Source organism: Lynx canadensis, chromosome C1, assembly GCF_007474595.2.
Source record: "Lynx canadensis isolate LIC74 chromosome C1, mLynCan4.pri.v2, whole genome shotgun sequence".
NCBI lineage: Eukaryota > Metazoa > Chordata > Mammalia > Carnivora > Felidae > Lynx > Lynx canadensis.
This window is the reverse complement of record NC_044310.1, coordinates 98,752,787-98,896,965: the sequence shown is the minus strand read 5'-3', so window position 1 is coordinate 98,896,965 and position 144,179 is coordinate 98,752,787. Positions and strand designations below refer to the sequence as shown.

General features: G+C 42.2%; 1 protein-coding gene and 1 long non-coding RNA gene across 4 annotated transcripts; both read right to left on the bottom strand.

The window, feature by feature from the left end:
- Window positions 1-50,822: 50,822 nt before the first annotated feature.
- SLC22A15 (solute carrier family 22 member 15) lies at window positions 50,823-132,958 on the bottom strand. 3 transcript variants are annotated; one of them, XM_030323908.1, is made up of 12 exons: window positions 132,872-132,958; window positions 116,959-117,171; window positions 91,094-91,226; window positions 90,271-90,435; window positions 86,744-86,873; window positions 82,199-82,414; window positions 74,905-75,045; window positions 72,732-72,817; window positions 57,392-57,512; window positions 55,383-55,455; window positions 52,223-52,411; window positions 50,823-51,833 (listed from the first exon to the last, which is right to left on the bottom strand). In XM_030323908.1, the coding sequence occupies exons 1-12, from the start codon at window positions 132,956-132,958 to the stop codon at window positions 51,744-51,746; spliced, it is 1,644 nt and encodes a 547-aa protein (XP_030179768.1). In that variant the 3' UTR covers window positions 50,823-51,743. The 3 variants fall into 3 exon arrangements, with proteins under 3 accessions (XP_030179768.1, XP_030179773.1, XP_030179774.1); XM_030323913.1 differs by lacking the exon at window positions 50,823-51,833 and having other exon boundaries at window positions 52,241-52,411; window positions 55,379-55,455; XM_030323914.1 differs by lacking the exons at window positions 50,823-51,833; window positions 55,383-55,455 and having other exon boundaries at window positions 52,280-52,411.
- On the bottom strand, window positions 97,315-104,139 carry LOC115519992. The gene is made up of 2 exons (XR_003970656.2): window positions 102,304-104,139; window positions 97,315-97,774 (listed from the first exon to the last, which is right to left on the bottom strand). It is a non-coding gene; the product is annotated as an uncharacterized LOC115519992 (long non-coding RNA).
- Window positions 132,959-144,179: the final 11,221 nt, after the last annotated feature.

Below are 144,179 nucleotides of genomic sequence, written 5' to 3'. Positions count from 1 at the left end.
AAAGATTAACTCAAAATGGATCATACGTCTAAATGATAAACAAAACAATAAAGGTTTTAGAAGAAACATACGATAAATTCTTGCGACATGGAGTTAGGCAAAGAGATCTTAGAAATGACACCAAATAGATGATCCATAAAAAAAAAAAAAAAGGATAAACTAGACTTCATCAAATTTAAAAACTTTTGTTCTTCCAAAGAGAATGAAGAGACAAGCTGTGGACAAGGAGAATATATCTGAAAACTACCTATCCCACAGTGGACTTACATCCAGAATATACAAAGAGTTCTCAAACTCAACAGTAAAAAAGCAAATAACACAATTAAAAAAATGGGTAAGGGACTAAAAGAGACACTTCACCAAGGAGCATATAAGGATGACAAGTGCATGAAAAGATAGTCGACATGATCAACTATTACAAGCATGCAAATTAAAAATACATAAGATACCATTACTTACATACCTATTTGAATGGCTAAAAAGAATACAATTCCAAGTGCTGACAAGTACACAGGCAACTGCAACACCATACATTTCTGATGGGAATGTGAAATGGCACAGCTACCCTGGAAAATGATCTGGTAATTTCTCACACGGTTAAATATCAATTTCACCCCCAACAATCCCACTGCTAGGTTTATAGCCCAGGGAAATGAAAACTTGGTTTATATAAAAACCTGTACGTGAACATTTACAGCAATTTTATTTGTGATAGTCAAAAGCTGGATACCACCCCAAAGCTCTTCAACAGGTGAATGGCTAAATAAACTATGTGACCTCCACACCATAGACCACTATGCAACAATAAAAAGCAACAAACTACTGATACACATAACACAGATGAATCTTAAAAACACAATGCTGAGTGAGAGAACCCAATACCAACAGGTGACATACCATATGATCCTATTTTTTTGGCATTCTCAAAAATCCTCAAAGAAAGATCAAGCTATAATGGTGGAGAACAGATCAGTGGTTGACAGGGTGTTTGGGGTGAGGCGAGGATGTGACGACAAGCAGACGGCTGAGGGAACTTTTTGGGATGGGGGAACCGTTCTGTATCCCAATGTTGGTGGGGTTTTCATGAATCCATATATGTGTTAAAATTCATAGAAATTTTCACCAAAAAAAGTGTTACCACAGATAATTTTTTAAAAATTTATTTTGAGAGAGAGAGAGAGCACGCTCATGCCAGTGAGCAGGGTAGGGGCAGAGAGAGAGGGAGAGAGAGAATCCCAAGCAGGCTCCACACCATCAGTGCAGAGCTGGATGTGGGGCTCAATCTCACAAACCGTGAGATCATGACCTGAGCCCAAACCAAAAGTCAGACACTCAAGTGACTGAGCCACCCAGGCTCCCCACCATAGATCATTTTAAAATAAAGCAACCCAATGATATTGATTGTAATGAAAATAAAATCAAGTTACCAGATTTCTCAGAATATATTCTGTGTTATTTTATTGAAAAAAATTAAGTATTGTGAAAAGTAACTTAATACTGCCTTTAAAAAAAAAAAGACCTTTTTTTAAAGAGAGTTTTAGGTTCACAGAAAAGTTGAGAGGACGGAACAGAAATTTCCCATGTACCCCATACCTCCCACACATGCACAGCCTCCCCCATTACCAACACCTGCCACCAGATTATTACATTTGTGCAGCTGATGAACCTCATTATCACTCAAAGTTCGTTATCACCCAAAGAGTGCTATCTCTTCAGTGTTGTTGAATTTGATTTTGCTGATTTTTTAATTTTTTAGTTGTTGACCTAGGGTTTTACAACTAATTCAAATCTACTTTCAAATAACACGGTACCACTTAACGGGTGGTCTGAGTACCTTACAATAACGAAAAAATCTTGACTAATTCCTCCCATCCCATCTATCCCTGCTGTCATTGCTATCATTCATTTTACTTGTATACAAGAATACATAAGTAGTAATATACATCCAATACGCATAAGCATACACAATTGAATACACTATTTTTTTGAACAAACCATTTTCTGTTAACTCAATTCATAAGAAAAATAAAAGTTTTAACCAATATTGTTAAAATGTCCATACTACCCAAAGCAATCTACACATTTCATGCAATCCTTATCAAAATACCAACAGCGTTTTTCACAGAACTAGAACAATTTAAAAATTTGTACAGACCCACAAAAGACCCCAAATAGCCACAATAATCTTGAAAAAGAAAAGCAAAGCTGGAGACATCACAATTCCAGACTTAAGTTGTATTACAAAGCTGTAGTCATTAAAAAGTATGGTACTGGCACAAAAACAGATACGTCAATCAGCAGAACAGAAAGAAAAACCCAGAAATGAACCCACAATTATATGGCCAATTAATCTTCCGCAAAGCAGGAAAGAACATCTAATGGGAAAGACTGTCTCTTGAACAAATAGTGTTGGGAAAACTAGACAGCTACGTGCAAAAGAATGAAACAGGACCAATCTCTTTTACCATACATAGAAACAAACTCAAAATGGATTAAAGACCTAATTGTGAGACCTGAAACCATAAAAGCCCTTGAAGAGAGCACAGGCAGTAATTTCTCTGACGCTGGCCATAGCATTGGTCTCCTGAAGCAAGGGAAAGAAAAGTAAAAATAAACTATTGGGGGCACCTGGGTGGCTCGTCAGTTAAGCATCTGATTCTTGATTTTAGCTCAGGTCATGATCTCCCAGGTTTGTGGGCTCTATCTGCACTGATGGCATGGAGCCTGCTTGGAATTCTCTCCCTCTCTCTCTCCCTCTCTCTGCCCCTCCCTTGCTTGTGTGTGCACACATGCTCTCTCTCAAAAAACTTAAAAAAACTAAAAACATAAACTACTGGGACTACATCAAAAAGCTTCTGCACAGCAAAGGAAATAATCAATAAAACTAAAAGGCGACCTATGGAATAGGAGAAGATATTTACAAATGACATATTTGATAAAGGGTTAGTATCGAAAATATAGAAAGAACTTATACAAGTCAACACCCAAAAACAAATAATTCAATTAAAAAATGGGCAGAAGACATAAATAGACATGTCTCCAAAGAAGACATCAGGGAAATACAAATCAAAACTACATGAGATATCACCTCACACCTGTCAGAATGGCTAAAATCAACAACAGAAGAAAAACGGGTGTTGGCGAGGATGTGGAGAAAGGGGAACCCTCTTGCACTCTTGCTAGGAATGCAAACTGGTGTAGCTACCATGGAAAACAGTAGGGAGGATCTTCAAAAATTTTTAAATAGAACCACTTTACGATTCAGCAATCGCACCACTAGGTATTTACCTGAAGAATAGAAAAATACTAATTCAAAGGGATACGTGCACCCCAAAGTTTACAGCAGCATTATTTACAATAGCGAAGACATAGAAGTAGCCCAAGTGTCCATCGATTGATAAATGGATAGAGAAGATATGGTATCATACACAATGGAATATTATTCAACCACAAAAGTGAATGAAATCTTGCAATTTGCAACGATGTGGATGGAGCTAGAGCATTATGCTAAGCAAAATAAGTCAGAGAAAGACAAATAGCATATGATTTCACTCATGTGGAATTTAAGAAACAAAACAAATGATCACAGGGGGAAAAAAGAGACAAACCAAGGAACAGACTAGTAACTATACAGAACAAACTGATGGTTACCAGAGAAGGTGGGAGATGGGTAAAATCGGTGATGGGGATGAAGGAATGCACTTATGGTGATGAACACTGGGTGGTGTATGTAAGTGTTCAATCGCAATACTGTACAGCTGAAATTGATATTACATTGTATGTTACTTAACCGGAATTTAAATAAAAACCTAAAAAAATTAGAAACAAAAAGAAAAGAAAGTGAAAAGTTTTTATTTTACCTTCTTCAATCCTCTTTTTTCTTAATGTAGATCCAAGTCTCTGACCTATATTCTTTTCCTTCTCTAAAGAACCTCTTTTACCATTTCTTGCCAGGCAAGTCTACTTGGCAATGTATCCTCTCAATTTCTGTTGGTCTGAGAATGTGTTTCTTCTTCACTTTTGAAGGATAATTTCATAGGGTACAGAACACTAGGTTGGTGGTTTCTATTCTCCCAATGCTTTTAATACTTCACCCCACCCTTTCTTTGTTTGCATTATTTCTTTTTAAAAAAATTTTTTTAAATGTTCATTTATTTTTGAGAGACAGAGAGAGAGAGACAGAGAGAGAGAGAGAGAGAGAGAGAGAGAGAGAATGATATCAGGGAGGGGCAGAGAGAGAGAGAGGGAGGCACAGAATCCGAAGCAGGCTCCAGGCCCTGAGCTGTCAGCGCAGAGCCTGACACGGGGCTCAAACCCACGAGCTGTGAGATCATGACCTGAGCTGAAGTCGGACACTTAACTGAGTCACCCAGGCACCCCTGTTTGCATCATTTTTGAGAAGTCAGAGATAATTCTTACCTTTGTTCCTCTGTTGATCGGTGTTTTTTTTCCCTTCTTGAAGGATTTTTTTCATTATCTTTGATTTTCCTGTTATTTAAATATGCTATGCCTAGATGCAGTTTTTGATTGGTTTGGTTTGCTTTGGTTGGCATTTGACACTGAACAGACTTGGTGTTCTCTGAGTATCCTGGATCTGTGTTGGGGCCCCTGCCATTTAATTGGGAGGATTCTCAGTATCGTTGTTTCAAATATCTCTTCCGCTTGTTCTCTGTTTCTTCTGGTGCTCTCATTGCATATATGCTTACCTTTTATGGTTGTCCTACGGTCGTTAGGTGTTTTGTTCTGTGTTTTACGATCTTTGTTCTCTTTGCTTTTCAGTTTCGGAGATTTCTGTTGAGATAGCGTGACACTCACAGATTCTCTCCTCGGTGTGTTCAGCCTATCATAAGCACCTCAGAGTTAAGTCTTCATTTCTCTTTATGTGGTTTTTATCTCTGGCATTTCTTTTTGGTTCTTTCTCAGGATTTCCACTTCTACATACATTGCTTATCTGTTCACATATGCTGTCTCCTTTATCCACTAAAGCCCTTTACATATTAACCACAGTTGTTTGTAACTTCCTATCTAACATTTCCAACATCCCTTGTCATGTCTGATGCTAACTGTGATTTTTGTCTTTTCATATGCCTTGTACATTTTCCTTGACAGTTGGACATTCTGGGTAAAAGAAACTGCTGGAAATAGGCCTGAAGTAAGGTGGTGCTGGGACATGGGATGGGAGGGGTGTTAGGGGTGGGAGGGGGATGAGGAGCCTTCCCTAGTCCCATGATTAGGGCTGCAGACTTTTAGTGAGTCTGTGCCCCTGGACTGTGAACTTTTAGTGTTCTTCCATTTTCTCTTCTCTCCTAAAGTGAGATAGGAGTTGGCTATTTTTCCTTCTTCCCTATGGAGGGTTAAAGCTGACTGGGGTTGAGAATTTCCCTTCTCTCAAGTCAGTTTTGGTAAGTCCCCTGCAGCTTTGGCTTTGGTTAACTAGTTTCTGCTAAAGGCGGGCCTTTTCAGAAAGAACAGCTTGCTTGGATATATTTAAAAATGGTTCCTTCTCCCTCCCCCGCAGGAAGTGCCAGGATATTTTTTTCTGGTAATTACTGTGAGGATCTGGTAGAGAGCCGAGAGGTAAATCTCACAAAATTGTGGAGGCCTGTCATGACTGGGCCCCTGGAGTTTTTATCTCAGAATTCTCCGCACTGAACCTCTAGCAATGTGCCCCACCACCCTGCCGCTGATTCCCAGGGGGAATTCTTTCTCTGTGTTTCTGCTCTGCTAAGCACGGGCGCTCTGTATTCACCTCGCTCTTCAATTTGGAGGGCAGTGGTCTGCCTGTGGCATGTGCTCGCTTACGAATCCGAGAAGAGTTGTTGATTTTTCAGTCTGTTCAGCGTTTTACTAGTTAGGATGGCGTGGCGTACTCCCAAGCTCCTTACGTGTGGAATAAGAGACCAGACGTCCAATAGTGTCTGTTTAGAACTCTCATTGTTAGATCTCATATATTAATTATTAAAATGCCAGTAATGGTTTTAAACTTTAAAATCAGACAGCTAACAAGTCAGATTGAAATAATTAAGTCTAATATTATGAGTGAAAGAGGAGGAGGGTCATTCTGGACATGTGTATGTCCTATTACTACCTTGGACAGTGGCGTTTCTGAATAATACATTTTAATAACCAGGTGTACTGGAATTTTTTGAAGAGTGTGTAGGAGGAAGGAGAAGGGGGGAGAAAAATACAAAATGAAGTTGACAGTTGTTATTTTGGGATGGTGGAATAATTATGGGCTTTTTTGGTGTGAACTTGTTTTTATATATTTTCTACAATGAGCATATGTTATTTATAATCAGAAAAAAAGGTGTAAATGCTACAAATGCTACGTAAAATAAAACACTCATTTTTTTAAATTTTATTTTTATTTTAGAGAGAGAGCGAGCAGGGGAGAGTGGCAGAAGGACAGAGAGAGAGAGAGAAAGAAAGAGAATCCCAAGCAGGCTCCACGCTGAGCACAGAGCCTGATGAGGGGCTCAATCTCACAAACCATGGGATCATGACCAGAGCCAAAATCAAAAGTCAGCATCGCAACCTACTGAGCCATCCGGGTGCCCCTAAAACACTCATTTCTTCATACTTTCTTTATATTTGCTTTCTAGTTTTGCCAATATTATTCTGCATAATTAGAGAACAGATTCAGGATACCTGAGTGGCTCAGCCGGTTAAGCATTTGACTTCAGCTCAGGTCATGATCTCATGGTTCATGGGTTCAAGCCCAGTGTTGCGCTCTGTGCTGACAGCTCAGAGCCTGGAGCCTGCTTTGGATTCTGTGTCCCCCTCTCTCTGCCCCTCCCCAGCTCACTCTCTGTTTCTCTCTCAAAAAATAAATTAAAACAAAATTAAAACAAAAAAAATAGATTCAATTTTGTAAAAGTTTTAAAGTAGGGAAATATTGGCACAACTGTAAAGTACATATTTCTGTGCTGATTTTCTTTATTAAGATGTATCATGCTGAGGCAGGAAAGATATTAAAAAAAACGTAAAAATATATGTATGTTGGAGGCTTAAGAGAACATTCGTAAATCATTTTGTAGTACACCTCTATCTTTCAAGGTAGCTATACAATTTCAAGGGCAAGCATCTGACAGAAATAGTTGCAAGTACATTGGAAAATTTTAAAAGGATCTTCAGGGGCGCGTGGGTGGCTCAGTCTGACTTCAGCTCAGGTCATGATCTCATGGTTCGTGGGTTCAAGCCCCACATCAGGCTCTGTGCTGACAGCTCGGAGCCTGGAGCCTGCTTCAGATTCTGTGTCTCCCTCTCTCTCTCTGCCCCTACCCCACTTGCACTCTGCTCTCTCTCTCTCTCTCAAAAATAAATGAACATTAAAAAATTTTTTTAAAGAATCTTCAGACCACACAGTCAAACTGATCGTGCTCTGCTGGGTACCAACAATGCAAAGATCCTACTGATTCCATAGGCTCCTTCCTTAGGTAAAGTTTGAAAGTCAAAGCCAAAGTATAAAGAATGATGTCATCAGCCACGTCCTGATGGGGTATGTCCCAGCTGGCCCAGACAGAAATTGCTGCAGGGAATCATGGAGAGGAAGGCTGAGAGCACACTGAGGAGGTGAGAGCTATGAAAGGAAGGTGGGAGGGACTATCTTAAGCCAGGGATACCATCCCGGCATAGGCATAGAGACATTGTCAGGGACCGTGGTCAGAGAAGTCAATCTGGAGGATGCCTGACTAGTCTGGAGAGATTACATAAGGCACTGAATTCAAAGCTAAGATATTTTTATTTTTCTTTGTAGGCAGTGGAGAGCCTTTGAAGGATTGTGAACAATACATTGATATGATAGAGATTGTTCTTTTGAGGCGTTTGGATGGCTCAGTCGGTTAAGCATCTGACTTCGGCTCAGGTCATGACCTCAAGGTTCATGAGTTCGAGCCCCGCATCAGGCTCTGTGCTGATGGCTTGGAGCCTGGAGTCTGCTTTGGATTGTGTCTCCCTCTCTGTCTGCCTCTCCCCTGCTGGCTCTCTGTCTGTCTCTCTCTCAAAAAATAAATAATAACATTAAAAAGAATTTAAAAAAATTGTTCTTTAAAGTGACATACTTTGCAACTAGTTGTCTGTGGGATTATCCACCTCTACTAGCCAGTTAGCCTTGCAGGCAGAGATTGTGTGTCTGGTTCGCTGTTGTCATGGGACTCAGAACTGATACTAGACACTTCAACACCCTCTGTGCAAATCGGAGAAGGGTGGCCCCTTCCCTGGTCCTGCAAAGCTAATGTATGGTGAGCTGGCCACACCTGCATTAGCAAGATCTTCCAGGCAGAAGCAGTCCACACAAGGCTTCACGGGTTGGTGAGAAGAGCTAGATTTCAGTCCCACTCGCCCCTCCCTCAGGTATCCTTGTGCAGTAGACCACCTAGCATTAGCTGAAGACACTGAGAAGCTACACGCAGGGGACTAGTTCAGAAGTGATCCCACTAGGCAGTGAGCCAGGCTAATGGCAGTGGGGTTAGAAAGAAGAGGAGAGGTCTAAACGGCATGTACACTCTCCAACACTTTGACTGGAAGGCTGCTCTGAGAGATCCTGGGTAGTATGTGTCATAAGCATGGACCTTTCTTAAAAATTTACTCCATTCAGCTCCTCAGTGATGCCTCTACCAGCAAATTCTGTTTTCAAAGTCTTGTGTGAAGGCGAAGGCTTCTCCATAGATTGGCCCTAGTCTCCTCTAGTCTCATTTGGGGGTGTTCAAGCGTGAGAGCTTACTCAGGAAGCTTTGGTTTTTCTTGAGTTAATAGTGCTTACACATACCTGTCCTCCTGCTGTCTTAGAAAGAAGCTGTGAAGAATGTTGAACAACTGGTTGGCAAGAATATTCTGGTGGTGGAAAGGACAGGGTGGGGGTGGGGAGAGAGGTTATTTCTCTTATGAGTTTCTGGTCATGAAGACCACTTCTATCAAAGTGAGGCCCACCCGAACCCCAGACCACTCAAAGTCTACTATCCCAGAATCACTTGTTTGCCTTGTGGCATTTCTGGTGGTTCCATCCTGCTCTCTTTCACTGGTGCTTCCTCTTTCACTGAACATCTCTTTGCCAGAGTTCCTTCTGGCATCATCTTGTGTTTTGTTCTTCACTTACTTTACATGTCCACTCAGCAGTCCTATCCACTCCCATGATGCCCCAAATGTCCCACTGCCGTGACTCCCACTGATGATCTCCAGCTCATGCCTCTCTTCCAAACACCAGACCTTATAGCATCTTGATCATTTGACATTGCCTTCTAGATTTCTTGAAGATTTCTTAAAATCAACATAACCAAAACCAAACTGATTACTTTTCATGTTTCATCATAAAAGTAATATATTCTCATAGTAACAAGTGAGACCATTTGAAATATGAATATAAAAAGGAAAAAGGAATCTTTACATCACTACTACATTTGTACATGCATATCATTTATGTTCGTTTCTGGTGTTTCTTAAAAAAAAAAAAAAAAAAGACTACATACACTCTCTCTGCATCTTGCCCCCTAACAGTGTAGTGTAGAAATTCCCACCCCCTTGCCCTACCACATTTACTAGTATAGACAGGATTCACTCTTTAAATAGCTGTATAGTAGTCCATGGTGTAAGTGTATGAGAGTTTACTCCACTTCTCTCTTTTTTTTAACTTTTTAATGTTTATTTCTTTTTGAGAGAGAGGGAGAGAGACAGAGACAGAATGTGAGTGGGGAGGGACGGAGAGAGAGGGAGACACAGAATCTAAAGCAGGCTCCAAGCTCTGAGCTGTCAGCACAGAGCCCGACGTGGGGCTCGAACCCAGACCGTGAGATCATGAACTGAGCCGAGGTCGGATGCTTAACCAACTGAGCCACCTGGGTGCCTCAGGTTTACTCTATTTCTGATGGGCATTTCCCTTGTTTCGAGGTTTCCCTGAAAACAATTCATCTGCAATTCATCTATATCTTTCAGTAGTCTAGAATGGCTTAAGTAATATAAGAAACATCTTTTCTTCAAAGCTTAGATACAACTCAGCTGCCAAAGCATTCTGGCCTGGTCTGGTCCTTTTAAAAGGGAAAAATCTCCATTTTGAACATCTCCCAAGGCTACTGATATGTTTAATTTTTCTGCCTCTTCTAGGGTCAGTGTTGGCAGTTTACATTTGACTCAAAACGGGAAGGAAAGGAAAAATAAAATAAGATAAAAACAGAGACGGGGGCAAACCATAAGAGACTCTTAAGTAGAACAAACAGGGTTGCTGGAGGGGAGGTGGGGGAGGATGGGCTAAATGGGTGATGGGCACTGAGGAGGGCACTTGTTGGGATGAGCACTGGGTGACATATGTAAGTGATGAATCACTAAATTCTACTCCTGAAACCAATATTACACTATATGTTAACTAACTCGAACCTAAATTTAAAAAAAAATCATCCATTCCATCCATTTTCAAGTTTACTGCCACAGACTTTTATATAATAGTGTTCCTTTATGATCGTTTTCATCTCTTTCATACTAAATTCTTGACATTTCTCTCAAATCTGCTTTTTGTCCAGTTTTATGGAGACCAGGAAGAGGAACCACTACCATCCCCAAATTGAAGTCATCTTTGACTCTTTCCTGTCCTTCACCTTCCACATTTAATCTTCCATTCAGCTCTGCCCACCTCCAAAATAGCTCTTGGGTCCATCAACCCAATCTGGACCACAAGTGCCATTGCTCCTCCGTATCACCATCACATCTTTCCTGGACTATTCCAGTATAAATCATCCCTCCACTTCCTCACTTGTACCTCAGCACCATTTCCACACTGGGGTGAGCAATCTTTCTTTTTTTTCCTTTTTTTTAAGGAGGGGAAAAACCCAATTTTTATTACATGTATAGATATGGGAGCCCCAAAGAGAGGTGAGACTCCTGGGGTGAGCAATCTTAAAATTCCCATTGGATCATATCACTCTTCTGCTGAAACTCTTGCATGAAATTGCCTTTTTTTTTTAGTTTATTTATTTATTTTGAGACAGAGTGCGAGTGGGGGAGAGGCAGAGAGAGAGAGAGAGAGAGAGAGAGAGAGAGAGAGAATCCCAAGCAGTCTCCAGAACCTGACCTAGGTCTTGATCCCACAAACTTTGAGATCATGACCTGAGCCTAAATCAAGAGTCAGATACTTAACCAAGTGAGCCATCCAGGCACCCCTGGAATTACATTTTTAAGGTAAGTTCCAAAGTCCTTTCTTATGCGTAGGATCCTGTGTGACCAGATTCCTGCCTACTTCTCAACTCTCACTTCTCACTATTCTTCTCCCCTATTCCGGTAAAATTTTGGTCCCAAAGACCTTTTCTTATTTCTCTAAAAGCACCAAGCTGAAAAGGATGGCTTATTTAATAAATGCTGGTGTAAAAACTGGCTCTCCATCCTGCAGAAAATAAAGATTTCTTCACCCTACCTCACACCATATTTTTAAGGTAAAATAAATACAAATTTCTTAAATCTTGAACCAAATTTTAAGAGAATATATGTATAACCTACGAATTGGGTTCCAACCAAGAAACCCAGAAGCTATATAAGAAAATACAGATATATTTGATGATACAAACATCAAAACTAATCATGTGAACAAAGGCACCACAAAAAAGCTAACAAGATAAATAATAGTTTGGGATAAAATATTCACAAGGTAAATGGAAAAAATAAAGGTCACACTATATGTGTTAACAAAGAGCTCTTACAAATGATAAGAAAAAGACAAATATTCCAATAGAAAATACAGGCAAAGGAAAATAAAAGGAGAATCTCTCTCTCTTCTTCTCAGTGTTCCCTTCTGAAACATTGTCAGCCTAAGTATGAATCATTACCTTTTTGGAAAATATTCTGACAATATCTATCAAATTTTTTAAAATATACCCCAGAGGGGCATCTGTGGCTCAGTTAGTTGAGCGTCTGACTCTTAATTTTGTCTCAGGTTCTAATCCCAGTTGTGACAGTGAGCCCCGCTTTGGGCTCCGTGCTGAACATGGCGCCTGCTTGGGATTTCTCTCCCTCTCTTCACCCTTCCCCTGCTCATACACACACGTTCACTCTCTCTTTCAAAATAAATGAACATTTAAATATGTAATATATATATATATATATATATATATATATATATATATATATCCCAGAAATCTCACCCTTAAGAATCCAACCCAAAGAAATAATCATAAGAATATCAGATACAAGTAATAATGATGATACCATCAATAATAATAGTTGACATTTATTAAATACATTTCATATGCCAGGTACTGTTGTAACTATTTTACAAATAGTATGCCACTTCATCTATGTGGCAACCCAATGAGGTAAGTGTTATCATTATTTCCCTTTTACAAGTGAACTAGAAAAGGATGTATATAATAGTGTTATTTATAATGGAGACACAGGGATTGCCTATCAATGGTGGAATGGTTGAATAGAATGTGACCATCCAGAGGCACCTGGGTGGCTCAGTTAAGTGTCTGACTTCTGCCCAAGTCATGATCTTATGGTTGGTGAATTCGAGCCCCATATCGGGCTCTGTGCTGACAGCTCAGAGTTTGGAGCCTGCTTCAGATTCTGTGTCTCCCTCTCTCTCTGACCCTCCCCCTCCCCCGCTCATGCTCTGTCTCTCTCTCTAAAAAATAAAAAAACACAGGGGCGCCTGGGTGGGTCAGTTGGTTAGCGTCCGACTTCGGCTCAGGTCATGATCTCATGGTTCTTGAGTTTGAACCCCGCGTCGGGCTCTGTGCTGACAGTCCAAAGCCTGGAGCCTGCTTCGGATTCTGTGTCTCCCTCTCTCTCTGCCCCTCCTCTTCTCATGCTCTGTCTCTCTCTGTCTCTCAAAAAATAAATAAACATTAAAAAAAATTTTTTAAATAAACATAAAAAAACTTTTTTTAAAATGTGACCATCCATATTATATGATAGTGTGAGACTATTTGAAAGAATGATTTGGATTAGTGGTTCTGAATCTTGGCTAAATACAGAATCATTTGGGGAGCATTTGAAAAACACAGATGCGTGGACCCAACTCCAAACCAATAAATCAGCATCTGGGGGCAGTATGTATGTGTGTGTGTGTGTGTGTGTGTGTGTGTGTATATATATATATATATATATGTGTATATATATATATATACATATGTATATATATATATATATATATATATATATCACAAACACAAACGTGGAAAATGTTTGGAAATATACAGGTGTGGTTGTTATTAGTTAAGAAATGGGGTGCAAATGGCCCACGAGTCCAGGACAGAGAGAGAGGAGGCAGAGACAGGATGGGAAGAAAGTAAAAAAGAAAAACAGGCTTTAAACTGAAGTTTACCATACAAAACAGCATATATTCTCGTAATAGTTATCTCAAGGAAGCGAGATTTTAGGTAATTTTTAATACTTTAATGCATAAAATACATATCCTATAAGCATGCATCATTTTTATAATCAGAAAAAGCTTTCACAGCTTATGAAAGAAATTGAAGAAGATACAAAGAAATGGAAAAACATTCTGTGCTCATGGATTGGAAGAATAAATATTGTTAAAATGTCAATACTACCCAAAGCAATCTACACATTCAATGCAATCCCAATCAAAATTGCACCAGCACTCTTCTCAAAGCTAGAACAAGCAATCCTAAAATTTGTATGGAACCACAAAAGACCCCGAATAGCCAAAGTAATTTTGAAGAAGACCAAAGTGGGAGGCATCACAATCCCAGACTTTGGCCTCTACTACAAAGCTGTAATCATCAAGACAGCATGGTATTGGCACAAAAACAGACACATATACCAATGGAATAGAATAGAGACTCCAGAAGTGGACCCACAAATATATGGCCAACTAATCTTTGACAAAGCAGGAAAGAATATTCAATGGAAAAAAGCCTCTTTAACAAACGGTGCTGGGAAAACTGGACAGCAACATGCAGAAGAATCAAACTAGACCTCTTTCTTACACCATTCACAAAAATAAACTCAAAATGGATGAAGGACCTGAATGTGAGACAGGAAACCATCAAAACCCTAGAGGAGAAAGCAGGAAAAAACCTCTCTGACTTCAACCGCAGCAATTTCTTACTCGACACATCTTCAAAGGCAAGGAAATTAAAAGCAAAAATGAACTATTGGGACCTCATCAAGATAAAGAGCTTCTGCACTGCAAAGGAAACAATCAACAAAACTAAAAGGCAACCGATGGAATGGGAAAATATATTTGCAAATGACGTATTGGATAAAGGGCTAGTATCCAAAATCTATAAAGAATTTACCAAACTCCACATCCGAAAAATAATCCAGTGAAGAAATGGGCAGAAGACATGTCTTCTTTTCTAAAGAAGACATCCAGATGGCCAACAGGCACATGAAAAGATGCTCAACATCACTCCTCATCAGGGAAATACAAATCAAAACCACACTCAGATACCACCTCACGCTGGTCAGAGTGGCTAAAATGAACAACTCAGGAGATTATAGATGCTGGCGAGGGTGTGGAGAAACGGGAACCCTCTTACACTGTTGGTAGGAATGCAAATTGGTGCAGCCACTCTGGAAAACAGTGTGGAGGTTCCTCAAAAAATTAAAAATAGATCTACCCTATGACCCAGCAATAGCACTGCTAGGAATTTACCCAAGGGATACAGGAGTGCTGATGGATAGGGGCACTTGTACCCCAACGTTTATAACAGCACTTTCAGCAATAGCCAAATTATGGAAAGAGCCTAAATGTCCACCAGCTGATGAATGGATAAAGATGTGGTTTATATATACAATGGAGTACTACTTGGCAATGAGGAAGAATGAAATCTGGCCATTTGCAGCAATGTGGATGGAACTGGAGGGTATTATGCTAAGTGAAATGAAGTCAGCCAGAGAAGGAGAGATACCATATGTTTTCACTCATATGTGGATCCTGAGAAACTTAACAGAGACCATGGGGGAGGGGAAGGGGGAAAAATGTTACAGAGAGGGAGGGAGGCAAACCATAAGAGATTCTTGAGTACTGAGAACAAACTGAGGGTTGATGGGGGATGGGGGATGGGGGAGAGGGGAAAGTGGGTGATGGGCATTGAGGAGGGCACCTGTTGGGATGACCACTGGGTGTTGTATGGAAACCGATTTGACAATTATATAAAAAGAAAAAGCTTTCACATTATCCTTCCCCCTCCCCCTGCTATGTGTTGCTCTTAGTTCACATAATGGCCTCTGCTGGAACAAGGTTCCTTTGATTATTTGCTGGCTGTTATCCTTGGGCCTGCAGAATTCCTTTGAGATGGATTTGTTCTCTCACACTCAACCCTGTCCCATTGTCCTTTGATTCTAAAGCACTTAACACAGTTTGAAATTATTTGTATGGCTATTAGTCTGTCTCCCCCTCTAGAGTAGAAGCCACAAGAGGTCAGGGGCCAGGTCTGTTTTGCTCTCCATCAATTTCCCAGTGCCATGCCCACTGTTGGGCACATAGGGGGTTTCCAAAAAAAAAATCTTAGTAACCACTTGGATCATTTCTCTGTATTTAATAACTTTCCATACATTCCTTCCTTGTGTTTTAATGAGATTTTGTGGTCTTTGATGTCTGGGACTGTGTCTTACACCTTTTTATTCTCTTGAAATCTCAACAGATCTGTCTGTGGGTGATTTGATATGTTACTAACCCTTGTTTCCCTCCGGAGCATCACCATCTTCCCTTATACCATGCCCACGGCTGCTGTCACTTTCTCCTGCTGCTCTGGGAGAAAGATAAATTGGAATGAATCCCAACCATCCCAGAGGCTTCCGTCCTTTTAAGTACACTTCAGCTCCTTTGATTATACTTTTTTTATTTTTTTATTTTTTTTTATTTTTTTTTTAAACAATTTTTTTTCAACGTTTATTTATTTTTGGGACAGAGAGAGACAGAGCATGAACGGGGGAGGGGCAGAGAGAGAGGGAGACACAGAATCGGAAGCAGGCTCCAGGCTCTGAGCCATCAGCCCAGAGCCCGACGCGGGGCTCGAATTCACGGACCGCGAGATCGTGACCTGGCTGAAGTCGGACGCTTAACCGACTGCGCCACCCAGGTGCCCCCTTTGATTATACTTTGATGGTCATCAGCTGCCAAGTAAGTTACCGTTCCCTTTTTTTGTGAACTTCCCCTTCTCCAGCCCCCAGTGGTAGAGTTTCCGATCCCATCTTGGTATTAGCTGAATGATGTCCCTCGCAAATTCATATGTTGAATTCCTAACCCACAGTACCTCAGAATGTGACTGTATTTGAAGGCAGGACCTTTCAGGTGGTAGGTAATAAAATTAATATGAGACCTTTTGAGTGGGTCCCCAGTCCAATCTGACTGGCGTCCCTATAAGAAAAGGAAGACACAAGGATGCACCTCCACAGAGGAAAGGCCGTGTGAGGATACAGGAGAAGGCAGCCATCTGAAAGGAGTCTCAAAAGAAACCAACCCTACTGGCATCTCGATCTTGATCTTGGTCTTCTGGCCTCCAGAACCGTGAAAAAATTAATTTCATTGTTGAAGCCACCCAGTTGGTGGTATTTTGTTACGGCAGCTCTAGCAGACTAACACACTCACTTGGGTTTCCCACAGCTGGACAGAGACATCTTAGTGGCACCACCCTGTGTTGTCCTACCTCCTATCAGTCAACCAGTTGCCCTAGGAAGGGGGGAACAACCTTTCAGCTGATGTCTTCTGAAGGGTGAGTTTCTTGCTTCTCTGGGGTGGGTTTCTGATACTCTTTCTACCTCTCCCAGAAGTTGGGGACAGTGTTCCTCTTTACACAGGAGTTTCAGTCTTAGGACAGGACAGCTCACTATTACCACTGTCCCAGCTTTATTATTTCTCTTCAGGAGGCCTATCAGGTAGTCTTCAAATGAGTCACCTGATGTTCAGTCTTGGTAACAGAGTTCTTGGTTTAGGCATCCAAATCAGGAATCCACTAAAGTTAAATCTTTCTTCTGAGCTTTCTCTCAGGGCTTTGGGAAACCAAGAAAGCCCACAAAGGCTACATTGGAGAGAACCCTTTCTTTGAGAAAGGAAAAATGTCTCAAAATACATGCTGGATGCATCATCACCAAAAGGAACACTCAGACCCTACTTCTGTTCCACTACTCAGAAACCACAATATTTGTTATTGAAACATGATTAAGGAGACCAAATGCCAAGGAAAACGAGGCTTTTTACCACAGGTTTGTGGCAGTTTATAATCTACAGTCAATGTTGAGAAAATAAAATTTGGCTTTTTGGGTCCCACCAATAAAAATGATCAAGGTTAAACCATCTAGACAAAACAATAACAATAATAAAAATAGAAAAAAAATTAATGAAGTCTGAAATCTAAACATCTATGAGTCTTTATTTTTAAACATTTCATAAAGAAAAAAAACTCTTGGAACAAAGTGTCAAATGACTGGTACCAATCAAAATAAGTCTTACATTTGGCTGTAGTTCCTAAACTTATCATATAAACACTAAAAGTCTTTCATTACCAAGTCTCTGCCTCATATCTAAGCCTCCTTGGGGTCATGGGATAATGGAGTGAAGACAGAGACAGGTCTGATTTGCAGGACATAGTATATTTTTACCGTCTTCATTTCACACTCTAGCATCAGGAAAGGAACACAATATTTCAAACCCTATGCATTGGAAGGCTATGACAAAGTCCTATTAACAAAGGATACGTATGTTAAGTCCCCTTCTTCTGCACTGTAATACCTATCATGGCTACCTGCCAATTCATTCTCTCCCATTACCATGACAACCCCCATCATCATAAGCAGCCAGAACAACCCAGAAGTAAAGACTAAGTCTTTATCCCCAACTCATGTGACTTTATTTCAAATAATAATCTTGTTTTTCTGTAAGCTCTTGCCTTATTATGACATTGAGTAGCCAGTCACTAGCACTGGGGAGATCCAAGGGCTCTTGGGCTCTTGACATCTAGGACTGCTTAGATTCTGGTTTCCTCTTCAATAGCCCATTAAGAGTAAGATTAAATAAATCCTCAGTTTTCCAGCTCAATCAAATTATACCCCCATCATTAAATGAGACTAAAATGATCCAAGATAAAAGGCCACATTAAACGACACTAGGCAACAAATAAACCACACAAAAAAGCCCTATCAGAAAGGAAATGGAAGAAACAGCATACAGGTCAACCCCATCTGTGGGGTTTTGTATCCCAGCTGGAGTGCCTCGAACAATTCACCATAACTTCTTTTGATTAATAATCTCTATAAGCTTCCTAAGCCAAAATGTCTGTTATAAATATTTCAGGTTCATTGAAATGATATAGTTAAAGATATAACAAACCATGGCTATAATTACTGGGGAATTATATTAGAGCTTTTCTCCACAAGCTGAGGACACAGTAATTATTCTTTGTATAGTTTTTAATCCTGAATTGGGTAAAAGCCAACTACTCCTAGAAAGACCGCTACGTAAAATAGAAGAATACATAACTGACAAATCTGTCTGCCATTTGAGGGTCTATCCATAGCTGGGTTTTAGTCTCTTGATAACTGAATTTTACATTTTCTCCCTTAAAGCCTTAAGTAAAGTCTGCAGATTAGTTGTGTGCATTTAAATGAAGCTGAACACTGAGAATGCTTTTCTTTACGTGAAACGTGGCACGACACTGAAAACTTGCAAAATCATGGAAGAGAAATGAAAAGGGCCCATTTTAATAATGGGAGAAATACAGACACTTAATTGTAATGCTGGGTGAGAGTGAGGACAACAGTGATACATACACACAAGACCATGAGTGGTGCCAAAGTAAATAAAAGCAATGTTCCCAGCAGGTTAGGGAAACACTTCACTGAAGAAGGAACATTTAGACTGAGCCTTATAGGTGAAAGGATTTATGAAGCTATTTAGGAAGGTAAGGATGCTTATGACAAGAAAATGGCAGGTTGAAAAGCATGGAAGCAAGTGATGTCAGTGACAATGGCAAAGACCTTCAAAACTTCTCTCCTCCCTAAAAATAATGAGAAAACTGGCAACAGTGGTCAAAATCAACTTTTTCAGAAAGCAGTAAACTAAAGTAAACTTACTTTAAACTTACAGCAATCTGGGCAGGATTTAAAGTAAAGTAAACTTACAGCAATCTGGGCAGGATTTATTCGAGAAAAGCAACTGAGGGGCTCCCAGGTGGCTCAGTCGGCTAAGCATCCAACTCTTGATTTCAACTCAGGTCATGATCTCACAGTCGTGAGATCGAGCCCCACGTAGGGCTCCACACCAAGCACAAAGCCTGCTTTGGATTCTCTCTCTCTTTCTCTCTCTCTGCCCCTCCCCAACCCGTGCTTTCTCTCTCTCTCAAAATAAATAAATAAACATTTTTTAAAAAAGGAAAAGTAGCTGAATCTTGGTGAAAAGAAAGCGTTTTGTGGTGTTTTAACTTTTCCTCTATTTCACTTGCTACTCTATAGTAACCTTGAAAATTAACAGCCCATAATCATGATGAAAACCAGCAGGCTGGCAGCCACCAGAGGAGGAACAGGAATGGAGCTCCCCCACAGCCTCATTCCCAGAGAATTGTCACGATTTCACCTGGCTAGTAATTCCTGTTCTTGCTGTCTATATCTGACCTCACTTGCTGTCTATCATTTGACTTGACTCTGGTTCTTCCGGTACAGACTTGTCCCTAAGCACATTTGTCAAAACAATTACAATCAACAGTTTTACTTCATGGCTGCCCAAAGAGGTGAATTATAGTTGGGGCAAAGAATAGACTAACCAAGAACTTAAAAAGAACTGGAGAATGAGATCTTCACAGAGGCTTTGGAAATCTCGTTGGTATTTCTGGGAATCCAAAAGGCTATGCCTGTACACATGGTTGTGCACATTCCCATGGGATAAAAAATGCTCAGGAAAGAGCTGAAAAAGCCCTATGCTCTCACCTCTGGCTGACTTAAGGCTCCACATCAAGCGAGAAATGAATGCTAAGGCAAAGTTGTAAACGGCCTGGCTGTTTGTTGAAGGCAGGTTCTATAGGAAAGACTAAAAGGTGTCCTTCAAGCTAAAATAAAAGGACACTAGACAGTAGGTTGAATCCATACAAAAAATGAGCATCAGTAAAGGAAGCAATAACTGACAGAATTAAAGAGAGAAAAAGACAATTAAACAATAATAGTTGAAAACTCCAATACCCCACTTTCAATAATGGATAGAAGAACTAGACAGAAGATCAACAAGGAAATAAAAGACTTGAACAACACTATAAAGCAACGAGACCTGATACACATCTATAGAACACTCACCTATTGACAGTAGAATATACTTTCTTCCCAAGTGAACATGGAACATTCTCCAGGAGAGGCCAGATGCATGGCCTTAAAGAAAACATCAATATTTTTTTAAAAGGACAGAAACCACATGAAATATATTCTTCAATCACAAAAGAATTAAATTAGAAATCTATAACAGTAAGAAATTTGGGAAATTCAAAAATAGTAAAAATTAATCCACACACTCCTGAATAACAAACAGGTCAAAAATGAAATCACAAGAGAAATTTTAAAATACTTTGAAATGAAAACATTAAAAACAAAGAAAGATCTCAAATAACTTCAACTTCTACCTAAAGAAACTAAAATAGAAGAGCAAACTAAACTCAAGGAAAACTGAAAATAGTAAGTAATAAAAATGAGAGTGGAAATAAATAAATAAAAGAGAAAATAGAAAAATAATGGAGAAATATCAATGAAACCAAAAGTTGGTTGTTTGAAAAGATCAATGAAGCTGACAAACCTTTAGTTGGAATGACCAAGAAAAAAGGGAGACATCTCAAAATACATCTCAAGAATGAAAAAGGGTACATCACTAGCAATCCTATGGAAGTAAGAAGATAACAATAATAATGGAACACTATGACCACTTGTATGCTAACAAATTAGATAACCTAAATGGACAAATTTTAGTAGCAGACACAAACTATCAAAACTGAGTCCAGAATAAAGAGGACATTTGAATAGACCTAAAACAATTAAAGATTTTTAATTAATAATCAAAAAACTTCCCTGAAAAAAACACCTCAGGACCAGATGGCTTCACAGGTGAATTCTACCAAACAATTAAAAAAGAATTTAAGGGCACCTGGGAGGCTCAGTCGGTTGAGCATCTGACTCGTGGTTTTGGCTCAGGCCATGATCTCATAGCTTGTGAGTTTGAGCTGTGCTTTGGGGTCCATGCTGGCAGTGCAGAGCCTGCTTGGGATTGTCTCACTCCCTCTCTCTCTGTCCTTCCTTGCTCTCACACATTCTCTCAAAATATGTAAATAAACTTAAAAAAGAAAGAAAGAATTTGCACCAATTATTTACAAACTCTTCCAGAAGAAATAAGAGGAAACACTTCTCAACTTATTTTATGAGGTAATACCCAAATCTGACAAAGACATCACAAGCAAAGAAAACTATTGAGCAATATTCTATATGAGTATAGGTTGAAAAATCCTCAAAATACTAGCAAACCAAATCCTGCAACCTATATAAGGACCATACATACAAAATGACCAAATGGGATTTACTGCAGGAACACAAGGTTGTTTTAACATATAAAAATTTAAAAAATGTAACACACCATATGCATAGTATAAAGAACAAAGCTCACATGATAAGCTCAGTAGAGCTGAAAAAGCATTCGACAAAATCCAACACCATTTCATGATAAAAAATGATAAACAACAAGTTATGAAGTTTGTTAGGCCATCTATGTAAATGGCCATCTACTAAAAGCCCACAACTAATATCATACCTAATGGTGAAAGACCTGGTGATCTCATAGTTCATGAGTTTGAGCCCTGCATCAGGCCCTGCACTGACAGTGCTGAGCTTACATCGGATTCTCTCTCTCTCCCTCTCTCTCTGTCCCTCCCTGACCTCTCTCAAAATAAATAAACAAACAAAATAAAATAAAAGAAAGACAAATTAATCATGTGGACAAATTTGAAAAACCTCCGCTAAAATGCAAAGAAAAAAGACAAAAACATTAAAATGATGAGAAGGTGATGTTTATGAAGGAAAGAAAATGGAGACCCAACACAGAAGATCGGTGCACCTTAAGAAGAGATCAGAACAAATAGGATAGAATCAATAATTAAATAAAAAATAGAAGAAAGCCTTCACCAGTGAAAAAAAGACCTGAATCCAGGGAATAAAGGACTCATGCATCCCCTACAACATAAATGAAGAGACAAGATACATTAGACCTGCCCAAGCAAATCTTTGTAATTTAAGTGATAAGCAAAGAATTCTACCAACATCTAGGATGGAAAAAAAACCTAAAAAGGAGCAAAAAATAATGTGGCCTCAGACTTCTCTATAACAGTAAGTGACAGACCACAACAAGTTGACAGTTTTGAAGGAAAATGTTCTTAATCATCATGAAGACAGCAAAAACATTCTCAGATATCTAAGAATTTAGAAAGCATACAACTACATAGCTGTCCTGAAAAACTGACTCAAATTCATGAGGACAGCTGGATTTCCACAGCCAAAAGAATGAAGTTACCTTACAAATACATGAAAGTTAACTCAAAATGGATCAATGACCTAAATGTAAACACTAAAACTGTAACACCCTTAGCAGAAGATATAAGGGAAAAGCTTCGTGACATTGGATTTGGAAGTGATTTCTTGGATATGATACCAAAAGCATAGGTGACAAAAGTAAAAATCGATAAATTCGATTGTATCAAAACTAAAACATCGTGCACCAAAAAGGACATTATCAAGAGATTGAAAAGACAACATACAGAATAGGAGAAAATACTTGCAAATCATATATATTTCTGAAAAGAGATTGATATACAGAATATATAAAGAACTGCTACAGCTCCACAAAGAAGCAACTCAACTTAAAAATGGGCAAAGGACTCAAATAATTTATTTTGCAAAGATCTTCAAGTAGCCGATAAGCACATTAAAAGATGTTCAGCATCACTAATCACTAGGAATGCAAATCAAAACCCGTAATGAGATACCACTGCACATCCATTAGAATGGCTCTAATTCAAGAAATTGAAAAATAACAGAGATGCTGGGGAGGATGTGGAGAAATCAGAACTTTGTGCATTGATGCAGGAAATGTAAAATAGTGCAGCCATTGTGAAAAAATGGTATAGCAATTCCTCAAAAAATTAAACATTTAATTAACATGATATAGCAATTCACTTCTGGGTATATACTGAAGAGAAATCAAAGCAAAAACTCACACTGTTACTGTACACCTATATTCATCATTTTTTCACTTTATTTTATTTTTTTATTCTCAAGTTAGTTAACATATGGTATAGTCTTGGCTTCAGGAGTAGAACCCAGTGATTCGTCTCTTACATATGATACCCTGTGCTTATGCCAAAAAGTGCCATCCTATGGCCCGTCACCCACTTAACCCAACGCCCCCTACCCTACCCCACCAGCCCTAAGTTTGTTCTCTGTATTTAAGAGTCTCTTATTCACTCTGGAAAACAGTATGGAGGTTCCTCAAAAAATTAAAACTAGAACTACCCTACGACCCAGCAATTGCACTACTAGGCATTTATCCACGGGATACAGGTGTGCTGTTTCGAAGGGACACATGCACCCCCATGTCTATAGCAGCACTATCAACAATAGCCAAAGTATGGAAAGAGCCCGAGTGTCCATCGATGGATGAATGGATAAAGAAGATGTGAGATACACACACACACACACACACACACACACACACACACACACACACAACTGAGTATTGCTTGGCAATCAAAAAGAATGAAATCTTGCCATTTGCAACTACGTGGATGGACATAAGGGAAGGGAAGCAAAAATAATATAAAAACAGGGAGGGGGACAAAACAAAAGAGACTCTTAAATATGGAGAACAAACTGAGGGTTCCTGGAGGGGTTGTGGGAGGGGGGATGGGCTAAATGGGTAAGGGGCATTAAGGAATCTACTCCTGAAATCATTGTTGCACTATATGCTAACTAATTTGAATGTAAATTTAAAAAAAAAAATTAAATTAAAAAAATAACAAAAAAATAAAAATGAATAAAACAACACTGTTGAAAATAGAAAAAGAGTCTCTTATTGTACACCTATATTCATGGCAGCATTATTCACAATAGCCAAAAGGTAGAAGCAATCCAAGTGTCTATGAACATATGAATGAATCAGCAAAATGTGGTATACAACATAATGGAATATAATCTTAAATTATATTCAATATAATATTGGAATAAATTATATTCCAATCTTAAAAGGAAGAAAATTCTAACATGGTACGACATGGATGAATCTTGAGGGCATTGTGTTGAGTGAAATAAGCTGGTTACAAAAGCACAAATATTGAATGATTCCACTTACATGAGGTACCTAAAGAAGTCAAATTCATAGAGTCAAAAAAGTAGAACAGTAGTAACCAGAGTCTAGGGGAAGAAAGAATGGGGATTCAGGGTTTAATGAATAGAGTTTCAATCTGGGGAGATAAAAAAGTTCTCGAGATGGGTAGTGGTGATTGCTGTATAATGATGTCAATGTACTTTGTGTCACAGAACTGTGCACCTAAAAATGGTTACAATGGTGGCTTTTATGCCACATATATTTTATCACCTAAAAACACAATCCATATAGAAAAATATAGTGTATGGTGTCTGCTCTTGTTTGGTCTGAGCAGGCTTCGTCACCAGTTTGTCTCACCAAGCATGCCTGTACAACTTCAGTTCTTTATTTTCCATAAAGGAATGTCCCCTATGGATTCAATAAAATTCACTGCAGAATAGAAAAAAAAAAAAGAAAAGAAAAATATTGTATATAATATAGCAAGGAAACACACAAGCCAGAAAAATACGATGACAGAGGCTAAAAATATCAATTATGACAATAAATGCTAGTGGGTTAAACTCCTTTATGGACACAATGATTTCAATTTTCTGCTCTCTTTTTTTTTCTTTTAATGTTTATTTCTTTTTGAGAGAGAGACAGAGACAGAGCACAAGCAGGGGAGGGACAGAGAGGGAGGAAGACACAGAATCTGAAGCAGGCTCCAGGCTCTGAGCTGTTAGCACAGAGCCTGACTCAGGGCTCAAACTCGAGAACCGTGAGATCATGCCTGAGCTGAAGTTGGATGCTTAACTGACTGAGCCACCCAGGTGCCCCTCAACTTTCTGCTCTTTTTAACAGACACTATGAAAACAGAATAGTCAGGCAAGAATACTTATGTGTCATTACTAACATCAAGAATAATCATATAAAGCATATACTACTAAGAAGTACAAAATAAAGCTGGCAGAAACACTATGGCAGTAGAAGTTTTAACATGCCTGTTTCAGTCTTTGGCAGATCAGGAAGGCAAAAAGAAAATAGAAATGTGGGCCATCTTATCAAAAGCTCATAAAAATTGTGTAGGGATGTTTGGCTGGCTAAGTCTGTAGAGCATGCGATTCTGGATCCTGGGGTTGTGAGTTCAAACCCCACAATCCCCAAATATAAGTAAGAGATTATTTAAAAATAAAATCTTTGGGGCACCTGGGTGGCTCAGTCGGTTGAGCGTCCGGCTTCGGCTCAGGTCGTGATCTCGCAGTCTGTGGGTTCGAGCCCTGTTTCGGGCTCTGTGCTGACAGCTCGGAGCCTGCAGCCTGCTTCTTGTTCTGTGTCTCCTGCTCTCTGCCCCTCCCCTGCTCATGCTCTGCCTCTCTCTCTCTCTCTCTCTCTTTCTCTCTCTCTCAAAAATAAATAAACATTAAAAAAAATTTTTTTAATAAAAATAAAATAAAATAATAAAATCTTTAAGGGCACCTGAGTGGCTCAGTCAGTTAAATGTCCAACTTCAGTTCAGGCATGATCTCCTGCTCCATGGGTTCGAGCCCCGTATCAGGCTCTGTGCTGACAGCTCAGAGCCTGGAGTCTGCTTCAGATTCTGTGTCTCCCTCTCTCTCTGCCCCTCCCCTGTTCATGCTCTGTCTTCTCTCCATCTCTCAAAAATGAATAAGCATTTAAATACATACATACATATATACATACATAAAATAAAGTAAAATCTTTAAAAAAATTTTGTAAAATCCATGGCAAAGAGAATCTTAAATATTCTAAAAAGCAATCATACTGGCTACATCTTTTGACCAGTGCAAAACAACAACAAAAATAATGATTATATACAAACCAATTCCAACTACTTAGATTTTTCTTAATAATTAAAAACAACAGAGACACAAGACACTTTAGCTAATCTTATAAAGTAAAAAGAATGTTACAATATACAATACACAAAATAAGAATCAGAAAGATATAGACACAGATATGGAGAGATTACTCTGTTAAACCACATGCTAATCAATTTAAAATCTGAATGAACTAGATGATTAATTAGGAACATTGATTGAAAAGAAGTTAAGAAAAAAAAAGAAAAAAAAAGAAAAAAATTAAAAAAAGAAGTTAAGAACATTTTAAGAGAAACCACTATAGAAGAAATGATAACATTGTTAAGAAAGTGCAGGGCTCAATTTACTAATTCTTTTAAACTTCCAGGGAATATATAGTTCCCACGATTTTTTTTACAGAGCACCAGAAAAACACAGAAAAAACTCCCAGGCCCATACATTCAGACTTTATAAATGAAAATATCTGTCATTTTTGCTGCTCTTTTAAAAAATATATAATTGACAATTGAAATCTCCTTCCTTAATGCCTTTCCCAAGCCCCCATTTCTTTCCACCCACTACCCTTCTTCTGCCTAAACTACCTTGTCTGCACCTGAGCTCTTCCTACTTACATGCTTTGAGATAAAGGTGGGATTTTAATCAGTGAGGACAAGATAAACAACTGAGTAAATGATGGAAAGGAACATACTCACCTCTTTGGAAGAAAATAAAGCCCGGTCCCTATATTCTTCCATATACCAAAATGCATTCCAAGTAAAAGAGTTAAATTTAACACATTTCAGGAGTTAAATATAAACACAAATCGTAAAAGAAATCAGAAGAAAATAGACATGAGCATTTATCTAAGTTTGTGTGTATGAGGAATATATTATATACTGAAGGTACAGAAAAAAAATTTAAAGTTTATTCATTTAGAGAGAGAGAAAGAGAGAGAGAGGGCGGGGGAGGGGGACAGAGAGGGAGACAGAGAATCCCAAGCAGGCTCTGTACTGTCAGCGCTGAGCCTGACGCAGGGCTCGAACCCACAAAACACGAGATCATGACCTAAGCCGAAACCAAGAGTCGGATGCTTAACTGACTGAGCCACCCAGGCACTCCTGAAGGAACAGAAAATTTTAATTAAATATTCAAAACTTCAAAATCAGAAAACATAATTTCACAGTAGAGAATAAGCAGAGAACCTGAATAGGCAATTCACAAAAGAAGAAATACAAATGATTAATAAGCACAAAACTACTACATCTCCAGTTACCAAAAACATGCAAATGACAATCTAACAATGAGATACACTCTTCAGTGCCTTCCTGCCCCCCCCCCACCAATTTGATAATTTGATGAAAATCAGAAAAAGATAATAGTGCTTAGGAGGCTGTGGGGAGTCTGTCCTCATATATTAACATTTGCAGTGTAAATTGATATAAAAAAATCATGGCCACTAACCCAATGAGTCTACATCTTAAAATTTATCTGAAGGATATATGAGAGGTATTTTAAGTCTCTGTATGCCTCATTTATAGTAGGAAAAATGGACATAAACTACATATCTGGTAATTGGACACTGGCTATAAGTCAATGGAAGACTCTGCAACCTTTAAAAATTACATAGTAAAAGAGAGGAGTCTGGGTGGCGCAGTCGGTTAAGCATCCAACTTCAGCTCAGATGATGATCTCACAGTTCGTGGGTTCGAGCCCTGTGTTGGGCTCTGTGCCGACAGCTCAGAGCCTGGAGCCTGCTTCCGATTCTGTGTCTCCCTCTCTCTCTGCCCCTTCCCCACTTGCACTCTCTCTGAAAAAAATTAAATAAACATTAAAAAAAATTTTTAATTACATAGTAAAAGAATATTTAATAACAAAAAAGTGTTACTAATGTATTGACAAATGGGAAAAAAGCTGGTCACAAAACACTACCCATACACGGAGGTTAGGAATCATTTTCTCGAGGCGATGGGATTATATCTAATTTTTATTTTCATGTTAACTTTTTTTCATTGTTGGACTTTCTTTTTACAATTAACATATTGAGATTTTTATAAACAGAAACAAGATGTAATATGCAGATAGTCAAACTCAATATTCAGAGTAGATGATGTTGCGATCGCTCGGAGAGAGTGTATAAAATGGAAAGGGCAAAGGATACCACCCATGGGAACAACTAGATATGAATGAGTCTTATGGTATTTTTTTGTCCTTAAAACAGTGAGACCTGTCCATCAACCTTAAGGGTGGTGCATATAATGTGTAATCGAATTTGCTTTCCTGCTCAATTACCTAAGTCTTCCATGGGTTTTTATGATTTAAATGTAGATAGTACCCAGGGCAGATCACACTCTTCCTGAGCACACCCAAAGAATCTGAAGGATCATTCTCTCTCCCTTGTGACCCAGATCATGGTGCAACCAGGGCTCCCGGCTTCCTCTCCCCAGTTCCCTTATAGAGATCTAGATCACACACACACACACACACACACACACACACACACACACACCCTTCCCAATTAACTCTCCCACACTTACCCCTCCAAGCTGGTTCCAAAAGGGGCAGAGAGAAGATCTTTTGACCTCAGCTAGAGGAGGTGTTTTAAAATCCTTCCACCCCTCCCACTAGGAGGCTATTCCCTCCTCCCAATCCAGGATTCCTCAGAAAAGTGGGGGCGGGGGGGGGCAGCAGTGGGGGGGATGCTCTCCACTGCTCATGGGCAATTCCTCTATAGGAAATGCAGATCTTCAAGTACAATAAAGAAGACGGAAGTAGTTTTACAAAAGTCCTATCTCCTCAATTACGAGATAGTTGGCCAACAAAGTAGATCCGATGAAAATATATTTTCTTGGGGCGCCTGGGTGGCGCAGTCGGTTAAGCGTCCGACTTCAGCCAGGTCACGATCTCGCGGTCCGGGAGTTCGAGCCCTGCATCAGGCTCTGGGCTGATGGCTCAGAGCCTGGAGCCTGTTTCCGATTCTGTGTCTCCCTCTCTCTCTGCCCCTCCCCCGTTCATGCTCTGTCTCTCTCTGTCCCCAAAATAAATAAACGTTGAAAAAAAAAAAATTAAAAAAAAAAAAAGAAAATATGTTTTCTTGAAACATTCTATATCAATTTCATTTTTGAGAAATAATGGCACCATGAGAGTTCACCTTTTTTTCATCACTTTTAAAAATGTGTGGGTTAAATCCTTGTTTGAAAATCTGGGACAGTTCCTAAGTGGTACCATTAATCGAAGCCCTCCTACCTGGCAGTTGGAATGCTACATACATATTGCAGAGTGATCAGCACAATGGAATTATAGTAAAGATATTATTATTGACATTTCATGTTAAAGAAGGAGAAAATGACAACGAGAAGTTTCCCTGATTCTAAAACCATATTCATGTGATACTGTGAATACCATAGAAGGTACTTAAAATCTCTTTTGGGAATATTTTGAACTGCTCTAAAGCTAAAATTTATTAAACATCAAATAAAGATGTTAAATACAAATGTGGGGAAAAAGTGGTGGAGTTGGGGAAGCCTGGTCATTTGCTCTGGGCTTTGAAATGTGGCTAATACTAGAAAATGTTTATGGTTCCCTTTGCTGTTAGCAGCAAGCTTCTTCTCCTAACAGGTTTTAGGCTGTTGATTAATTTTAATTATTGGCATAATTAAAGGCATATGGGGAGGGATAACCTAGAGGCTATATGACTTGGACTTCCCTTGAAATCATGGGTAGAAGCCTTGGCCTGAGATCTTACTTCTTAAGAAATTCTTCCTTGAAAAAGATCCATTGCTGTTACTAACCAGTTTTCTAAACTTGGATCCCAGAAGTTCTAACTCCCGCCCCCCCACCCCCAGGTGCCCCAGGCCTTTTTACCTTTGCTGTATCAACCCCTCCCACATCCCATGTAGGTCAAAGACTCTGGGAAGGCTCACTGCTTGAGCAACCCATCTCACTGTTTTCTGACAATGTCAAGCCTACTACAATGCCTGGCACAGATTAGGCCCCAGTAAATCTTTCTTGAATATACTAGGTGGAATGTTGGGTTAATAGCAGCCCTAGAGTGAATAATGAAAGTAATCCCAAAGGGTCCCCTACACACATGGAAAACTTTTCCATTTCCTCTATGAGCTCATAACTGGATTTGGCCCATTAATGAGAAGTCTGAATTTTGACAAGCTTCTCAATCCATAATATTGACTCATTTAATTCTGGAGAAAAAAAAATCTCAATGGTTCTAAATATAGGGAGAATCTTCCTTAAAATGGTCTGCTGGAGAAGGAGCCCAATCAAAATGTCTGAGACTTGGTCTAAGATCAAGAAGATAAGATACAACAAGTGTTGGCAAGGATGTGGAAAAAAGGGACTCTTCATGCACTGTTGGTGGGAATATAAATCGGTGCAGCCACTGTGGAAAACAATAAGGAGGTTCCTCAAAAAATTAAAAATAGAAATACTGTAGGGGAACCTGGGTGGCTCATTTGAGCGTCCAACTTCGGCTCAGGTCATGATCTCATAGTTCGTGGGTTCGAGCCCTGTGTCGGGCTCTGTGCTGACAGCTCAGAGCCTGGAGCCTGCTTCAGATTCTGTGTCTCCCTCTCGCTCTCTGCCCCTCCCCCACCTGTACTCTGTCTCTGTCTCTCAAAATTAAATAAACATTAAAAAGGTTTTTTTGAAGAAATACTATATGATTCAATAATTTCACTATTGGGTATTTACCCAGAGAAAATGAAAACACTAACTCAAAAAGATATATGCACCACTATGTTCACTGCATTATTTACAATAGCCAAGCAACCTAATGGGTCACAGTCTTGTGGCCCAAGCTCCCATTTACATGGGAGCAACCTAAGGGTCCATCAATAGATGAATTAATAAACAAAATGTGGCATATATACAATGAAATATTACACAGCCATAAAAGATGAGGTCATGCCATTTGAGACAGAATGGACAGACCTGGAGGGTATTATGCTAAGAGAACTAAGTCAGACTAGAAAGACAAATACTATATGATTCACTCATAAATGTGATCTATGCACCAAAAGCCATAAAATACCTAGGAATAAAGCTAACCAAAGAGGTAACAAAATCTACACACTGAAAACTATAGAAAGCTTATGAAAGAAATTGAAGAAGACACAAAAAAATGGAAAAAGATTCCATGCTCCTGGATAGGAAGAACAAATATTGTTAAAATGTAGATACTACCCAAAGCAATCTACATATTCAATGTAATCCCTATCAAAATAACACCAGCATTCTTCACAGAGCTAGAACAAACAATCCTAAAATTTGTATGGAACCAGAAAAGACCCCAAATAGCCAAAGCAATCTTGAAAAAGAAAACTGAAGCTGGAGACATCACAATCCTGGACTTCATGCTGTATTACAAAGCTGTAATCATCAAGATTGTATTGTTCAGGCACAAAAACTGTCACATAGCTCAATAGAACAGAATACAGTACTCAGAAATGGACTCACAAATGTATGGCCAACTAATCTTTGACAAAGCAGGAAAGAATATCCAATGGAATAAAGACAATCTCTTCAGCAAGTGGTGCTGGGAAAACTGGACAGCGACATGCAGAAAAATGAACCTGGACCACTTTCTTACACCATACACAAAAATCAACCCAAAATGGATGAAAGACCTAAACGTAAGACAGGAAGCCATCAAAATCCTCAAGGAGAAAGCAGGCAAAAACCTCTTTGACCTTGGCCGCAACAACTTCTTATTCACCGTGTCTCCGGAGGCAAGAATAACAAAAGCAAAAATGAACTATTGGGACTTCATCAAAATAAAAAGCTTCTGCACAGTGAAGGAAACAATCAGCAAAATTAAAAAGCAACTGATGGAATGGGAGAAGATATTTGCAAATGACATATCAGATAAAGGGTTAGTACACAGAATCTATAAAAAACTTATCAAACTCAACACCCATTTCTTCCAGTGAAGACATGAATAGACGCTTCTCCAAAGAAGACATCCAGATGGCTAACAGACACATGGAAAAATGCTCATCACTCACCATCAGGGAAATACAAATCAAAACCACAATGAGATACCACCTCACACCTGTCAGAATGGCTAACATTAACAACTCAGGCAACAACAGATGTTGGCAAGGATGCGGAGAAAGAGGATCTCTTTTGCACTGCTGGTAGGAATGCAAACCGGTGCAGCCACTCTGGAAAACAATATGGAGGTTCCTCAAAAAATTAAAACTAGAACTACCCTACGACCCAGCAATTGCACTACTAGGTATTTATCCAAGGGATACAGGTGTGCTGTTTTGAAGGAGCACATGCACTCCAAGGTTTATAGCAGCGCTACTGACAATAGCCAAAGTATGGAAAGAGCCCAAATGTCCATCAGAGGATGACTGGATAAAGAGGATGCGGTATATATGTACAATGGAGTATTACTCGGCAATCAAAAAGAATGAAATCTTGCCATTTGCAACTATGTGGATGGAACTGGAGGGTATTATGCTAAGCGAAATTCATCAGTCAGAGAAAGACAAATATCATATGACTTCACTCATATGAAGACTTTAAGATAAAAACAGATGAACATAAGGGAAGGGAAGCAAAAATAATGTAAAAACAGGGAGGGGGACAAAACAGAAGAGACTCTTAAATACGGAGAACAAACAGAGGGTTGCTGGAGGGGTTGTGGGAGGCGGGAGGGACAAAATGGGTAAGGGACATTAAGGGACCTACTCCTGAAATCACGGTTGCACTATATGCTAACTAACTTGGATGCAAATTTAAAAATTAATTAATTAAAAAAATAAATGTGATCTAAAAAAAATAATGAATAAACAGACATAAAGCAGAACCAGAACTATAAATACAGATACAAACTGATGGTTGCCAGATGGTCGCCAAAATCGGTGAAGGAGAGAGGGAGATACAGGCCTCCAGTTATGGAATGAGGAAGTCCTAGGAACAGAAAGCAGAGCATAAAGAATACAGTGATACTGTAATAGCGATGCAATGATGTAACGGGACAGATGGTAGCTATACCTGTGGTGAACACAGCATCATGTATACACTTGGCAAATCACTTGTGTGACACCTGAAACTAATGTAACAATGTGGGTCAACTACACTCACACTCAAAAAAAAAAAAAAAGTTCTGTCTTGGTTTCATAAGGATTCCACCAGTGTCTGTTCTCAACTTACTGTTCCTGCCCTGAACTTGTCCTGAAACACTCTTTGAAAGAGAAGTGTCCCCTTTTCTCTTGAATTAACTCTCTTTCACAGGAGGCAGACCAGAAGGGGTAACTAAGCACATGGACCTTGGCAGAAGACAAAAGGGGATCTAGACCTAGCAGTCACATACAGAGTCTGGAGCCTGCTTCAGATTCTGTGTCTCCCTCTCTCTCTGCCCCTGCCGTGCTTGCACTCTGTGCCTCTCTCTCTGTCTCTCTCTTGAAAATAAACATTAAAAAAAAAGCTATTTAATGAACTCCAAGTTTACTATTTTCATCAACAGAGGAGGGATTATAAACCTACTTAATAGAGTTGTTCTGAGAAGTATGACATAACCATAGAATGTATTTCACATGGTCATATGGAGCATGGCACTCAATGCATGGCAGTTGCCATCCTCACTGCCATTATTGTCATTGAACAGCCCATGGAAACATAAGGGCTGGCTAGAATCAAAACCCCTCAAGAATCGTAGCAGTATACAGCAGAGTGACTTAACAAGTGATCTCTAAAGTCAGAGAATCCAGGCTTTGCCAATTATTAGTTGCATGGCTTGGGAAAGTTACTTAACTAGAGCCTCAGTTTTCTCATCCATAAAATGGAATCAATAGCACGCATTTCAGTTTTCTTCTGAGGATTAGATATGCCAAGGAATGCAAAGTTTTAGGACAATGCTCAACACACGTTACCTCTTTTAACATAGAACCTAGAAGAGAATGCAGCACATAGTAGGTACTCAAAATATTTGATGAATAAATAAATGTGATTCCTCCCCCCCCCCACTCCGAAACTATCTTTGAAATACTAGAAACTAGTTAAGGAAATTTTTTGATACCTTGTGTATGTACATCTTCCTAGGATAAACTTGAAGCTATCTGGGGTGGTTTGAAATGCTTGAAAGGAAACTGAGACACACAAAGCTTCGGTGCCCACTCCGTTTCTCACTGAATGCCATTTTATGACCCCTTTTCGTAAAACCTTTTACCTAGTCCCCTTTCTCTTTACCAGCTGACTCCTTATCAAGCCACATCCCTCTCCGGATGGACTGGATTGGGAAGATTATAAATTCTTTTGCCGTGAGAAAATTGTCTCTTCACAACAAAATGAAGATGTTTTGGTAGCTATTCATAAATTAATGAGTAGCCTCTTCTGGGATGCAGCGGACTGGAGGAATAAAGACAGTTACTTATTGTCTAACTTTCCCCTTAGGCTTTATTGACAGTTGTCTTCATGTATGTATTCATTCTTTTGACAAAGCATTCCTTGGATAAATCAAAGGTAACCTATATATTAGTCAACACGCAAGAGCCAGCTTCTCAGCTACCAAGCAAACAGAAAAATCTAGACACTGATCCAACTCCTAATGACTTTTTTTTTTCTCTGAATGTGCTGCTCCCTCAGATGCCTGGAATGAAACTGATACCATTTCTAAAATGTTTCCTTTAGATGAATTATTTTAGGAGATCTGATGGTTGTACCAAAAATTCCTTAGTTGAGGAATTAAGATAATACATTACCTCTCTATGGAGGCAGGGAAATGTTTCAGTTAAAAAAAAATCACCAAATTCATTTATTCTACAACTCTAGGATGTTGGTACTCTAGGATGAATGGTTATTTTGGTAATAAATCTATAAATACATGGACAAGATTATTATTTTTTTTTTACAATACCATTGACTATATTCTCTATGCAGTACTTTCCATCCCCATGACTTACTCATTCCATAACTGGAAGCCTATACCTCCCACTCTCCTTCCCTCATGTTGCCCCCCCCACCCCCCGCCAACAAACATCAGTTTGTTCTCTATATTTATGGACGTGTTTTTGTTTTTTGTTTTGTCTTTTAGGTTCCACATATAAGTAAAATCATATGGTATTTTTCTCTTATTTCATGTATCATAATACCTCTAGGTCCATTCATGTTGTTGCAAATAGTAAGATCTCATTCTTTCTTATAGCTGAGTAATATTCCATTGCATATGTATGCCACATCTTCTTTATCCATTCTTCTACGGATGGCCAGTTAGGTTGCTCCTATATTTTGGTTATATATCTTTTTGAGTTAGTGTTTTCATTTTCTTTAGATAAATTTTCAATAGTGGAGTTCTGGATCACATAGTAGTTCTATTTTTAATTTTCTGAGGAACCTCCATGATGAGGCTGCACCAGTTTGCATTCCTACCAACAGTGCACGAGGGTTCCTTTTTCTCCACGTCCTCACCAACACTTGTTATTTCTTGTTATTTTGTGGACAAGATTATTTAATAATCAACCCTTGTTTGCTTACTTCCATTTTCAGAATAGGCATCTTGGACCTTGTTAAGGGGGATCATTTCTCTCGAATATATTCTAGTCCTAATTCTAATTTTGTACAGAATGGTGAGATTAGATAGCAAGAAGGTTAATGTGGAATGGTCTTTCTGGTCATCTGTAAGTAGCTTTCTCAGAGCTAAGCAACCCACAGACCCCTTGTCAAGTTAGTTTTGGAGAAGAATATTCCTTTTGAGTACATTACTTGATAGGTCAGTTAAGCCAATCTTGACTTGTGTCTGGGCTTTCATTTAAAACATCCTCTGTGTCCCAAATACTGTGCTAGTTCTTAGTTACTAAGATGAATAAGATAACAGTCCTTGTTTGCTTTTGAACGCAGTGCAGCAGTAGAGTTGATAAGGAGGAGTGGTGAGAAATTCATGCATTCCTTCAAAATCATTTAAATGCCTATGACACCCAGGGTTCAGTGCAGTGAGCTAGCATGTAGTAAAAACAGAAGAAAGACATGTCCCCCGTCTTCACAGAGCTTATGGCCTATGAACGACCTAGGGAAGACATCATCATTTATTACATTATACAGTAAGTGCTATAGTGGAAAAGTATAGGATGCCTAAGGGCACATGACAAAGGTAGAGGGAATAATAGAATTGATTTCGATGAGAGATTGCTAGAAACTGTTGAGGCACAGCAACAAATAAAACTCGGAAACAAAGTTTCAGTAGGTTTAAATTCTGTTGTAAGTGGTTCAATCTTCAAACAGTAAGTGAAAGACTTCAGACTTAACTAACTGGGTCAATAAAATCAGCAATAAATGTACATTTCAAACTGTACCCATGGTCTGGGTCTGGCTTCTCCAACAACGGTGAGGTTACCCCACAGGACTTACAGTTATACACTAACGAGCCAGCACGTCCTGTCTACTTGGGATCCCTTGATGGCACACACTTAAAAAACACCTGTGATTAGCTATATAACTGTCCCCAAAGATACCCACATTCTAATCTCCAAAACCTGTAAATGTTACCTTTTATGGCAAAAGAGACTCTACAGATGTGATTAAGGTAAGGATCTTGAAAGGGGGAGATTAGCCTGGATCATCTAGGTGAGCCCAATGTAACCACCAAGGTCCTTAGAAGGCGGGGCGGGGGAGAAGGTCAGAAGTAGAACGCTACGCGGCCACAGAAGCAGAGACCGGCGTGATGAGGCCAGGACCAAGGAATACTGCAGTCTCTGGATACTGCAAGAGACAAAGCATGGAGTCTTCCCTAGAGAATTCAGAAGGCACTAGCCCCACTGACATCTTCCTTTTAGCCCCTGAAGACTCATCTCGTAGCCTGACCTCCGGAACTGTTCTAGAATAAACTTGTGTTTTCTAAAGCCACTAGGTTTGTGATAATTTGTTAGAGCAACAGGAAACAGATACCACACTCCATTACTTAAGTCAGCAAAGAGGGACCTCGGGAGTCTTTTTGGAAGTTAGTGTGGTTGGCATTTCCTTACCACTGGTCTCTTCTGTTGCCATACTTCCTGTAGAAGCAAAATACTCTTCATTCTCCTCCTCTCCCTTGGCCATAGTGTCCACTCAGAGGAAACTAAGATGGAAAAACTAATTACGATAACTAATACATTGAAAAGAAGATTATTTGAAAGTGAACTGCTGCTCTCTGCTAATTTTCTTCCTTATAAACTTAAGAATTAATCTTTCCAATCTACGCTGCGTAAGAGGCAAGAATATTGTAACAATTCATTTCAGATCACTGTTTTTCTATTTGCTATTATCAAGGAAATTAGTGTGCGGGGTGGGGGGAATCATGAGGCTTTGAATTGTTTGCTGGTGACAATCTTCATTTCCTCACAAAGGATCAGCAATGTGGTGAGATGCCATCCTTGATGTTGTCAGCATTTCTTCAGTGCCCACTGAAAGAATGAGTGTGGGGAAGGGAGGGACGAGTGGCAGACCACACTCCAGCTGTAGGCAGTGTAAAACACGTTCCAGCCCTCCTTCTTTTATCTCCGAAAACCTATAACTGAATCGTGCTACACAATTAAGCGGATGCGAGCCGCCTGCAACAGCAAATAGGAAAGCAAACATTTGCAATATGAAGTGCATCTATAATAATTAAAGTGGCTCGAGGAAGCAAATGAGTCTGTTGTGTTACCACCTGCAATAAGAGCTTGGCTTCAGTGATTTTAAGACCCTAATGATCTGATGTGATGGATATTCACCAACTCTCAAGTGCCTCCCAGTGCGAGGTATCTCCTGTCTGCCTCTCTGGATCCAGAGCCCCCGTGATCACTGTGTCCGCTGTTATCAGCGGGCTTCCTTCCGCATACTGACTTCTCTTCTGTGGTTTCTGGAGGCTCTGCCCACATGTTGATAAATCACTCATTTATTAAACTCTCCTCCGACTTGAGTGTGCATTTTTTGCCCATCTTACACAATCATCTCATTCAATTTCTTGAAGTTATATTTTGGAGCAAAGCAATTCCATCAGAATCTATTCTTTTGTTTTAAATATTTATTTTTGAGAGATAACAGCACGCATGAGTGGGGAGGGGCAAAGAGGGAGGGGGGCAAAGGATCTGAAGCAGGCTCTGCGCTGACAGCAGAGACCCCAATATCTGAAAACTGTTCTATGATAAATACATAGGAGCACAATTTCTGTACATTTTCAATCTGATTCTATTAACAATCCAGTTGATGAATGAATTTATGCTTCTATGAGGATGTAAGTGAATTTCTTTTCCTTCGTATCTTTAAAATTAGATTTTATGACTCTCCCTCCCCAATCTAACAGATTTAAAATTATATCTTTATGTTGTTTCAATTTACATTTCTCTGACCCTCCAGTGAATTGGAGCATCTTTTCATCTGTGGATTGCCTAACAAAAATTGTGAATTTTTGTAAATTTCCTATTACTTTTCTTTCTAATTTGCAGGTTTTTTTTAAAGAAAAATCTTAAATTTTATTGAAGATCACACATCTAATAAATGACAGGGTTCTGATTCATACCCAGGCAATCTAATTATAAAATTCTTACTGTTTTGCTTGTAATCAGCTGAAATGAGGTACATTTTCATTTTAATTTCCAATTATTCGTTGCTATAACATAGAAATACAATTGATTTTTACATATTGACTATATCCATACACCTTATGCAATTTTTTAGTTGTAGCAGCTTTTTGGTAAATCTTTTAGGTCTTTCTATGAGGTAGGAAATGTATCCTTCTCCTCTATTTTCTGAAAGACTGTGTAGAATTGGTAACATTACTCCCTTAAATACTTGGTAGAATTCACAAGTAAAGCCAGCTGGACCTGGAACTTTCTTTGTGGAAAGATTTATAACTGGGATGTCAATTTCTTTCATTGATAGAGACTGAATATTCAGGTTACATATTTCTTCTTGGGTAAGCTTTAGCAGTTTGTGTCTTTCAAAGTATTTCTCCATTTCATCTAAATTGTAGAATTTACTGGAATAAAGTTGTTCATAATAATGTCTTACCAACCTAGAGGATCTGTAGTGATGTCTATTCTTTTACTCTTGATATTGGTAATTTGCTGCGCTTATTCTTGATATATTCTGAATATTAATCCTTATCTCATACAGAAGTGGCAAATATTTTTTCCTAATTTATTTCTCTTCTTTGAACTTTGTGGTATGTTTAGTCATGTAGAAGGAAAACTTAAATTTAGATATAATCAATCATATTAGTTTTTTTAATGATTTGTAATTTTCACTTTTTATCTGAGAAATCTATCTATCCCACAAGGTCATAAGAATATTTTTCTGTATCACTTTCTAATAGTTGTAAAGTTTTGTTTTGTTTTGTTTTTTCCATTTAGGTCTGTAACTCACCTGGAATTTACTTTTATTACAGTGAGAAGAAAGGATCTAATTTTGTTTTCTTTGGTATGGAAACCCAGCAGTACTCACATCAACAACTGAATAGTTCGCTCTTTTCCCACTGACTTGTGAGGCCATCTTTTAAAAACGCCAAACTGTTTTATATGCTTGGTCTTGTTCTGGGATCTCTATTATGTTCAGCTGTTCCACTTGCTTTTGCTGCATCAACACTACAGATTCTCCATAAGTTTCGATATCTGGGAAGTCAAGTCCCTCTGCTTGCTCTTATCTTTCAGGATTATGAAACATTCAGTGTGAATATTTTTGGATCTTTATTTTCCAATCAAATACTAGAATTATTTTGCCAGCTTCTATGTTAAAACCTTGTTCTATCTAGGTTCTATCTTGTTCAATCTATGTTCTATCTAAAATCTTGGTAAGATGTTAACCAAAGTTGCCCTCGTCAATGATGCTGCTGAAACTGCCTCAGCAAAACCAAGTGCCTCGGTCACTGCGGACCCCAGCTGAAAAAAACCAACACATCACACACATGGCCTCTACATCACTCCCATCTTCCAAATTCCAGCTGTCGCCGACTGATGAACACTAAATCACACCTAGAAGCCTGGCTGTAAGGGACTATGGGAAGAGTACATTTTAGCTTTAAAACCTTTGCAGTACAGAGCAGTTAACAGGTTTCACACTATGGGTGGCAACCTATTAGTGGGTTATGAAATTAATTTCTTGATTTCAATAATCGATTTATTTTCAATAATTGATTTCTATTAGTGGGTCATAAATGGTATTTAAAAAAATGAAATAGAACAGAATGTAAGTTATCAGTGTACCTAGCAAGAATAGTTTCATTAAGGGTCTATATACATATATATATATATATATATTATAACTATATATATAAAACTTCTATGAAACAATACTTATTCATTCATATATATATATATATATATATATATATACACACACACACACACACACACACAAACACATATATATAAAATATTTTAGGGGGAGGAGCCAAGATGGCGGAAGAGAATGGAAGGGTTTTTTTTTTTTTTGCTTCTCGGGTCCATGAAACACAACCAGACCAACACTAAACCATCCTGCACACCTAGAAAACCGATCTGAGGATTGACACAACAATATGCACAACCTGAACCACAGAACTCAGCAGGTATGCGGTGTCGAGAGGTGAACCAGGGGAGAGAAGCCACAGAGGGCAGGGAGTTGTTTCTCCTCATGGAGAGAGGATGCAGACGGGGGAGAATATGGAAAAGCACCCCCCCCCCCCCCAAAAAAAAACAGCTAGAGAGAAAACAGAAAAGTGGAAACAGCCACAGGGACTGAACTGAAAAGGGAGAAAGGAGAGGAGAAGGTTTAAATTCCATTAAGACTATAAACAGGGAGAGCAGAGTCTGCAACTCCGCAGCTGATACCTGGTGGTGCTCTAGTGGGAAGGGCAAAACCCCAGGAGCAGAGTGGGGTCCGGAGCTCTTCGGGCCACACGGGGAGAGGTGGTTCCCCTGCTGGGAGGACATTCGGTAGAGGCTGTGCGGCCACCCGGTCCCAGTGGACCCCGGAGAACAATCGATTCGCTGGTGCTGGAACAAGGTCGCTGGGGGGTGAAGCCAGATGTGCATTGAGATTTTCCATAATCCCTGAAACGCTGCTGCCACCCGATCGCGGGAACTTTCTCTGGGGCGGGCTGGCACCCAGCCCAGCCGCAGTCTCTGGGCGTCAGCAGCACAGTCCCGCCAACGTTCCTGGGGGCGGCGGCACCCCGCCGGTGCTCGGTGAGAGCCTCCCGCAGAGGGGCGGAGTGGGTCAGAGCCGCGGTCGCTCGGAAGTGAGGGGTCAGGAAACACAGTCTCATTTGAGATAAAACTCAGGAGGGAAGTGCCGCCTGGCACCCTGATGGCTTGGTCACGCAGGGTATAAAAGCAGGGAGCTGCCGCAAGCCAGAGACAAAGGATGGGTGCGCGATGAGAGCCGGGGTAGCTGGGTGACACCATTTTTTGCCCCTCCCACGCATGCGCATATACGCACCTACACGCGCCACAACAATCCACCCTGGTAAGCTAAGCAGCGCCATCTAGTGGAGAACGGAGCCATTACACTGAGCCCCGCCCAACTGGGCCAACCTCACTCTTCAGAAACATGACAAATCTCTCCGCCTGCTTAGTTTATGGACTATAAAGTGCTTCATAGTTTGACTTCTAGGGGAAAATGGTGTCATTTCAATCGTATTTCAGTCTGTTCAATTTCTTTTCTTTCTCTTGAATTCAGAAAGAGAAAAAATTTATTTTTATTTTCAATTTTTATTAAAAATATTTTTATTTTTTTCTATTTTTTTACTTTTTTGTAAATTTTCAAGTTCTATTTTACTTCCATCATTTCATTTTATTCTATTTATTCATTTTATCAAATTTTCAGTTTTCCTTCCCCCCGCCCCCCCCCGCCCCCCCGTTTCTCTAATCTGTCAAGCTCCTTTCAACAACCAGACCAAAACACACCTAGGATCTAGCTTCCTTTATTGATTGATTGATTGTGTGTGTGTGTGTGTGTGTGTGTGTGTGTGTGTGTTGCTTTTAATATTTTTACCTTATTAATTTCTTTTCTTCCTTCAAAACGATGAAACAAAGGAATTCACCCCAAAAGAAAGAGCAGGAAGAAATGACAGCCAGGGACTTAATAAACACAGATACAAGCAAGATGTCTGAACCAGAATTCTGAATCCCAATAATAAGAATACTAGCTGGGGTCAAAAATAGATTAGAATCCCTCTCTGCAGAGATAAAAGAAGTAAAAGCTAGTTAGGATGAAATAAAAAACACTATAACTGAGATGCAATCTCTAATGGATGCCTTGCCCTGGCAAGGATGGATGAGGCAGAGCAGTGAATCAGTGATATAGAGGACAAACTTATGGAGAATAACAAACCAGAAAAAAAATAGGGAGACTAAGGCAAAAGAGCATGATTTAAGAATTAGAGAAATCAGTGACTCATTAAAAAGGAAAAACATCAGAATCATAGGGTTCCCCAAAGACAAGAGAGAGAAAAAAGGGGTAGAAGGGTTATGTGAGCAAATCATAGCAGAAAACTTTCCTAACCTGGGGAAAGACACAGACATCAAAATCCAAGAAGCACAGAGGACTCCCATAAGATTCAACAAAAACCGGCCAACAACAAGGCACATCATAGTCAAATTCACAAAATACTCAGGCAAGGAAAGAATCATGAAAGCAGCAAGAGAAAAAAGTCCTTAACCTACAAGAGAAGACAAATCAGGTTTGCAGCAGACCTATCCCCAGAAACTTGGCAGGCCAGAAAGGAGTGGCAGGATATATTCAGTGTGCTGAATCAGAAAAATATGCAGCCAAGAATTCTTTATCCAGCAAAGCTGTCATTCAAAATAGAAGCAGAGATTAAAAGTTTCCCAGAAAATCAAAACTTAAAGGAGTTTGTGACCACTAAACCAGCCCTGCAAGAAATTTTAAGGGGGACTCTCTGAGGGGAGAAAAGACTGACTAACTGACTAACTGACTAAATAAATAAATAAATAAATACCAAAAGCAACAAAGACTAGAAAGGACCAGAGAACACCACCAGAAACTCCAACTCTATGAGAAACATAATGGCAATAAATTCATATCTTTCAGTACTCATTCTAAACGTCAATGGGCTAATTGCTCCAATCAAAAGACATAGGGTAACAGAATGGATAAGAAACAAGATCCATCTATATGCTGTTTACAAGAGACCCACTTGAGACCTAAAGACACCTTCAGATTGAAAGTAAGGGGATGGAGAACCATCTACCATGCTAATGGTCAACAAAAGAAAGCCAGAGTGACATACTTATATCAGACAATCTAGACTTTAAAATAAAAACTGTAACAAGAGATGAAGAAGGGCATTATATCATAATTAAGGGGTCTATCTACCAAGAAGACCTAGCAATTGTAAACATTTATGCTTCAAATGTGGAACACCCAAATATATAAATCAATTAATCACAAACATAAAGAACTCATTGATAATAATACCATAATAGTAGGGGACTTCAACACCCCACTTACAGCAATGGACAGACCATCTAACAGAAAATTAACAAGGAAACAATGGCTTTGAATGATGCACTGGACCAGATGGGCTTAACAGATAGATTCAGAACATTTCATCCTAAAGCAGTAGAATATACAGTCTTCTCCAGTGCACATGGAACATTCTCCAGAACAGATCATATACTGGGACACAAATCAGCCTTCAACAAGTACAAAAATATCGAGATCAGGGGTGCCTGGGTGGCTCAGTCGGTTGGGCGTCCGACTTCGGCTCAGGTCATGATCTCACGGTCTGTGAGTTAGAGCCCTGTGTCGGGCTCTGTGCTGACAGCTCAGAGCCTGGAGCCTGTTTCAGATTCTGTGTCTCCCTCTCTCTATGACCTTCCCCCGTTCATGCTCTCTCTCTGTCTCAAAAATGAATAAATGTTAAAAAAAAATTAAAAAAAAATATCGAGATCATACCGTGCGTATTTTCAGACCACAACGCTATGAAACTTGAAATCAACTACAAGAAAAAATTTGTAAAGATAACAAATACTTGGAGACTAAAGAGCATCCTACTAAAGAATGAATGGGCTAACCAAGAAGTTAAAGAGGAAATTAAAAAGTACATGGAAGCCAATGAAAATGATAACACCACAGCCCAAAACCTCTGGGATGCAGCAAAGGCAGTCATAAGAGGAAAGTGTATAGCAATCCAGGCCTTCCTAAAGAAGGAAGAAAGGTCTCAGATGTACAACCTAACTTTACACCTTAAAGTGCTGGAAAAAGAACAGCAAATAAAACCCCAAACCAGCAGAAGACAGGAAATAATAAAGATTAGAGCAGAAATCAATACTATCGAAACCAAAAAACAAAAAACAAAAAAACCAGTAGAACAAATCAATGAAACCAGAAGCTGGTTCTTTGAAAGAATTAACAAAATTGACAAGCCAGTTTTATCAAAAAGAAAAAGGAAAGGATCCAAATAAATAAAATCAAGAATGAAAGAGGAGAGATCACAGCCAACACAGCAGAAATAAAAATAATAAGAGAATATCATGAGCAATTATACGCCAATAAAATGGGCAATCTGGAAGAAGTGGACAAATTCCTGGAAACATAAATTACAAAAACTGAAACAGGAATAGACAATTTCAACAGACCCATAACCAAAAGTAAAGAAATCAAATTAGTAATCAAAAATCTCCCAAAAAACAAGAGTCCAGGGCCAGATGGCTTTCCAGGGGGAATTCTACCAAACATTTACAAAAGAGTTAACACCTATTCTCTTGAAGCCATTCCAAAAAATAGAAATGGAAGGAAAACTTCCAAATTCTTTCTATTAAGCCAGCATTACCTTGATTCCAAAACCAGACAAAGACCCCACTAAAAAGGAGAGCTATAGGCCAATTTCCCTGATGAAAATGGATGCAAAAATCCTCAACAAGATATTAGCCAACCAGATCCAACAATACATTAAAAAAATTATTCATCACGACCAAGTGGGATTTATACCTGGGATGCAGGGCAGTTTCAATATCCACAAAACAATCAGTGTGATTCATCACATCAATAAAAGAAAGGAGAAGAACAACATGATCCCCTCAATAGATGCAGAGAAAGCATTTGAAAAAATACAGCATCCTTTCTTGATAAAAACCGTCAAGAAAGTAGGGATAGAAGGAGCATACCTCGAGATCATAAAAGCCATATATGAAGGACCTAACACTAATATTATCCTCAATGGGGAAAAACTGAGAGCTCTCCCCTAAGGTCAGGAACAAGATAGGGATGTCCATTCTCACCACTGTTATTTAACATGGTATTGGAAGTCTTAGTCTCTGTAATCAGACAACACAAGGAAATAAAAGGCATCTAAATTGGCCAGGAGGAGTTCAAACTTTCACTCTTTGCAGATGACATGATACTCTATATGGAAAACCCAAAAAATTACACCAAAAAACTGCTAGAACTGATCCATGAATTCAGCAAAGTGGCAGGATATAAAATCAATGCACAGAAATTGGTTGCATTCCTACACACCAATAATGAAGCAATGGAAAGAGAAATCAAGGAATTGATCCCATTTACAATTGCCCCAAAACCCAAAAAATACCTAGGAATAAATCTCACCAAAGAGGTGAAAAATCTATACACTGAAAACTATAGAAAGCTTATGAAAGAAATTGAAGAAAACACACACAAAAAAAGGAAAAATATTCCATGCTCCTGGATAGGAAGAACAAATATTGTTAAAATGTCAATACTACCCAAAGCAATCTACATATTCAATGTAATCCCTATCAAAGTAACACCCACATTCTTCACAGAGCTAGAACAAACAATCCTAAAAATTGTATGGAACCAGAAAAGACCCCAAATAACCAAAGCAATCTTGAAAAAGTAAGCCAAAGCAGGAGGCATCACAATTCCGGACTTCAAAGTTGTATTACAAAACTGTTATCATCAAGACAGTATGGCACTGACACAAAAACTGACACATAGCTCAATAGAACAGAATACAGTACTCAGAAATGGGCCCTCAAATGTATGGCCAACTAATCTTTGACAAAGCAGGAAAAAATATCCAATGGAATAAAGACAATCTCTTCAGCAAGTGGTGCTGGGGAAATTGGACAGCAACATGCAGAAAAATGAACCTGGACCACTTTCTTATACCATACACAAAAATCAACCCAAAATGGATGAAAGACCTAAATGTAAGACAGGAAGCCTTCAAAATCCTCGAGGAGAAAGCAGGCAAAAACCTCTTTGACCTTGACTGCAGCAACTTCTTACTCAACATGTCTCTAGAGGCAAGGGAAACAAAAGCAAAAATGAACTATTGGGACTTCATCAAAATAAAAAGTTTCTGCACAGCAAGGGAAGTACTCAGCAAAACTAAAAGGCAAGCAATGGAATGGGAGAAGATATTTGCAAATGACATATCAGATAAAGGGTTAGTATCCAATATCTAGAAAGAATTTATCCAACTCCACACCCAAAAAACAAATAATGCAGTGAAGAAATGGGCAAAAGACATGAATAGACACTTCTCCAAAGAAGACATCCAGATGGCTAATAGACACATGGAAAAATGCTCATCACTCACCATCAGGGAAATACAAATCAAAACCACAATGAGATACCACCTCACACCTGTCAGAATGGCTAACATTGACAACTCAGGCAACGGCAGATGTTGGCGAGGATGCGGAGAAAGATCATCTCTTTTGCACTACTGGTGGAAATGCAAACTGGTGCAGCAACTCTGGAAAACAATATGGAGGTTCCTCAAAAAATTAAAACTGGAACTACCCTACGCCCAGCAACTGCACTAGTAGGCATTTATCCATGGAATACAGGTGTGCTGTTCCGAAGGGACACATTCACCTCAATGTTTATAGCAGCACTATCAACAATAGCCAAATGTCCATCGATGGATGAATGGATAAAGGCGTGGTATATATATACAATGGAGTATTACTCGGCAATCAAAAAGAATGAAATCTTGCCATTTGCAACTCCGTGGATGGAACTGGAGGGTATTAGGCTAAGTGAAATTAGTCAGAGAAAGACAAAAATCATGACTTCACTCACGTGAGGACTTTAAGAGACAAAACAGATGAACACAAGGGAAGGGAAACAAAAATAATATAAAAACAGAGGACAAAACAGAAGAGACTCTTAAATATGGAGAACAAACAGAGGGTTGCTGGAGGGGTTGTGGGAGGGGGGATGGTTAAACAGGGAAGGGGCATTAAGGAATCTACTCCTGAAATCATTGTTGTACTATATGCTAACTAACTTGGATGTAAACTTAAAAAATTAAAATACCAAAAAAAAAATGCTACCAAATAAAAGGTTGAAAGTAAAAAAAATATTTTAAACAGATAAATAAGGGATAAGAGAAAGAGAAAGTAAGAATAAGAGGAAGAAAGAAAATATATATATAAATAAAAAAAGAAAACATTTCTTATTGTGGGTCATGATCAAGAAAGTTTAGAGGCCAAGGTCCCAGGAAGGTGTAGAGACACTGTGTGCTAATTCATCACGTCTTCTACAATATCCCTTAGTTTGCTAAGGAAGTTTCCTTTGATTCATCATCTGCTAATACCTTTTATTTTGAACAGGTGAATTTTGCCAAATAATATTTACATATATATTGAAGTAATCATTAAGTTCTTTCTCCTTTAATATGTGACACAGATGAATTTTCCAACACTGTATTATCTTTGCATTTTTCTCTCTAAAAATATTTTTATAGTTACCTGTTGTGCCCTAGCTATTGGGCCATGACTCTCTTGCTACAGCCCTTGCTACATATACCACCTGTAATTTCCAGCAGATTCTGTATTTGCCCAGTTTGTCAAAGATGCTACTATACATCCTGAGTCATTCTCTAACAACAAAATAGACCTATGCTTCGTGATTCTTTATTAAATTAATAGGAAGCCTAAATACCTGCACTTTATTTTTAAAAAATCCTTTATAGATACTGTTCTAATTTCAGAACCAATAATCTAATAAGAATTTATAACAGAGGACTAAGTCCTACTGGAGAGCTATATTTTAATTCTGATATACTAGTGACAATTATTTCCATGTTTTTGTTGAGAATATAAATCTACTAACAGTATCTTCATCAACTTGACCTCCACAAAAACACCTGCCCAGATTATATTCATGTAAGCAGTGCCCCAGACACGTTCATGTGCTTTTTTGTTGTATCGTGTTTATTTGCTCCTTTAAAATTTTTTTTTTAATGTTTATTTATTTTTGAGAGACAGAGAGACAGAGCACGAGTGGGGGAGGGGCAGAGAGAGAGAGAGACACAGAATCGGAAGCAGGCTCCGGGCTCTGAGCTGTCAGCACAGAGCCCAATTTAGGGCTCGAACCCATCAACCAGGAGATCATGACCTGAGCTGAACTCAGACGCTTAACTGACTGAGCCACCCAGGCGCCCCTATTTGCTCATTTTTAAATACTAAAGAATGTCCATATTGCTCGAAAGCAGCCAAATGACAAATACTGCATTTTCAATGGGCAGTGGTTTTCACTCACCAAATCAGGAAACTACAGTGCAGTATCTTTTAACATATCAGTGTGGTACCAAGGTTCCGAACCAGCTGTTATAAGACCTTTGACCTTTAGGCGTCTTACATTTCTCTAGCTGCTTGTGAGGAGAAAAGAAATTTAATTTTGAATGCAATAAAAACATTAAAAGGATGCTTTTTACAAATCACCTGCACAAACAAAATATGTTACCTGTAAATTAGCTTTCTGATCATTTAATCAATGCGAATACACACATGTACAGTTAATACCAAAAGGAAACAAAATCTGATTTTATAAAAGGCAGTACAGTGAACACCCAGTAATTATTAAACTTCCCCAGAAGACCATCTAGAAAGAAATGACTACCTAATTAGCTGACACGAGCAGCAGCTGATCACCTGCCCGGCCTGTTTAAGTAACATGTGTTCAAACTGTGTGTCCTCCTTCCGTTCTTCCACCCCATAGCTGGGAAAAGACGATACCCAGGGATGGGGCTAATAGAATCCTCCTCTATTTAGCCAGAGGCAGAGGGAACCCCAGTGCCAACCGAGAGATGGGTTCCCAACTGGTCTTCAGTTAGAACAAAGCCACCACACTGGTTGCCTCTGGGCGTTGGGCCTACGAGTGACAGATTTTTTTTTTTTTACCTTCTAGTTTCCAAATTTTCTATAACGGGATGTATTCCTCTTGTAATGCAAAGGCCGTGCTAACTGACCAAAGAGCACATATATGCTAGATCGTTGTTTTATTTTTAACGCCTGACCATTAAAAAGAGCTTCTAAGTGTCCTTGTAAGTTCTTTCTCTCTTCCTCTCCTGGTGGTGGGCAGGGTCTCCATTTGCCAGAGAAAGACAAGCAGGGTTCCACAGTTTGGGGGTTTGGGTCAGATTTGCCTGATCTGGGATTTATAAAAATGATACTGCAAAGAATTCCACGGTTTTCTTGATGGCTAGGAACAGTAACATTTATCACGTCCTCACTGGGTCTAGGGCCCATATTCTTCTGGGCACGGCAGAGAGGAACAAACAGCAGTAAAGATGGCCCTTATTTATGAAGAACTTAAAACATGATCAAGGGCATAAAGGACAGAAGAATACCTGAACACAAAGGCGGAGGCTAATATAGTGCAAACCATGAGGTTAATGTGGAAGAGGACAGGGGAGTGTCAGAGCCAACTGGGGGGGGGGGAATGCCCCCAAGATTTCCAGAAGCAGTCACAATGACGTCTTCTCTTTACTTCCAATGCAATTCCCTTCTCTCCAAGAGCTAGTAGAAAGAGAAATTCTGAAGAAACAGAAATACTCCTTGTTGGGAAAGTGACCAAAAGCAATGCTGCACAAGCCTGTTGACTCTAGGTTAGTACCACTCCTATTTGAGAGAGCACTCAAGTTTCTAGGGAAACAGATTTTAAGCATATGAGTTTAGAAAACTAAGTGCGACCGATTTATTTGAAAGTTGGTGGTGCTTCGCAGAAAACCATTTCCTATGAAATTACTTGCTTTCCACTCTGACTAAACAGGCAGAGACTGATCTGGGACTAGAAGTGTTCAAGCTCTTAAATGTTACCCAAGTGCCTCGTGTCACAATGCCCAAAATAGAACACAAAATTGTGAAAGGTCACGTTCTTCTCTTCCTTGTAAAAAATGGCACCTTTTGGGGCACCTGGGTGACTCAGTCAGTTAAGCGTCCAACTTTGGCTCAGGTCACAATCTCACGGGTTTGTGGGTTCGAGCCCTGCATCGGGCTCTGTGCTGACAGCTCAGAGCCTGAAACTTGCTCCGATTCTGTGTCTCCCTCTCTCTCTGTCCTTTCCCTGCTCATGCTCTCTCTGTGTCTCAAAAATAAATGAACATAAAAATTTTTTTTAAAAAAGCACCTTTTCCCCCCTAACATCCAAGTGCTCAACATGTCACTTTTTAAAAAATTTTTTAATGTTTATTTCTTTTTGAGAGAGAGAGAGAGAGAGAGAGAGAGAGCATGAGCGGGGGAGGGAGACACAGAATCTGAAGCAGGATCCAAGCTCAGAGCTGTTAGCACAGAACCCACGGACCAAGAGATTATGACCTGATCCAAAGTCGGACGCTTAACTGCCTGAGTCACCCAGGCGCCCCTCAACATGTCATTTTTTAAAAAAATTTTTTTTTAACGTTTTATTTATTTTTGAGACAGAGAGAGACAGAGCATGAACGGGGGAGGGGCAGAGAGAGAGGGAGACACAGAATCCGAAGCAGGCTCCAGGCTCCGAGCCATCAGCCCAGAGCCCGACGCGGGGCTCAAACTCACGGACCGCGAGATCGTGACCTGAGCCTAAGTCGGCCGCCCAACCGACTGAGCCACCCAGGCGCCCCTCAACATGTCATTTTTTAACTGCCCTCCATTTTAAAAAGCTTCCTCACTTACTGACACAGTTCTGAAGTTATTGCTGGTACTAGAATCTGAGATGGAAATTTTCCTGGAGGTGCACACAAATCGTAACTGAAGAAATAACCCAAGTTGAGTGTCAAAGGGAGTGAACAAGCAGCTGCAGCCACGCCTTTGGCTCTGAGAGAATCCCTTCAATACAGTTGGCTTTTCCGAGTGGATTGTCTGTGGGACCAACGGCACAAGGAGTTCAAGCCAACCATTAGCCTGGGAACCAAGCTGAGGACCCAGGTCTCATCAGTTAGGGTAAAGCTGGAGGCCTCAGGCCACACACAGTCACCTCTCAGTGCTTTTCCTCTCACACCAAAGTGAAATGCTAATGCCAATCTGCCTCAAGAGATTCCTGGTGAGTGAGGCACAAATGGTAAGGGGGAGGCGTCAGATATGGTATTAAGATGAGATGTGAAGGGTGGTTTCTCTTATCCCACTAGTGTGGTGAGAAGAAATTTTACATGTCTGCCTTTAGGTCAGGAGGAAAGATAAGCAACACGATCAGACTTCCAGAAACAAATTAGCTTTCCCCTCCGGCATGCGGATTTGAGCTACCTGGCCAGATGTCAAGGTTCTGAACTGAACGTGAATTCTGGACGACTGTTCCCCTGATATGGTGATGTTTCTCTCATGCAATGTCTTCTCCATCTTCCCTGGTGCCTGAAAACAATGAGCCCATAAGGAGTACCTTCCATGTATGTTCAAGCCTGTATTTCGACAACTCTCTGAAGTTTCCCAGAAAAGCCTGCCTTGACCAGAGGCAAGGAGATCATCTGCTTGTGACGGAGGCTCGGGGGCTCTTCACTTAATCATCTGTGTTTCTTCATCCGCATCAAAAAACTCCTCCTCTTCCTCACTCTCACTCCCTAAAGTGTTCTCCTTGTCTGAAGACTGAAATAGGAAAGGAGAGCAAGGACCAAATTATTATTTGCCATTCGACAGACAGATGCATTTTTATGACATCTATTTCCCCTAAGAATTGGCCCTAAAGTGTTCTAAGAAAGTGAATGAATCACGAGCCATCTTTATTTCTCTCAAAAAATCAACTGCTGGGGTGCCTGGGTGGGCTCAGTCGGTTAAGCGTCCGACTTCAGCTCAGGTCGCGATCTCGCGGTCCGTGAGTTCGAGCCCCGCGTCGGGCTCTGGGCTGATGGCTCAGAGCCTGGAGCCTGCTTCGGATTCTGTGTCTCCCTCTCTCTCTGCCCCTCCCCCGTTCATGCTCTGTCTCTCTCTGTCTCAAAAATAAATAAACGTTAAAAAAAAAAAAACTACCACCATACCTGTGGGGGATCCAAGGTCTGTAAAGATAACGCCTCCTCCCCCAGCCTCCTATATGAATACACCTGAAGGTCAGAAAATGTCTCTAGCAATGGGCTGTTAAGGGTTTCTGGCAATAATAAACTCAGGAGGCCCGAAGTCAGGCCGGTGGCTCCGAAGACAATGAAGGGTAAGGACCACTGCACATATTTCTGTGGGGGCAGAGAGTAGAACAAAAAACATACAAAAACTCAGTATTCGTTTCCCAGCACATGACATCAGTAGTCTTATGACCGAGGAGCGGCCACATTTACTACCCAACTCGCGCCTCCCCACTAGAATGTACTGTCAGCCACTTGTTCCCCAATGAGAGATACCCTGGAAAATCACCGAGTGGTTGCTCGGCCACACAGAAGGGAGAGCGAGAACATAAAAAGGCAGCAGAGGTATGGGGATCAGAAGGAGTGGGGTGGGTACTGCTTTTGCTCCAGGTGACTCGCTTATAACACGGGGATCTCCACATACTTTTCACTTAGGAGACTCCCCAGATACTCGCGCCCGATGAACTTTGACGTTCTCAACCTTGGAATCGGCCAAACAATCCCACGTATGCTCGCTCATTCATTCGGCACCGTAACCAGGAAGACAGGGGTTAAGGGTGTAAACACCCTGAAAAGAAAAAGAGAAGCCTGAAGAACCTAGCACACCTGTGTGGTTTGGAAACTACCTGAACCGAGCACGGTAATTCAAGCATTGCTTCAGAGATCCAAAAGACATTCTCGGGAATATTTGCATAGTTTCTTTAAACACAAACAGGTTCGGGGCACCCAGGTGGCTCAGTCGGTTAAGCTTCCGACTTCGGCTCAGGTCATGATCTCACGGTTTGTGAGTTCGAGCCCTGCGTCGGGCTCTGTGCTGGCAGCTTGGAGCCTGCTTCTGATTCTGTGTCTCCCTCTCTCTCTACCCCTCCCTCACGTGTGCTCTGTCTCTGTCTCTCAAAAATGAATAAACGTTAAAAAAATTTTTTAGGCACACACAGGTTCAAAGATAACACAGAAAACTATCTTTGGGATGCTGCTCTGGGCCTTTCTGAGTTGATTAACATTCTTAAATTCCTGCACAAGAATGGTATTATCATCTTTTCATTTGGGCTTCCAAACTCTGTGGATGAGACCACTACTAGTTAGGATCTCCTCTCGGATTTAATAAGTTCCTGATTTTTCAGAAGTAAAGAGACGATGGAGATGATCGAGAAGAGGGCAGGGGGGAATGGAGGTGATGGGGAGCGGGGAGGGGAGAATCTCACCTCTGCCACCCACATGGAAACACACGTCCAACACTGTGGGTGTGTTGCGGAATCAAGGGAGACAGAACACTTTGATCTCTTCTCAACTGAGCAGGGATCAGTAGAGACAGAGTGCTGGGTTTTCTAACGTTCTAGGAGGGCCATCCAAAGTCGGAGATCTTTAGAGACAAACACCTGATGTCAGACACATTTTGCAGAATGGAGCAAATCCGTATGAGAGGATGGTCTTGTAACGTAAAATTAAGCATGAAACACGGAAAGAGATACTCATGAGAAGGAAATGAACTCCGAAAAAGAAAGAAAGGAAAGGCTTTTCCAAGACATCCTCCTGTACTAGTGAGACAGGGAAACCGAAGGGACCCTGGGAGAGAGAAAGCTGTTTCATGGCTTTGCTGCTTTACCTGTTTCTAGTCTTCCTAGGACCTGTACCCTCACCCCACTTTACACATGCCTTGTAATGTAAACAGCATATGTCCTTGTAAGGGACAAGGAGTTAATGATTTCTCTAGAACAGATAACATCTAAGGAAGGGGCAAGTGAGAATGATCAGAGGAAGCTATCGCACGCGTATTCCAGACCCCTGGGGTAGAGAGTTCATGGCCAAGATCCCCTGGCTCCAAGGTGTAACACCTGGCCCCTCATCCTTGATCCAACCGGTTCCTGGCTGCCTGAGAGGACACGTACCCCCAGAGCCCCATCCTCAAGAAAAACCCTGACCCTGAACAACGACGAGACTCTCTCCTTTCCTTTCTGAGTCTCTCGGACACTCACTCTGTGGGTACCTGCTCTCTCTGTATCTTCAGTAAATGCTGCTTTCACCTCCTGCTGGCTTGTGTTGGACTTCTATCCTGAGTGAAGGCAAGGGCCCTCTGGGCTGGTCCTGCGGGAACCCCGCTGGGTCCGTGGACATGGCCCGCCAGCATTGCTAAGAAGTGCTAAGAAAAGTTGCCCGAGTGACAGCTATCCGCACACCCAATCTAGTCAGCCTTTGCCGAGTCCTGGCTGGCAAGGCCACAGGTCAGACCAAGCACAGACATGCGTAGGGCTCCACGGATTCTGTCACAGAACCTGAACATTTCAAGTTCAGGAAGAATCTTCAGAACTGCCGTTTAGTCTATCTTTTGACCATGAACTTTAGAAAACGCTAGAAACTCTTAATAGACACACTGCTAGGCATATTTCCTCTTCTAATTTTCTTCTTAAGAAATTTTTTCACGGTTATTTATTTTTGAGAGAGAGAGACAGAGTGCGAGTGGGGGAGGGGCGGGAAGAGAGGGAGACAGACTGTGAAGTGGGCTCCAGGCTCAGAGCTGTCAGCACAGAGCCCGACACAGGACTCGAACTCACGAACCATGAGATAGTGACCTGAACCGAAGTTGGACGCTTAGCCGACTGAGCCCCCCAGGCGCCCCTAGTTTTCTTATTCTAAGTGGTGTGCCATCGGGCAAGTTAATCTGCTTCTGCTGCATTTCTCATCTTTATTAGAGGGTAACGATAATGCTGCCTCACACGGTGGCTGTGAATAGTACATGAGACGATGTGTGCTGAAGTGCTCAGCACAGAGCCCAGTCCACAGCCGAAGCTGAAAAAATATTCGCTAAGTGACTAACCTACGAATGGAGACGGGAAGGGGCAAGCTGGCATTAGCTAACCCTCCAGTAAATACAGAGAAGCAAACAGTCAGAGCCTCTGGTGCGAGTCCATCTGCCCTGAGGGATCCGTCACCTAAAAGGGTCCTTAATCTAGAAGGTACAAGGTTCACACTCGGGTCAGGCTGATCGTAAGTGGCAACTGTTCCTTACCCCTTTCTACTCAAAAGCATAAGCATTTCCAAAGCAGAGGATCGAGAAAAACAAAACTAGGAGGTACAAACCAACCAGTGAGGGGACGAAGGGAGCAATAATCCCACCAACTCGGGAGAACATAGAACAAGTTCCAAGCCCAACGTTCCTGAAAGGAATACAAAAAGGGGGGAAAGTCAGTAAGTTCTGGGTGGGGGGCAGAATTTAAAGATGCCATGGCTTAGTGGACCTATAATCATGAATCCCACAGTGGAGGAAGCACAGGCTCCTGTAGAGCAGTGCTCCCTACCGGAACATTCCAAGATGCTGGAAATGTTCTATAATTGCGCTGTCCAGTATGGAAGCTGCTAGATGCCTGCGGCTGTGAGCACTTGAAACGTGGCTAGTGAGAATGAGGAACTGGATTTTTTTTTTTTAATGTTTATTTTTGAGAGAGAGAGACAGAGTGCGAGCAGGGATGGGGCAGACAGAGAGGGAAACACAGAATCTGAAGCAGGCTCCAGGCTCTGAGCTGTCAGCATGGAGCTTGATGTGGGGCTCACACTCATGAGCCATGAGATCATGACCTGAGCTGAAGTCGGATGCTTAACTGACTGGGCCACCCAGGCACCCCGAGGAACTGGATTTTTAATTTATTTCACTTTAACTGATTTAAATTTAAATAGCCACATGAGGCTAGTAACTACCATACTGGACAGTGCGGTTACTATAGAGAATAGTACAGAAATGACCATGTGAATATTTCTTGCCAAATGTTCTCATGGGTTTTGTGTCAAATGTTCTCATGGCTATGAATTAATATAGCCATGGAGACCTAGGGTTTTATGATCTGAGAAGTTTGCCCATTTAGTTAAAGTCAACTAACTGGCGATTAAAGGGTCAGGCATATAAATAGGAACGAGGAACATTACGTTTGTGAGGAGTACGGACATGCAAACGGGGGTAGGGCATGGGACCGAGGGAACAGGCAAGGTGGCCATCCACTGCTCCCCCCACCCACCCATATCTGCTCTCCAGAGTGTCCCAGTTTGGACAAAATGATCATCCTAGTTTCATAGCCAGCAGGCAGAGAAAACAGGTCAGAGGAATAATTAGGAAATGACTAGTCAATCACATGCAGTCTGGGAAAAACTGGAGGAAAAGGGAGCTGATATTAATAGGCAGAAAGAACCAGGAAGTCTGATGCATGTGGGAAACACTTGGAACGCTCCTCAGAAGGACTGGGGAAGGGCTGACCTAGGGAATACCCGCTGGGTTCACAGAGGCAATTCTGAGAAGGCTAAGCTGGGTCCCTGCCCTTCAAATTTGGGTTTAATTTTTTGTTTTCAGACTTCTTTTAGAAGGGGAAACTTCAGATTGAATATGTTGTTTTTGATATAAGCATGCCCTACTTGTTAGAAACCACACTTAACAATCAATATGTAAACCTCCTGTTCACTTATTACTGGATGGAATTATCTTTTTTTAAGTTTATTTATTGATTTTAAGAGAAAGAGAGAAGAACAGAGAGACAGAGAGACAGAGAGAGTGCGAGCAAGGGAGGGGCAGAGAGAGAATCCCAAGCAGTCTCTGCACTGTCAGCATGGAGCCGGACATGGGGCTCAAACCCATGAACTGTGAGAGCATGACCGAGTGGGAATCAAGAGCCAGACGCTCAACTAACTGAGCCACCCAGGTGCCCCTGGAATTATCTTTTTACAGATGTGTATATTTTGTGTTAAAATGTAGGTTCTGAGAGAACACGGACGCAGTCCTCTTGTCCGTCTGTGCCTGACAGAGGCTGGGTGACTGAATAGATCAAGTCCACTGAAATAAAAATGGCAACCGAGCCCCATTTGGGTGATGGGATGTGCTTAACGTAGAGTACTTCTCTCACGATTTACACAAGGGAGTTCGGCCCAAAACACATCTCCGCCTTCCCCGGCCAAGCGGGCAAAGTGTGGTCTACACAGACAGCTTCTGGGCTTGTGGCTGCTCGCTGACTTGTTGCTGGCCCCCACTCACTGTGCTCCCAGTGGAAAGAGAACCACACCTCTGTTGCTGTGAGCATCTACAGCGAAACATGCGGGATGTGTGAGGCACACCTGATGACTGTGGGGTACAGCTCAGACGTGTAGATGTAGACCACGTTAAAGGCAGCACTGATCGTCAGCTTCCCGAGCAGAGACAAGGAATGGCTGTTCACCACTGCAAACACACCCGTGTCTGAGGAGGACAAGGGTTAACACTTGTGAGGTCCTTCTGGGAGAAAAATTCCTTTAAATGACACAATTATGAACTAAGCCAGAGGCATTAATATGGATCTCAAACAGTGAGGAGGTGGTAAAACTGAATACACACTCAGAGGGTTCAGTAAGCACACACAACACACACACACACACACACACACACACACACACACACACACACATCTTTTCAGCGTCTTGGCTATCCCTGTGAAGTCGTCCATAATGGCAGTCATCATGGGCGACTGAACTTGCTCACTCCTCAATGGCAGAGCTCTTGGAATACTTCTTTACTAAAAGCAGGCTTCGTGGGGATTGTTAAGTCTCATCCACCACGGGGGCTACTCGCCTCTCCTTCCCAGCCTTGTTCAACAACCAGTGACGGGAAATGGTGGGTAGCATGACAAGCCTTGGCACACGTGGAGTAAGTCTGACAGATATGAGACAGACAGAGGCAAGGTCCAGAAAATCTCCTCTCTGCAGTTTGTATTTCCTCGTGTTCCATTGGACAAGAAGGAATAATCCCAATAAATTACAACCAGAAGGTATCAAATATTAATGTTCTTTAAAGAACGAGCCTCGGGGTGCCTGGGTGGCGCAGTCGGTTAAGCGTCCGACTTCAGCCAGGTCACGATCTCGCGGTCGGGGAGTTCGAGCCCCGCGTCGGGCTCTGTGCTGACCGCTCAGAGCCCGGAGCCTGTTTCAGATTCTGTGTCTCCCTCTCTCTCTGCCCCCCCCCCCCCGTTCATGCTCTGTCTCTCTCTGTCTCAAAAATAAATAAACGTTAAAGAACGAGCCTCTAAATATGGAACTACTTTTAATCTTTCTTCTTTCCCAACTTCTTACTTGAATCACTAACCACTAATGACATTTCAGTTTCTTACTGAAATGTTTTTATATAAAATACAAAAATACATTTTATGGCAGTTCCTTTCCCTATCAAAAATACTATCAGGGCAGCTGGGTGGCTCAGTCGGTTAAGCCTGCAACTGTTGGTTTCGGCTCAGGTCATGATCTTGTGACTTTGTGGGTTCGAGCCCCGCACGGGGCTCTGTGCTGACAGTGCAGAGCCTGCTTTAGATTCTCTCTCCCCGTCTCTCGCTGCCGGTCCCCAAATTGTGCTATCTCTGTCTCTCTCTAAATAAATAAACTTAAAAAAATTACTATCAGGGTGCCTGGGTGGCTCAGTCACTTAAGCATCCAACTTCGGCTCAGGTCATGATCTCACAGTTTGTGAGTTCAAGCCCCGTGTCAGGCTCTGTGCTGTCAGCCTGGAGCCTGCTTTGGATTCTGTGTCTCCCTCTCTTTCTGCCCCTCCCCCGCTGGTGCTCTGTCTCTCTCTCAAAAAAATACACACTAAAAAAATTTTTTTTAGATACTATCAATTATCTCATGCTCCTTTCCTTTATTAACATTATTCTCCCTGGGATCTTGCAATGTAATTATTCCCTTTCAAACATATTTAACCTCTCCATAACCCACTAGTCTCTGCTTTCAAAATAACAATTTCTCCTTCTAAGAAAAAAAAAAAATCTCATTGACTCTGCTGTCCTTTCCCCCTTCCCTAGCAAACATCTTCAATGAGCGAGCAACTCACTGTTGCCACGTATGCATCTGCCCTGTAGCTCACTGCGCTCTGACTTCTAATAACATCCTCTGCTGAAAGTCCTACTCTTAAAGGTCAACAGTGAAGTCCTAATCACCAAAGTAATTGCCTCTCATTGCCCCTGACATTTCTGCCAAATGGAACACACCTGTCCCCTTCCTTGGGACAGCCTGCAGGACTCATAGAAACCACTCCACCCTTAAATAACTCAAAAGCAATATCCTTTCCTCCCTTTGACCTCCGCTGTCCCTATGTCCTGATCCATTAAATGGCATGCTTCAGACACGCTTCTGCAGTTGCTTACTTTTCCATCTTGCCTGCCCCAAATATTTCGAGTTACTTCAGGCTAAGGCTGGTATCTGGTTGTATCTGTGCCCCTCACGGCATACCGTCTTCCACAGTACAATACTCAGCAGTGCCCACTGCGTATCTGTGGAACAACGAAGTAGAAGGACTACAATAGGAATTAATTTAGTGAGAAGAATCTGTGTTCAGGTTCTTTCAATTTCTAAGGAGGGGGTTATTTAAACATGCCATCCTAAAGTATGCTTCGCCTTCCTTGCTTGACTATGAAATAAATCCTCATCTACTTTAAAGACAGCATCCTGAACACAGTGGCCCAGGCATTGCCAAACCCGACCATCTGGGGCTTTCTCCTCTTCTGCCAGGCTATTTGGAAGAACACACTAGCTCTCTTAAGGACTGAATATATTATTTTAGGCCATGAGGTGCTTCTGGAAAAAGAACTATGCCGTTCAGCATTTTCCCCGAGAAATACGTCTGCACTTGAGATCAACAATCTCATCGATTAAACCAATAATAAGGGCAATTCTTCAATTATTTTCCAGAAAACTTAGCATGTCAAGAAAAGGTATTCAGTGGCCTTGAAGCCAACAGAAATGTGCACATTTGCTTTACTGCAAATGATCTCTGGGACCGTTTTCAATCCATACAGGATGGCGTCTTTCGGAACTGTATAGTGACACTCTAACATCTTTAACAACAGGTTAGGGCATTACCATCCTGAAAATTGAATTCTTTTTTTTCTTAAATTTTTTTTAATGTTTATTTATTTTTGAGACAGAGAGAGACAGAGCATGAATGGGGGAGGGGCAGAGAGAGGGAGACACAGAATCGGAAGCAGGCTCCAGGCTCCGAGCCATCAGCCCAGAGCCCGACGCAGGGCTTGAACTCACAGACCGCAACATCGTGACCTGAGCTAAAGTCGGACACTTAACCGACTGAGCCACCCAGGCGCCCCTGAAAATTGAATTCTAATGGCACACCATAGAAGACTTTTATCTACACACCCGCAGGATCCAAAGCTGGAAGAAGTCTTTGGCATGAAGCTCAGGACACTTCCAGCTGTAACCCATTTGTGGAGCCTGGCTCCAGCCGCACACCCACAGAGTGCTCACAGAAGCCCAACACCTCATCAGATGCTTGAAACTTCTCTTGTACATCCCTGCCAATGGAGTCTGCAGTCACCACTTGAATCTGGGGAGAATTCACTTTCACCCAAGGAAGCCCATGTCAATTTCAATATTTTTTTTTCAACGTTTATTTATTTTTGGGACAGAGAGAGACAGAGCATGAACGGGCGAGGGGCAGAGAGAGAGGGAGACACAGAATCGGAAACAGGCTCCAGGCTCCGAGCCATCAGCCCAGAGCCCGACGCGGGGCTCAAACTCACGGACCGCGAGATCGTGACCTGGCTGAAGTCGGATGCTTAACCGACTGCGCCACCCAGGCGCCCCGCCCATGTCAATTTCAGACAGCTCTGTTTATTAGAATATTCCTTACCTAATGAAGGGTTGGTATCTGAAATCTATAAAGAACTTATGAAACTCAACACCCAAAAACCAAATAATCCAGTGAAGAAATGGACAGAAGACCTGAACAGACACTTCTCCCAAGAAGACATCCAGATGGCTAACAGACATGAAGAGATGCTCAACGTCACTCACCATCAGGGAAATACAAATCAAAATCACAATGAGATACCACCTCACACCTGTCAGAATGGCTAACAAGAACAACTCAGGCAACAACAGATGTTGGTGAGGATGCGGAGAAAGAGGATCTCTTTTGCACTGTTGGTGGGAATGCAAACTTGTGCAGCCACTCTGGAAAACAGTATGGAGGGTCCTCAAAAAATTAAAAATAGAACTGCCCTATGATCCAACGATTGCACTACTAGGTATTTATCCAAGGAATACAAAAATGCTGATTCAAAGGGGTGCATGCACCCCAACGTTTATAGCAGTGCTATCAACAATAGTCAAATTATGGAAAGAGCCCAAATGTCCACTGACTGAAGAATGGATAGAGAAGATGTGGTTTATATATACAATGGAATACTACTTAGCGATGAAAAAGAATGGAATCTTGCCATTTACAACAATGTGGATAGAACTAGAGTGTATTATGCTAAGGAAAATAAGTCAGATAAAGACAGATATCACATGATTTCACTCATATGTGGAATTTGAGAAACTCAATAGAAGAACATAGGGGATGGGAAGGAAAAATAAGATAAAAACAGAGAAGGAGGCAAACCTTAAGAGACCCTTAAATACAAATTTACCCAAGGGATACAAGAGTGCTGATGCACAGGGGCAATTGTACCCCAATTTTTATACAGCACTTTCAACAATAGCCAAGTTATGGAAAGAGCTTAAATGTCCATCAACTGATGAATGGATAAAGAAGATGTAGTTTATATATATAATGGAATACTACTTGGCAATGAGAAAGAATGAAGTATGGCCTTTTGTAGCAATGTGGATGGAACTGGAGAGTGTGATGCTAAGTGAGATAAGTCATACAGAGAAAGACAGATACCATATGTTTTCACTCTTATGTGGATCCTGAGAAACTTAACAGAAGACCATGGGGGAGGGGAAGGGGAAAAAAAAAAGTTAGAAAGGGAGGGAGGCAAACCATAAGAGACTCTTAAAAACTAAAAATAAACTGAGGGTTGATGGGGGGTGAGAGGGAGGGGAAAGTGGGTGATGGGCATTGAAGAGGACACCTGTTGGGATGAGCACTGGGTGTTGTATGGAAACCAATTTGACAATAAATTTCATATTTAAAAAAAAAGAGAGAGAGAGACCCTTAAATACACAGAACAAACTGAGGGCTGCTGGAGGGGAGGTGGGTGGGGGATGGGTTAAATGGGTGATGGGCATTAAAGAGGGCACTTTTGGGGATGAGCACCGGGTGTCCTACGTAAGAGATGAATCACTGAGTTCTCTTCCTGATGCTAAGACTATACTGTATGTTAACTAACTTGAATTTATTTTATTTTATTTTTTTTAATTTTTTTTAACGTTTATTTATTTTTGAGACAGAGAGAGACAGAGCATGAACGGGGGAGGAGCAGAGAGAGAGGAAGACACAGAATCGGAAGCAGGCTCCAGGCTCTGAGCTGTCAGCCCAGAGCCCGACGCGGGGCTCGAACTCACGGACCGTGAGATCGTGACCTGAGCCGAAGTCGGACACTTAACCGACTGAGCCACCCAGGTGCCCCAACTAACTTGAATTTAAATTTAAAAAAAGAAAATTATTTCTTATCTTTTTTTTAAAGTATATTTTTTTGTTTTAAGAGAGAGAGAGAGGGAGGAGCAGAGAGAGAGAGGGAGAGAGAATCCCAAGCAGGCTCCAGGCTGTCAGCGCAGAGCCTGGCATGGGGCTCAAACTCACAAGTTGTGAGATCATGACCTGAGTCGAAATCAAGAGTCAGATGCTTAACTGACTGAGCCACGCAGGCACCCCTCTTATCCTTTTTGAGCTCCTTTTTGGGGAGCTTCTAGACTCTTGGTCATCCTGAATCAATATTTAGTAGTTCTTTTTAGCCACTGGACTAAATCCTTTGATTCTTGACCTTGATCTGCAAATAAAATCAAATATTACTGCCTATTACCAGTGAATATCCAAAGTAACTGCTTTGAAAAAAGAGTGATTTAAAAAGGAAAATTAAACTCAATTATCTTTGGGGGAAAAAAAGGTAATTCTTAAAACACGTGTATCCTTCAAAGCACTGAATTCAAGACATTGTAAGTTTTTTCCAATGATGCAGTTATACGACCATCATTTTTGAGACTACCTGTCTGGAAGTTTTCTTAGAGTCCATATGAGGTCATCAGAACAAAAAGAATGTTTTACTCATATTTCACTGACCCCAAATAGTAAAAATTAAGCTTAATCATCAACTTCATTCACTGGCTGAATATGGCAAATTTGGGATGGTTCGCATATATGTTAAAATTCTTTAAGACAGTGGTATGCCCTCTACTATGATACATAATTGCGGGCAAAAACCCACAATTCGGGGCGCTTGGGTGGCGCAGTCGGTTGAGCGTCTGACTTCAGCCAGGTCACGATCTCGCGGTCTGGGAGTTCGAGCCCCGCGTCGGGCTCTGGGCTGATGGCTCAGAGCCTGGAGCCTGTTTCCGATTCTGTGTCTCCCTCTCTCTCTCTGCCCCTCCCCCCGTTCATGCTCTGTCTCTCTCTGTCTCAAAAATAAATAAACGCTGAAAAAAAAAAATTTAAAAAAAAAAATTAAAAAAAAAAAAACAAACAAACCCACAATTCATTTGCTTCCCCTTTTTTAAAGAAAAATACCGTATATGCATAAAGATCTGTCACTACAGTTTTTTCTAAATTTCTAAGTTAGAAATTTCTAAAATTTCACATGAATGAAATGAGTCAGTTTGAGGACTTTTGTGTCTGGCTTCTTTTAGTTACCATTAATGCTTTTGACATTTATCCATGTTGTTGTATGTATCAGTAGGTTACAGTTCAATCCTTTTAATGTTTTGAGTAATATTTCACTGTATGAATATACCACAATTTGTCTATCCCTTCTTCAGCTGGTGGGTATTGGGCTCCTTCCAGTTTGGGGGCTATTATTAATAAACCTACTACGAACATTTGCATCAAAGTCTTTGTGCAAATCTGTGTTTCTGCTTCCCCTCAGAAAAGGTGAGTCATATAGCAAGCGTGTATTTCCCTTTGAAATAAGCTGCTAATGTTTTTCAAAGTGTCGCTACCATTTTACATTTCTATCAGCAGTATATAAGAGTTCTGGTTCTCCCGTATCATGGTCAGTGTTTGATACGGTCAGCCTCTACGTTCTCTTATAGAAGTTGTATGGTTTTAGCCTTTGCATTTAAGTCTCTCGTCCATTTTGAGTTAATTACTGCATATGATGCGACATGCAAGTTGAAGTCAAATTTTTTGCACATGGATATCCAATTATTCCAGCACCAAGTGGTAAAAAGATTAACTTTTCCTCACTGAACTAACTCGTCATCGTTGCCAAAAATCAATTAACCAGATGCATTTTTCTCTTTGTAACGTTATAATTGGATAAAACATTTTTAAAGGATGATCAAAACCTCAGGCCCCTCAAAAAACAAAATAAAAGTCACCTGACCATATGCATGGGTTTATTTCATACTAAATTCTGTTCTATTATCTATATATCCATTCCTATCTGCCAATATCATACTGTCCTGATTCATGTAACTTTGTAGGAAGTTTTAAAATCAGGTAGGGTAAGTCTTCCAACTTTATTTTTCTTGATAAAACTCAGTTTGGATATTCGAGATCCTTTACATCTCTACAAAAATTTTGGTATTAATTTGTCGACATCTGTCCACAAAAAGAAGTCTGCTGGAAACTTTATTGGGATTGACCGTGCTGAAGACAGTGTGATTTGGGAAGAACGGACACCTTAAACAACATCTTCGGACCTTTAGTAGTATGGTAATCTCTTCATTTATTTTTATTATTATTATTACCACCAATTCATTTATGTAGTCTCTGCTTTGATTTCTCTCATCAACATTTTATATTTTATAGTTTTCTACAGGTCTGAAACATATTTTGTAAAACTTATCCCTAAATACATCATATTTTTAATTTATTATAAATGGTATTTTCTTTCAATTTTATTTTTTCTAAGTTTGTTTATTGAATTAAGTAATCTCTATACCCAAAGTGGGACTCAAACTCACGACCCTGAGATCAAGAGTCGCATGCTCTACAAACTGAGCCAGCCAGGCACCCCTCTGTCATTTTAAATGGTTTGTTGCTAATAGATAGAAATAAAAGGGTGTCACATGACTCTGAAACTCATTAATTTTAGTAGATTTTAATATTTCCTAGGATTTTCTATGGATTTTCCATGTACCCTTGTGAATAAAGACAGTTTTACTTCTTCTTTTCTAATTTGGATCCCTTTAATTTCTCTTTATTGGCTTATCGTATTCATTAGTAATTTCAGTACAATGTTCCATAGAAGTGATAAGAATGGACATCCTTGCCTTTGTCCTGATCTTAGGGAACAAGTACTTAGCTTTTCACCATTAAATGAGATGTTGGCTGTAGGTTTCCCCCAATGACCTTGATCAACTACTTCCAGTTGGTTGATGGTTTTTGTAATGAATGGATATTGAATTCTGACAAGTGCTTTTTCTACTTGTATTGAAATGATCATATGATTTTTTTTTCTTTCAGCTTTTGAAGATGGTGAATAACACTGATTAGATTTTGAATGTCAAAATAACCCTGCACTGAGAGCATAAACCCTGCTTGGTCACGATGTATTACCCTTTTTGAGCATTGCTGGATTCAATTTGCTAATATTTAGTTGAGGATTTTTGTCATCGATACTGACCTGCAGTTTTCTTGCAAGGTCTTTGGTTTTATATCAGGATAACTGCTGGCCTCAAAAATGAGGTTGGGGGAGTATTCCTCCCTTCTGTATTTTCTGGAAGAATATACAGGATTAGTATTATTTCTTCCTGGAATTCTGCCTGGAATTCTCTTACAGGAATGTTTTTACCTACAAATTAAATTTCTTTAATAGATAGAGGTCTATTCAGGTTATCTGCTTTTTTGAGTAGGATTTGGTAGTTTGTATCTTTGAAAGAATGGATCCATTTTGCCTAAGCTGGATTTACTGGCATAAAAATGTGTACAATATTCCTTATAGATGCCAACAGGTTCTACAGGTTCCCCTCTTTCATTCTTTTTTTTTTTTTTTTTAATTTTTTTTTTTCAACGTTTATTTATTTTTGGGACAGAGAGAGACAGAGCATGAACGGGGGAGGGGCAGAGAGAGGGAGACACAGAATCGGAAACAGGCTCCAGGCTCTGAGCCATCAGCCCAGAGCCTGACGCGGGGCTCGAACTCACGGACCGTGAGATCGTGACCTGGCTGAAGTCGGACGCTTAACCGACTGCACCACCCAGGCGCCCCGACCCTCTTTCATTCTTGATACTGCTGATGTGTGTCTTCTCTCTTTGGCTGGAGGTTTACTGACTTTATATATCTCAACAACCAGCTTTTGGTTTCATTGATTTTTCTCTAGTATTTTTCAGTTTTTATTTCATTGATATTTGTTCTTATTAGTTCCTTTCTTCTCTTTGCATTGTGCTTAATTTGTCATTAAAAAAACTTTTTTAATGTTTATTTTTGAGAGAGAGAGTGCAAGCAGGGGAGGGGCAGAGAGAGAGGGAGACACAGAATCCGAAGCAGCAGAATCCAGGCTCTGAGCTGTCAGCAGGGACCATGAGATCATGACCTGAGCTGAATTCAGACGCTCAACCGACTGAGCCACCCAGGTGCTCCTGTCATTACTTTTTTTTTATTATTTGCTTAAGAAAGAACCTTAGATCATTAATTTGAAAACTTTTCAACTAAATTTTTCTCTAAGCCCTGCTTTACTGCATCCCACAAACTTTGATACATTATAATTTTTGTTTAATTAAAAATATTTTCTAATTTCCTTTGCAATTTCCTTTCTTCTTTGACCCGTTTTTACAAGAATGTCTTTTAAAATCCAAATATCTGAGGATTTCCCTGATATCTTCTGGTTACTGATTTCTAGCTTAATTCCATTCTCATCAAATAACTATTTTGGGGGAGCACCAGGGTGGCTCAGTCAGCTAAGTGTCTGACTGTTGATTTCAGCTCAGGTCATGATCTCATGGTTCATGAGTTCAAGCCCCACATCATGCTTTGTGCTGACAATGCAGAGCCTGCTTAGGATTTTCTCTCTCTCTCTCTCTCTCTCTCTCTCTCTCCCCCCCCCCCGCCCCTCCCCAACTTGTGTTTCCTCTCTCAAAAATTTTTTAAAAATAACTATTTTGGGAAGATTTCAATCCTTTTCAATTTTTGAAACTTGTTTTACGGCCCAAATGTGACCCTTCTCGGTTAACGTTCCATGCGCTTTTCTGATGGAATGCCTGTTCTGCTGTATTTGGGTACAGTGTTCGACAAATGACAGTTGGGTCATGTTCAAGTCTCCATATCCTTCGGCATTTTCTGTCTGAGTTTTCTATCAGTGGTTGAGAGAGGGGTGGTGAAATATCCAACTATGATTTTGGATTTGTCTATTTATTCTTTCAGTTCTATTCAATTTCGCTTCCTGTATTCTGAATCTGTTATTAGATGCATACACAATCAGGACTATTACATCTTCTTGATGAACATGCTTTCTCGTTACGTGTTTATAGCTTTCATCAAATGAGGAAAGTATCTGACCGCCATTTCTGCAAATAATGTTTTCTTTACTTCCTCCTTCTTCGACTCCAATTACAAATACACGTTAGGCTTTGTGTTGCCCTATAACTCATTGATACCTTGTTAACTCTTCATTCAATTATTTTTTTCTGCTTCATTCTGCATGGTTTCTTTCGATATGTCTTTTTCACTGATCTTCTGTGGTTAATCTCATTCACTGGATTTGTTTTTCATATAACATATGCTTCATTTCTAGATGTCACACGATGTCTTTTTTTTTTTTATCCTCTATTTCTCTATTCATGATGATCATGCTTTCCTCTATCTTCTTAAATGCGTGGAACATCTTGATAATAGCTGTTTTCAAGTTCTTGTCTCCTCATTCTATCATCTGGGTCATTTCTGGTTTTGTTTCTATTGATATGTTTCCTGGTTATAGGTGGTATTATCCTGCCTGGTAGTTTTGGCTGGATGCCATACACTGTGGATATGACGGTGCTGGATTTTACTGTCTTCCTTGACTGCTCTTTGTTCTGGGATGCTGTTACTTTGTTTTTCTTCTTTGTTTTTTGGGGGAGGCTTTTTTTTGTGTGGGGGGGATGCTGTTACTTTGAATCATTTGATCCTTCTATGATTTTTAAAGCACTTTGAGGACATGCAGAGAAGGCCTGTAGCGTAGGGCTACTTTGACCCAGGAGGTCTCTACTCAGTGCTGCACATCTGGCTGAAAAGAACACAAACTAGGCATGGCCTTGGATTCCAAGAATTATTCCAAATGCTGCTTCCTCGTGGTCCTCTCTCTGGCCTCAGTGGTTTCCTCAAACTCCTGCACAAATCAGGAAGCAGCCTAAGACTCAGAGGCCCCTTCTGCAGATCTCTGGAGTTCATCCTCTGTGTATCTTACTCCTCTTCAGTCATTTTTCTAGCAAATTCTAGAAATCGTGGCCTCCCCAGGTTTTAATACTGTCTTCTCAGTTCTGTGCTGGGCTCCCTGTCCCTGCACCATGACTTGGACACCCTGGATTAGGTCAGTCTTGGGGAGCACTTTGTTTCCTTCCCCTCGGGGATCACTGTCTTTCCTGGACAGCCTGCTGTCCAGTGTCTGAAAATCAGAGTTTTTTATATTTGTCTGGTTTTATGGCTATTTAACACAGGAGGATAGCTGGTCTCCATTCCTATCATGGTCCAAAGTTGAAGTCCCCATAGTGTTTTGCCATGTCGATTCTCACATGGCACCTTCTGACTTTACTGTTGTTGCTTCTCTCTAATCACTCATCTTTCTCACCAGACTGTAAGCTCTTAGGGCCTAGGGACTAGGTCTTGTTTATGAATTGTGTCCTGTACGTGGCCAGCACAAGAGAAGTCAAGTGAATAGAATGGGCAGATCAAGATAGATAAAAGAAATGAGATAGAGAGGTGCTCAGAGTGGAGCACCTTGAAATGTTTCAACTATGAAACTTGTTTATCTGGTCGTGTGCTGTGACTTCCTAGTATTCAGACTCTGGCAGGACCGTAACTGCCAGGAACCAACCTCCTTGCCAATAAGAGCCCAGTGTCAGTCAGTCTGACAATGCAGGTTCTTGAACCCTGGCCAATTCCCATCAGACCTGTCTGCTGAAGAGTTAAGAACTGACTCTAATTAGGCAGTGTTAATTCTCTAAGACAAAAGTCTCACCATGTGCAATGAATACGTTGGCTGTAAAACTCCAAGATGGCAAATCAGCATTCCCCCAAAGGCACTGATTTTAGAATCAGAAAGATCTGAAATCTGAATCCTAGGTGTGCTGCTTACCTGCTGTGCAAACCTAGGTAAGTTGCTTGACCTATCTGAACTTTAGCTTCCTTATAAAATGGGGGTAATACCTGATATCTTCTCTAGATGAAGAGAACCCAGTATACAGTTAACCCTTAATAAATGATAGTATTGTAGGTTTAATTAGGATCCTTTAAGCAAAGATAGAAGTCAGGTAAAATGCATTAGTACCCACCTGGTAACACTACCCCCAGGGAGAACATTTACTTGGAGGCTACCCAACGTGCAAACATGCACTGGGCAGGACACTTTGCCTAATAATTATAAACCACAGGCCGAGGGACGCCAAACAATCTGTTTTCTAGTTTACTGGCTGTTTCTTCTAGGGGTGTGCCTGTCCGTCTGTCTGTCTGTGCCTCAGACACAGAGAACCACAATCATACTCAGGTACTAAAAAACAGTTGGCAGGTACTGGGACACCTAAATTGGCTGGAAGAAGAGAGGGAATATATGTTTGGCAGGAAAAATTGAGGGGAAAATGGGTACAAAAAGTTCTGACAAGATGCTAATAAAATTTTTCAAACTACCTGGTGTCTTTCTTAATATACATTTATCAGAACTTCTGGAACAGGCAGCTTAAGGCTGAGCACTTTGAAAACACTGAGATTTACAAGAGGGCCATCGAAATATTTTAAGAAGTAAACAGGAAAGGTTCAGAGAACGTTTAGAGAACACATGTTTTCAGCTCAAAGAAGAGAAGGTTCAGGAATAGTTAAGATGACTCCTGGCAAACACAGGAAGGATTATGCAAAAGAAGGGGGTGGCCACCTGTCCTCTCGCCCTAGTGATGAATAAAATGAAAAGAAATGGACTCAGTTGTGACAGAAGAGGCCCACTCTAATGGCTATTAAAAATAGAAACAATTTTCTAAGGGACAGTGTGAGATTTTTTTTTCCCCTGGAAATCTTCAAAAATAGAGTAGACGTCCACTTTTCTAAGGATAACAGAGGTACCATGTTGGTGAGGCGCTTTCCTGGGGTCTGAAAGATTCCCTGCTATGCTGTTTCTTATTCACAGTCCACCAAGGGGCACAATCAACAAAGGGCTTGAGCTTTTCCTCTCTCTCTCTTTTTTTTTAATTTGTTTAATGTTTATTTATTTATTTACTTTTGAGAGAGAGAGAGAGAGAGAGAGAGAGAGAGAGAGACAGCATGTAGCATGAGTGGGGAAGCGGCAGAGAGAGAGGGAGACACAGAATCTGAAGCAGGCTCCAGGCTCTGAGCTGTCAGCGGCACAGAGCCCGACACAGGGCTCAAACCCACTAACTGTGAGATCATGACCTGAGCCAAAGTTGGACGCTTAACCGACTGAGCCACCCAGGCGCCCGCCCCACTGAGCTTTTTCTCTCATAACGGCCCTGAAGTGAGCAGAGAGTGGGGTGGGTCTGGATGGAGACCACACACCTGCTTTCACTTGGGTTTCTGTAGAAAGGGCCCTGTGCAGAGTGTCGGGGTGGGGGTTCCCTGGAGTGCACAGATAGGTGAGAGGGGGAAGGACATAAACTGGCCTGGCTGGCAGAAGTGTGAGAGGTGACAGGTGTGGTTAGAGCAACAAGGAAACATTTTTCTCTCCAAGGTGACAGATAGAACAATGGACTTTTAGAGATAGAAAGCAACTGAATTTCCAAGGTGTCTATGAAAAACAAAAGCTGAATCTAAAGCCACAATATGATGGTTTGAAACCACTTCTGTCTGTCCCAGACCAACAGAACCGGGCACTTAATTCTATGAGCCCACGGCAGAGCAGCAGCTGAGGACAGTCTCCCTTTCCCGGCACTAGCAAAGGTAACAGTTTCTTTAGACAATAAAAAATAAGCAAACTTACTCACTTCTCTAGTTTCTGCGATTCCATGAAAATCACTCTAAGGCTGGGTCAAATAACTGGGTCAAATCCACAGTCATGAACAAACTGCCCTCTGGATTCGAGGCACAGAACTTGAGGTGGCAACTGGCAGCATAGCAGGTGTCCTGGAGGGTTCCAGAACTAGAACACGAGGCTTTGGGGTCTGCAGTGGGGCACTGGTGCAACTGAACCTCGAGGAGAAGCAATGGCCAAAGGTGCGTTTCATACGTGATTTGCTGTCAGGAAAGACATTCTCCAGCTGCCTTTCTAGTAGCTGTCAAACTCTAGTAGCTGTGAAACCGCCTCACAATGATTCCCACCTGAAGTAAAAGCTCCAGGATGGGGCCCCATTAAGATCCAAAAGCCCCCCAAACAGGGCTTTTGCTGTACCATATGCCCCCAGCAGCACCGGGTTTGTTACGGCCCGCTCCTCATTGTTGAAAATGACTGCCCATGGGGCGCCTGGGTGGCTCAGTTGGTTAAACGTCCAACTTCAGCTCAGGTCACGATCTCACGGTTCATGAGTTCGAGCCCCGCGTCGGGCTCCGGGCTGACAGCTCGGAGCCTGGAGCCTGCTTCGGATTCTGTGTCTCCCTCTCTCTGCCCCTCCCCAGCTTGCGCTCTGTCTCTCAAAAATAAATAAAATGTTAAAAAAATTTTTTTTTTAAAAAGAAAAGAAAATCACTACCCAAATCAGTTTTTTGACATTTTAGCTAGTAGGCCTCACATGTGTTAGTGCAAGAAAAAAAAAAAAAAAAAGGTTGAGAACCATCACTCTTATACACTTTCTATAAAGGGAAAGAAATCAGGATGCCAAAGGGACCCTTTTCTTGCAGCTATGTTTGCACAGCCACAAATATAGAAAAATGCCAAAGTTTCCTAAAGCTGTTTTGTTCACACTTTATATAAGAATGAGAAGATGTCAGGCGTCACCAACAGTGAACACTACTCATATTGTTGCCGCTGTTATCATCAGGGTGCCCTGGGAGTATGGATGGAGGTGCTGAGGGTGCCGTTGAGAACCAGCGTCTCTGACCTCTGATCTGTGATTGGCTGGAATGGGGAGTGCAATCTGTAACCCTGGATGGAGTTTCTCTCTGCAGAACTACATGGTCCTCCCCATCAGCAAATAAGCAACTCTAATACCAGCGTTGCAGCCCAGACGCCCCAGATGGTGGCTTAATCGCCCGCAAGAATTAATAGCGCACCTCTAAGCACATTATTCACCCAGAGAACAGTTTAGGCAACGGGCAAGATCTGGCCCATTATGCTCCACACAATCGCTAAATAATATGCAATCATAGAAATGAAGCATGGCATATGGTAATCTCTCCACGATATTGGGATTCATTGTAATAAAAGCGCCGTTCAGAACCCTTATGTAGAAATCTGAAAGGCTTACCTTTCTTTTCTGGAAGGAACATCACAATAAGACAAGCCAGTCCTCCTAGGCACAGAAATGCTGCTAAGGTCCGCTTCCGGCCACACCTAAACAATGGAAAGAAATGACACATTTCTCTTGGGGATCTTGTAAACGCATCTGCGGCTTCTCCTGAACCTCCCTCCTGAAAAGTCCCCAGTGGCATTATATACGTTCGTCTTTGATTAAGGAATGGGTGGCAAATGCGACTGACCGGGACATAAAATATGTGACCATCACAACGCAAAGAACTAGCTGGATGGCAGCATCAAACGACGTGTGTAGGAGAAGAACAGAATCGCTCTGTTCCTGAGGGTTCGCTCTGTTCCGGGTGGTTCTGACTGCTTTCTGTCAAGCATTTTACTTAGTCCTCAAAATAAACCTATAAGGCATGTGCTGTGCCCTCCGTCTTCCAGAGAATGAAAATAAATAAAACATGGAGAATGGAGTCTCCCAACTCACTTCCTTTCCTCGGTACTGAAATCTTGAGTACTTCAGATTTTATTTTATTTATTAAAAAAAAATTTTTTTTTAACATTGATCCATTTTTGAGAGACAGAGAGACAGAGCATGAGCAGGGAAAGGGCAGAGAGAGAGGGAGACACAGAATCCAAAGCAGGCTCCAGGCTGCTCTGAGGTGTCAGCACAGAGCCAGATGCGGGGCTTGAACTCATGAACCGCGAGATCATGGCTGAAGTCGGAAGCTTAACCGACTGAGCCACCCGGGCGCCCCAAGCACTTCAAATTTTCAACACTGTAAAACAAGCCCCTCTCTCTTAAAAATGCAAACTGAAAATAATTTCTTGTTAGTACGCCAGAATCAAGTGAAATTTATGGCACGCTTTATGAAGGGAAATCATTTTCAAAGAAGAGCTTGAGGCTTGGGAGAAAGACACTGGCAGTGACAAGCCTCCCTTCACGAGGAGCCTATGACCCGCTAGGTCCCCTGCAGGACCTTTGGTAGCACCTGTAAGTTTTCTGACAATTTTGCCAGGGAATTTTATAATCCCTAGTTTGAGGGTAAGTACAGCTTACTGAGCTTGTTAAAGCCGTAAAACTAACATGTGGCTAGGACCAGATTTGAATTCAGTGGCAGTGGCTGGGAGACAGGACAGGACATGGGTCCCCAGGTCACACTGTGCTTCATGTAACACCAGTACTGAACACCCGTCAGCAGACAGGCACCATGCTAGGCAGGCAGTGGGGAGGCAAAGCCACACAGGGAACTCCCGTGGATGGCACCCTTCTAAACCTTCAGTCGTCCTCGGAGGTGCGCATGGGCAGCTGTGACAGCATAGAGGAGGGGCATCTGGCACACTGGAGGTGTTGGGGACGGATTTCTGAATTTGCAGCCTGACTCGGCTCTTGGACCAGCACTGACCGCAAGCTTGGTCACTAACAGAGAGGTCGGCAGAGACAACTGGGACCGCCCCCAGAGAAAGGGTTCCACTGAACAGAATCCAAACTTGGCCTTTGGAAGGCACTAAGCATGCCATTCATGACAACATCACCAAGGAATGCTGTTTTGCTTTGAGTGATGGTTTCTGGGTAGTGGGACAAGGCACGATCCAGCAGATTCCTGGTTTGTACAGAATGGGGTTTTCGGTTGTCTTGGTCAGGTGCTCAGGAACAGAAGTGACCCCAGGAAACTGAGGAAAAGGTACTTTGTCAAAGAGTTTTGAAAGGGCCTTGTAAAACTGCCCACTGACAATGAGAAGCAAAAGCAGGGTGTATTCCTCCCCTCAACAAAGTCAAGTGGGTCTTAAGAGGGAAGAAAAGTCTTTCCAGGCCCTCCAGTTCTATGCCTTGTGAAGGAATGTGCATGTGACAGGGGCTGGGTCCATGGAGTTCTATCTACACAGAGCCAATACTCCTATCTGTTGGGGCTAACAAATGACACACAGGCTACTTAAAAACCTTCTGGCGGTAGTGCATTTGGATTGAACACCTACGTAAAAACTCACAAACGTGAAACCCAAGAAATGCCACCCTAAAAAATGAATTCTAACTGCATTTGGTCTGAGAATAAATCACCATTGTGTGCTTAACAGATACTAGCTGTGGACAAAGACAAAAATCTTTAAGTATTTATGGATACAAGAGCATGTGTATGTACGTATTCTACGTAGTCCGCTTCATACTCGTCTATACTCACCATTTTTGGTTAATCAAGTAGATGCAGATAGGGTAAGAAGGAATCTCTATGAGGCCAGACAGGGCCAGGTTGGCATAAATATTTCCGCCGAGATCACCTGCATTCAGAGTGAGGCCATAATACACCAAGCTGCACACGAACCTGCAGTTGGGGGTAAAAGACAAGAAGGACAACAGAACAAGTACATTAAGAATCTGCCGGGGAAGATTCGATCACTGGTTCAGTGTAATGCCACGTGTCGTAAGCAGTGAGCCTGACATTCCCACTGACCTTCCTATCCCGGTCGAAATTTTTACTAGGAAAAAATACAAATGTAAGGGGCCTTGGAAATTATCTGCGCTGCACTTGGATGCTCTCTAAAGCAAATGAGTGGTCAGCTGCTGAAAGAGCAAACACGCTGACCTTTCATCAAGCATATCTGCATTTAATAGAAGACAAGGACGATTCTTACTTTAATCCAGCAGTTACCGGAACCCTTGCCGTAGGTGACTGCTGGGTCAAAATGACTCTAGAGAAGAACTCCCGGGGGGAAAGCCAAGAGAGGATGGTGTTGAGAACATGCACTGAGAAGCGACTGGAGTCGGTGGTGGTGACCTGTATAGGCCAGAAATGACTGGCACTGCACCCCCCTGACCAGGTTCTTGACCCCGCCCGACATTCAGCAGGCGTATGTGCTGTAGACACCCAGACAGGAAAGGGAAGACCAGGGGACAGCAGAGGAAGGACGCTTTAAAAAGCCACTAGTTTATTTCTGCATGCCGTTACTGCAATACATAGGGAGAGCCTCCTGGGTGGCAGGCACTGAAACAACCTCTCAAGGTCTGGGAACCGAGGAACCCAGGAGCTTTAGTGTTTATTTATTTTTGAGTCAGAGCATGCACAAGCAGGGAAGGGGCAGAGAGAGGGAGACAGAGGGTCCAAAGCGGGCTCCATGCTGACAGCAGAGCCCTGATGCTGGGCTCGAACTCAGGAACCACGAGATCATGACCTGTGCTGAAGCCGGACGCCCGACTGAGCCACTGAGGCGCCCCAAGCCCAGAGGCTTTAAATAAGCGAAGCAAAGTACCATCCTGAAGCCCCAGGTTGAGGATTTCTCAGACAGAGTGAAGGAAATAATACAAACTTGTGTGCCTAGGAAACTGCATTATTAAAAATAAAACAGAACAGAACATACAAAAACAAAACCCTGAAACTAGGCTTAGTAGTTGATGAATATGTTTCCTAACCATACGTTTCTATTAAATGTACTACAGGTTTTGGGAGCACATCAGTTTTTACATTTTGCAATTCACTTTGACAGGTGTTTATTCCGGGGACGTTTCCATTTGCTTCCCTTTAATTTTCCTTAGAACAAATCCGATGAACTGTGGCATGATGAGATCAAAAAGGAAAGGGAAAGCCTTCTTTCCATCTCTGCCAAAACAGCAAAGTGGGCCAAGCGCCCTGGGCTATTAAGAAGGGGCTGCAGTGGACAGGAGACGTGTGGGGGATGGGAAGAGGGGACCCTGGAGCTCGACTGCTTGGTGGGTCATCCCTTCCTGTCAAATGAGCCAGGGGTGCCAGCTACTTCCCATTACCTCTCACTGGGAGAGCTGTCACTCGTGTTCTAAGGATGATGAGCAGTGTCGGAGCCAGGACATCATGAGTGAGGATGCAAGGGGTCACTGAGTTGTCTGTGTTCCCTGCCCCCCAGAACCCTGTCTGTAAGCAGTAAGCTAAACAAATTTAAACCCATGCAGTTTTCTAAAGTATTTTTAAAATCCTTTGTACCTGCAGTAGAAACGCTCCTCTGACAGGTGTATCTATCATTGTGTTTACTCTGCATTTAAAATAGAAATCCCAGGGGCGCCTGGGCGGCTCAGTCAGTTAAGCATCCGGCTTCGGTCATGATCTCGAGGTTGGTGGGTTCGAGCCCCGCGTCGGGCTCCGTGCTGACAGCTCAGAGCCTGGAGCCTGCTTCAGAGTCTGTGCCCCCCACCCTGGGCTCTCTGCCCCTCCCCACTTGTATTCTCTCTCTCTGTCTCCCTCCCTCTCAAAAATAAACATTAGAAACTAATAATAATAAATAAATAAAATAGATATCCCAGTGAAGCAATTCCCACCATGGAAACACACATACGTATTTAAACCCAGTTGTGATGGCAGCAAGTCAGGCTCAAATAAAGCCCAGTTCAGGACTCACGAGGCATCTGGTGCCCTCTCGTGGGGAGGGAGAACGGGGAGAGCACGGGCAAGGAGGGCCTACGGTCCCACGGCGGGCACTATGCTTGGGAGCTTCCTTAATGGCAAGTTGGTCATTGGGATGCACAATTACAGCTATTAAAATCATCTTGACCCTTTTTATGGGCCCAAGGAAACTTTAAAATGCTTGCATAATATTTAACGGTATATTTAGGGCATCAAAGAACTGTTGAAAAAGGAACCACTGTGGGGAGTAACCAGAAGAACAGATGTGAAACACAGAGGTGTGATTTTACTCCCGGGGAAGGGCTTTCTTCAATGACAGATCCACAGAAAAGAATTCGGAATTTTATGGCATCTTCAGAAAGAACAGCAGTATGTGGAATGACTCTGCTTCTGTTATGGCATATTTTAGCATTCGGAGCCCAAGGGGAAGAGGTTTATTTGAGAAGAACTCCTGTGGCTGTGTAAGATATAAAATAAACGGGGACGGGGTGCCTGGGTGGCTCAGTCGGTTGAGCGTCCGACTTCGGCTCAGGTCATGATCTCACGGTCTGTGAGTTCGACCCCTGCGACGGGCTCTGTGCTGACAGCTCAGTGCCTGGCGCCTGCTTCGGATTCTGTCTCTCTCTCTCTCTCTCTCTCTCTCTGCCCCTCCCCCACTCACAATCTCTCTCTCTCTCTCTCTCTCTCTGTCAAAAATAAATAAACATTAAAAAAAATTTATAAAATAAACAGGGACGCTCTCCCTGGCTCCATGTCTACTTTGTTGGTTTGTTCATCTGTTTTTTATCCCCTGAAGGCCAGACTCCAGAAGTTAACATGCCTCGAAAGAACAAACAACCTTAAAACAAGAAGTAAATTATCCTCAAGAAGAAGGCAGAGGGTTTGACTGTCTATATGACATGCAAATGCTGAGTTTTACGGAGCCCTAAGTGCCAGCACATATTTTCTAAGTGTTTGCACTCGGCAGAACATCAAATTAGTTGCTCCTGTGCTGGGTTGTCAGGTTTGGCTTTTAATGGTTCCCTTAATCTCCACGCCTCCAAGCTTGGGTCCCCCGGTGAACACTTATTATGCATCTGCGATATTCCAGCACTGTGCTGGGTCTGTGGGGAAGGTGGCAGTGGGTGTGACCTGATCACACAGGTGGCAGCCAGGGAGAATCACGATATGGAAAAATATATTCACACCTTCTTGTTCTCAATCTGCTGTTCTTTACAGCTGTGTACCTAAGATCACTTTCATATAAAATTATTCTCCTTGGGGAGGCTGGGTGGCTCAGTCGGTTTAGTGGCGGACTTCAGCTCAGGTCATGATCTCATGGTTGGTGGGTTCGAGCCCCACATCAGGCTCTCTGCTGTCAGCACAGCTCCTGCTTGGATCCTCTGTCTCCCGCTCTCTCTGCCCCTCCCCTCTCTCTCTCTGCCCATCCCCAGTTGGTGCGCTCTCTCTCAAAAATAAAGATTTAAAAAAATAATAGAAAATAAAATGAAACAATTCTCCTGAATCCCCACATGAAAATGTAGGTCTCCGCACAGCCTTCAAGGCAAATACGTACCAACCACAGCACAGCAGTCCTTTTAGGCCAGTAAATATGATGCTCACACCCAATACTGGACCAAATAACATCGATGGCACCCTAGCAGAGGCTGCAGGCATACCGAGGAGATATTGAGGGTTACGTTCCAGAACACTGTAATAGCCATAAAGCGATGATCGCAGTAAAGCAAGTCAAATAAACTTTTTTGTTTCCCAGTGCGTGTAAAAGTTATGTTGACACTATAATGTAGTCCACTACGTGTGCAAAAGCATTATGCCTTAAAAAGCAATGCACCTACCTAATTAAAAATATTTTGTTGCTAAAAAATGCTAACCATCATCTGAACTTTTAGCAGATCATCATGTTTCTGCCGGCAGAGGGTCCTGCCTCGATGTGGATGGCTGCTGACTGATCGAGGTGGTGGCCGCCGAAGGTTGGGTGGCTGTGGCCATTTCTTAAGACAGCAGTGAAGTCTTGATTGACTCTTTCTTTCACAAACAATTTCTCTACAGCATGTGATGCAATTTGACAGCATGTTGCCCACGGTAGAACTTCTGTCAAAATTGGAATCTAACTTCTCAAACCCTGCTGCTGCTTTATCAACTAAGTTTCTGGAGCATTCTAAATCCTTTGTCGTCATTTTGACAGTCCGCACAGCATCTTCACCAGGAGCAGATTCCATCTCAAGAAACCACTGTCTTTGCTCATCCATCACAAGCAGCTCCTCATCCGTTCAGGTTTGATCATGAGATTGCAGCCATTCAGTCCCATCTTCAGGCTCCGCTTCTAATTCTAGTTCACTTGCTGTTTCCACCACATCCACAGCTACTTCCTCCACTGAAATCTGGAACCCCTCAAAATCATCCATGAGGACTGGACTCAATATATTCCAAATTCCTGTTAATGTTGATATCGTGACCTCTTCCCATGAATCACATATGTTCACAATGGCATCTAGGAATAGTGAATCCTTTCCAGGAGGTTTTCCATTTATTTTGCCCAGATCCATCAGAGGCATCACTATCGATGGCACCGATATCCTTACGAAATGTATGTCTTAAATAAGATCGAAATTACTGAAAGTTGAAATTACTCCTGGATCCATGGGCTGGAGAAGGTTGTATTAGCAGGCATGAAACCAACATCAATCTCATTGCACATCTCCATCTGAGCTCTTGGGTGGACGAGGTGTGTTATCAATTAGCAGTAATATTTTGAAAAGAATCTTTTTTAAAATCATTTTTAAGGTTTACTTATTTATATTGAGAGAGAGAAAGAGAGAGCGAGCATGTGTGTGACAGTGGGGGAGGGGCAGAGGGGGGGGGGAAGAGAATCTCAAGCAGGCTCCATGCTGTCAGCTAAGAGCCCCACATGGGGCTCGATCTCACGAACCGTGAGTTCATGACCCAAGCCGAAATCAAGAGCTCAACTCCCAACCAACTGGGCCACCCAGGCACCCCAGAATCTTTTTTTCTGAGCAGTAGGTCTCAATGGCGGGCTTAAAAATTTAGTAGACCGTACTGCAAACAGATGTGCTATCATCCATGCTTGGTTATTACATTTACAGAGCACAGGCAGAATAGATTTAGCATAATTCTTTTTTTTTTAGTTTATTTATTTATTTTGAGAGCAAGAGAGAGAGAGTGTGTGAGCAGAGGAGGGGCAAAGAGAGAGGGAGAGAGAGAGAATTCCAAGCAGGCTCCACCCTGTCAGTGAGGAGCCCAATGCAGGGCTTGAACTCACAAACCGCAAGTTCATGGCCTGAGCTGAAATCAAGAGTCAGACACTTAACCGACGGAGCCACCCAGGCACCCCCAGATTTAGCATAGTTCTTCAGGGCCCTAGAATTTTCAGAATGGTCACTGAGCACTGGCTTCCACTTAAAGTCACCAACTGCATTAGCCTCTAGCAAGAGTCAGCCTGCCCTTTGAAGCCAGGCATTGACTTCTCCTCTCTAGCCATAAAAGTCCTACATGGCATCTTCTTCCAAACAAAGCCTGTTTCATCTACGTGGAAATCTAGTGGGTAGTGTAGCCACCTTCATGAATGGTCTTAGCTGGATCTTCTGGAGAACTTGCTGGAGCTTCTACACCAGCACCTGCTGGCTGCTTCACTGAGCACTTTTATACTGTGGAGATGGCTTCTTTCCTTAAACCTCATGATCTAACCTCTGCTAGCTTCAGACTTTCCTTCTGCAGCTTCCTCACCTCCCAGCCTTCATAGAATGGGAGAGAGGGTGTTGCTCTGTACCAGGCTTTGGCTTAAGGGAACGTTGTGGCTGCTCTGATCATCTCTCCATACCACTCAAACTTTCTCCGTATCAGCAATCAGGCTGTTTTGCTTTATCATTCGTGTGTTCACTGGAGTGGCTCTTCTCACTTCCTTCCAGAACTTTTCCTTCGTTCACAGTGTGGCTAACTGGTCGGCACGAGAAGCCTAGCTTTTGGCTTACCTTGGCTTTCAACCTGCCTTCCTCAAAGCTGCGTCATTTCTAGCTTTTGACTTAAAGTGAGAGGTGTGTGATTCTTCTTTTCATTTGGACACCTGGAGACCACTGTAGGGTTATTAACTGGCCTAATCCCAGTATTGTCATGTTTCCAGGAGGAGAGGGGTCCCAAAGAAGAGAGATGGGGGAACGGCCAGTCAGCGGAGTCGGAACACACACAACATTTATTAGGTTTACTCTCTTCTATGGGTATGGTTTGTGGTGCCCCAAAACATCACAGTAGTAACACTGAAGAGCACCGATCACAGATCACCATGGCAAATGTAACAATAATGACAAAGTTCGACACAGAGCCGTGAAGCAAACAAATACCGTTGGAAAACGGTACCAACAGAGTCGCTTGCCGCAGCGCTGGCACACGCCTTCCACCGTAAAAAACGCGGCATCTGAGAAGCATAGTAAAACGTGGTATGTCTATACAGTACACAAGTACTGCCATCCACTTGACCCCTTCCCACGTCATTCTGCAAATGGGACCATCTTCAGTCGTTCGATGCAATTTACATGGATGCCGAGAGCATTCTGAGAGGCAGGTAGGAATGAGCTATTCAAGTGGCTTCAGGTCCGTCATTTCACACTCCCAGGATCCCATCAGGGCAAGGAACAACACCGCCCACCCCCGTGAGTGAGTGAGTGAGCGGGAATGCCACAGAATGTGCTATCTGACCACTCGATGCCAAACCAAAGTTGGTATTTTAAACTCCTATTTAGAAACTCTTCTGTTTCTAATATGCTTTCTTACTTTCCTTTTTTTTAGAGGTGGGGGAGGGCGGTTCTTAAATATTTACATTAAATAGCTCAGAAGCACAGATGTGTTTCTGCTGTCTGTTTATTCAAGTTCAATGGACCTGCTGTCAGGCCCCATCGGTTCCTCCTGGACAGGGAGGGTGCTGCAAAAGCAGAGGTGAGCACGACGCAGGCATCAAGACACAAAACTTGTTTTCATGAAAACGTCAGGCTGACCAATCAGGTTACGTTTTCTGTCGCCCTGTAGAAGGACGTCATCAACAGACCTCTAGCACCCTGAGTTGAAGATCAAGACAACACCCCCTAGATATAATTACCAGATGAACATCAGGGTCAGTGTGTGCCCCAAGAGGATCCGGTAACGGAAGAGATCCAGGAAACTTCCGGTCTCCCTGTAGCTCCTGCTGGCCGGATGTGTTAGTGAGAACGTACACTTGAGCTTGTGGTTCCTCTTGGCAATGAGGTACAGAGCCGCTTCAGCCTCACTCAGCCGACCCTGGGAGTATAACCAACGAGGTGATTCAGGAATGAATCTGAAAGAGACGTCATTAAAGGCTGTATATTCATATAGGTACACGGGCACAGGAAGGAGCATGTAGATTTCCTCACCACAACCGGATTCCACATGAGGTTTAAAACCAACTCTCCCAATGACATGGGGGGGGGGGGTCCCCTTCAACAGCGTGCCAGTGTTAAACAGTGGTCTGCTTTACGAATGGAAACCAAGAACACACTTCCAAAACAGCAGAAAAAAAAAAAAAGTAAGCAGTATGCATTTCCTTTTGAATAAATTTTAACAGATAAATGGCAAGTTAAGCCTAGAATACTGAAAAATTCAAATTTTTCATAAAGCACAGGTCGGAGAGAGAGCTCTAAATCATAGCCATGCGTTAGAACAGTACCACAGAGTGAACAGGTGTTTAAGTTCTGACAAAGCTTCACAAGATAAAAATATTTCTCGTCTTATCAGAAAAAAATAAATTTTTAAAAAGTGTTTTTAACATAGTGATATGTTATTAAGAAGGCAGAGATTATTTTAAGATTCTACATGAAAATTAAACAGGGTTTATCCCATCTCAGCTACTTTTGAGCATTTCCACCTTCAAAATACTCGAATTAGCTGATACACTTGCTTTAATATGTCCTCAGGATATTTCCTCCCCCCCCCCCCCCACAAGATCTTAAAGAATAAAAGTCATCTCCTGGTTAACTTTCAGTTACATAACAACAATTCTTTTCTATTGAATACTGAATGTCAGTGATGTCACCACTGGTATTTTCCAATAGTTCCAAGACTTAACTATGATGTGTCTCCTCTCACAGCCGTGTGCACACTTCTAGAGGACCGAGGACTTGTGAAAGGCCAAACTGTGATAGGAACACAGACACGCATTTAATAAATACAGCAGCCAGTGCCTTTTGACCTAATGTGACATTATTTGCCTAAAATGAAACTTCTCTAAGGAAACGTGGCTATTCAAGGTGCCTTTTGGAATTCTTCATGCCCTTCTGTAAGGGCAGTGAAGTGGCAACAAAACCCACAGAATTTGGAACTTCACGGACAGCCAGTCGGTCGATAACCATTTGTTGAGCACTTTCGATTTTGTATTGAGCTGTATAGTAGGTGCTCAGAGGAAACAGAAAGGCACGAATTCTCCCAGAGCTTTGCTGCTGGACAGAGAATATCCATGCAGATCTGACTGTCAACAAAAGCAGGAACGTAGGCCATCCTTTATTTCCTTCTTTATTGCCCTCTGGTTATTATTACTAATACACAAGGTGGATGATCGAGTAAAATATCGTTCTCTTGGAAGTTAGGTCTGCCGATCATCAAGTGGACCGACTGACCCTATCCACAAGGCCGCTTACAAGGTACCACATAAACGCCAGCTGAGTCTAAATGCAAATAAAAAAGAGCATAAATGAAGCCTATTGTGATGAATGTAGACAGTACACCTGGGAGAGATAAGTGAGCTACCAGAAGTCTATCACAATAAAAATCAAAAATGAGGAGAACTGGGAGGTAAGGAAAAAAAAAAAAAAAAGACAAGGAAATAGCCAAAATACTAACAGTCATTATCTTTGGGTAATTTAGGTCATGTTTCCCTTCTCCTTAAATTCCATTGTTTCCAGAATTGTTGATAAGCGTTAATTATCGTTAAAATGTTTATAAATCGGGGCGCCTGAGTGGCTCAGTCGGTTAACCATCTGACTCTGGCTCAGGTCACGATCTCACGGTCTGTGGGTTCAAGCCCCATGTCGGGCTCTGTGCTGACAGCTTGGAGCCTGCTTCAGATTCTGTGTCTCCCTCTCTCTCTGCCCCTCCCCTGCTCATGCTCTGTTTCTGTCTCTCTCTTTCAAGAAATAAATACATAAATAAGAATATATAATAATAATTATAATAAATAAATAATTTATAATAAATAAATAAAATATTTATAATAAATAAATAAATAATAAGAAATAAATAAACATTAAAAATTAAAAAAATGTTTATAAATCATGGTTAAAGATGAGACGTGAGAGATATTGAGGCTTTGGAAATTTGAGTTAATCAAGTATTTCTACTTGGGAAAGCACGTATCTCGGGCACAAACTGAGGACCAGACATGTTCCCACATTTGGGGAAGCCAATGAGCTTTCTTATACAGAGGCTCACCTATCTGCTAATGGATGGACTTGGGAATGTAAATTCTGACACATGCAGATTTTTCATATCAAACAGCAAGAGGTGTTTTGAAAGAAAAAGCAGTCTTTGAACACACTGCCCTCTCAGTAGTGCTGGGGCCAACTTCAGAAGCCACGGTGCTAATTTAACAATGTTGCCTCTGCTCAAAACATGTCCTGTGAATCTCTTAGAAGATGGAAAATCTTTGTAAATTATGGGAGTGTGATTTTTTTAAGTAAAGCTGCTCAAATCCAAGTACTGTGAAAACGAGGAATTTTTTAAACTAAGCGATAATGTTTCTAGGAAAAAACACAAGGTATGACCCTAAAATAATGTGACATTTTCGTATGTGGCTGACAGCTAATTCTGAAGGCTGATTCCAGATGTTTTTGTGCCAACACCTGCCCAACGGATACGAGGGATCTTCTGTGGGGAAGGCCCTGGGCTTTGCTGCTGGGGGACACGTAGCCAAGCCGAGAGCCTGCAACCGTCAGGGAGCTCCTGGTACAGAGAGACGGGCTCCACTCCAGCACGAGGTGGAAATAAGAACCCCACTCGAAGGGCATGGGTTTAGTGCTGCAGAATTCAGAAGCAAATGACTTGCAGCTAGAGGTGTGATCAGAAGTTTGGAGGGGGTGGCAATTTGAGCACTCCAGAAGGCTAGGAGTTAAACAGGAAGAAATGGAGAGAAGGGTGTTGAAGGGGCAGGTGCAGCAGTGAGTAGGAGGTAGGGAAGCAGGCCAGCGCCAGGTGAGTGCTGGAAACTCCATGCAGCCGGCTGTGTCTGGAACACAGGGTATGGGAAACAGGGTGGGAGAAAATCAGGGCAGATCAGCTGGAGGCCGACTGTGGGAAGGCTCGCATTCCAGGCCTATTTCAGTTTTACATGCTCTTTTCTCTCCGTTTCCTATTTTTTCCTGACCTGAATTCATTTCCCAGTGAGTAGATGTCCCCACCTAGCGCTGGGCCATAAACACTCTTCCGACTGAGCCAGCCAGACGCCCCACTGTTATATTCATTTTTGCGCTTAATTCTCTTATTTCAAAGGGAATACAGAAACAGATTGCAGCTCAACCCTCACCAAATCTCAATTAGTAGAACTTGAAGAAAGAACTACTACGTTAAAGATGTATCTGAAGGAAAATTCTACTACAGTTATCCCTCATTTTACGGCATAGAAGCTGGGACCGCCGGCTGAAAGTTTCATTTATTCCAAAGATTTTAATGGTTCAAATCCGAGGTCTGAAACCTCAGGAGACAGCTTTTCACAAGGAGACATTGCAACTTCTAGTGAAGTAAAATTAAAAACTCGAACTTCTTAAGCACATCATTAAACTGATGAAATAAGAGATGAACCAAGTATTACTTTGCGACTAAAGATCCGAATGCAGGACGGTATTTACAGGCAAAACTGGGTTCCTTAGCGCCAGCAAGATGGTCAGCATTTAATGTTAATTTTACGGAGAACTCTGTAAATGTCCCTGAAATATCTGTTTTATTGTTACCGGACTCTATTTGGGGAAAAATGTTAATAAATAACATTCCTGTATTCTATATTATGTGATATACATTATATAATAAACAATAAAGTGTCTGCTGTGGGGAAAAAGCACTGATAAGATAGCTCTACGTTGGTGGCTCACCTCCCGCATTTAGAGCACCACAGTGGGGCATCTGGGCAAGTTGTTTGGAGCGCCCTGCCCTGACCAGGCATTGAGCCCATCCACCCTACGGGTTTCTGCCATATGTGAGAATCTTCCCGCACCCACATTTAGAGGCCCTGAGATAATAGTCACGCGCAGGATAAAGAGGTGCCACTACGCATTGGATACGGATGGAGTGTCCTGTGGTATCGTACCTGGGCCATACACCTAGCACGTGATCTGATCCAGCCTGAAGATCTTTACGCTTGAGGCATTAGGTTAAAAAAGAAATGGGTACCCTGGGTCAACAACTCGAAGGTTCAAATATGGTCTACGGAGAGGTTACTTCAAATAAGGGATACCTGCATTCTGAATTAATTAAGCATCTCTCCTCCCAGCATCTGCCAAGCTTTGGAGCGCTTGTGGAATTTAGCTCTTCACCAAAGTCAGTTCAGGTAAACTCCTGAAAGGGAATAACGCCACTCATTGACCCGCATCCTCTTAAGACATTCCTTCTGCGTATTAAACCTCTTAGAGGAAAAACTACTTACAAAGATAGGAGGAAGACCACTGTTCCCTGCAGGTTAACCAGAACGGCGAGGGTCCTCCAGGAGCGGATGAAGTATCCCAACAGGGCATACTGGGCGATGCCAACCGCGAAGAAGAGGCCACCGATCGATCCTAATTCAGGGAAGAGACGCCTGTTACTGGAGACGGCACCCTCCCCGTCACCCTCTCCAACCCAAGTCACAAGCCAATGCCTTCCTTGGGAGACATCAACAGGAAAGAAAATCCTACGCAAATATTGAGTATCAGATGATAAAAGTGGAAGAGAGGCCAGCAAGTTAGTGGAAAAGGAGGAAGGACAGGTGAAAAATATGAATGACATGTGGTCAAGATGACTTGTAAGGGTTTGTCCAAATGCCTTCTGCATTGAAGGCTGTGTTGACATCTGCCTGAGCATGTGCTGAAGCTTAGACGATGTTTTCCTGGATGGTGGTAAGGTTTTTAGGTCATGAGATGACTGCAGCAGTGGGACTTCATCTTATCACAGGGCTGTGCCTCAAATCCTTATTTTAAATCACAGGCTACTCCTCAGCTCTCCCAACTGCCCTTCCCTACTTCATTTATTATCACCAGATATATGACATTTTCTATTTGTTTCTTGTCTGTCTCCATGACACATGGATTTTCGCCAGCACCCTGATGGAAAAAAATCAACCATGGGATTATTAAAAAAAAAAAAATCCTACGTTTTTTGAAATAAATGCTGAGACGGGAAGTAGGCCCACTAGCTTTGCTCAATATACTTGTGAATTTATACCTCGGACACACTTTTTATAATTACTACCATCACCATCGGTAGCGGTAATAGCTACTATGTATCGTGTATTAATAAATGTATTACATACATTGTCCTACAAAGCAGGTGGCATTGTGGACCACGCACAAAGAGGAAGCAGCACAGAGAGGTTGGATGCCACTGCTAGGGCACGGAGCTGTGCACAGCATGCCTGAGACCATACCCCGATCTGCCTGACTACAGAGCCTGTGATGCTATACCAATCCTCTCTCTCCGCCCTTCTGGGGAGAAGCAGGCTTCTGGGGGCAATCCACCACAATGGGACGATCTTGTTACAAGACTTCTCTACGACGATCCCATAAAAGAAATGTTTACTTGGATTCTTGCCCACAGGCTTTCATTTTCTAGCAATGATGACTTGTAGGCTCTGTGCCCTGGTGAGGAAAGGGGGGAAGAAGGGAGAGCCGACACAGCACCTTCAGCGTGTTCCGAGCATGTGGTCAGATAAGTAAGGGAGTGGGGACGCCATGATTTCCCTGGAAACTTAAGATAATCAATAGCTATTACAGGTTCATTACAGTGTATCAGACAGCACCTGGCTTGCAAGAGTAAGACTTTCTGTCCTTTCTCAGAACAGCTCCAAGCACTTGGTATCCACGGACAACAAGGTAGGTGAAAGGAAGACAGCCCACAAAATGGGACTGTTTTAGAGGGGCTGAGTTCAGACCCCAGTTCTGCCACTTGCTGTTGTGCGACCTTGGGCAAATCACTAAACGTCTCTGAGCCTCACTTTCCTCATCGGTAAAACAGAAATAATACTACCTACCTCAAAGAGTAGTTGTTAGCTTCAGATGGAATAATGCATGCTATGCAAATGTTAGCTATACTATCCTGCTGTGACACAGGTATAGCCCTTGACATCTATTAACCCCCCCCCCCCCCCCCGGCCCCAAACAAAGCCATCTGGAAGCCTCCTGTGGGGAGTATCTGCTACAAAATATTGTCTACCTAGCACTGTGTCTAATTCCAAGAATATTCCTTCCCTCTTCTGGAGAGCGGACCTCTCTTTACTTCATCCCCGTGGTTCAAGTGGGGGCTGACCATCCTGGTCCCCCTCACTGCAGTGACCCCTGCTGGGCCAGTCGAGCTCTTACCCAGGATTATTTTTTAAGTAGGCTCTACACCCGACGTGGGGCTTGAACTCACAACCTCAAGACCTGGAGTCGCATGCTTCACTGATTTTAAATACTGTACTTGGTGGTGAAACCTGAGAGCTATAGGGTCTTACCCAGGATTTTAAATACTGTACTTGGTGGTGAAACCTGAGAGCTATAGGGTCCCATCCGTGACTGTGCAGCAGAAGCTTCTCAGGGAGGATGGGGGGCAGAGACGAGGAGCATCTGACTTCCTGGTTCCAGGCATCTCTGAGGCCTGGCTTGGGTATATTATCCAAATAATTTCCCTTTATATGCAGATGTTCAGCAGAGTTGAGTCTCCATTACTTACGACTGGTAAGAGTTGGTATCAATTGGGTATGATGGACAAGAGGAAATGATTCCAAGGGGTCTAGTTTAATGGCCTTAAAGACTGTGATGACCATGCACAGAGGTGCTGGAAGATGGAAAATGCAGGTGAAAGAAAGCAGTATTTTTATTTGAGGGTCCAACTGACATTCATATCTAATGTCCAGCAAGAAGCTGCACGTGTATGCCTGGAAATGACAATGGAGATAAGGTGTGGAGATGCAGGTGTGGTAAGGCTCTAGGTATTTGGTTAAAAAAATTAATGAAAAAAAATGAACACTTCCAATCACCATTTTTGCATCTTGTAATTCTGGAGTACCATACTGGTGGTTTTATAACTGTTTGTGGGCCGTTAAATATTTATCCCAGTTTTCAGATTTCTTTTCTGTTTAAGTAATTTTCAAGCCTGCTATTTTTGCTCCGTTTGAACCAGTAAAAGCCAAATTTTGGCAGGTGAGACTTCATTGTTTTGTAAAGGGTGCCAGCGAACCACCCAGTTTTCAAGCAAAGCCACGAGGTCCCCCCGATTCCTTTCTTTCCCCACTCCGATCCTTCAGCAAGTCATTGTCCCACCAAAATCCAGCTCAAATGGACCTCCTCGCTGCTCCTCTCCCCGCACCTGTCTATGCCTGCATCACGTTTCGTGGGCCAACCACAACCACCTCCCGAATGACCCCTCAATTCCTCCTCTTGTCCCTCAACAGTCCATTCTCCACACCTCTGCCAGAGGCGTCTTCCTGTATCCCAGGTGATCCTACCGCTCCACTATTTCATTCGCCCGCTGACTTCTCACTGCACTTTGAATACAAACAAATTTCTCATTTGGCCTAGCGTGGGGCCTATGTCATCTGGTCCCTCCAGCGTGTCTCTCCCCGGCCCACGGAATCAGTATTTAATAAAATACAGTAAGAAGGTGCCGGGGGAGGCGTGTCTAGGATCTATGTCTGCGCCATTTTCAGTTTAAGGTGAAAACAGTTAACGCCCTTCTGAGGAAACAGACCCTCTCAGAACTATCTGGAGACAATCTGTGAGGATAGGAGGCAAGCTCCGGCCCCAGGGGAGACTTTCTACAGAGCAATATGAATACAATGACTCATTCAAGGTCATACACAACAAACTCTGGAACACAAATCTAATGGTTAGATAGTCCCAAGTCCAAGTGCATTTTTGGACTCTGGGGTTAAACTGGTGCCCAACAGGGTTTTCTGGGGCAGCTCACTATCTGCGTTATGTACACGGAGTGAAGCAGTACCTGCGAGCGCCCAGTAGGCAGTGCCCACACATTCGTTCAGCAGGACAAAGGCCACCAGCGACATTCCTCCGTTCATCACACCCACCAGGAAGCGAGTTATTGCAAAGAACTCATAGGAGGGGGAAAACCCATTTGCAACGGCAAATAAGATGTCAAGAGCAAAACCTAGAATAAGAGGAACAGCGGTCAACAATCCAGACACAAGACAGCATTTGAGCAAAGTAACAAATTATACTCATTACGTTTGGAAAGATAAATCTTTGTAAGCTTAAATTTTCTGAGCCGTGCTCTTTTAAAACTGTAAAAGGAAACTGTAAAGAAAAACCGAAGATTTTCTTTCTTCGTTACAAGTGGATATCTGTCCATCACGCACCATTGTTATTCACAATAACGCTGGAAATGGAAAAAATCCCAGCTCAGACTCAGCTTGTCAAGAGAACTCCACCGAGTCTTACACAACACAGTTGAACTGAACCGACACACAAGATATAAGGAAATGGATCCAGCACGCTGGTTCCATCTCTGTTCTCCTTAGAACCATGGTATAAATTAGAATTCAGGAGGTGCCGAAAGCACCATCATCTCTGAAAAGCTTAACTGCAAATACATGGCCTTCCTCAGGTATGCTGCTGGTCCTTTTAACACGCTTTGCCAGAAGCAACTCTGGCTGCGGTGTGGCCTCCTGCCAGTGTAATAAAAATCAGTTCTGTATCCACATGGCAATTTCCTGAGAACCTTAAGGAAAGAGTCCCCTTGTTATTTCCCTGAGAACCTTCAGGAAATAAGTCCTCCTAGTCAGTTCATGAACAGTCTAACACATTACCTGTGAGATAGACTTTTTTCCTCCCGAAGCGATCTGAAAGCTGACCAAAAGAGATAACTCCCACGAACACACCACTGAAGAAGAAAGAGCTTGCTGCGCTGACTTTGTACGATCTGTTGGCAATTAAAAACCACTAGGGGAAGAAAAAACAAAAGGGACACTGAGATCACAGAAAAGACGGATGGACGGAGTTAGCTATTAAAAAAAAGAAAAAAAAACACAACAGACGTACAACCAAAACTTGAACACTGGAAATTGTCTACTGCATGACTCATTATTAACCAGGATTTGGTAGGTCATCTACCTTGGATAATATCCAAGATTTTGTCATCAGAAACGCTAGAATTCATTATTATAATGTGCTGCCACAATACTGTATACACATCTTATCACAACACTGAATACGGTATGAGGGCTACTTTTATATATGAATTTTGTGGCTACGTCCCTCTTCTTAAGCCCTTTTTTTTTTTAAGTTTATTTGTTTATTTTGAGAGACAGAACATGTGCATGTGGGAGGGGCAGAGAGAGAGGAAGAGAGAATCTTAAGCAGGTTCTGCACTGCCAGCATGGAGCCCAATTCGGGGCTCAAACTCAAGAACTGAGAGATCTTGACCTGAGCTGAAATCAGGAGTTGGATGCTTAACCTACTGAGCCACCCAGGTGCCCCCATACAATAGAACATTATGCAACCTTAAAAGGGAAGGAGATTTTGACAAGCTACGACAGAGATGAACCTTAACCTTATGCTAAGTGAAATAAAAAAAAAAAAAAAAAAAAAAAAAAAAGACAAATATTGTAAGAACTTATTTATGCCTGTAATATTGTGATTTATAGTAAGAAACATATAATTTGGTCTTCGTCCCCTATTCCTAGCACACAGTTCCTAAAAACCCTTGTAATTTCCTACAGAAATATTTAGTAGTTTTGTTCCCAGTTCCTGAAATAATTTCAGAGCAATAAAGGAGAAATGGGTGTCTTTTGTTGTTTTAACAGCCTCTTTCAACCACACCTGAGTTTAATAAGATCACTTTTGGAAAGCTCCTGGTTGGGGGCTCGTAGCCAGGGGAACCCTCCCCTATCTCCCACCCCCGCCTCCGGGAGGGGGTGAGGGACTGGAATTGCCGATGGCCAATAATTTAATCAGTTACGCCTACATAATGACACCTCCCCAAAAACCCAAAGGGACAGGGGTTCGAAAAGCTTCTCAGCTGGTGAACACGTGGAGGAGCTGGGAGAGTGGTGCCCTGGGAGGGGACAGGAGCCTGCGCCCCTTCCCACTACCTTGTCCCGGGCATCTCTTCCATCAGGCTGTTCCCGAGTTATATCCCTTGGAATAAACCAGTGATCTGGTAAGATGTCTTCCTGAGTTCCGTGAGCCGCTCTGGCCAATTAATCTCTCCCGAGGAGGACATTGCAGGGACCTCTGATTTCCGTTGGACCAGAAGCCCAGGAAACGAAGCAGACTCGCATCTGGCGTCTGAAAGTGGCGGCAGGGTGAGCCTTGTGGAATCAGTGGGAATCAGTGGAATCTGATGCTACCTCCAGGTGGATGGTGTCAGAACTGAGTCGAGTTGTAGGACATCCAGCCGGTGAGGCGGAGCTGTGTGACGTGGGAACCTGCCTCACCTGCCCCCACAAACCCTACCTCACGCATCTGGCGGCCAGAAGGGTCCATGGTGAAGTAGTTGACAGTAAAGGAGGCACAGGGGGAAGGTTTTTCCTTCACCTGGAGTAGTCAAAGCCAGAGACGGAAAGTCAAATAAGGGTTGCCAGGGGCCGGGCGAATGGGGAGTTACTGTTTAATGGGAACAGGTTTTCAGTTTGGAATGATAGAAAAGTTCTCGAGAAGGACGGTGGTGACGGTTGCATGACATGTGTATACTTAACACCACTGCACCCTCAAAACGGCTGAAGTGTTAACATTTTATGTTATTTTACCACAATAAAAAAAAAAAACAAACCTTGAGTACTATTATCTTGTGGTCTAGGGAAACTTATGAACTTAAAGAGAAGGCAATCACCCCTGCTTAAAATGCTATTATATGAAACCATGTCGGCTGCTGTGTAAGGTGATGTTTGGTTATAGAGGTAAAAGTGAACCTGCATCACAGAGACAGAGAAGCAGGAAATGCTTCTCTCTCCCCTTCGCCGCCCCCTCTCCTGGAGTCCCCGAAGACAGGCTTAGGAAGAGCCCCAACACGCAAGGAGCAGCCCCCCTCGGCTGTCCCTTTGCCTCTTGGACCTCCCTTCCCACGCTCTGACAAGCAGTCCTCAAGGCTCAGAGCACATCTGACTTCTCTCTTCTTGTATGGCGATGGTGAAGTTCTTGACCACACAGCTTCTGGACATCTCTGTGCAGCAACAATAACAAAATTCATAGCAGTGATGACAATAATATTCCCTGGAAAATAAACAAGGGTAACTCCTCCTCACTAATGCTGGACTCGACTTCTGAAGTCCCCGGTTCTTCAGATGCAGTTCTTTTTTTTTTTTTTTTTAATTTTTTTTTTCAACGTTTATTTATTTTTGGGACAGAGAGAGACAGAGCATGAACAGGGGAGGGGCAGAGAGAGAGGGACACAGAATCGGAAACAGGCTCCAGGCTCTGAGCCATCAGCCCAGAGCCTGACGCGGGGCTCGAACTCCCGGACCGAGAGATCGTGACCTGGCTGAAGTCGGACGCTTAACCGACTGCGCCACCCAGGCGCCCCTCAGATGCAGTTCTTAACGAGGTTAGTGAACTGGTTTTCCCAGGCTCTTGTGGATGAGAAATCGCAGACTAGGGTGTCACTGCTTTTAGAAAAAGCAATCAGGAATTACTGCTCCTGGTGGCAGTCATGATTCAAATAAGAGGGAAGGAAGCAGTGTGACAAATATCTGTGATATGTTCTAGACAGGTTTCCACTCGGGTATTCAACAAATATTTGATTAGTTTCTACTGAAGGTTGACAACTACACTAAACACTGGGAACACAGATGTGAGTACGCTGGACATGGTCCCTTCCCAAATGGACGGTCAGTGCCAGTGGAATAAACACACAGGGACAGACTAGGAGGGCAGCTCTTCAAATCAGGTAATCAGAGAAGGCTTCTCTAGGGTGGTGATGTTTGGACCTGAATGATGAGAAGTGACCACTCTGGAAAGCCGTTCAGGGAACATGAGAAGAAGTGCCCCTACCCTAAGGTGAAGGTCCAGCAGTGCGCCTCCAGCAAGTGCTATGATGAGGCCAGACAGGTGCATGGGTGTCAGACCACACAGGGCCCTGGGCCACGGAAGGAGCCGGATTACTCTAGTGCAAAGGGAAGGTGTTGGATTACTGGAATTCTGTTTCCAAGGATCACTCTTAGAGAATGCATTACAACAGAGCAAAGTGGGAGTGGGGAGGCTAGTGCATTAGCTCAGGAGACCATGGTGGCCTGGATGAGGGCGGAAGCGATGGGGATGGAGAATTACAAGGACTTGTGACGGATTCCGAAGGCAGAAGTGGCAGGCCTTCCTGATGGATGACACAGGGTGGGGGACGGAGAATCAAGGGCTTCACCTAAGTCGTTACCTTTGGCCACTCTGTGGATGACCTTTATGGAGGTGGAGAAGGTGGCAAGCGGGGACCAGGTATGTGGCGGGAAAGAAAGAACTCTGTTTGGACTTGCTGAGGTTGGGATGCCTATAAAACATCCAAGTGGCTATGCCGAGTAGAAATCTGGACACGAGTCTGGAGCTCCAGGGAGAGGTTATGAGGGTTTAAGAACCTATAGAGAGGGAAGAGGCTCAGGACTGGGGCCCAGGACACCCCCATGTTCAGAGGCCGAGGAGAAGAATGCCCATTATAGCAAACTCACAAGTAGGACTCAGAGACGTAGCAAGAAAACAGGGCGGAATGTGGTGTCGGAAACGCTACAAGAAGAAATTGGATGTGGGGAGGAAGGGGTGGTCAAGCGCGTGGAATGCTGCTTTAGAGGTCAGGTGAGATAAGCACAGGGACATGCAGTTATATTTAGAAACAAATGGACACTTCAAAATAGCAATTGCGGTGAAGAGTGAATGGAAGCCACACTGGAGGAGGACGAGGAATTGCTGGCAGCAGTTCTGTACAGAATGGTTTCCAGAAGTTTTGGCTGTGAAGAGGAAGCAAGAAATGGGACGGTGTGGGGACAGGTATGTGGGACAGATTATTGGCTTGTTTTCTTTTAACATGGGTGCATCCTGATGACAGTGAGTCAGCAGAGAAGATATCCCTGCAGAAGAAAAATATCTGGAAAAGCAGGAAGGGATGGGCTTGAGGGTACAGAGCGGAGAGGTTAACCGTTCACAGAAGCCGGGAGATGTCGCGGTAAAGGGAGCCAGAGAGGAAAGGCAGAACGTGGACTCAGAAGCAGGCAGTGAAGAAACCCCTGCCTGATTGCTTCATTTCTTTTTCAGTGAAATATCAAGTGAGGCCACTAGCCGAAGGAGAGTAGAAGTGGGGGAAGGGGGCATTTCAAGTTTCAGGAGGACTATGACGGGCTCCTCTGAGGAAAGGGACGTGACCCTTTCAAGGGAAATGTTGCAGGAGACTGCCACGCCATGGTGAATATACACTTGAGCTGTGTAGTTACCAATTTTGTGAGGAGGATGTTGGGAGTTAAGCTTACACAGAGTCGGGGACTTCTCAGGAGAATTACAAAGAGAGAGAGGCACCAGGGCGCTGTGGGGATTCACAAAAGAGTGATTAGTATAATACTGGAATATATGCTGTTTAAGGAGAAAAGCAGGCATAGGGGATTGTGGGTAGAGAAATAAATGCCCTGACCAGAAAAATCCCCTACATCATTAACCTCCCTGTACTTCCCATTCTTTTTTTTTTTTTTAATTTTTTTTTCAACGTTTTTATTTATTTTTGGGACAGAGAGAGACAGAGCATGAACGGGGGAGGGGCAGAGAGAGAGGGAGACACAGAATCGGAAACAGGCTCCAGGCTCTGAGCAGTCAGCACAGAGCCCGACGCGGGGCTCGAACTCACGGACCGCGAGATCGTGACCTGGCTGAAGTCGGACGCTTAACCGACTGCGCCACCCAGGCGCCCCTGTACTTCCCATTCTTGCCCTGACTGAAGCTTGGTGGTCCCCTGCAGAAATCACTCAGTGAACCGGATCCCTCTCAACTGGAGCCTGCTTTTCCTTTTCCACCCATGGACCTGAGAGCCTGGGATGGGAGAAGATGACCAAACTTCAAAATCATCAACTCACCTGAAGATCACATTACCAGATGGCGTAATCCACTACCCTTCTAGAGCTGACAGAGATGCTAGCTTGTTTTGAACAGTAGCCACTTTCCCTCTGTTCCATAGTAATAGCATGTTTACTGGGCATATGGCTACCCAGATTGAAGACTAATGTCCCAACCTCTCTCACAATTAGGTATGACACGTTATCAAGTTCTGCACAATGAATGCAAACAGAAGCACCATGTGGCAACTTCCAGGACTTTGTCTTAGGAGACGGGTGATTTACCCTTTGCCCCTTCTTCCTTTCTATCCCACTACTCAGAATGTCCATAGGGAAGCTGGGGCTCTATCTGAGGCCATGATGAAGAGGGCCACAAATTAAGGATGGTGAAGTCAAAAGCTGAAGGAGCCTAGGTCCCTGAGAACACTGGGGTAGGGCCCAGGCATTGGCATATTTTTTAAGTTCTCCAGATGATTCTCCTAGGCAATCAGGTTAAGAACCCCCATCCTAGACCTAGTCATCTTTAATAGCTTATCACCTCTAAAACCTTGACTTTGAACATCTTACTCACTCTCCTTCTATCCCCTTCTCTTCCAACTCACTTCCCCCAGTACCCTGCTCCAAACATTCTTGAAGCTCTTTAAGACCCCAGTCACCACACTCTACAGTAACTGTAGAGTGACTCAGTATGGCCTGAGTCAGCAAAAGAGATTCAATCATAGTAAGAAGCTCTGATTTAAAGATCTGTAAAGGGTAAAATATATTGTAAAGTTCACATGAAAGAGTTCTGGAAGCTGAAGGATAAGCTCTATTTTGTAAAACAAATTAGTTATTTTGGATTACAGATAGTTCTACTGTAGAATTTTCAATTCATGAGGAATGTCTATGGTGACATTTTTCTAGGTTGAAAAAGAAATCCAATATTACATATCCTGTTGGCCTAGAAAAGAAAGGACCATATTTGTCACAGGGATATCCCTTCTACAATGGCCAATAAACAAGACCTCATTGTATTGATTTTTAATATCCTGAAGTTCAAACAACTTCTTTTTATATTTTTTAAGTTGTTGGTATTTGCTTTGGTGTTTTTATGCCTTTAAAATGTGGTCTTCACCTTTGGTCCTGATTATCCCATACTTCGATTTTTACTAGTCTGTTTCTTTGACCAAGGTGTTCAAGCTCATACTGATCTGTTTTGTGCTTAATTAAGAAGTGGCTAATCTGCCTTCTCAATAATCAACTGTTCTGTTGATCACATTTGTGGAACTCAAATCCACCAAGAAGGCCATAATAACCATTCTTCCAACAACTGGAAAGCTGTCGGGTTGGATGACAGTTTTAGGATGAAGTAGCCCACAAGATGCGTGACCAGCAAATTCCAAATTCTGATTCTCAGTTTCATGTGTGAAAGTAATTTCCAGTAATTCTTCTTCATGTCAATGCTGGTTGGGGTAATGCACTTCCTTAGTTCTCCTGTAATACGTTCAGGAATGGATAAAAAAAAAAAACCTAAAGGCATTGTCAAATTATATAAAAAAAAAAAAAAAGCAAATTATGGGTGCCTGGGTGGCCTAGTCGGCTGAGCATCCAGCTGTTGGTTTCAGCTCAGGTCATGATCTCACGGTTTGTGGGATCGAGCCCCACATTGGGCTCTGCGCCGACACCATGGAGCCTGCTTGGGTTTTTTTCTGTGTCTCTCTCTGTTTCTTTTTCTGCCCCTCCCATGCTTGTGCTCTGTCTCTCTCTCAAAATAAACCAATGTAAAAAAAAAAAAAATTAGGGGCGCCTGGGTGGCGCAGTCGGTTAAGCGTCCGACTTCAGCCAGGTCACGATCTCGCGGTCCGTGAGTTCGAGCCCCGCGTCAGGCTCTGGGCTGATGGCTCGGAGCCTGGAGCCTGTTTCCGGTTCTGTGTCTCTCTCTCTCTCTGCCCCTCCCCCGTTCATGCTCTGTCTCTCTCTGTCCCAAAAATAAATAAACGTTAAAAAAAAAAAAAATTAAAAAATTAAAAAAAAAAAAAAAGCAAATTAAAGCATACAAAACTGAAACCCAGGAAAACTCCTTGACAGATCTAGGTAAACTGGGCATGGTTGATTTAGAAATGTCAATTCAGGGACTTAGGACAATGTGTTTACAACCAGCTTTCCATATGCACCACTCCCTAACACATGAGATTTTGGTTTGTTTTGTTTCCAACTTTTAAAACTTTTCAAATATACTTTATTTATCACATACCTACTATGTGATCTAAAGAGTTCTGTTTTGTCAAAGCTCAGACAAGACACACTAGGACCGTGATCCCTATAGTATTCAAGAAGATTGTACTGGTGTAAGGTTTTGGAAAGAGGTCACTCACCAGACTCGACTCAATTGCTAGCATGTTTTCTTATCCCTTTGGCCAATACTTAAACCAAGGTAAAATCCAAACCAGGATATCACCAGGTCATTGCAAACTAAACTATAATAAACCTAAATATGGTAACCATTATATTCTCAAAGAGTGTGTTTTTTATGAGGCATACATGTATAAATGTATAAGTCACTCAAATCCTTAACTGGCTAGAGAGTACTGGAGGGATGACTCTCATTATTTTAAGCGACAAGTCAAATTCCAAAGCTAGAATGTTCTTTTTTGTACAATTCATTTCAAACTGAAAAACCACTCACAAGTTGAAAAACCTGGAAATCTTCTTTTCCCATACATTAACAGACAAGAAAGAAGAGAAAGACAAAATATTTTCAGTCTTTCAGGATGACCTAGATAAATCCATTTCCGTCTTATAACCAACATCTATATTTTTGTTCATATGCTTACCAAAATCATTGAGTTCATCAGCTGGGCATTTATTATACTGTATTTTCAAAAAGGATTTGAGGGGGCTAGCACTAAAAATGTGGGCAAAATCATTCACCCATCTAAAGAAAGTAGCCCGGAGGGAAAATCAGACACCAGCAGCAGGTGCCTCAGACATAAAAGGCGAAAGGAACATACATATGGTGAATACTGGCGTGGCACAGAGCCAGGTGCCATGCAGAGCCATCCAGCTCTTAAGGATGAAAAAAAGGCAAGAAAATAGAAGTGAAGAGTGTTGACTATTGACTGGGTAGCAGGGAAAGATCCAGGAAGATTTTTAATATCTGGATTCTTATTGCTTAGAGGCTTAGAATAAGATGTCACTTCCTGTAAAGGGTAAGTATTATGTGTGTCAAGAAAAGGTGTTTTAGCTGTAACACAGAGATTGGAATAGACCCATCAAAGGTCATTATGGTGATCCAAGCCAGCCAGGATGGGGTGGGGGCCTCAGAGAAGAAAATGGATTCAAGATGGAAACAGAGATTTGGGTTGAGCAATCCATAAACAGCTATTATATGACACCAGGAGATCAATCACAGATTGAGTGAAGCTGGAAGATGACTTTTTAAAAATTTTTTTACTTTACATAGTGAGGAGGGGGAAAGGAAAAGGGAGAGAGAGAATCCCAAGCAGCCTCCATGCCCAGCGTGGAGCCCGACGCGGGGCTCAAACTCACGAACCGTGAGATCATGACCTGAGCCGAAATCAAGAGCTGGACACTCAACCAACTGAGCCACCCAGGCATGCCTAGAGAGAAGATGAGTTTTAAAAGAAGTAACAAAATGTATTTTTAGCATCTCCCTTGAAATCATCAGACCTTAAGCTTTCTGGAAATGTCACAAGTCAATTCAGTCCTTTTTTCTGACATGGCAGAAATAGGATAATCTAAAAAAATTAATTATTGCTTCAAAATGGACTGCATGCTTATACAATCCTAAAAGTAAAATTAATGTCCAAGTAATGACAACTGCGTATCAAAGATATATCAAATGGAAAGGCACAGCACCTTATAACCAGATAATTAACAACTAACCAACTTTTGCATAATACTCTCCCCTTATCCCAACAACCACCTTTTAGAATTACGTATTTATTATTATTATTCTTAATTATTCCCATTTGACAGATGATGCAGCTGCAGCTCAAACATGATCACACTAGATTAAGCCTTGGGGACTGTACCTGATGCTGACATCGGTCTCAAAACCTCCTTCTTTGAGTACTATATACTCGAATTAGTTAACTAGGACAACTGTGGGGCTAAATCAATGAAATAACACTATATTTAAGTGTGTTAAATCCCAAGCACAGAAATTCCCATATACCAGGGAAAGAGTTTCTATTTCTTAACCCTTAGCATGTGTTCCATCCAGGAAGCTATGAAAAAAAATCAACGATATTAGAACCAACACTAGAAACATGTAGGTTTTTGTGGCTCAGGGTAACAGAATCAGGGGCTCCTGGAAAGGAGAGGGCAAAGGGAGAAAAGGAAGGTCCTGTGTCAGATATGAAGTTAAGGTCACATGACCCATGGGTGTGAGGAACATGAGAAGGCTCAGAGTGAGGAGAACAGAATAACATACTTAAAAATCAACCTCCAGGGGCACCTGGGTGGCTCAGTCGGTTAAGCGTCTGACTTCAGCTCAGGTCATGATCTCAAGGCTTGTGAGTTCGAGCCCCATGTTGAGCTCACTGCTGTAAGCACAAAGGCTGCTTCAGATCTTCTGTCCCCCCACCCTCTCTCTCTACCCTTACACTGCTTGGGCTCTCTCTCAAAAATAAATAAATCTTAAAAAAAATAAATCAATCAACTTCCAAAGTATTTTTGAGGGTGGGCAGGGGAGGGATTTATCTCATTCCATGGTGCATGTTTTAAATACAAATACTTAAAATGTCTGTATATTTTTAAAATATTTTACACTTTTTAAGTAATCTCTATACCCAATGTGGGGCTCGAACCCCAAACTCCAAGATCAAAAGTTGCATGCACCACTGATCAAGCCAGCCAGGTGCCCCCAAATTTCTATACATTTTTTAAGTTTATTTTTTATTTATTTTGGGTGAGAGAGAGAGGAGAGAGCGCATGCGCAAGCAGGGGAGGGGCAGAGAGAGAGGGAGAGAGAGAATCCCAAGCAGGCTCCACGCTGGCAGCCTAGAGCCTGATGCGGTGCTCAAACTCATGAACTGTGAGATTCATGACCTGAGCCAAAACCAAGAGTCAGACGCTCAACCGACAGAGCCACCCAGGTGCCCCCCAATTTCTGTATTTTTAAATGAACTTTTATCATGTACTCTTTGACATCCTCATATACCCACATGACACAAAGGAGCTTTTTCGCTAGCTTGCTTTTTCCCTCTGCTGAACAGCCCCATGCTACCTCACCCCTCCGTACAGCACTAGAACACATTAGAAGATGCTTCCAAAAATCGGTCAGGGCTATCAGGAGACGAATAAGCAAGAAGAGACCCTCTTAACTCTGAGAACTGAGTCACACACCCAGCCTCTGCCCTGGGCAACTTCTCACTGGCTCTGTCAATGCACAAATTTGTCTTGTCTCTGCTTTGGTTTTTTTTCCTATGATCTGAACTGCCCGCTCCTCCCCCTTCTATTGTAGGGTGACATTCCACGGAATGAGGGTTGAGAAACATGCTGTAGCCATAGACAACTCTAATGGAAGGGACAACACATTATGTAAACAAAAATCCTTTAGCCTAAGCTCTTCCAAGCAGGGGGTCATTTCCCTTCCCTAAGGAGGCTGTGCGTGCCTGTCCTTGTCTTGGCCCTCAGCGGTGAAAACGAATAATCCCTCACTCACATGTGAATAATACAGAGCCACTGCCCTGCAGGGCCCATGGAGGGCACGGCTCCCCACAGGGAAACAAACGTTCATCACTCGACTTTGCGTGAAGCCTGGCACCTCCAGGAACTGATTGCCCCCTCCCAGTACAGCCCTCCCCCGCTCACCCCAGCCCCCCTCGTCCCTGGTGGGCTCCTGTTCACCCTTCACGGCCCTGCCTGGTCCACCGAGTGGGTCCATCTCCCTCCCTACTTTGGCTTCAAGTATGATGTTTGGTGAATTACACATTTCCTTGTCTCTCGCGTAGGATGCCGTGAGCTTCTTACAGTCCTATTTGCGTCTAAGTGCTTACCTGTCAGGACCAGCACTAATTAAATATATGCTGAATTATTCATGCAACAAGAGTGAATGATGTGGGTTACAGGCATCTTCATATACAATATCTCGATGTCACGACTTCAAGGATTGAGTTGTGCCTTTATGGACAGGCAGGGCAGGAACGGCCTTACCAGTCACCCAGGGGCCACTGAGTGGCGCTCTCGTGACAGGAAGGGAGAGGGAGATCTGGAATCAGAGGGGTCTCCTATAGGACACAGAGAATACTTTGGCTTTATTGTTAGCCTCTATATTAATGAGAAAGAAAACTATGGAGGAAAAAAAAATTCCCAAATGATGGCAGTTTTCTGCCTAGAAAGGCAAAGTCTGTTCCATTGAAACACGCTTCCCAAAGCCTGCTTTGGGTGAGCACTGTGAGCGGTCCACAAATACCTGCACTGAGAGAAGTGTGGAGGGTCTGCGGGGGGGAAGAATGCTGCCATGAACAACCCACAGACCATCAGTGAACCCGCAAGCCAGGCAGGGGCCGTGGCAGGTCTCAGAGTCGCGTCCAAGCCCCTTGCCTGGCTTCTGTGTCTCTTGGAAAGGTGAACTTGTTCACAAGCTTGGTGTCCACCACGAGCCCCGACTCGGACTTCCCCAGAGGGGGAACAGACCCCCCCCCAACCGTGGCACAGCCTACCTTCTACTCCCAGCAGTCCTGGCAGGCTAGCCAAAATGGGCAGACAAGACTGGGCATGTGTTTTCTGACAGAGCTGTTTGTCACTGGAAGTCCCGCTTTAGGGAAAATCAAGTCATATTAGAAGTGCCGTAGCCCTACCCAGACTCTCGGCTTGTCAGCAGCTTCCCTGACACGCCTGCAGGACATCCCTGAGGGCTCTGCACAGTGCTGGTTACGGTGGCTCCGTAGAAGATTCTGGATTCTCTGCTACCAAGTCCAACCAAATTTCAGCCCTCTGCCGTCCTGTATGTCCCATAAAAATATTTACAGCCTCGTGCAGGAAAATCTCACTTCAGTAGAAAATGCGGTAACAGAGGCCTCCAGTGATTCGGGAGTACTTGGCCAGGGTATTTCAGGAACAGTTTCATGGTGATTAACTAACTTGCTTCATTTCAATGTAGTTGTCACTCTGAATTACCACTTAATGGGTGAAGTGTGCAGGCTATAACAATCAGTAGTGCAGGCATAAGGAAGCAAGACATTAAAAAAAAAAAAATTAGCCCCTAAAGCAATTATTGTAGTGAATTTTTCAAATAGTTTTAATACTCGGTCCTTTGACCCGAGGGTATGGCTTGGGGAAAATATATTAATCTCAAGATAATAATCAGTCAATTTCAGTTCTTCGATATCTACAATGATATTAAAGATTTCAACCTTACTCTTTTCGGTTGCAAACATTAATTAAGCATGGTAATTGTGTGTCTCTGTGATATTTGGTACTTTCTGAATGAGTCAGAGCTCAGGGAATAATTTGAATACAGCAGACAGCAATTTGCTACATAAATTCACCCCAATGCCTATTAGCTCATTGTGAAATAGTCAAAGCTCCTAGATTAGAGGGGTTCTTTTTTGCGTTAATACCAAGTTAATCACATCTACGTAACCTTTTATTCACCCTTCCCCAAACCTTCCATAAATAACTTCTGTAAGCCCTGAGCTGAATGGAATAAGGTACCGGGTGGGAGTTTTAAAGTACGTATTTTGAATACCGTCTCCTGAAACGATAGAGCTCTACAGGCTCCATCCTGGTATTTATTTTCAGGGGGATTAGGTGAGAGGTGAACAGGCTTTATGCTTGTTTTTTTTAAACCAAATACCAAATTTGGTTATTTTACACCAAATAATTTCCATCAGAACCATACAGCATCTATATACCACAAACCTGCATCTTAAGGGTATTTACCAACTACTGGGTAAGTCACTTACTGGGTAAGTCACTACTGGGTAAGTTCAGGTGCCAGTTTCAATGCTACCCCCCTGGAGATTTGGAGGAGCAACTGTAGGAAAGCCTACAGAGGCCATTAAAATGGACTGCATGCTGACAGTCAGTGCAGGGTGTGCTTGGGGACCGCATCCACTGAAATAAAGATGACCTCATCTGGGGGCGCAGAGACCAGCAGCTCCTAAAGGGGTGCTGGCGAGGGTGCGGCTGCGGTCGCCATCCTGCCCTCCACTAGTGGCCCCGGCTGCTCCATCAGCCTAGTTCTCTCTGTTCTTCCCTCTGCTGCTGCTTCTCTGCTGACTCTTGTCATTTTGGTAGCAGCGGCAAGAAACCTGGAAGCTGCCCATAGCACCCTCTTCAAACCACCCCCGGGACTTGGAACGCCACCCACATGGGGCTCCGATGTCCGGGGCGGAAGGAGAGTGTGGGAATTCACACGAGACGCCCACGGCCCAAGCGGTGGGCAGGAGGGCATGCAGCCTGCACACTCTATTTGCACCTCAAAATAAAAGGGAAAACGTGACATCTACACTAAAAATGCAAAGCAGAGAGTGTCCTCTCAGGTCCGCCTGAATATAGCCGGAGGAGAGAGGTGTGTGGTACCATCCACACGAGGGCAGCCGGCCGCTGAGTCTAGATGCAGGTGGACCCCCGAGGAGCAGGGAGACTGTTGCTCGTTTGACTTAATTCTCCTTCGCTATTTTTTGTTATATCAGGAAACGAGTAAGTTTATTTGGGCTTGACAATTACTGAGGCTTAACTGAATCGTTACTACTTTGACAGTACTTGTGTGATTTATTGTTTTATGTTTTTTGGTGGAGGGGGGGAACCGCCGGCCAGGTTCCTCATGAGATGTTTACAAACATCCTGAGAGTTGTATGATCACCTTGGGGACAGCAAACTCATGAAAGATTTGCAGGTGGGCTGACCCCCTCCTCCCTTTTTTTTTTTTTTAACATTTTATTTATTTTTGAGAGACAGAGAGAGACAGAGCATGAGCAGGGGAGGGGCAGAAAGAGGGAGACACAGAGTCTGAAGCAGGATGCAGGCTCTGAGCTGTCAGCACAAAGCCTGACATGGGGCTCGAACTCACAAACCGTGAGATCATGCCCTGAGCTAAAGTCGGAAGCTTAACTGACTGAGCCAGCCAGGCGCCCCCTCCCTCTTACCTTCTACCTCAGTCATATGCCACAGTGGAAGGGCCACAGGAATCTGTGGCCCGGCTCCTCCATTTACAGTGTGACACTGAGTGAGTCACCAGCTACTCTGAGCTCACGAATTCTGATATTTTTAATTTGCGAGCCACAATGTAAACGCTATGACTGTCTGCCCTTCTTCCTTAGAATTCACTCTCTCAGAGGCAAATCCAAGCAGGTGACGGGCAGCCCGGGCTCGGTGAGGATTTATTTTGCTTAGCTTTCCACCCAACATGTATGCACCATGCGCCATGGTCCCACAGTCACCTGGCCGACCTTCATTCCCACCAACCCACCGACCCCATACCTCCAGCCACTCTTCCCAGGCAGAGCCAAGCTCCTCCCTCTGTTCCGCATGGAAGTGCTTCTGGGGCTGTGGAGGGCGGCTGGGGGCCATGGGGGTATGGAAGCCCTTGATCTCGCTTCTCTTCACTGACAGCAGCAAAGTACCTAGCTATTTTAAATCCTGAAATGCCAACTGAGAAGACGTTAAACCTAAAGGCTTCTGTCTGTTGAGAAAAAACAAGCCTGAAAATCACTGGAGTAGTGGAAAGAATATGGGCTCATCGAACCCAGACCGGTGACTTATTAAATACGTGATTTAGGGCAAATTCCTTCAACTTTCTGCCCACCAGTTGTTTCGTCTATAGGGTAGGGCTACGGCCAGGACAAACAAAGCAGCACATGGGGAAGGTCTCTGAGAGAGAGAGCCTCTCCCATAAGAGCAAAATAAAGTAGTCACAGTTACCTTCCTCTTCACTCTCCTCTACCCACCGAACCTTATAAAACTCATCTGCACCCACAAACTCTTTGCGTGGAATGGTCTCACTGCAGCAGAGGATTCCGTGAGGACCGTGGACCTCTGTCTCGTTATGCGGCCAGCAATGCCACCTGCACTCCTCCATCAGCAGATTGGGCAGGCCACGGCCGTCCTTGCGAAGCATCATGAACCCACTCAGGCCGGAAGCAGCCGGTTTAGCATCTGGGATGCCCCAAAGATAACCCGTCCCCATGCGGGATAACCCGTCCACCCCCTGGAGGTGCCCACAGAGCAGCAGTGCAGCAATATCTCCAACTGTGCAGCTGGACAGCCCCACCGCCACCCGCCATCTGGACACATCTTGGGGCACCTGCTGGAGACCAAGGATCACTGTCTGCACAGAGAATATTTGTGCAGAATACCTCTGAGGTAGATAACTGACCTCCTGATGGGACGGGAACCTCATGTGTGCCTCTCTATGACGGGAGGAAAGTAGCAGGCATCTATAAATCTATAATGAGAAGACATAATAATCAAGATGGATAGCAGCATATACAGCCAAATACATGCATCTCAGGAATGAGAAAGGACAGGTGAGTAACAGGAAGGAGGGAGACTGGGTGGGGAAGGAGGAGTGAAAGACAAAGAGAAAAACAGGGAAATACATGCAGAGAGAATGAGATAGAAATGTCACAGAAAGAGAAAGGCAAGACAGAGACAGTGAGATAGAGACACAGAAAAAGGCAGAGAGGAAGAAATGGGAGGTAAATAACGAGAAAGGCAGAGATGGAGAGAGGTGGGGATAGAGAGAAACAGGTACAGAGAGACAAAATGACAGAGACTGGGAAAAAATAAGGAGAGGGGTGTTGGGGGGGAGGGAGACAGGCACACAGTTCCGGTCTGATGAAGCCAGATGGCAAGAGAGACAGTGATTCACAGATGTGCCCCAGTGGTCGTTAGAAGGGGACATGACAGGCAGGTAAGGTGAAGCCATCTTAGCCCATCATCCTTTTTTTTTTCAGAGCTGCTTTAAACATCATCAGCACTTGCTGGGAAAGCTATTTAATCCCATTTCTCCTGCATCTACCAACTCTTTATCTTGGGAGTAGTAGCCCCTGGGACTCCCTTCTTTCCCTATTCAGCCTCCAGTCGAGCACTGTGAAGGGGGTGAGCCACTGGGCACCAGCACGGGAGGTACGCTGGTGACCAGGGCGCCCAATCCTGCTGGCCTGGAGCGTAGTTTCTGACGGCACTCTCCTTCCTTGGCCCATATCAAGGCCTTATCTAGCATCAGGTGAGTAGTAGTTGCCCAAGGAATATTTGCTAATAATGGGGTCCCTCTGATAATATCTGAAAGGGCTCCTAATTATAGATTTCATTAGTATTAATTTAATTCAATTCCATTGAAATGTGCTGAGTGTCTGTGCTGAAGCACGGTGTTGCTATGGTATTTAATTTACTTTAAAGTATGAAGTACATACCTTGGGATATTCTGCATAAACATTACTTAGGCCAAGCTCCCATTTGGTACCAAGATTATTCTAGTGGAGGCTGTACTGGCCAGTGGTGGTCAGTGGGCCCATTCTCCAGAGCGAGGTCCTGCAAGGACTTTAATCACTGTCTCTATCAGCAATGGTTCCTTTGCTTCTTCTTGATTAAAGCAGTGGCCTGTTGACTAGCAATGATATGATCCCAAAAAACAGGTTACCTCTGGTGAAATTAGAGACACCCAAGTTATATAAATTAGGTCAATATATTTTAGAGACATTCACTACCCTTCCCTGAATTTGTGGGATAATCCAGTGTGTTCTGTATTCTTTACAAAGGGGTGATGCCCTCGGCTCAACTCCCTCCTTGGTCCTGAGACAATATGAATTCTGGATGGTTCTGCTTGCTTGATGCTGACAGGGAGGGGAAGTGTCAGTACTCTCACTATGGAAAACTGGAGTTTTTCTGTAGTGACCTGATATGCAAACTGTAGAGTACCGACAGAACCACAAAGCTATGACTTCTCAAGCCTGTAAGATATTTTATTTTGTGCTTCTCTGATAATAAGAATTAAGTTGATAAATGCTTCTATATGGGGCAGAATCTGGTCCGAGATCCACTTTCAGTGTAATATGGTAATGGATTTGTTGGAGGGCAGACTTATGGCTCTCACCCACCGCAAAATCCTATGAGGACTGTTTATAAACAGAACAAGGGCTTTTTGGAGAAATGACTAATTCCACAGTTGGGGTGGGGGTGGGGATAAAAGATGAACCTGAAATATCTTGTTATGCCAAAATTTTTTCAACTCCCCCACCCCCCCCCAAATGATGGGCACATCAGAAGGACACAGGAGGATTTTCAGCTCCAGAAAAATGGGATAAATGTACTTTTCCTTGTTTCTCCCAGTAGATACCACTAAGACCCCTGGGCATCGGGTATAACGCAAACATAAAAGAACTCTGAAAGACGGAGGGAAGACCAGCCAAGACCCTGGGACCCAAGGAATGAGCCAGTGGTGAGTTCCCTGGGTTTCTCTTTGCCTCACATGCCCAAGACTGGGGACTGAAGAAGACAGCAACTTAGAAATGCCAAGAAAATTACAAAAGAAGCCCCAAACAAAACCTACTTTCTCCAGCCAAAGGCCTGGGAAAGGGGCAGCCCAGAAAGACAGAACATTGTTAGATTATAACCGTTTTATTCTGGCCAATCACCACCATGAGAAACAAAAACCAACTATGGCCCCAACCCCATCCACAGCGAAGGCTAAGTGGGGAAACTAACCCTTCCCCCAGGCTGGGTAGTAATAAGTGACCCCACCTTACTCCACTTGGGTGTGTCAGAAAAAGACAAACAGGTGAGCCAGCGCGATCATTCCTGCCGCCTGCAGTAGGAACCCTCCATACCACCGCCACCACCACTGGTGGCGGTGCGACCTCACGGGGAGATGGGATTTCCACCACTATGTGACAGTAATGAGGCCCCTCTCCCCTCTTCCTGGGCCAGAGCTGTGTCCGAGAAAGTCTGCTAAAACGGAAGATTTACTTAAGGCCCAGAATCTCTTAACATAATCCCCCTAACTGCTGGTTTCAAACAAAAATAATTTGTGATACCAGCAACCAGGAAAATCTCAAAGTAGAATGAAAACAAACAAACAAAAAAAACCCAACTACTGAGATGGCAGAGATGTTAGAACTATCTGACAAAGATGTGAAAGCGGCCATCAGAACAATGCTTCCAGGAGCACTTACAAACATGCTTGAAACAGATGACAAAATAGACCCAGCGGAAATACAGAAAGTCTCACCGAATAAAGAGAATATACTAAAAAAGAACAAAATGGAAAGCTTAGAACTAAAAAACCGCAATGAGTGGGTTTAACAGCAGAATGAAAGAGACAGAGGGAAGAATCAATACAGGTAAAAATGGAGTAAAGGAAAATCTCCAATATGAAAACAAAGATAAACTAGACAGAAGAAAATGAACAAGGCTTCAGAGACCTATGGGGCTAGAGCAAAAAAAACCCCTAATATTTCTGTCATTGGAGTTCTGGAAGGAAAAGGGGAAGAGGATAAGCTTAAAATTAAAAATAAATATAAATACATAAATACATAAATACATAAATACATAAATACATAAATAAATAAATAAATAAATAAATAAATAAATAAATAAATAAAGAGGGGCACCTGGCTGACTCAGTCAGTTAAGCATCTGACTTAGGCCCTGGTCATGATCTCACGGTCCGTGGGTTCGAGCCCCGTGTCCGACTCTGTGCTCAGAGCCTGAAGCCTACTTCCGATTCTGTGTCTGCCTCTCTATCTGCCCCTCCCCCGCTCATGCTCGCTCATGCTCTCTCATTCTCTCAAAAATGAATTATCACTGAAAAAAGTGTTAAAACAGAGTACTTGAATAAATAACAGCTGATAATTTCCCAATTTGTCAAGAGCCATACACCTACAGATCCAAGAAGCTCAGTAAATCCCCAACAGGATAAACCTGAAGAAATTCACACCAAGAAACATCATAATCTGACTTCTAAACACTAGCAACTAAAACACTAAAAAAAATCTTGAAAGTAGCAAGAGGGAAATTCCCTGTAGGGGAAAAAAAAAAAAAAAAGAAAAAGCAATTCAAATACCACCATATTTCTCATCAGAAACCATGAAGCCTGAAGGAAGTGGCACAGGAGTTTCTAATGCTGAAGGAAATCAACTGTCCACCAAGAATTTTATTACCAGTGAAAATAAGTGATGAAGGAAAACTAAGAGAATGTGCCAGCATCACAATTACCCTAAGACAATGGCTAATGGAAGTTCTCTAAAAAGGAAGAAAACATAAAAAGGGGATCATGGAACATCAAGAAGTAAAAAAGAGCACTGTAAGAAAAAACTGGGGTAAATATGTTAGACTTTCCTTCTCTTGAGTTTTCTAAATTACGTTTGATGGTTGAAGCAAAAATGATAACACTATGTAATGTGGTTCTAAAAGTATGTGGGAAAAATATTTAGAACAATTATATAAATAAACCGGAGAGGGCAAAGGAATGTACAGTGAAGTAGAATTTCTGTATGTCACTCAAACTGGTGATATGACATCAATAGACTGTGATAAGTTATGTAAATATAAGGCAATGTCAAGAGCAATCACTAAAAAAGCTATAAAAAATACCATAGATAAGTCAAAATAAATTCTAAAAGTGTTCAAATAACCTACAGAAAGACTGGAAAAATCAAAGAAAAAAAGCCAACAACAGAAAACAATAAAAAATAATAAGTTAGAAGAGGTAAGTTCTATCGTATAAATAATTATATTAAATGTAAATTATATAAAAAATATAAATAAAGACAGAGATTGACACTGTGGGTTTAAAAACCTGACCCAATTATGTGCTGTCTACAAGAAACTAATTTCATACATACAGACAAGTTGAAAGTAAAGTGGAAAAATACATATCATGCTAATAAAACTAATCGAAGAAAGCAAGAGTGGCTAGATTAGTATCAAACCACATTTCAGAACACAGAAAATTACCAGGGACATAAAGGTACATTATAAAATGATAAAAAGAAAAAGTCCATCAAGAAGACATAGCAATCATCCATATGTATAGACTCAACAGAGCTAAAAAAATATATGAAGGAAAAACTAGGAGCAGTGAAAGGAGAATTCAACAAATCTACAATAATAATTGAAGACATAAATACTCTTCTCTCAACAATATAGAACAACTGGGCGGAAAATCAGCAAGGATATAGAAGAAATCAACAATACCATTGACCAACAGGATCTAAACAATATTTATAAAACACTCTCCACATAACAGCAGCAGTTTGTTCAAGTGCCAGTGGAACATATACCAAAATAGACCACATGCTGAATCATAAAGGAAACTGTAACAAATGTTTAAAAAGTTGAAATCACACTGCCTCTGACCATAATGGAATCAAACTAGAAAGCAAAAACAGAAAGCTAACAGGAAAATCTCCAAACACTAGGTAACTAAACAAGAGACTTCTAAGTAACCATTGCGTCAAAGAGGAAGTCTTAAGGAGGAAAAAAAATACAGTGAGCTAAATGAAAATAAAAATACAACATACCAAAATTTGTGGGACACAGCTAAAACAGTCATGAGAGGAAAATTTATAGCACTAAAATACTTATATTTGTAAAGAAGAAGACTCATTAAAAATCTAGGCTACCAACTCTATAACCTTAAAAAGAAAAAGAGAAAAAGAAACTCAAAGCAAGCACAAGAAAGGAAATAATAAAGGTAAGAACAGAAATCAATACAATTAAAAATAGAAAAATAACAGGGAAAAATCAATGAACAAAATGCTGGTTCTTTAAAACAATCAGTAAAACTGACAAGCTTGTATGACTGACAAGTAATTAAATAGGACAGAAGACACAAATTACCAAGATCGGGTAATAGAAGAGGGGATTTCATTTCAGACTCTGCAAACATCAAAAGAATAATAAAGTAATACAATGAACGACTCTACACACGTAAATCTGACAACTTCGATGAAATGGACCAAGTCCTTGAAAAGCACAAATTGCCACAACTCACAATACAAAATAAATCATTTAAACAGCTACATAACCTTTAAGAAAATTGAATTCATAATTTTAAAACTCCCAAAAAAGAAATCTAAAAAAAAAAAAAAAAGCCCAGATGATATTACTGGAAAGTTCTACCAAATATTTAAAGAACTAATACCAATTCTACCCAATCACTTCCAGAAAACAGAAAAGAATGGAATACTTCCCAATTCATTTTATGAAGGCACCCTGATACCAAAGCCAGACAAAGGTCCAAAAAAAGAAAACAACAGATCAATATCTCTCATAAATACAGAAGCAAAAATTCTTAACAAAATATCAGCAAACAGAATTCAGCAATATATACAGAGAATATGCCATCAAGAGATGCAAAGCTGGTTCAATATTTGAAAGTCAATCAGGACAACTCACCATAGTAGAAGGTGAAAAAAAACCCCACATAATCACTGCAATTGATGTCAAACATTGCAAATTGCTCTATTTGACAAAATTCAATACATATTCAAAATAAAAACTAAGAAAAATTAGAGGGGTGCCTGGGTGGCTTAGTCAGTTAAGCGTCTGACTCTTCATTTCGGCTCAGGTCATGATCTCATGGTTGTGGGATAGAGCCCTGTGTTGGGCTCCGTGCTGAGCGTGGAGCCTGCTTGAGATTCTCTCTCTCCCCCTCTGCCCCTCTCTCCCACTTGCACACTCTTTAAAACAAATAATTGAATGAATGAATGAATGAATGAGTAAATAAATGAATAAATAAATATTTTAAAAAGGACACAAGAGCCAGCTTGAAGAGATTCCTACTGGTAAACTGGGGATAATTTGAGCACCAAAATAATTAAAGATGGTAAAAAATTATAAATAATTAAGAATAGGGACCAATAGGTACATACTAATGATAGATATATAGGTAGATACATAGATAGAGATAGAGATAGAGATAGAGAAAGAAAAAGAGATAGATAGAGAGATAGGGAGATAGAGAGATAGGGACAGACAGGCAGGCATACAGATGGACAAGGGAAAAGAAAGGGTTTTGCTTCCAGCTAAAAATGGAATGCCATGGAAATCTTAAAAAAAAAAAAAAAGCTTATAGATATAGAGAACAGACTGGTGATTGCCAGAGGGAGGGGGTAGAGGGGGTGGGTAAAATAGGTAAAGGGGTTCAAAAGGTACAAACTTCAGGTTATAAAATACGTAAGTCCTGGGGATGTAATGAGCAGCCTGGTGACAACAGATAATAATAATGTACAGATGCTAAAAGAATACATCTTAAAAGTTCTCCTCACAAGAACAAATTTTGTAACTATGGATGGTGATGGATGTTAACCAGACCTACCGTGGTGATCATTTTGCAATGCATACAAACACTGAATCATTATGTTGTACTCCTAAAAGTAATATAATGTTATAGGTCAACTATACTTCAAAAAAACGGGGGGGGGGGCAGAATGCCAACTGGTAAATATGGAGGAAGTGCTAGAGTAAGAAATCATCATTTTGCAACCATCATAGTCTTAGCTTGGTTTACAAAAGCATCATGAAAAGATGCTTAATTTGGAGTGGGGGGTTCTGATAAGAGTACATTTGCATAATCTTGAAGTGATTCTCCATAGACTACAAATTCCTGGAAATGAAAAGAATGTTCACTGGACAGGGGAAAAGTCAAGCAATACCTGGAGTGGCTGATCAAAATTATCACCAAAAAGGGACACATGGATAGCGTATGTGAACCAGAAGGGCATATTACTTATTACTTATTACTATTCTGACTTTGGATGCATAACCTTAATGAGAAATCATCAGACAGACCCAAAATGGAGAACATTCTTATTTTTAAAAAGAGGGGAGGTATGTCTTCTTCAAAACTATCAATGTCATAAAAGGAAAAGGCTGAAGGTGAAAAGACCCTAAGAGCCATGACAACTAAGTATTAACATGTGACCCTAAAACGGAACTGAGTACAAGAGGGGGAAACCAGTGCTAGCAAGAACAGTACCGGGTCAAGTGACAAAATTGGGTATGGATGGTAGATTAAAATATAGAATCAATGTTAAACTTCTTTTTTTTTTTAAATATTTTAATGTTTATTTATTTTTGAGAGAGAGAGAAGAGAGCCAGAGAGACAGAGCATGAGCGGGGGAGGGCAGAGAGAGAGGGAGACACAGAATCTGAAGCAGAACAGAATTCTGTCAGCACAGAGTCTGATGCAGGCTCTAACTCATGAACTTTGAGACCATGACCTGAGCCAAAGTCGGACGCTTAACGGACTGGGCCACCCGGGTGCCCCAATGATAAATGTCTTGAAGTTAGTAATTGTCCTGTGGTTATGTAAGAAAATTCCTTCACTTTTTAGGAAGTACACGCAGAAGTATTTGGGCATAAAAGAACAACAGTGTGGTATACGGAACTTTCAAAAGGCTTGGAAAAAAACGGAGATAGTAATGATAGGTGAAATTAAAGGATATAAGGGTATTTATTCTCTGTATGAGTCTTGAAATTTGCCAGTTTGAAATTATTTCCAAATTAAAAAAAATGTTTTTAAGTTCTTTGGCTACCGTTACCTATCAAAGAACTAAGAGATGTGCATACCAATTTGTATGGGATAGGCTTCCAAAAAGTAGAGTAATTAAGAGCATAGGCCTCTCAGTTAAGACAAACTTGGCTTCAAATCTAGCTCTGACCCTCTAAGCTGACCTGACCTCAAGATGCCTCGATTTCTTCACCTGTAAAATGGGGAAAATAACGTTGACCTCATAAATTATTCTGAAGGTTAATGAGTTCAGGGCGCATATCACAACACCTAGCATATAGTTAGTCATCATTCCACAGTGCTACTTGCTATTTCAATAGGTTAGCAGTCGTGGTACTCAGTTAGCACTTGTGGTGACGGTCATTGTTGCTAGTAGGCCACAGAGGTACAAAGATGACCAAAATATGGTTTCTGACCTCAAATGACTTCTAAAGAAACAGAGTTGAACCGCAAGCTACCGTGGGTGACGTAAGTGCACACAAAATGTTACCGCAGCGGAAACAAGCGTATTTGCTTCTTCTGGGGGGTGGACTGGAAAGGACATCGCAGGGAAGGCGACAGTCAAGGTGAGCAGTAGAGGGTAAGGTTAGGATTTCACCAGGTGGACACAAGGGTGAGGTTAGGGCATTCCGAGGTCAGTTACCTACCGAGGTAACAGGTAGGCCTCAGGCACTCGGCTTGGGTGGGAAAGAATGGAGGCAGAGGGAAGTGCAGGTGGGGCTGGAAAAGTACATCCGGGCCACAGCTGCGGAGGGTAAAGGGCCTTGAATGTAACACCCTAAGTGGGTTTCACTGTTTCCTGTGTGCAGTGGGAGAATCACGGGAGGTTTTGAGTGAGGGGTGACGTGACTGGATTGTTGTCATAGAAAATATACTACCTGGCAGGAGCTCGGAATGTTAATCCAGTAATCATGACTTCAAATGGAAACTCTTAAGGGAAGGCCAAGCAAATAGCCCCTTCGTGTCTCTTCTGTTTTTGGCACGTCCTGCCCAAAGGGTGATAATCAAAACAGTCAGCAACAGGTAAGACTGGCTGATGCCATGGTGCGCGCGCGCACACACACACACACACACACACACACACACACGGGAGGTTGGGCAGGGGATGCAGGCAGGGCAGCTGGCAAGCACTCTGGTAGCCCTGCAGGGGGGCAGCCAAATGGATCTGGGGGCAGCTAACTGGCATGACAGTCAGCACCGGGAGCTGGCAATGCCCACCAGGCATTAACCCTATGGTTACGAGATCACCGGGACCAAGGGCTAGGCCAGGGTGGTGGTGGGCAAATGGATAGCTTGTGGGGAGCAGGCAAAGGACTGAGTATGTCAACTTTTTAACAACCAGTACACGTGCTTTCCGGCTGAGCGCGAGCCGTGCCCCTCTTACGCCAGGGTTTCCTTCACCAGACTATCCATCCTTGGTTTATTTACCTGGGGCTGGCCCAGAAGGTGCCATCCTTACCAGAACTATCTTGGCCACAAAGCCCCCTTCAAAGTAAGGCTTCCTGCACACACGAGGCAGTCCCACCTGTATTCTATATTGTACAGTCAAGGGGCCCCATGTGGTCTACACACAGGACTGGACTGAATCCACACGAACTGTGGATGTTGCAGACAGTCACCACATTTCTGTCTCTTGACTCGGCTAATTTTTGTGTACATAAGAAAAAGAAATGAGAGTTTTAATTCACTTTTTAAAAGGACACTGTAGTCCGACTTCAGCTCAGGTCATGATCTCACAGCTCGTGGGTTCGAGCCCTGCGTCGGGCTCTGTGCCGACAGCTCGGAGCCCTGGAGCCTGCTTCGGATTCTGTGCCTCCCTTTCTCTCTGCCCCTAACCCACTCGCATTCTGTCTCTGTCTCTCTCAAATGTAAATAAACTTTAAAAAATAAATAAATAAATAAATAAAAATAAAAGGACACTGTAATTGGAATGTGGCTCTTCCGGAGTGCACATCGTACTTCATCTAACCAGTCTGGTAAGGCTCATGCTTTTCCTGTTTGTAGCAAGAAGGAAAGAGAATGTGTTTCCATACGACATTCTCCTTTAAACTCTCCAATGTACCCAACAGCTATTTGAAGAGGTGGCTGACATTTAAATCAACAAGACAGAAAAATGGTTCCATCTGGACCAGGAGAAACGTTCACCCAGCGATCGTGATCTTGTTTTCCCGACGGCCACCGCTGGTGTTACCTCCGAGGCGATGGAGGTGAAAGTGCTGCTGAAGTGCACGTGCTTCCGGACCTCGCTGCCATTGGCAGTCAGCAGCCAGTCCCCCAAGGCGTGGTCGTCACCCACCGACCGGTTGCCGTGGCTCTGGTTGGGCAGGAGCTCTGCCAGGTCCCAGTGGTAGGACGGCGTGGCCCCTACCAGTGCGATGAGGATGGCCTCCGTGGCCACGTAGAGCTGAAGGAGCAAACATACAAACCCATCAGTGTTGAGCTCGCGATCAGCAGGCTCACAAGCCCCGCAAGATCAGTTTCTTGCTTTTGTGTTTTCGTGAGCTACACAAAACCAGACACATCAGAAGCAAAGGAGAGAAACTTGGAAAGGAAGCTTCCCGATCTACTACCAACAGGATCATCAGCAATCCTACTTGTAAAGCACCTTAGGCTTTTTCTGGGCGGGGGGGAGGGGGTCTCCTCTACATTTGAGACACATCTGATGCTCAGGACCCTGCACACGGATGACAGTATGACACTGGCGAAGGTGGGGATGGGCAGGGGACATTACGGCTCTGAAACACTACACTCTCAGTTCAGATAAGCAGGCACCAGGCTCCAAGAGTATCTTGGCCTTGGATTCACCATCTAAACAAAACCTTTTGTGGCACAGTTAAATGTCTCAGAAAACAGCACACATATATTCTCTCTCTCTCAGAGAGAGAATATACATACATAGTAAAAGAATATAGAGAGAGCATATTCATATAGAGTGTATATATATATATACACACAGAGACAAAGAATCTATATAGTGTGTATATACAGAGAGAACATTTATAGAGTGCATATAGAGAGTATATATAAAAAGTATATATAGGAAGAGAATATATATAGAGAATAGTATAGATAGATAACACATATATACAGAGAACACAAATGAAAATACTTTATTAAAGCAGGTAAGCAAAATATGTACATGAGTAGGCACTATTTTATTTTATTTTACTTTATTTTATTTTACTTTACTTTACTTTATTTTATTTTATTTTATTTTATTTTATTTTATTTTATTTTATTTTAAGAGAGAGAGAGGCACAAGTAAGCGAGGGGCAGAGAGAGAGAGAGAGAGAGAGAGAGAGAGAGAGGGAAGTGGAGCTCATTCCAAGGGGCCTTGAGCTCCCAGACCGTGAGATCATGACCAGAGCCAAAGTCAGATACTTAACCAACTGACCCACCCAGGCTCCCAAGTAGATACTATATTATAACATAATAGACAACTTTCATAAGCTGTAAAGAAATTCAAAATCCCATAATACCCACTTTATAACCCTTAGCTCTACTTAATCATTATTTAATCTAAACATAGTTGTTCCCCTAAAAAAAAAAAATTCCCTCATTCATTCAAGAAATAATTATTGAGCACATATGCCATTTGTCTCTGATTGTTCTGGGCCTTACAGCTATTCACAATCGGGTTTACAAGCTGTTGAGCCCTATGCAGCCTTTATATGCTATGAATTTCCATTTATATTAGTTCTCATTGCCGGTTGATTATTTCAAGCTTCAAATGAATTCGGAAAACACAGAATCAGTCTGTTCCAGTGAGAACTGTCTCACTAAGAAAGAAATCTTATTTTAAGAACTGATCCCCATTAATTTAGAACCTGGTATCTTAAAATATCTTTAAACACAATAAGCATTTTACAAAGTACGAAGCTGTGATTTCGCTATAGCATATAGTAACACCCCCACTGGACGGATGTGCTGACTGAGGCACGAAAAGGAGGAGATTTGCCAACAGCTTCGGCTCCATCCATCAGTGAACCCCGAGCTCCTTCCACACCACGGTGTAGGGGCATATTCAGCTGTTAAGTGGATAAGCTAAAATGCCAAAGGCAGAGTAATTTATCACAAGTAAATGATGGAATTAGTGTCAACGAAAGAGAAAGGAAGTCATGACATTGTGTGTGTCATAACAGAAAGCTAACGTAAAACCCAGGGCGTGGTTTTTGCACTCTTTGTGAGGCTGCGAGGATATGAGGCAGCCCCAATCTGTTTTGAGGCAAATGACGGTGGGCCTCCCGAGAGGTACCCAGCCACCACAGGTCAGTCTGCATGGGTGATTTATTGTAGAAGGCAGAAGATATCATGTTTCTAGATTTATATTGCTTCCTGGCCCCTATTTGCATACTATTAGGGAAGTTTTAGACCAGGAGGCAATCAGTCTGTAAAAATAAAAACCTTAATAATTACAAGAACAGATAGATTACACATTTGGCAGCAGCTATAATTACAAAGCCGCTTGCATCGTGTTAGTAACTGCCCCTCCTTATTATAATCTGCTGATCTTAATTGAAGGGCAAAGAAATGAAAAAATATGGGGCACGTGAACTCTGGAGATGAAGCAAAACACATGTTCAAAACAGAGCCGTCAATCGGGCAAAGCAAACTAGTTATATTTTCTCTCTTAAATATGCTATTTTCTGCTTTTGTGCCTCCCACTTGCTTTACATGGAAAGCACTTCACCTGGTTCAGCAGCGTCTCTGAACCTTTTCCATCCTCTGGGATGCGACTCAGGTACCACTTCCCACCGCCCCACCCCCCCACCTCACCTTCCTTTCGAACCCACCGGAAGCCCTCTCCTGCTTCTGTTCACCCCCAAAAGCTCCATCTAGACCTTTCTTAGTAAGAGACAGATCATTTTCTTCACGCCATCCCATTTATGTACTTGCTCATCTTATTTTTCCTACCAGAATATTCTGTCCCTGAGGGCAGGATCTCTGTGTGATCCACTCCTGGGCTTCCACACCAAACAACTCAGGGCCTGGACACATGAAGCCCACACTCAGCAAGTGAATGAATGAATAAATGGGATAGAATGCTAATAACAGCAGCAAATGCTTCTCTAAATTCTAATTATGTGCCAAGCCCTATTCTAGGTGCTTGTTGAAAACATGTTAATACATCATATTTTTATCTGGACTGTTCTAAGGTAAGCAATGTTCTAGGTAAGAGAGGAAATGCTCAAAGGATCCTCTACTCTGAAGTGTGCTTTTTCGTGGACACTCCCATTCTCAGCAGAAGCTACGATGTGTGGAAAGCAGTTCAGAAACTACATGCACCCCAGTGTTTACTGCAGCATTCATTTACAATAGCCAAACTATGGAGGTGGCCCCAGTGTCCAGATGAATGGATAAAGACACTGTATGTTAACTATCCTGGAATTACAATTAAACAATTAAAATTTTTTAAAAAGAAAACAGTTCAGAAACAGAGGTGGTGCTCATACACACGCTAATTCACAGAGGGGAGCAGTGAAACCCAGTTAATCAGTATGATCTGTGTTAATCAGTATTATTCCCAGCAACCTGAAGCCCGATGAACGCTTTCACCTTCTCATCTCCTCTACCCTCCTCCCACCCCTCGCAGCGTTTCCAGTGTGCACGCCATGCGTGCACACACACATGTACACCCAGGGACCTCAACTGCACACACAGAGCCGTGGCGTTATGTCACCAGACGGGTCAGACACGTGCAGCCCAGAACTCCTGCTTCTCTCCGCCAGAGTCCAAAGAGTCTCTCAATCTTGTCTGTATTACCCTATAACTGCCATGCCCACGGATTCTTGTCGAATGATCACACCCATCAGCGGCTGGGTCTTAAAGCCACAATCAGAAACCACCATCCACGCTCCTTCCAAGTGGGGTCAACAACACCGCAGAGAGGCCATTACCTTCTCCAACGCCCCCTCCAGGGAAGGAAAACAAGTGTCACAGATGGCTGCACTTTTTCTTCCCCTTTCAGTGTCATTATAATTAGGTGACTACAATGCACCAGGGGACTGAAATTTCTGAAGTTGCATAAAGTGAAGGTTTTAAAAGTGATTTTATATCGACAGCATTATAAGCTTTTATACCACTCCGGAAACCAAACCGTCCCCCATAAATGATCTCATCACAATATCTTGTGCTGTGAAGTCATGGGAAGTATGATGTTTAGGTCTTAAAGTAGGTAAAATGGGCAATTAAGTGACTCGTTCAAGATCACGTATAACACTAATAGCAAAACCAGGATGAGAACAGGATCACCTCATGGGAGAAATTGAAGATGACTTTGTTGTTGTCATTACTGTAGTCTTTTCTGCACTTCGTACTCCGTTACTGACTGACTCAACCAAAGCATTACGTGGGCAAGCATATCATGACAGCACACCCAGATGCCCAGTGCCCAGCACAAACTGGATCTTCAATCAATGTCGGGTGACTTACAGATACCACCTATTTTTTTTAAATTGAAAATATTTAATATCATGCCCTGAATAACTGGTGTCTCGAAGTCCTGTTTCTTTCAACTCTAATTCATCCACATAATGCCACCAGATCGGTCTTCCTGAGACACTCCTCATGACATTCTGCCGGCCAAAACATATCAATGGATCAGTGATAAATGTCTTAACGTTCCAGATCCCCACTGTATGGGCCACCTGCTACCTAATCCACATTCACGCTTTCTGTACTGGCGTGCTCAGCTTCCCATTGCATGACTTCTCATGGTGTGGTGTGAAAAGAGGAAGGAATCTGTATACCTGAGTTGGAAACTCAACTCTAGGAACCTTTCAGCAAATCAAAACCTCTCCAAACTTCAGGTTTTCTTTTCAGCGAGACTGGACACTGGTAGTAACCATCTTAATCTAATTCATTCATATCTAACTTATTCTGAGGGTCAAATGGGATGTTTTCTTTAGCCAGCAGTAAACTCTACAGCCCCATACAAATGGCATCTATCAGTGCCTCCCAGACTTTAAAGTGCAGGGTCTGGTCCTGTAGCCTGGGAAAGACCTGAGTTCCACATTTCTAGCAAGCTCTCCTGATCTCAATGCTGCTAGTCTGGGCCACACTCTGTGTAGTAAGCCTAAAAGTTGTTCCGTCTTCTACACTTTTTTTCCCCCAATTTTACTGTTTTCCATCTGAAATGACCTTCCCACTTCTCTCTAAACCCAAGCTCCCAAGTTCAGCACAAGCTCAGCCCTTCTCAAGTCTTCAACAAACCACTGCAGACCACGCTGATGGCTCCTTTGTTAATCTCCAAAGCAGTCAATGGCTGCACTATTTACTGGGGAAATATTATTTTGTATCTAACAGTGCAGATATCGTGAAATTCTAATTTGTTAATGATCTGTCTTCTCCTGAACGAAAGAAATGCTAACTTCGATTTCTATATGCTTCCAAGTAAACCCAACATACCACTCTATAACTAACAGCCTAGGATACATTTTAACTAATTCCTTGCAAAATGGTGTAGAAAAAGAAAAGAAAAAGAAAAGATGATGATCAAGATAAAAAACCAGTCATTCCAGGACCTAATCTTTGTTCCATCCACTAACTAAGACTTTGGATAAATTAAGTATTTGGGTAAACAGTGATTTAACCTGCATCTGTTTCCCTCCCTTTCTCCCAAATAAAATGGAAATACCCCCACCTGACTACCTTCCTTCTGTGACTTCAGTTTAATTCTTAAAAAATTTTAGTGAGCTCCAACACTTTGCAACACATTATATTATGGGCCTCAGATGATAACAAGGATGGCTAAAAAATAATCACTTCCTTCTAGGCAAATACATTCAAGTGAGGACAACAAACCTACCGAAAGCTACAAACACAAGGCAGATTTCCACAAATGCGGTATTAGCCACGGCGGAAATGAGGTGATGAGAGCACAGAGAAAGTAGATGGGAAATCTAACTGGGGAATAAGGAAAAAGTTGCAAATATGACACCAGAAACTAGGTAGAGAAAACCTAGTAGGGGTTTAATCAAAACCAAATTCAGAGGAAGGAACTTTTGGGGCAAAAAAATAGGCCAATCAGAGTCGAGAAGGTAAACCACATATTTTTAGTCTTCTTTGAAGAAATATTACAGGATACCTCAGCTTTTCCCAAACTTCGGTCACCTGTGTGCTCCCTGCAAGAATTTTATGTGCCGTTTTTTGTTTTCTATTTACTTAATAGTCTTCTTTTTTTTTTCTTTTAGAGAGACAGAGAGAGGGAGAGAGAGAGAGAATCCCAAGCAGGCTCCACACTCAGCATGGAGCCTGACACGGGGCTCGATTCCCCAACCCTGGAATCATGACCTGAGCCAAAATCAAGAGTCAGATGCTGAACGGACTGAGTCACCCAGGAGCCCCTAATGGTCTTCTTTTAAATTGATTCAAGATGCTTCTTTAAGCTTTTATTTCAATTCCAGTTAACATACAGTGTAATATTAATTTCGGGTGTACAATATAGTGAGTCAAGACTTCCTTCCAACAGCCAGTGCTCACCACAGCAAGTGCGCTCCTTAGTCCCCACTGTATATTTCACTCACCCCCCTCCCCTCCCCTCCGGTAACCATCAGTGTGTTCTCTAGGGTTAAGAGTTTGTTTTATGGTTTGCCTCTCGCTCTTTTCTTTCCCCTTTGCTTGTTTTGTTTCTTAAATTTCACATGAGTGAAATTACATGGTATTTGTCTTTCTCTGACTTAATTTCACTTAGCATTGTGCTCTCTAGCTCCAACCACATCATCACAGATGACAAGATCTCATTCTTTTTTGTGGCTGAATAATATTGCATTGTATATATATGCCACATCTTTATCCATTCATCCATCGATGGACACTTGGGCTGTTCCCACAATAATGCTGCTGTAAACATCGGGGTGCATGTATCCCTTCGAATTAGTATTTTTGTATTCTTTGAGTAAATACCTAGTAGTACGATTGCTGGATCATAGGCTAGTTCTATTTTTAACTTCTTGAGGAACCTCCACACTGTTTTCCACAGTGGCTGCACCAGTCTGCATTCCCATCAACAGTGCAAGAGGGTTCCTTTTTCTTCACATCCTTGCCAACACCTGTTGTTTCTTATGTTGCTGATTTTAGTCATTCTGACAGGTGCATGTGATATCTCATGTAGTTCTGATTTGTATTTCCCTGATGATGAGTGATGCTGAGCATCTTTTCATATGTGTCTTGACCATCTGAATGTCTTCTTTGGAAAAATGTCTATTCATGTCTTCTGCCCATTTTTTAATTGGATTATTCATTTTGGGGGTGTTGAACTTTTATAAGTTCTTTATATATTTTGGACACTAACCCTTTATCAGATATGTCCTTTGAAAATTCAGTTCAAAATTTTTAACTTAAGTGAATTTGCAAAGAAATAAAATTTTGTATCAATAGAGATATGACCAGACAGATGGAACTATCAAAATAAACACCATGTCATAATGCCAAGTGTTGGCTAGTGTGTTTTTACTTAAGACGGGCCACAAGAGATATTTTCAAGCAGGATTTGGGGAAAGAGGGTGAAAGCAAAGGAGCAGCCATCTTGTTTTTTTATGCTCAGAAGGCTGGGAAAGGTGTTTTTTGCCTTTCTTTGCCACTTATTTGCTGGCTCGCTCTGCTGGTAGAGCACAACAGCTGGGCCTGCAACGGATCCACGTTCCCCTGGACCCTCCCTCAGCATCTCTGACTCCCGGGCCAAGTATGTGTTTTCCAAGATGAAAGGCAGTTGCTTCATCAAGGTTGGAGGCAGTGAGAACAGCACAGATTCTGTCAATTCGGATGGCTTCCAGACCATACTTTCCCTTCCAGACTGCCTTCCCTGCAGACGTCAAGCTCCAACATCAGACACAAAGACAACAGCCTTACAGGGACGGCTTAACCAACTCTCGCAATTGTGCGTGGTCAAATCTCTGTGACAAATTATTCACTGACTATGTGTATAATCACACACATATGAATACATACCACACACACACACACACACACACACACACACACACACACGTCCCCATCCCAGGAGTTCTGCTTTCTGCCTCTTGGGTTGAACTACAACTCACACCACCTTCAGCAAATATGGCACAATATTAGCACTTGTCAAATCTAGAAGTAGGCACAGGTATGTTTGTGACATTAGTCTCTGTGTTTCATGTGAAATGTTTCTTTGAAAATAAAATGACCACTACCATAAAAAAAGAATAATGTTATTAAATTTCAACTAGGTAAGGTTTTCTGCCCAAGTCTGAAGTCTGAGCCTTCTTTAATTCTTACTTCTAGTTCATTTCCTTTGCTAAAACAGAAATAGTTGCAAAAGTTTTGAGAAATGCTAGCACCAAATGAGATTTTCTTCTTCGATGAAAGAAAGATCAGGGCGCCTGGGTGGCTCAGTCGGTTGAGGGTCCAACTATGGCTCAGGTCATGATCTCGCAGTCCATGGGTTCGAGCCCTGCATCGGGCTCTGTGCTGACGGCTCGGAGCCTGGAGCCTGCTTTGGATTCTGTGTCTCCCTCTCTCTCTCTGCCTCTCCCCTGCTCACGCTCTGTCTCTCTCTCAAAAATAAACATTTAAAAATTCTAATTAAAGAAAGATTAAGGAAGAACTGAAAAGGGAATAAGTCTCTCACTTTATAAGCTAATGCTATTCAATATAATTTCCACAGACCACTTAGATCTACCATGCAGGGCACCCTTTGGGACATGAGAGAATGCCGAAAGATGGAAGATTAGAAACGACTGAGAGAGTAACAAAGAATCAAGAACAAAGGTGAGAGGATGTCCCTGGAAGGAAGGTTGAGCTGTCTTCCTCTTGGACACTCTGAAGAGATGTAACGACAGGTAAGGGTAAACGTTAATTTCGAAGCAAAAGAAAGGAGATGTTTAGGAAGTTTGTACTTCTATTCCATCCATAAAGTGGGACCAAAGAACATCTGGAGAGAGTGTGAGCAATGGAGTCAGGAGAAATTTGAGCTTAGGAAGAGTGGTCAACAGCCAACCGGGAGAAGTGCAGACCAGAGCCAGACAATGGCCCAAAGCATGGGTTTCAGAACTCCGAAAGAGAGGAACCAACCAGCCTATGTTGGCAACAAGAGATAATGGAATAAGCAAGTTCTGGTACAGCCACACATTGCTACACTGCTACAGCCATTATAAAATATGTGGTTGTTCATTTATGACTGCAGCAAGGCGTGCACGATATTGCTGACAGACAAAAATTGAGGTTAAGATACAAACTTATGCAAAAAAGGCAAATGTACATGTTTGTATAACTAAAAGTCTGGAAGACAATCCACCAACATGTGAGTGTGTTTCATGTCTGAGTGGTCCAAGTTCTGGTGATTCTTTCCCTTTTCTCTTTTCTATGTTTTCTCTTTTTGCTACAATCCCCATATACTCCTTGTTGAGCCTCATACAACTCCCCTAAATGCAGATGTTAATTTCTGCCTGAACAGTTGGTTAAGGGAGTCAGAGATGAGCTTCCTGAGTTGTGCGTATCTTGGGGTTGGCCAGCTCTCCCTTATAAGGCAGGCTTTGACCGTGGTGAAGGGCCAAGCTCGTGTTCCAAAAACCTCAAGGTGACATTGACACAACGCCAACTAACTGCTGGGCATTGGGCAACTTGAAGAAATCCTGAACTTGCAAAACAAATGAATTACACTTTCGTGATCCAGCCACTTCCCAGAGTACACAAACGACTGAGGGGTCCCCTACTGAAGCTCTCTCAGCCATCTCAGAGCAGAGGGTCACAGCATTCAACACGGCATTCAGAGAGTCTAGTGTTCTCTCTGCCACACATTGTCTATCTTCACATTTTTAATGACGTGTGTGTGTGTGTGTGTGTGTGTGCGCGCACACACACACGCACGCTGTCTTATTAAGGTAATACCTTCTCTGTCAGGGCACATGCTGAGTAGCTGTGCTGTATGTGGCCCCAGCAGGCATGCTGCTAGAGATGTGGGTGCTGTGGGGGTGTTGAGCCAGTTACTTTCTAAGGCACATCCCAATTCTTCAGATGCCCAAGGCTCAAAGGGGCTCCCTAAACCTCCCAGAAGCTCCCTGTATTTCCATAACCTCCCCGGATGGAAATCTGGTCTGGCTGATTTGCAACTTCACCTGCTTTACGCCAGGGGGCAGTGTCTGTCTACAGACAACAGCTTTCCTGAGGACATACTAAGGGGCAAGCGTAGCAATGGTCTCTTTAGGAAGCGCCCTACTTACCTAAAGTGTTGGAATATTCCACCAGCAAAGGTTCCCCGGATTATCACCCAAACTCGCGGCCACCGTCTGAGGGCAGACACAACTAAATCTGAGGGTAAGGGCGGCGTAAAACTTGCCCAAACTAACAGAGAACCTGGTAGATGTTCACGTGTGCTGGAGTCATGATAGAGTGGCTCTCATGCCGGGTGTTGTTATCACGGCTGAACCCCTGGTGGTGGTGAGACTCTCCTGAGGCACAAGGGCTGGTCTCAATGACCAACACAGTGAGGTCTTCACTAATGTCTACCCTACGAACTTCACTACTTGCTTAAGGTTGAGCGGTCGGAACCACCTCAGCGATACCTCATCAAAAGAAGTCTTTCCATGAATCTCCTGGGGAGATTAGGACCAGGAGGCAAATGCAAGCACGTAGGAGACATTCCCTGTGACAGTGTTCTACACAAAGTTCAAGAGCGCACCCTGAACAAAACTCTCTCTACCTCATTCTCTTAAGTGTGAAATTCATAGACCACAGTTGACAGCGCTAACTGGTTAAAGGGACGGCAGGAGAAGGGTGGACAGTTACTCTCATGAAGTGAACTGTAGCATTTGCTTCTCAGTATGCCAATCTTTTCTATGCCACACTCTTCTTCTTTTTTTTTTTTTTTTTAATTTAACACAGAGAAGCAAAACAAAATAAAGTTCAGGAACCCACCATCCCAATTAACAAGCTACATTGTATTATATTTGCTTCAGATTTTTAAAATACGGTATTATGAATACAGAGCAAATCTCTTCTGTACCCCACTCACCCCCACCCCTCCTTCCTTCCCTGGAGGTAACCAATCTGATGGATTGGGTGTGGAGCCTTCTACCCCATATGTTTATACTTCTACATTGTCCATATACACTGATAAACCAAATACGGTACAGTTTCCTATATTTTGACAATTTTTTCAGATTTTATTTTAGAGAGAGAGAGAGAGAGAGAGAGAGAGAGAGAGAGAGCGTGCATGCAAGTAGGGGAAAGGGGCAGAGGGAGAGAGACCGAGAATCTGAGGCAGGCTCTGTACTAAGCGGAGGGCTCAATCCCACGACCCTGGGTCCATGACCTGAGCCAAAATCAAGAGTGAGGCGCTCAACCCACTGACTGAGTCACCCAGGAGGCCCGATATTTTTACAATTTTTAGTAAGACTTTTGTGTCATATTGTATATATCACACTTGTTATTTTTTTCAGGGAACACTGTGTTTTAGAAATTCATTCCTGTAGCTGTTTATCGATCTGGTTCATTCATGCCAACCTGTTATAGCCCATCAAATTTATGCCACATTTTGATTACTTGGTCCCTTTTTGGGAGTCACTAAGGTGGTTACTAATTTTTATTATTACAAACAGTGCTGCAGTAAACATCTGAGCCATATCTTCATGCACGTGTTCAAGAAATGTTGGAGGACGTACACCTAGGAATCTAAAGCTGGGTTTCAATTTTACTAGACCGTGCCAAATTATTCTCTGAACGGCACAGTTCCCGCGCCTCTTTTTCAGCACACCTGTACTGTTAGACTATTTAATGTCTGCTCATCTATTCAGTGTGAAATGATATTTCATAGTCATTTTAATACGCCCGTCCCAGGTGACCACTGAAGGTAAACATCTTTTCCTGTGTTGACTATCACAGTTTCCTCTTCTGCACAATACCTGGTCAGTCATTCTGCTTTCTAAAACACCATGAAAGGATGTTTATTGCGTGAATGATCTGAAGGCACTGGTAACCCCAGGGTTGATAAATAAGATTGGGGTTATTAAGAGTTTACATTAAAATAATGCGTTCCAGAACACCGGAAGACTGTACCTCAAGCTGAGGTCCACGATGACATCACACTTTTGCTGGCGAAACTAATGCCTGTTACAGGTTACATGTTCCTGTTGGCTCATGGATGTTTTAAATCCTGTGCAAATTATACTACAATCTGTGATGCATGATCCCCGGGAAAATGAAGGAGCTGGAGTAGACGGCTTAGAACACAAAGAAGTGGGTTCCATTTTCACTTTGCGTCTAAAGGGCTCAAAAAACAAAGAACTGTATTCCAACCTTCTTCCTCCAGACAGCCTGGCAAACAAACACACACGTACGCAAACACAAATGACAATGACAGCATCGGCTCTGAATCACTACCAGAAAATAGAAACAGAAATAAAGCACACAGAATTATTCACATTTAAATACCACAGATAGCTCTTGTCCAAGGGAGGGCACCTATATTTGGACAGTAAGAGTTTTTCTAACTACAAAATTGTAAACATTGCCGCGCGTTCACGAGACAACGATTTTTACCTGTGGCAATCCCTTTTCCTCTAGCTTTCTGCTTATCTACTTTCAAACCGCCTATCACTCTTGTCAGGGGCATTTTCATCAGCATAAGAAGGGAGATCTACAAAATCTGCATCAATCCTTTATGTACCTGAAAGGTGACCACTGTAGAGATTCTAAAGGTTGTGTTTGCAAAACGTGTGGCCAGAAGTCACCTTGCTAAAGGCAAGCGGATATTGACGTAACTTGCGATGTGCTACCTGATGGTATCCACAATCCACAAAAACGGTTAACCTAAAGACCTTCCGAGTTGGCTTTGTGATATGCTTTTGTCCTTTTAGTTTGAACTTGGATGTTCGAAGTAAAGGGGGTTAAAACCATTAATAATAATAATAATAATAATAATAATAAAACCCCGATAGAAGAAAATGCAAAAAGATCTGAATTTGCCATCTCTGTCCCTTCTAGTTCTGTGTTTTTCGACTGGGGTTGGTCATTGCCACACTGCAGATGCAGAAAAGGCTCTTGCTTCAGCAGTGGCTCCCTGTCTGGCTGTCCCTCTCTCTGGGAGTCCCGCCTACTGTGTACAGGGCTCTCTTTCTGCTAGCGCTGCTCTGCAGGTGGGTCTGCATGTTCCTTGGGCAACAGTAGACCAGGGCTTTGGTTTTTTTGAGGGTTTTTTTGTTGTTGTTTTTGTTTTTGTTTTTAAGATTTTTTATTTATTTTTTTTATTTTTGGGTTGTTTTTTTTTTCAATATATGAAGTTTATTGTCAAATTGGTTTCCATACAACACCCAGTGCTCATTAAGATTTTTTAAAGTAATCTCTATACCCAACATGGGCTCAAACTCCCAACACCAAGATCAAAAGTCATACACTCCACTGACTAAGACAGCCTGGCACCCCAGGGCTCTGGTTTCTTTTCTTTTCTTTTTTTTTTCTTTTGAGTTTATTTTTGAGAGAAGGAGCAGGGAGAGAGACAGAATCTCAAGCAGGCTCTGCACTGTTGGTGTGGAGCCTGACGTGGGGCTCGAACCCACGAACTGTGAGATCCTGACCTGAGCCTGGGCCAAAATCAAGAGTCAGACACTTAACTGACTGAGTCACCCAGGTGCCCAGGGTTTTGATTTTTGAAGCAAACATCAACTTCCCATTTAAGCCAGCTCTGAAAAGGGCTTCCTACTTTCTTCCTGTGCTGGAAGAAGCAACTTTCACAAGATGATGAAAGCATCATATTATAATTGTGTAATGGGGCTCCTAGTATTCCCACTCCACAGGCCATCCCAAACCAAAACCATCTCCAACAAGTGACTTGGTAGAGAAGCCTTTGGTGATGTCCACTTTCATATCCAAGATAGCTTTGGGTGACCCCAAGACCACCTTTATCATGTATATCAATGGGGCAGTTGAATACTCATGAATATGTACCACTATGAAGGATTCACTTCTGCCTGGACTGAGGCATTGTTGGGACAGACACAGCTACAGGGTGCCTCCCAGTCCACACCTACAAGATAAACAGTCACTCACTCCCAATACTCGTAAGACCTGGTTCTTCAATGGCAAATACTGACCACATGTCAGGCAGGGATCAGTGAACAATCATGGTCACAGGCTTAGAGCTCTTTGGTACTAAATGCAAACCAACTGGGCCAACCATAAAGAAAAGTAAATGAGAAAAACAATAGGTCTCGAACCCAGAACCGTGGCCCTTTTTTAAGTTTTTATTTATTTATTTATTTATTTATTTATTTATTTATTTAGAGAGAGCATGCAAGCAGGAGAGGGGCAGAGAGAGAGAAGATAGAGAGAGATAGATAGATAGAGAGAGAGAGAGAGAGAGAGAGAGAATCCCAAGCAGATTCCTCCATATCAGCACAGAGCCTGACAAAGGGCTCGAACCCATGAACCATGAGATCATGACCTGAGCCAAAATCAAGAGTGGGACACTTAACTGACTGAGCCACCTAGGGGCCCCAGAACAGTGGCCTTTTTAGTGCTGCACTCCCTCAAGACAAACTTATTCTAAATAGGCAGACACCTAGCTAGGCCTGTAACAAGATAATGACAGCAGGTGGAGTATAGGCATGGGGGGACGGGATTGTTCAGAAAAGGAATTATATTCCTGGAATTCTTGGTTAGAAGAGGAAAGAATTTTCTCAAAGAAAAAGTATTATAAATGAACATCAGGCATCATGGGTACAATGAAATACTCTCTGTATTAAATACTGTTTTGTGATTTAGGAAGTACTTTTTCCTCACAGGAAAATTACAGTTAAAGCTGAAACACCGAACTTAAAGAACTCCAGAATCCTGAATATTTGTGAACTGAAAACTTGCTTTGCTAAAAAAAGGACTGACATCATCTATCAGTCCATCGTTTGAACAGCTCTTCTGGCTGGAGATAAAAACAACTGAACTTGCAAACATTTTAATGGAAAGCAGAATCAGTAAGGCAACTCTTACCCTCCCCCACCCCCTACCTTCCTGTTGAGCAGTTGCCTTATGCCAGTTTCAAGCAACTGGTGGTTATACTCACGACTTCCCTGTACTTTCCTCGGGATAATCATCGCACACTAACTGTACTTATTGAACTGTCTGCCTGCCTCACCCAACCCCCCCTCCCACTAGAATGGGGGTCTTTTGGGGGGAAAGGGGCTTTGATTTGCCCACCACGGTAGCCCCTGCTAAGCAAATAGTAGGCATCATTAAATATGTGCTGAATGAAGGAGTAGTAAAATGAGGGCTCACAGTAGATACTAATCAAGAATTTGTGAATGAAACGCCTTTAGAATATTGGGAGAGGTAACTGATGTCATTAAATGGGCCATTTAGGCTGGCAAAGGAAGAGTAACTCTTGCCTGGCAAAGTGTATCTATAGCGACCTTGAGCATACTAAACCCACATTTTTGGGCTGGGGTGAGCAAGCAGTGTGGGAGAATTTTGTACAGTGAAGAAATGATTCTACTTTATAACTGAATCTTATACATATTGTAGATGACATTATTCAATTTATAGTAGTCTCAGCCCGAGGCTGGCCTCTGGGCAGAATGACCCAGCAGAACCTGAACGGGGGAGAAATAAACCCCACGCACGGAAAGCACCTGGAACAGAAAGCCCCCTGAAATCCAGGAAAAGATGGTAAGTGGACACCCAGAACTGAAGGAGGCCGCTCTAGGTCGGACCTTCGTCAGCGTCAGCGGCGACCCGGGCTCACTGTGTGCTCTAGATTCCAAGGTGACAGAGCCGCAGGTGAGTAACAATTCCGTCACGCGTTCACGATGTTTTCCCAGGTAACTGCAGAACCCGGCATCCGCTACGATTAACCACCTCATCGGCGGATAAAGTACCACCCCGCCCCCACTCGAGGTGGCAGGTGGGTGGGCCTGGCGGAACAGCCCCAGGGGGCAGGCTCTGAGGCTGGGGCGGGCACCAAAGACCAGGCCTGACGGCGACCTGGTGCTGGGGCCCAGGCCGGCCCTCGCGCGGGACGGGGGCAGGGGGCTAGTGTCCCCCCCCTCCCCCCGGGGTTTGCAGAGCCTGGGCGACCGGCCGGGCCCCTCGGGGGATCCGCGGGAGGCGGGGCAGCGGGGCGCTGGGGGTGGAGGGGGACTCACCTGCAGCAGCACGGCCAGCAGGAAGCACAAGTACATCTGGTAGATGCCCATCTCCCCCACCGCCTGAAACGCCTCCTCCACCTCCATGGCGGCCCCGGCCCGGCGGCCCCGGCTCGGCCCGGTGGCGCGGAGCGGGAGCGGGGGCCGGGGAGGGGAGAGAAGGGGTGGGGCGGGGGCGGGGGCAGAGCCAGAGCCGGCGCGGGGGCGGCGCGCGTGCGCGGGCGGGGCGGGGCCGGGAGGGGGCGGACGCGGGGCGCGGGGCGCGGGGCTGCGCGTCGGGGATCTGGGTCGGAGAGGGGCTGGCGTGCGCGCAGCTCGCGGGGCGAGGGAAGAGGAAGTGGGCGCGGGCTGAGACATCCGCGGCGATGGAGAAACACGGAAACGGCTGCCAGTCGGATCCCCGGCCCTGCGTGGGGCGGGGGCGCGATTACCGGGCGACCTGGTGGCGGCTCGGCATTGTTTGTCCTTTTGTATAAATCGGGGGGCTGGGGGCGTGCCAGAGCCTTCGGAGAAGAGGGCTGGCCGGCCTTTCTTTCTGGTCCAACGCTGCGCTAGCGCTGTGGGGGTCACACGTAAACACATTCTTGCAAAGCCGGGAGACTCATTTGCAAATAGAAATACGCACGAGGTACAAAGGAAATAAAGAGCCAAGGTTAAGCTGTGAGACTGGAGGTGATGGATGCCAAGGTGTTTGTAGGATAAGCAGCACTTGCCAGGCGGGAAAGGTGGAGGAAGAAGAGGCAGGGCGTAGAGAGAGGTCGCCCACCTTAAGTCCCCTCATTCCTGCGTCTCCTGAGGTTGGTTTTAACAGCTGCCTAGTATTCCCTGGTCCAGGCCATGACCCTCAATACATTGTGAACAGAAGAGGTGACCAGCTAATGTTTTACCTAGGCTTTCACATCTAAAAGAGTGCGATAGGCCTAAGTCTTCTTTTCTTCCTACTGTCCCTGTTTGCATTTGGCATTAAGATCATAGCAGCTTAGCAAAATGAGTTGGAAATGTTTGGTATAACTCTCCTTTAAACCATCTGGATTGGCTTGTCTTGCCGGGGCGAACCCCCGTATTACAGAGATACATAGAAATATCAGATACATTTTTATGGCTTTGTGTTCTTAAATTACTTGTATTATTTAAAAAATGCTTCTATTTTAATCGAGATTTTTGTTTGTTTGTTTTGTAATTAACTTGTTCATCTTGTTTTCATAGGGTTTTATAAACTCATGCTCTTGTTGTATTGATGCTCTGTTTTTCATTCTTAATATTGTTTATTTTTATTGCTCATTCTTATCCATCATGCTGGAGTTTCTCTATTCTTTATTTTTTAAAAATTTTTCTCTATTCTTTTTTTAAAGAACCAGTTTTTATTTTGTGGTTTTTCTTTCTGTGTTTCTTTGTTTTCTATTTTGTGGATTATGTGAATTCTTTTCACCCTTACTTACTTTTGTTACTCTGTATTTCTTTTTTAGCTACATGACTTGAAAGTTTAGCTTATTTGCTTTAAATTTTACTTTTCTTTTTAATGTTTATTTATTTATTTTGAGACAGAGGGAGAGAGAGAATCCCAAGCAAGCCCTGTGCAATCAGAGCCTGACAGGGGGCTCGATCTCACGAACTGAACCATGAGATAATGTTCTGAGCCAAAACCAAGAGTAGGTGGCTTAACTGACTGAGAAACCCAGATTCCCCTAATGTTACTTTTTAAAGAATAATTACATTTCAGGCTATGCATTTCTCTTTGCTCTGTCCTATAAGTTTTGTCATGATGTGGTTTCTGTTGTCTTTAGTTCTGAATATTCCATGATATTGTAATATACTCTTCAAACCACTAAGTTATTTGTTAATGCTTTCTCCCTTCTTTTCTTTTTTTTTCAGTTTCCAAGTAAAGGTTATTGCTATTTTTAAACCATCCTTTTATTGTTGATTACTAATGTAAATACTTTGTGAACCAAGATGATATTAAATCTTGGAAATTGTTTGAGGTTTCTTGTGACCAGGAATGTGGTCATTTTAGAAAAATGGACTGAATGTACTGAAAATAGTCTCCATTTGCTTGGGTGCAAGATTCTCTATATATTAGATCAATCATGTTAATTGTATTCAAGTAATGTGTATTACTACTGGATATATCCACTTTTAATAAACATGTCAAAATCTTCCAAAATGTTTATTGTTTTTGAGTTTTTATCAAGTTCTCTTTTTATTTCTGTAGGTACATAAAAGGACCAATTGAATCATTTCTCTTGTGATAAAATAGCTCTTTCCTCTTTTTAATGCTTTTGTCTTAATTTTTATTTTGTTTGATATTAATATTGCAACATCAGGGTTTTTAAATATTATTTTCCTTGTAGTCTTTTTATCTTCATCCTTTTGTTTTTACTATGTTTTAGAAATGTTTATGGAGGGAGGATTTTGTGTCCATCCACTTTGATAGTCTTTGTCTTTTAACATGTGAGTTAAATCCATTTATATTTATTGTGAGTGATATATTTGGAATTTTTTTCTACCATTTCATTTAGTGTTTTCTGTTCACCATCTTCTTTTTTTTTTTTTTTTTCTTCTTGGCCATCTGTTGGAGTCTGAAAGCCATTTTCATCCTGCCTTTCTCTCTTTTTGCTATTTTAGAGACCTACAGATTGCGTTATTATATTATTATTATTATTAATTTGGTAGTTACACTTACATTTTTTAACTCATAACTCATAACTATATACTGTTCTACAATGTTTATAGTTATTTAACATGCCTATTTTCTTTTCAAACTCATAGGAACCTAGACAAGATTCTGAAGGAGTTCAGAGCAAGTCTCCCTAAAATGTGTCACTTTGGCATGTTGACTATTTTAGCTGAAGGCAATAAAGGCACAGCAGACTCAAGAAAAATTTTCCCCTCCTTTAAACTACCTAAAAGAATTTAGATAGGAGACCTGGTTACTAAGAGATAATTTTTTTCATTCTTTTTTTTTTTTTTTTTTTTTTTTTTACTGTTTATTCATTTTTGAGAGAGAGAGAGAGAGCATGAGCAGGGGAGCAGCAGAGAGAGGGAGACACAGAACTCAAAGCAGGCTCCAGACTTTGTGCTGTCAGCACAGAGACCTACACAGGGCTCAAACTCACAGATTGTGAGATCATGACCTGAGCCAAAGTCGGGTGCTTAACCGACTGAGCCACCCAGGTGCCCCAAGAGATAATTTTTTATCTGAAAGACTTATCTATAATGTAGGACAAACATCTAATTACCAAACAACTCCTCTTCATATTGTCCTATGAATCACCCTTCACCCCTTTGAAGCCCCAGCCCCGATCCCATTCCTTAGTTCAGGATAGCATATAAGCCCCAGTTGCCTCGCTTGTCCTTGGATCTCATATTCATATTCCCTGTAGGTGTGAAATTAAATGTTTTTCTCCTGTTAATCTCTCTAATTATTAGACCAGCCAGAGAATCTAGAATGGTAAAAGGAAATTTTTTTTTTCTCTCCAATAATTCTAAGAAAGCTTTATCTGAGAAAACATAGGAGAACATAAAGATGTTACATATGCTGGAAAACTTTTTTAGGTGACTCAAGAAGTTATTGCTGTGGTGCTAAAACATGGATGGGGAAGATTCATGTGAAGTAGTTTAATAAAAACATTCCATTGTTAAGAAAAATTATCCTGCACTTAGAAATAATAAGAAAGCAAGAAGAGAACTGTGTGTGTCCTTTCAATGTGGTAATGAAGCGTTGTTTAACAGGCCCACCCTAGGATTATTTAATTCTGTAAAAGAACTGACTTGTGTCTAACTTTGTATTTACTATGAATTAGAGTCCAGAGACTACGTGTTTACGTGTAAATTTGTAGATTTTTGTTAGGGATAGGTGTAAATGATTATGTTCAATAGAAAAGATAATCCATTATTTAATTATCCTATAAAACATTAGCTTGTTTTATATCAAATTTAGAAATTCTATTTTAATGTTCTTTTTTTTTTTTTTTCTGGGAATTACAAGTTCCTCAACTGCTCTTAGAACGAGCTTTATTACCATAGTACTGGTCCTTTCACCAATTAAAATAAAATCTTTGACACAGGTTCATTCTCTATTGGTAAGAGGGTTATATTTTTAACTTTTGGAAGTTTTGCTTTGACATCATCATGTATAAGAATGAAAAAATTATAAATTAATATTTATATGATAGCTAAATAATGTGTCAAGTAGAAAGAGGGTTATTTCATCTTACTCCCTTAAAGTTTATATATTAATTTTTCTTCTATTGGATATTTATGCTAAAAGCAGTCGGCTATTATGAGAAAAGAAAGTACAACCTGGGGGTTGTCAGAAATGAGGTCTGATGGGTTGATAAAGGCCAGGTATGCAGTGCTAAGCAGCTTGAACTTTTTCCTACGGGTGATGGGAACCACTGAAGTGTTTTAAGCTGGAGTAGTGTGATTTTTAACAGATGATTTGGTAGAAGTATTAAAAGCATGTAACACCAGTTGTAAGGGCCCAGGCAAGACCCAACGAGGGCCTGAGGGCTTAAACCAGAATAGTAATAATATAGATGGAGAAGTCAAGTCAAATTTAAAGTAAAATTTCAAAAATTGATAGCGACTGCATTTTGCACAGGCAAAAGAGAAAGAAGTCACGAATGACTCCTATGGTTCTGGCCTTGATGACTGGAAAAATGGAGATGCTATTAACTGAGATAGGGAACACAGAAGGTGGAGTAGGTTGGTAGTGGTGGGTTGCAGGGCTTATAATAGGAATGGTGGGGCTGACCAGCATTGCTCTTTTAAATAGTCGTTGCCCCTTTAAGATCCTGCCCTTCCCCCTTAACCCACCCAGGTCCCTGCTGGATTTTCTTGCCCTAATTTACAGTCAGCGCCAGAGCTTCTGAGCATGCGCTGAAGAAAGAGCTGGCCTAATTAAAGCTCTCCTGAGGCTCAAGGTATTGCATCTGTGGCTCTTAGCAAAGAGTTCCATTTTGAGAGCATATTTTCCCCATCGGACTATTCTTTTCTCATTTTTCTTTTTCTTAAGCCCTTTCCTCCCATAATTTTATAGTACCTGGATCTTTCTTTTATCACTCAGGAGTAATGAGCATCTTGGGTTGTTGTTGTTGTTGTTTTTTAAATAATAAAAAATTAAAATAATGTTTAGAATACGGTGTCTATCAAATACATACTGTTTGGGATCTGAGAAGAAAAAGGGTAAACTCTATCTGTAAATTAGATAAAGCTTTGAAGCAAATAGACTTGATCATTATAACCTTTTTTTTAACATTATTATTTTGAAAGCTGCACACCTAACCACTGTATCATGTCTTCTGCTTTACTGGTAATCTGATGTCCCAGAAGGTTACTGAAATTTGGTGTGCAAGATAACAGACTTCACATATGTCAAGTGTTGCTTCAGATCCTTGGCAATCAGTGTTGCAGACCCACCTAAATGTACCAAGAATTACCATCTTTTTGAAAAATCTGAAGAACATTTTTCCTTTTGCATAAACCTTCATGCTGTGCTAACCCTTCATTTTTAGTATTTCACAGCAACAAACTTTAGTAAAGATAGCCAAAGTACAACTACCTCTGTCAACATTAAGTTGATAGACACACAGCAAATACGTTGGGAATAACCAGATCACAAGGAAGCCTTCCTCCTGGGAGGAAGGAGCACGAGGGCCGAGGGAAGAGAAGCAAAAAGAAAATGGAATTGGCAGTGAAAAGGACATGTCTCCATCGGTTGACTAAACTAACAACTCTCCCAAACTAACAACTCTCGTTCAAAAACCATCCGTGAGTCAGTGACAAACATATACTAAAATAAATCTAAATTAATGTGGAGAAATTGACCGTTCCCATGTCTTAAACCTTAGCAATAAAACAAAAGAGGATGAATAGAGTGAGGTCTAAAATTAAGAAGGTTATGGAAGAGGGATATGAAATATGAGGGAAATTAGCCATTAAGTATGTTTGAATTTAGGTAGTAGAGTGTTTTGCTTGCTAAGAGCCGAAGTTTCCATGCTGTCCCAAGAGGCATCAAGTTTAGATAGTAGGACATTCATTGAATTCAACAAATTCATTCTTGAGTGCTCAATTTTAATGGAAATGTCCATATTGTTGTGCCTGTGGTTGCTACCATTCCTTCCATGGGAGTTATCCATCAAGGGAATACAGACCAAAATGATGAATTTGCTTTATGCGTGGGGTGGATACACTGGGACTGCATTCCGTAGGATGGATGAAAATATACCCTCTACCAGACAGATGCTTCCAAGTTGCCCAGGATTAAAATCTGGAGGCCATGGGAACTGTCTAAACCATCTTTGCTGTTGAGTATTGCATAAAGCTGATGATAACCTGCATATCGAGAATTCTAGCTGTAACTGGGCCTTCCAGTTAAAACCAGCAATTGACATTGCTTTCAGAAAATAGGAAGTCAAAGTAGACTTCAGAGAAAACCAAGTGTGATACACTTGATCTACTCAATCTCAGGAGAGGTCATCAATCCTAAACCATTTGAAAATGCAAGTATTAGGTTCATTCAGCAAGCTGGCTTGAGCAACTCCTCCCTACTGGGCATTGTTGTAGGTGTGAGGAATAAGGCATTAAACCATTGGAGCCTCTCCCTCTCCCTGGATGCTTGCATTACAGAGAAGACTTCCTTCTTGGCTGCAGTTCTGGATGGCACGGGTGGAGGAGGAGTTGGCAACTATGGAAGTTGCACACTTGCTGCATTATCTGAACGTGAAATCAACCCCAAATCCAAACATAACAATGTGAACCAATTAGAGCATAAACAAAGCTTTACAATCCAGCCCATCTTCTCCAGTCTATCATTCAGCCTATGGGCTCTTGTCCCTGTGTTTATCTGCTTTAAAAAGAACGTAGCCAAGGGCACCTGGTTGGCTCAGTCAGTTGAGCATCCGATGTTGGTTCAGGTCATGATCTCATGGTTCATGAGTTCGAGTCCCACATCGGGCTCTTAAAAAAAAGAAAAAGAAAAAGAAAAAGAACGTAGCCAAATCTTGTTATCTCCCAATAGTGAAGTCACGTAGTGGAAAGTTGCAATAATTCACAAATTCACAAAAAGAATCTGCATGATCTTCCGAACGAAATGAATCCCCGGTTTACCGGCACACAGCTATTCTGAGCCAAAAGATCATAATGCATTTGAAAGAATATAAACTCCTCTTCCTCAGTCTTCATTTGCCTGAGAAGAGTATCTAATCCTTAGCCAAACAGAGCAAATCAGGTCCTCCAGTCAATTATCTATTCTAGCACAAGATTTTGAATATTCTCGGTTTCATTTTCCACTCCTACCAGGGCTTGAGATGTATCCTTCACCATTTTTTTTTTTTTTTTGTCATGTGGCCTTTTGCAAATCTAATGGAAGTGAATGGTTTTTCTCAAGAAAATGAGGGTGCACTCATACACATACTTTGAACATTGTTTTTTTTCAAATCACTGAATCCAACCCCGACATGATAGATATGATGAATTAAGGCTACCAGAGGTTAGATAATACGTTTAAAATGATTAAGGAACATAGCGGAAGTCCACAGTTGGTAGAGAAGTGGATGAAAACCAAGTTCTCAAAAGTTTGGGCCTTTTTGTTTTTTAAAACTACCAGAGACCCCTCTCGGATTATAGGCCCATCTCTAAACAATGTTTTTCTCGCGTGGAAATATTAATATAGAACAACATTATCTTTGTAACATATTTGCACTCTGATTCCTTTGTAAACAAGAGTAAATGTGCCCCTAGACCCACAATGATTTTAAGGTTGGGGCTTTAGCTGAATAGGGCCTTCCCTGCCTGTCTCCCAAGCCAGAGAGTCTAGTCGGGCATATGTGATAACTCAGCCCCATGATTGCAGCCACACACACACACACACACACACACACACACACAGAAGAGTTCTCATCTGTTGTGTTGGAAGCTGAAGAATGGAATAGTGTTGTAGTTTTCCTTTGTGGATTATTCCTTCCTCAACAGCCATTCTGCTTTTGACCTGAAAAACTGGGCCACAGAGATCCTGCACCATCAGGCATGTTTCTTATTGGGCTGTGAATGTCTGGCATATGGCTAATTACAATTTACACCTCCTGAAGTCTTCTGACAATCCACTAAAGGCTGTTGTGTCTCTTTGGTTTACTGTTCGGGGCACTTTTTGCAGACAAAGCAGCAAACGGTTCTTTGGGAGGTAATTTATTTTTAAGTTTTCATGTATTTACTATTTGAGAGAGAGTGTGTGTGTGCACGCACGCGTGTAAGAGCTGGAAAGGACAGAGAGAGAAAGGGAGAGAGGGAACCCAAGCAGGCACAGTGCTATCAGTGCAGAGCCCAACTCGGGGCTGGATCTCACGAACCGTGAGATTGTGACCTGAGCTGAAACCAAGTGTCGGACACAATCGACTGAGCCACCCAGGTGCCCCTTGGAGGCACTTTTTAATTTCAGTTGATGACGGAAGATGATGACTTCTGTCTGGGTTGTTAATGGTGTATTCTCAGCCTGGTCTGTTAAATGCCTATGTCCCTACTGATGTGTCATTATCATTACAGTGTCCTGGTGACCAGCTTTCCTCTCCTTCTGTCTTCCTCTCAGACCTGTCCATGGGGGTTAAAATGAAGAAATAATATAAGTGAAAGAAGGCAGGATTTTAGAAGCAAAATGTCTATGGCATAAAATAAACCGATACAAATGATAAGAGAGATACCTGCATAAAGATACCTGAGTTGTTTTGAGTTTATGTTTTTATTTTTTTAGTTTATATTTATTTTGAGAGAGAGTGTGTGCATGTGAGAGAGTGGGGGAAGGGCAGAGAGAGGAAGGGAGAGGGAGAGAGAATCCCAAGCAAGCTTCCGACGAAGGCTCAATCCCACAAACTGAGATCATGACCTGAGCTGAAACCAAGAGTTAAATGCTTAACCGACTGAGCCACCAAGGCGCCCCTTATTTTTTATTTTTATCCCTGTTTTTTCCTGCTGCATGTTTGTGAGATAAAAACGTGCTCTGTTGCAAGGAGATGGGTATCTCTTCGAACACACGTAATGGAAAGATATTTCCTCAAAGTTAATTTAGTTTTTAATTTGTGGGATATGAAAATACAAGCTGATAACTAGACATCACTTAAGCAGAGAGGTTTCCTCTTCAGTGGAGTGGCTGGCAGAGGGAGGAGGCATTCTGATGGAGATGTTCTATTTGAAGCTGGATGTAGAAGGCCAGGATGGATTTAGTCCCAGGGCTCTCTTCTGGCCCTGCCAACAGGTGACCAGCTGGCACCAGATAGAAGCGTGACAGCTTGGTGCACTCAACTGAGCCCCCCGTTTCTATTTTCCCTCATCCAGGGAATAGCTAAAAACACGATCTCTAATTCCCTTACTGGCATGGGGCAGTACAGAAATAAATGAGTTTTCAGTTAAAGATTTGAAATAAAAATATGGCCAACCAGTTAGAATTTTAAAGTTGAAGCTTTGATACTCGCGTTTTAGGAACTGAGCGATCTATGAACCAAAGTAATGTGGGCCCCATCCATTCTCTACCATAGAACAGACTTGAAAAGGCTGACGACATGAGAGATTGAAAATTAAACATTTGAAATTTCAGCTTTGATGGCAATGTTTATGGGATGAGTATCTTTTTTTTTAAAGTTTACTTATTTTTGACACAGAGAGAGAGAGCAGGGGAGGGGCAGAGAGAGAGGGAGAGAGAGAATCCCAAGCAGGCTCCACGCTGTCAGCACAGAGCCCAGTGCAGGGCTCAATGGCATGAACCATGAGATGACCACCTGGGCCGAAACCAAGAGTCGGACACTTCACTGACTGAGCCACCCACATGCCCCGGGATGAATATCTTCCTGAGAGGCCCACATCTCCTTGACGGGGATGCAGAGCTAGGAGAGAAGATTCAGCCCTTCTCCCTTTCCCCTAAATTGCCTGATTTGACCTAGAATCAGCATAACCACAATAAAGACTCACAAGTATTTCAAATGAGCTCTTGAACATTGATGCTTTCCTTTCCGTTAATCTCTCTTTTAATGTTAAGGGTATACCTTAAAAAAAAAAAATGCCCTTAAAGCTCCCAAAGGATGGCTAAAAGGAGGGAAAACAAACAAGGAAAAAAGATAACACGGCCAGCAATTACCAAGAGCTCTGCGGTAATAGGCTCAGAACTGTTAGACCTCAGGTTCAGATGGGCCATGAGGCAAGTACACCTGAGATGCATGCAACCTGGTGGTCCTTTCTGCCCTAGCCACCCGCTCTGTGTTCAGGGACCAGGAAGTCCTACACTTTCCACAAACAACGTCAACTCTGCGCAAAAGTGCGCTGGAGCTCTGTCACAGTCATGCCCGTCTGCCGGCTTCCGCAGCACCTGCAAGGTCACTTTAAACTTCCTTCATTATATACGGTATGTTCCCCAAGACAGTTCTAAAATTCTTCCATACCGGAAACGAAAGTAGAAATTTACATGAAACAACATCTTTTATAGAAAGGGGCTACAGGGATAGTTACAGCTTGGGGGGGTGGGGAAGTTTTCTGAAAAAGAAATCCTGATATGACTGTTTATATGTTCATTTTTTATATCTTCCACTTCTCATTATGTATATGTTTTCCTTTGGACTCATGGGCATATTTATAATAACTTTTGAAGTCCTTGTCTGCTAATCTGCCAGTTCTGTTATCTCTTCCGTTCTGGGTTTGTTGGCATTGATTGATTTTTTTTCTTCTTCCTGATTATCGGTCCCAATTTTCTGCTGCTCCTATATAGTGGTTTTTTATTGAATTCTAGAAATTGTGAATGTTTGTTATTGAGCACTGGAGTTTGTCTTAGTTCAAGCGTATTAGATTTTATTCTAGCGGGCCGTTAATCTGTTTGTGCATCGGCTGGACATTTTGAAGCTTTTTTGGAGTGGGTTTGGGGCAGCCTTCCCTACAGGGCGAATTTAGTCCTCCTGCAAAAGCGTGACTCCTCTGAAGCATCTAGTGACTATGTCAGGTGTTCACTGTGATCTCTTCACACCAGTTTGGCTTTTGCCTTTTCTGTACCCTGGAATTGTTTTTAATGGGAACACAATAACTTTTTTTTTTAGAGAGAGAGAGAGAGCGCGTACTGGTGGGGGAGAGGGGGAGAGGGAGAGAGAGAATCCTTTCTTATATAAAGTGTATTTATGTATTTTGAGAGAGAGAGAGAGAGAGAGAGAGAGAGAGAGAGAGAGAATGAGCAGGGGAGGAGCAGAGGGAGGGGGAGAGAGAGAATCCCAAGCAGGCTCTGCATTGTTGGCACAGAAACCAATGCGGGACTTGAACGAACCATGAGATCATGACCTGAACT

Bases quoted from the DNA above. Each gene is read 5' to 3' on its own strand.
- SLC22A15 (XM_030323908.1), bottom strand. From the start codon at position 132,958: ATGGAGGTGGAGGAGGCGTTTCAGGCGGTGGGGGAGATGGGCATCTAC. The intron at 55,456-57,391 runs GTGTGCCTCACA...TATTCCTTTCAG, and splicing joins CTGTACCCCACAGTCATCAG to GAACGTTGGGCTTGGAACTT. The intron at 52,412-55,382 runs GTTGGTTTGTAC...CTGCCCCCACAG, and splicing joins CTCCCTTCGTCCCCTCACTG to AAATATGTGCAGTGGTCCTT.